Source organism: Nelumbo nucifera, chromosome 5, assembly GCF_055504915.1.
Source record: "Nelumbo nucifera cultivar China Antique chromosome 5, China Antique-T2T, whole genome shotgun sequence".
Taxonomy (NCBI): Eukaryota; Viridiplantae; Streptophyta; class Magnoliopsida; order Proteales; family Nelumbonaceae; genus Nelumbo; species Nelumbo nucifera.
The window spans coordinates 47,407,451-47,523,376 of NC_142653.1; the positions used below are offsets into that span (position 1 = coordinate 47,407,451).

At 39.5% G+C, this 115,926-nt stretch overlaps 3 protein-coding genes, 1 long non-coding RNA gene and 2 pseudogenes across 4 annotated transcripts; all 6 read right to left on the reverse strand.

The window, feature by feature from the left end:
* Positions 1-17,095: 17,095 nt before the first annotated feature.
* LOC148791536 (wall-associated receptor kinase 2-like) lies at positions 17,096-18,193 on the reverse strand. Its single transcript, XM_088888219.1, has 2 exons — positions 17,329-18,193; positions 17,096-17,133 (listed from the first exon to the last, which is right to left on the reverse strand). The coding sequence occupies exons 1-2, from the start codon at positions 18,191-18,193 to the stop codon at positions 17,096-17,098; spliced, it is 903 nt and encodes a 300-aa protein (XP_088744345.1).
* A 2,374-nt stretch (positions 18,194-20,567) lies between these two features.
* LOC148791537 (wall-associated receptor kinase 5 pseudogene) lies at positions 20,568-24,843 on the reverse strand (annotated as a pseudogene).
* A 17,393-nt stretch (positions 24,844-42,236) lies between these two features.
* On the reverse strand, positions 42,237-43,241 carry LOC148791538 (uncharacterized). The gene is made up of 3 exons (XR_016075927.1): positions 43,113-43,241; positions 42,641-43,038; positions 42,237-42,527 (listed from the first exon to the last, which is right to left on the reverse strand). It is a non-coding gene; the product is annotated as an uncharacterized LOC148791538 (long non-coding RNA).
* Positions 43,242-46,774: 3,533 nt separating this feature from the next.
* LOC148791539 (wall-associated receptor kinase 3 pseudogene) lies at positions 46,775-52,686 on the reverse strand (annotated as a pseudogene).
* Positions 52,687-54,556: 1,870 nt separating this feature from the next.
* Positions 54,557-58,208, reverse strand: LOC148791540 (uncharacterized). Its single transcript, XM_088888863.1, has 4 exons — positions 57,260-58,208; positions 56,858-57,019; positions 55,742-56,599; positions 54,557-55,222 (listed from the first exon to the last, which is right to left on the reverse strand). Exons 1-4 carry the CDS (start codon positions 58,185-58,187, stop codon positions 54,990-54,992), a joined length of 2,181 nt encoding a protein of 726 aa, XP_088744989.1. The 5' UTR covers positions 58,188-58,208; the 3' UTR covers positions 54,557-54,989.
* A 13,988-nt stretch (positions 58,209-72,196) lies between these two features.
* On the reverse strand, positions 72,197-92,607 carry LOC148791541 (wall-associated receptor kinase 5-like). The gene is made up of 5 exons (XM_088887013.1): positions 91,517-92,607; positions 91,274-91,435; positions 86,210-87,082; positions 74,102-74,263; positions 72,197-73,696 (listed from the first exon to the last, which is right to left on the reverse strand). The coding sequence occupies exons 1-5, from the start codon at positions 92,535-92,537 to the stop codon at positions 72,498-72,500; spliced, it is 3,417 nt and encodes a 1,138-aa protein (XP_088743139.1). The 5' UTR covers positions 92,538-92,607; the 3' UTR covers positions 72,197-72,497.
* Positions 92,608-115,926: the final 23,319 nt, after the last annotated feature.

Sequence of the window (115,926 nt, forward strand, 5' to 3'; positions counted from 1 at the left end):
GGTCCCAATTCGGTGACCCCTCCGCATAGGAAGATTGACCTCAATAGATGACAGCCCCACCTTAGCTTCCTCGGCTCAGTAAACCTCTCAGAATCTAACCCCTTGAAGTCTTTGGCCTCAGCCCCCTGGCCCTCAACCTCAGAAGCATGAAGCTCAGTAGCCTCGGTGTAAGACCCCAACTCAAACTTAGAAGAGGAAGCACTATACTCAGAAGACAAATTAGAGGAAGATGAAAAGGATCAAAAGGATGAGGAAGACATCCTACCTAGCAATAAGAATGGAAGGCCGTAGAATTGAAGCAAACACCGAGCACCAAAGACTACTCCTCATCGAGCTCTACAAATGACTTCTTTTGCAAATGACGAAAGGGAAATGCTCTTCCCCCCATTTAAGGGTTCTTAACAGTCTAGATCAAGACAAGATCAATGAAAAAGATGAAGTGCTGCTGTGATAAGATTGGGAAATGAATAAGAATTTATGCCCTTTGCACACATAAAGCCTCGAGAAGTGAAACAATGCCTCTAACAACCTTTTGCAGAGAAGGGATCTGCGTTGAACCAACTGATCCAACCAGGAAAGCCAGCCCAACCTCGAGTCATGCATCCCAAATTGAGTGCCCAACTGAATTTCGACTTCAACTTTCTCATTCGAAGACCGAAGAACTCTAGCATGCCACGTTGAGGCCGAGCAATTCACTCATCGACTTCAGAAATGGGGGAGTGGTGTTCGTATTCTGAATTTTGACTTTAAGTTCCTCAACCAAAGACTAAAGAACTCTTCCATGCCACGCCGAGGCCGAACACTTTTCTCCTCGACTTTGGAACGGGGGGGTGGTGTTTGTATTCTAAATTTTGACTTCAAGTGGTTAACCTCATCCCGATAACCCTAAGAGCCTCATTTGACCAAGACACGGATCTTAGACTATAAAAATGTACCTCCTGCTCAAGGTAAAGGATCCAACTCTTAATTCCCATACTGTTGCTCTGCTCGAACGAACACCATTCCCTAACTACCTGGCCTGACAACCCACTGCTTTCTACTAACTTGAGTGTCAAAGTGTCTACCCAGGGATAACTCCTCGGGCCTCTAATTCCTTTCTTGATTTTAGATCTTGGAACATGGTTTCATCCTTCTACCTTGGCTCCGCCCAGTTAGCAAGGATTATCTGACTATGACCTCGATTCTTGCACCACCTAGGATCGAGCGACATTATTGTAGTTTGGCAATACTACAATAAGAAAGTGGTTTCTTCTTTGTTTTGTTTGGCAATACTTGTCAATTGTTGTAGTTCTCTATTCCTCATTTTAAATGACCATTTACATTTACTTTAACATTGAGGTCTCACCCATGTAGACTCCATCTATTGAAATAAGAAAGTGGTGCATACCCCCTTTCCTCTCCTATCCGTGTTGTTGTAGTTCTAATACTCACAATTAGTCATTTCATCTCAAGGGTTTAGGCGTAAGGTTAGAATAGTTCAAAAAAAGTAGGGGCATTTTGGGATTTAAGTGAAAAAGAAAAGGGAATTTTGGGGACTTTGAGCATAGAGAAATTCCTTATCAAAAGGGGAGTCCTAAGATTCCAAATCTAAGGTTGAGGTGTTTTTTTGGGATGAGGTCTAGTGGACACTAGTTTGAAGGAAGCATAATGCAGTCTCAACTAGCCAAGTAAATTAAAATGCTTGAAATGGAGTCATTTTAGTAAGAGGGGTAAATGGAGAGGTTTTTGAGTGAAATTTGGAAGGTCCATGTTTGTGGGGATTTTGAATCCAATAGTGGCATCAAATTCACCTAAAAGCATTTGGATGGTAAACATTTGATGATAGATTTTATTGAGAAAAAAGGGAACCCAGAATTTAAATCTTGGTTTGATTGAAGATTAAATGAGGGAATATTGAAGTGAAATTTGGTGGGTAGGCATTTCAAGAGTATCTGGAGACTAATGGTAATGGTTGATTAGTCAACAAATGTGTCTAGGTTGTACATTTACAGTTATATGTCTCTGAAGAGAGGGTCACAGGGGGTCTTTAAGCAATGTGTTGTTTAAATAAATTTTAAGGCTTTGCATCCATTGGAATTGTTAGAAATGACAACATACCTTGGCATCCGTTGGAGAGATAAGGATTCCCATGATAACCTTCCATACAATGACAGATGTATCCACGATTGTTGGTAGAGTTGGAGCAGTCGGTGTTCTTCCCGCATGCATAGTTGATAGATGCCTTCTCACATGTCTTGCTCTTGGCAGCAATTGACCCGTCTACCACTACGTACCCAAAAATAATGCTGGTATATATTATTATTTGGATGGGTCAGGTCGGGTTTGGTGAACCTATTCCAACTAGTCAAGTCGTGTTATTGCGCATAGGATCGGGTTTAGGTCGAACAAAACCCGTATAGAACCCGTTCCATGTGACACAAAACAGCAAGGCATTTATCATGCTACTTTCATAATTTTAATATTTGTATTTGAATTTTAAAGTAAAAGAAGAAAAATTCTTTGAACTTAATACCATACCTCGGCATCCATCGTGTAGATAGGGATTCCCTTGATAACCTGGCAGGCAATTGCAAAGATATCCAGCGCCATTTGAGGAGTAGGTGCAATAGGTGTTACTCCCACAGGCATACCCAGCCACGTCTCTTTGTGCTTCCTCGCAACTCTGGTTTCGAATTGCCCAGTCCAGTACTATGGAAGTTCTTATCCCAACGTTAAGAAGGTATTCGACATTGTTTCTTATGTCCCAGAGATGTGAAACTTGTGAGTCAAATGAATCCTGGGCGTCGGACATAAGAACAGCCAACCCACATCTACTAATGTTCCATGTGTATTCGAATTTGTTACGGCTCCATATGTATGCAACAAAATCAGCAAGATCGTTTGGTATGGTTGTCTGGCAGCAACCAAAACCACCGCAAGATGAACCAGCTGTCACTTTTGTATCGTTCAAGCATGATGATCGACAATCCACATAGAACACATAGCCCCCGTAATCAAACAATGCGCCATACATGTCGCAACCGACTGCCATGAATCTGTTTCTGGTATTGGAGAGCCTGTATGTGTTTGGAAAAGAATAACTAATTTCATAATCCACCATGTCTTCATCTGCACCCATGTAACATTGGACACTTCCCAGAATGGAAGTCGTTAGTTGATGAGCATCAAGTGATATATGGAGAATGGTATGGTCATCTCCCTTATAATCGCCATAAAACGTCAATTTTGGAGGAAGGATGGCAGTATTGCAGAATAACTTGAAGTCATCATTTTTGAAACAGGTTGGATCATCTCCCACTAGGCCAAACGGGTATGGGATGCTAACATTCCCACATTTGCTTTGGCAGCCAGGCCTTGTATCTGGCATTGCCAAAGTTGCTGTTATCGAGTCATCATCGTCATCGTCAGCTCCATGTAGTAAGAGGAGGTTAGGGAAACAAGGAATACATTTCTCATTTTAATTTCCTTTTTTCATTCAAGTTGAACAAATTAAGCATAAAAGCAATACACAACAAAATATATATTAATTTCCATAAACTCATTACGGGATAAGCCATTGAGCAAATATATTCGGTGAAGCTTTCTTCATCAAAAGTTAATGAAAACAAAGTCATACCTTGGCATCCATGGGGGAGGTAAGGATTCCCATGATAGCCTTGCATGCATTGGCAACTATATCCAAGGCTGCTGTTGGTGATAGAGCAGTTGGTGTTCTCCCCGCATGCATAATTTCTGCTTTCTTTTTCACATGTCCTGTTCGCATTTGATCCGTCCAATTCTATGCATACAAATTAATGTTTTTAAATTACAAGCTGTTTATTTTTCAGATTAAGAGAAAATTAAAAATTCAGATGGCTAATGTGACCATACGAAGGTAAATTAATGAGACCATTGTTGTAAGAAGTTATTCTAAATAAAAGCATACTGATGTCAATTGGAGTAGATTTGGTCCAATCCGATCCAGTCCAATGTGAATTCATTATAAATGGTGCAGGTTCAATCCAATCCAATGATTATTTTGGACAATTTTGGATCAGTTTAATTCAATGTTTAGACCGTCCAATCTGTTCAAATTTGTTTTAATTAAGATTAATTCTAACTCAAACCTAGTCCATTGACACCCATACTTTTAACTTCTATCAATGAACCATATATTAGCTCAATCCAACCCAATCCAATATAAACTTATTACAATTGGACTAGGTTCAATTCGATCAAATAGATACTTTGAACGATTAAATCTGGACTCTAGAGTGATCCAATTCAATATGTCTTGCTGGTCCATCCATTGTTGGTTCGTCCAATATGTCCAAATTGATTTTATGGATCCAATAACAACCCTAATGAGTAGTATAAGTACATATTGTCTATCCTCACTGTGATTTTAATGAAGATACCAAATTGGAATCACAAAAACATCCAGGATGACACACAAGCTGATGCAGACCTAGAACAGATCTATAGCTCGCCATAGAGCAGCGATGAGCTCAAAACTATCACAGTAATGCAATGGATGAAAACACTATCAACTAAATTCACTAATAGTAGGACATCCATTAGGATCAAACAGGAACATGTCAGATTAGTTCTGATGCCACCCGTGCCATGTCACTACAGCAAACTTGTTAAGGGAAGTAACACACATGTAGTATGAGAATCCTCTGACAAAAGGAAACTTCGTCATAGAAAAATCTCATAAGACAGATGGCAAACCCCTAGCAGGAACACACCTGCTAGTGGCCACAATACGATGCCATATCCCTCTGGTTATGTTCCTTTGCAATAGTGGCCACAATACGATGGGCAGAAGGGGAGCCCACAGGAACACACCAACAAGTTTGAAGATGCACTAGGAGTGTTCTCTTTCGATGAAGACCTAAAGGTTCGAGAATTCTCTAAATCCTTGACTAGGCCAACATACTCGTGGTTTGTCAACCTGACAGCAGGGAGCATCGACTCATGGGATGAGTTAGCCAAGAAGTTCTTATCTAAGTGGTTCACCCTCATGTAGAGGTTGACGATGGTGGACCTACACAACACGAAACAACGTGTTGGGGAAGACCTATTGGCATATGTCATACGATTTCAAAAACTGACAAACTTGGTCTTCGAAGAGCATGCAACACAAAAGGGCTTCGTGGAGCAATGCATCCAGGGGATGCACCCAACATGTAGGATTGGGATAGAAAATATCAAGATTGAAACATTCAATCAGCTCTAGAAATGTGTTGAGAGAACAACATAGATTGTCACCACCCTGGAATCACGGCTAGCTTCATTAGGGCTACAGTATGCTAAGAACAAGACATATGTCATCGATCGCAGATCCAAAATGTAGGATTGAGATCGAGAACATCGAGATTGATACATTCGACCAACTCTAAAATTGCATTGAGAGAATAGCACAGACTATCACCACCCTGGGATCATGGCTAGCTTCATCAGAGCTATAGTACACTAACAATGAGAAATATGTCATCGATCATAGACCCCGAAATACTAAAGAAACCAGCCAAGGGCATTACTATCTTGACGACAACCAAATATGATGAAATGGCCCATTGCCAACACCCCATCCATTCCCCTACACCAATAATGAAGTGACGATCATGAGCAAGCTCATGGAAGATCTTGTAATCAACCTACAACCACCACTAGCAGGAGTCGACCCCGAGAAGGGAAAGCATGGAAGAAGATGGTGTAGCTATCACTAGTGGCTGAATCATGATTTGGTAGTTGAGATCACTACCCAATGCCCTAACCATTTCCCATCCAAATGGTGGTCGAGAATTCAGGATATACATAACATCTAACTTAGAAGCCATAGGCTGTTTGGCAGCCTAAGAGAATGACGAAAAAGTCGAGTGGCCCATCTATTATGCGAGTAGAACTTTGAAACCAACAGAGAACATCTACTTACACATGGAACAATAGTGTCTAGCATTAGTCTTTACTACATAAAAGTGTGATCCAATCAGGTACTTCATTGATAGATCCCTACTCTCTAGAAGATTGGTCGAATGAATGATGAAGCTGATTGAGTATAGTATCGAATACATCCAAACTAGAGTGATAAAGTGTCAAGCAGTTGCAAACCTCCTAGTTGCTTTTCCTACTAGTGATGATTTCCCCATCTCTGAAGAGATACTCAAAGACCTCCCCCTCATCGCGGCAGTAGAGAAGGCAGGATGGGTTATAACATTCGATGGCAGTAGTTCCAATTCCTCTACAGGAACCAGAGGTATATTGTTTTCGCCTACCAGATAGACTTCAGCCTACTCCCTCAAATTGCAATTCCCCTACTCCCACAATATCACAGAATATGAAGCACCGGTGATGGGTCTAACAATAGCAAGGGATTCCAAAGGAAAGAAAGTAAAATTCATAGGAGATTCCAAGATAGTAATTGGACAAATGGGAGGTCACACCATAGTAAAAGAATTGACAATCTTGTCATATAGAACATTGATCCAAAAATTGACCAAAGACTTGGAGATAACCTACGAAGACCAGAATCAGGCCAAGAATAGATATGTTGATTCTCTAGCCACTCTGGGATCTAAGATACAATCGAGCAGTCCAAATGATAGGGTTATCGACATCCACTACACACTATTGATCGCTACCCTCAGGAACACTCACTCCAATGTAGAAAGGCAGGGCAGATATGCTGAGCATATGGACGAGAAACAAAATTCTATAGAGAAGCAAACTTCTACTCTATCTCACCAATGCCAAACCACTTCTCTCTCTTAGCATTGAGACACCTCATCCCACGACAAATGTCCAGTGACACATCCTCATAACCATCACCCTCTAACGTAGCGATAATAACAGATAATTGTGACAATCACTAAGGAGTGACGCTTAGCTACAAGTGCTTGCAAATGAACATTAACATAAAAGGGGAAAACACATATGATAAGCAACACTTATACCTAGAGTCCATGGTTTAATGAATAATATCATCCATCTGGACATATAAATATCCAAGAAACATCGAAGCCAATGAAAGCTGATGACCACCAACTGGAACAACCGCAAGAGGAACCAGGATGGTATTAAGGCCATAGTTAGGGTTCCCAAGAAAAAAAACCATGACATAACATAGAGAATAAATGTTGCGAAATGACATTGACTATCTGTCTTTCTGGCCATAACATCTATTGGTCCCGTGCTTTCAAACTAGAAACCAATCTAGGTTTTGAGGGGCCATTTCCCCCAGGCAGTCGATTCATCTACCTGTGCCTTGTAAATGTTGAGCTCTTCCCCAACTCTGTATATAGATCGGTCAGGATATTGGGAATGAACTTGGCGTATTGAGGATGGTGGGCTGAAACGGCACCACCCAACGGTAATGCAAGCAGAACAGCCATGTCGTCAACAGTGACACTGAACTCACTGAATGCACCTACGAACGTATGTGTTCGGCAACACCAATGGGACAAGAGTGGAAACATATAATCCACCCCTTCTCTATCTGGAAGGTCCAAGAAATAGTCCACAAATCTTAATAACCTGGCACTCTGGAGCAACCAATAGTACATGGGGTTTTCTAGGAGGAAAAGAGTCCATGCTGTGAAATTTATTAAGGACCTAGAAGCATCAGTTCTTAGTTTAGAACAACTGAAGTAAATAGTGTGCTTCAAATGACCATAAAAACATGCAACCTCATTCACCTCCACCACGTCAAACATGCCATCCTTCCCCCTGGACTCAAGCATGGGAGGTTAGAAAACCTTCCCATGACCAACAACCAACAATCTTCACTGACTCGTATTCGGAGAGTAGTTCCATAGTGTCCACATCCCTTACAAAATCAATGAAGGAGCTTCTACTGCTTGTGAGGAGCCATTGATACCAGAGATGGACAAATCATGCAAGAAAGAAAAATAAACAAGAAGATCAAAACTAAACAGAACTACTTCAGTAGCAAAGCGAATGCGAAGACAAAGTTTGAAGCGAATAGTACCCTTTATAGTAGTCCCATTCACATTGACAACTCAAACAGCGGTGTAAGGAGCCAAAACAAATGATTACTAGCTACTCGCTAGCATACAGTTGACATACCGGCCATTACACATTTAAATTATTATTCCTAGAAAAAGGCAACACACACAAACATCAAATTTAAAACTGCTACCACAACACATAATAGCCAATCCGAACGAAGAAACATGAAGCCTGGCACACCCGCAAAAACATGTGACCGACTAGCAATGAATATGAGACAATGGTTATACATCCAACATACATAACCATGTGACTAACTGTGACCCACTATATACACAACCACAATAGCATGGTACCACTTACATGAATGATAGAAGAGATCCTTCCCAAAAAATATTGCATAAGAAGAAGAAGAGGACGGAAGCCATCCTTTAAATAGATTTATCCAAAAATAATATTATACACACAAGACATTAGAAAAGCTGCACACTTTACCAAGATACAATAGGGTAAACTACACTGCCAATATATGAATGCACTCGAAGTGTTTCCTGACAAAAAGCATTTTGTCAAGACATGGGGGGGCTGAAAAACCAAACATGACCAAAACAACCTCTTGACAAAATGTTTCCCATCAAGAAAGAAGGGGGCTAATAGTATGAAAAGTCAAACAACCTTAACAGCAACAAACTCCAAAATCATACACCCCAACAGTAACACCCTTTTCTCAAGACGTAGTCAAAACTTTGCAAAACCCCCCCTTCAATAGCCAAAGTTGTTGGGAGCACACACACGACAACAAAACCTAAGAAAAAATCCGCGATCAACTAAAAATGAACCAAAAAACAGCCTTTGCCCATGTGTCGATCACAATACTCTAGCCAATATTAAAATGCAGCAATCACAGAAATGCTTATTGATAAGAACACTCTTACTAATAAGCAAGGGCCTAAATGTAAGTACATGTAATCTATCCTCACTACAACTATGATGAAGATACCAAATTGGAATCACAAAAACATCTAAGGTGATAAACAAGCCAATGTGGAACCGCAATGGGTCCATAACTCGTCACAGACCTACGATTAGCTCGAAACCATCACAATCCTACAATGGCGAAAATACCATCAACTGTAGTAGGACATCCAATAGGATCAAATAGGGACATGTCATATTAGTTCTGATGCCAGCCACACTATGCCATTACAGGAGACCCATAAAGGCAAGTAACACACGTGTAGTATGAGAATTCTCGGATGAAAGGAAACTTTGCCTTAGGAAGATCTCATAAGACACGTGGCAAACCCTTAACAGTGTCCCTATGTTAGCCAACACCGAATCGAAGATCCCCTTTCCAAATAGGAGTAAAATCCATTTTGGCTCCTTACTTTCAGGTCCCCGGGATCTCCCTTTATAAAAGGGGGTGTAGATCTTAATGAAAACATGACTCTCTATCAATAGAAACACATAGACAACCACACTTAGCCTTACCACCACATCTACAAGGAGAAGCAAAAGAAAACTAGGAAAAAAAAGAGCCACCAACAACCTATTATAGTGCTGAATGGAAGTCCTAGTTACATTGTTTTTTCCAAAAAAGGATGCTTCAATTCATGGTACAACTCCAAGCTATAAAGATGCGAGTCCAGCAACAGCATGCGTAGAAGACTAGTGCAATCACATTCACGAGGTGTTACAAGCCATGTTAAACTTATACAGGCACGTTCTCTTCTGCCAAATGCCTCTTGTTCATTAGTGGGCTGGTTTGTTCAATGTTTTAAAAACTGACCTAGAGGCCAAACTGTTTTGCCTCCAAGTCATGGTTCACTGGTTCAACTAGTCGGGTCGAATGGTTCAAGCCATGTTACGTCATATATATGTGTGTGTGTGTACATATATGTTTATAAATGTATATATGTTATCAATAAATAATGTAAAAATATTTTAGATATGTTATATATATTTTTATATTTAATTTATGTTTTTCTAATTTAGTTTTTAATTTTTTATTTATAAAAAATGTTAAAAATTGAAATTTGAGGCCAAAAAAAGTGTTTTTTCTTTTGCAAAAATTGTGGGGCAAGGTGTGTATGGCTCCTTGGAATGCATAGATCTTAAAAAGTTACCCAAAATAAAAAAAATAAATAAAAAGAAAAACAATCACCACAATCAGACATTGGAGTGCAAAATTATGGCCTCCGAAATTTTGCATACATTAAATGTGCAACCCGTAACCAAGTGATCAGGTCGAATGGATCAGCGGTCAAATTGGCCAGATCAAACGGTTCTTGACCAAAGCAACAATTTTTTACTGTTTAATGGGTCTTTGATTAAACCGAACCTAAAATCCTGACTGGGTGACAATTCGAATGATTTGACTAGCTGGGTCAATGATGGGTTGAAAACATTGGGTTTGTTGTTTTAGGGCCCGTTCTCAACTAAGTTCAACCCATTAGAGAGGAATTTGTTAGCTCCAACAGTATACGGCAATTAGTACATCTATGTCAAACTCGGATAGTAGTGGACCCTTGGCACTTCAATGAACCACCACTCCCCAGTCCCCACAATTAGAGATCCTCAAGCAATTTCACAATAGTACCCATGATGGCTACCCAAAAACGCTATGGGCTCACAATTGTACCACCACATCAGATCTAGGCCCATATCTCCATGAACTTTATGGGCTCGCTAGCTCACAATGAAATACTTCATTCATATAGTCGATTGAATTTCCAAATATGCCCATTTTCTACCGATAACAAATCTATATATAACCTATTCCAAAGCGCAACTATTTTTAAAATAAATATTCCCCCTACAAGCATGCAGGACTCAATTATCTGCAACTGAGATGTAACATTTACAAATAAATACTAATGCGTTTTCTTCAATCTCGGTAGTATATATAGATTTTAATTTCAGCTTGCGATGCACTAATGCCATGAATTAAATAATAAAAATAAGAATTATAAGAAGTATTATAAAATTTATTAAATACTTTAAAACTATAACATGCAATACATGTTTACATTTCTACTCTTCCCAAACTGAGCATGAACAAAAAAACAGATATAACCTTAAGCTAAAAACACTGGTACTGTTATTTGGATGGGTCAGGTCGGGTTTGTTAAACCTATTCCAAGTAGTCAAGTCGGGTTGGATTGCCTTCAGATCGGGTTTGGGTTGCAAAACCCATACATACAGAACTCGATCATTTGACATCCTTACAAGAGTAAACTGTAAGACATGAGCACATGGGCGATCCAAAGAATTCCCTTACCAGATCAATGGTTTTGATTAGCGACTTCCGTACGTCAATAACAATAATGCATTTATTATCATTCAATTTTCATATTGAATATTTGTATTTAAATTTTAAAGTAAAAGAAGATAAATTCTTTGAACTTAATACCATACCTCGGCATCCATCGTGGAGATAGGGATTCCCTTGATAACCTGGCAGGCAATTGCAAAGATATCCAACGCCATTTGTGGAGTTAGTGCAATAGGTGTTGCTCCCGCAGGCATAATCAACAACTACATCTCTTTCTGCTCCCTCGCAACTCTGGTTTCGAATTGCCCAGTCCAGAATTATGGAAGTGTTGATCCCGACATTGACAAGGTGTTCCACATCGTTTCTCATCTCCCAGAGCTGTGCTACTTGTGAGTTAAATAATGAATCCTGGTCGTCGGACATAAGAACAGCCAACCCACATCTACTAATGTTCCATGTGTATTCGAAGTCGTTATGGCTCCATATGAATGCATAAAAGTCATTAAGATCGTTTGGTATGGTTGTCTGGCAGCAACCATAGCCGGTGCAAGATGAACCAGCTGTCACTTTTGTATCGTTCAAGCACGATGATCGACATTCCACATAGAACACAGAGCCCTCGTAATCATACAATTTGCCATACATGTCGCAACCGACTGCCATGAATCTGTTTCTGGTATTGGAGAGTCTGTATATGTTTGGAAAAGAATATCGAATGCTATAATCCGCCGGGTCTTCATGTTCACCCATGTAACATTGGACACTTCCGAGAATGGAAGTCGTTAGTTGATGAGCATCAAGTGATATATGGAGAATGGTATAGTCATCTTTCTTATAATCGCCATAAAACTTCAATTTTGGAGGAAGGATGGCAGTATTGCAGAATAACTTGAAGTCATCATTTTTGAAACAGGTTGGATCATCTCCCACTAGGCCAAACGGGTATGGGATGCTAACATTCCCACATTTGCTTTGGCACCCAGGCCTTGTATCCGACGATATCAATAATGCTGCAATAAATACATTTTCGAATTTAATTTCTGCCTTTCATACTTCATGTTTAGCATATTAAACATAGAGGAAATAAACAATAAATACATTAATTACAACAAATTCATTCCGAGAAAAGTCATTGAGCAAATGCGATTGGTGATTTTTTTTTTTATGTTTTTAAAAAGGGAAAATCAATGATTGCCTCGACAAGCCCGCTGATTGCCTCCATTACCTTCCCTTTTACTTTGTGAAGATGACAGAATATCTTCTAATTCACCTCTCTACAAAATAGACACTTCCTTCCGCCAACTCCACGGCATACCAAACTCTTCTAGCCGAATGCCTCTTACATAACACTTCCAAATCAGCCTTCTTTGCCACCCCAGCTTTTATAAATCAAGATCAGCCCCTCAACTTCACTTCTGTCTCCCACTTTCCAACCTGATCCGAACCCAAAGATATCCCCTCAACCCAAATCCGAGTCTCCAATAGTCTCAGTAGAAACCGCAATTAAAGCGCCATTCTGATTTCTACTGTAAATTTATAATATCAATGTCCTTCCGATTAATTTCGCAGCCACCGTTTCTTCTTATCACCACCTCTCTGTCTCAACCAGCATAACACAGCACAACGTTTCTCCAACGACAAGATCTGTCCCAGGCCAGGCACTGGAGACGACTTACCACCAACCGATGGCCTATTTCTGTAGAGTAGACAACGACCTCACTAACGCAGCCTCCTACCGCAATTCCCCTCCTTTCCCCTGTGGCGCTTTTGCAACCGACGGACTCTTCCAAATATCATGTCTTTCCAGTTTCCAATATCATAGTCGAACAAGTAATGTAAAAACAGAGAGCAAAGTATTGCATAAGCATGCAAATCCCACTACCGAAGCATAGAAATAGAGACCCAAAATGGGCCCAAACCAGAAAGCACAGACTCAGGGTCGAGCCCAGCAAAACAAACCTAAACAAAAATAGGGAGGCAAGCTAAAGCCCCACTTGGAAAAACACGACACAGAAAAAAAAAAAAAAGGCCCGGAAGCTCACTTTTGACACTCTAAAAAAAAGATAAAAATATAATATATATAGTATATATTTATTATATAGAAAACATTAGGGTATATCTCTGATATTTTATATTAATTAATCATATTAAAAAAAGTTTGACAAATAATAATTGTTTTTATTGGTGATAGAAATAAAATATAAATCAATTTAAAAATGAAACTTTTTTCCGTTTAGAGACAAATCAACAATTCAACCTTTTAGGTCAAATATGTCAATTCTCGATATCATAATTAAATAATAATAAAAACTAAAAATGAAAATACACAAAAGTATAAAAACTACAAAAAAAAATTGTAGAAAACAACTGAGAACATCTCAAATATCCTATATTCATCATATTAAACAAAATGAAGTGTGACAAATAAGAATAGTTTTTATATATATAAATATATAAAAAATTATAGAAACGTATTATTTACTATCATCATTATGTAAATTAGACCCAATCACAAGTTACACACATGTATTATTTCAAGAGTGCACAAATTTGCACTCATTTATCTGATTAGAATTATCTTTACCATTACCACGGACACCATGCTTCCCCATGCACCTATGGTTTGAGAAAGATCAATTAATTTTCTCTTGGATTATTATTTCTCTCAGACTGTGTTTGGTTTGAAAGAAAAAGTAGGAAAAGAAAGAAAAAAATAAAAAAACCTTTATAAATTTTGTATAATTTTCCTTGTCTTTCTCTTTATTTCTCTACCTTTTTTGAATCAAACATTGTCTTATTGAAAGCCGTTTTGCACTAATTGTTGGATATCGATGCTCACTAGATGTGTGGAATGCACTCTCTAAATCTTCTGCAAACTATTCACGCCCACGCTTTAGATTGATCCAACTTAGGAAACAGTTGCATATAGTCTTAATCTGAGTATGTGTTAAGTTGAGCCTACTTACAAGCTCTTCGGGCTCGGCTTGCTAAATACTTGAATTCGGCTTACAATAATCAAGTTCAAGTTGAGCTCAAACTCGAGTCGAGTAAATGGTTGAGTTAGGTTCGAGCTTTACAATAATCAGCTCGAGTGGCTCATCAGCCTAATTGAGTTCATAATAAAATAATATAATATTTTTTAATATATTTGTATTTATAATATAAAGAAATATTAATCTTTTTATATTAACTTATTTATAATATAAATGAATACATTTATAATTGACATTCAAAAATATATTTTTATTTATAATACTTACAATATTAATTTATTTATAATTTTTAATATATTTTAATTTTAGTATACTTAATATGAATTTATTTAAACTCCGCTCAAATAAAACTACTCGAGCCGGCTCTTAAGTATCAACTACTCAAGTCAAGTTCCACACCACACACTTCACTCCTCGACTTCGAAAATAGAAGAGTGATGTTTGGGTTATGGTTGAGCTGGCCTTGGATGCCATGTGGCGTGTACGTGGTCACCTTATCTTTTTGACCACATTAGCACAACATCCCCTCCGCAAACCCACCTTATAAATCTATCCACGTTGATGCCACATCATATAGATAAGTGCAACCAAAATAGGAGAGGATGGTGACAACTCCGCTAGGGGTTAGATCTTATCCCGAAGACCTCAATGGTTAACCTCATCCCGACAACCTCAAAAGCCTCATTCGACTAAGGCATAGACCTTTAGTTATAAAAAGGGACCTACAACTCAAGGTAATTTCGGGTTCCCCCTCTCAATAGTCCAGTTTTCGGGTTGACAATTCAACTATTCGATTCAAATGGACAATATTCTCTTACAACAAAATTGTGCTTTTTCGGGATGACAGTTTGACTGTTCAGTTTGAATGGATGGCTTGTTTTGACAACAAAAATTACAAGCAAAAAATTATGAAGTCGATCTAGCCACTAGTTTTTAGGTCGACGGTTCGACCATCCGGTTCAAACGGACAACTCATTCTAACAACAAAAATTAAAGGCAAAAAAATGCATGCATGAGGTCCATTATGTAGTATTATACATGTTATGTCATTCCAAAACATGACTCATACGGTTTGACCGTCCATTTTAAACGAATGACCTATTTGAACAACAAAAATTATAGGCAAAAAATTGAGTGTGTGAGATCCATTAAGCAGTATCATACGTGTTATGTCATTTGAGCATATGACTCATATGACCCAAAAACGGAACCATTCTTACCACTGGTTTTCAGGTTGATGATTCAATTGTTCGATTCTAACATATGAGCTATCTTGACAACAAAAATTAAAAAAGGATAAAAAATGGCCAAAAACCATTGAATGAGTCAACGGGTTAACGGTTCAACAACTCGAGACAATGAGCTATTGACCGATTCAATAGTTTTTTACTAGAGACTGGGATTGGGGTAGAACCGAACCAATTGCTTGGATGATCCCCAATTAAAAAATAAAAAAATGGTAGCTCAACCAGGTTCGAACGAACGACCCATTTTAACAACAAAAATTACAAGAAAAAAATTGAGTGTGTAAGGTCCATTAAGTAGTATCATATGTGTTATGTCATTCGAGCATGTGACTCATATAGCTTGAAAACGGAATCATTCTAGCCATCGGTTTTTGGGTCAATAGTTCAACCGCTTGGTTCGAATGGATAGCCCATTTTGACAACAAAAATAAAATAAAAAGACCAAAAACCATTGAACGGGTCAATGTGCCAACAATTTTAGTGCCTAGATCAATGGGTCGTTGACCGATTCAATGGTTTTTGGCCAAGGACCGGGATTGGGATAAAATGGAACTGTTTGCCTGGAGGTTCCTAATTAAAAAAAAAAGAAAAGAAAAGACAAAAAACCATTGAACGGGTCAATGGGTCAATAGTTTGACTACCCCGATCGATGGGTCGTTGACCGATTCAATGGTTTTTGGCCAGGGACCAGGATTAGGGTAAAACTGAACCGGTTGCCTAGAGAGTTCCCAAACTGAAATGTTCGTCCATCCGGGTCAACAGCAATTCGAAAACCATGATTTTTATGCATTTGAATTTTCACTATTCAAAGTTTTCTTCTACTATGGGCTTTATTCAAGCATGTGCAGCATGTTCCTCTTTTTCATTTTCTACTTTTTTTTATATATTTGGTTTTCTTCAAGATCCTCCAAAACAGTTTAGGGTTTATCACTATTTTATTTTTTCTCTTTTGTTTTTTCTTTAGGTTTCATGTGCAATTTTTTTTTCTTACAAGACGATCTACTTTGTCTTTTTCTTTAATTGCATATATGTTTAGCCAAAGTGGAACTTTGGACTCGATTTTTTGATTTTTTTCATTGGTTTCTAGTTTGGTGGATTTACTACAAATACTTTTTTGTGTTTAAGGTCACTTTGGATTTATCTTTCAAGGTTTTGGAATCCCTGGCAATGTCCACCATTCTCATGACTATGGCTACAAAGTTATTCCATCTAATTATTGACATTTAAAAAAATGAGCCGAAAATGAAACCCTTCTGGCCACTGGTTTCTAGGTTGACGGTCCAATTATTCGATTTGAACGGATGGCCCATTTTGACAACAAAAATTAAAAATAAAAAATGCCCAAAACCATTGAATGGGTTGACAAGTCGATGGTTCAACCACCCTGGTCAATGGGTCATTAATTGATGCAATGCATTTACCCTAACAAATGTTACCTACAAGGATATTAACCTGGGTTGGATGAGATAGGTAAGAAGTTGTAAGCACATTCAATGAGCACTTGAAACTTTTTTTGACACCTATCCCTCGTAATACCCTCACCCCACCCTTGAAAAAGACTAATACTCGCTTTTAAAAGTTGTCAAAATATTTATCAACTGCTCATTTACTGTACCTATTAGATCCGGTCATTTAGTGTACCTTCCAAACTGAGCACAAATATCAACTAAACGTACAAAATTGTGACTGAGATAAAAATTAGAAAAAAACGCCCTATCACTGTATCACATGCCCCAAAACCACAGAAAAAGGATTTTCCAAATATAAGGTTTTGCACTCAACATATTTGTATTTATACTCCTTCCAAACTGAGCGAGCCTTAAGTGAAAAGCAAGAGAATAATTAGAAATTGAGTTCATACCTTGGCATCCATCGGGGAGGTAAGGATTCCCATCGTAACCTTGCAAACAATGACAAAGATATCCAGGGCCATTTGTGGAATTGGAGCAGTATGTGTTTCTCCCGCAGGCAGAATTGTTCATTCCTCGTGCTTCCTCGCAAGACTTATTGTTGTTTCGAATTGCCCAATCCAGTACTATTGAACGTCGAATGCCAGAAGTTACAAGGTCGTTCACGTTGTTTCTGATATTCCAAAGTTGTGACACTTGCCACTCTAAGTCATCTTGATCGGACAGAACAACAATCCCGCATCTACTAACATTCCATGTGTATGTGAAGTTGTAAACGCTATGAATCTGTATTTGAAAATCAGCGATACCCTTGGGTATCGTGGTCTGGCAGCATCCAAATCCACTGCATGGTAAGCCCATTATCACTTTGGTATCGTTCAAGCATTTTGAGGTGCAACCCACGTAGAATTCTTTGCCATTGTAGTCATACAAAGTACCAGATGTGTCGCAACCGACGATGGTCAATCTGTTTTTGGTATCCGAGACCCTAAATGCATTTGAAAAGTTAACCCCAGAGTCGCCAATCCCCTGCCATTTGTTGTTGAGGATGGTGTCCACGTAGCATTTGGCAGCTCCAGGAACAGAGGTCGTCAGTTGGCCTTGCAGAGATATGTTCAAAACGGGCAAATTGACGTGGAACGACAATTGAGTTTCACCGGTGGTGTTGCATATCAAATGAAAATCTTCGTTCAAGAAACACTTTGGATCATCACCGATGCCAAACGGGTAGGGTATGCTGAGGTTTCCACATTTCTCCGGACAGCCGGGCCTTGTCAGAGACGTTAATGTCGACGACACTGTTGTTGCTGCGTTCATCGTGACCAACCGTAGTAGGATGAGATGAAGAAGCAACAAGGGCCAAATCATGATCGGATGATAAATGCGTCCTCGGTAAAAGGAAGGAACAGAATGCTGTTGTACCTGGAAATGGAATCATCGTGACCCATGCCACTATAAATATAAGTACGACTGATCAAAGCTTACTACGCTGAGCCGTTTAATCCCAAGTCAATCAAGTCAATGAACTATCGATATTTTTCCAAGTCCCTAACGTTAAGCTTAAGGCGTGGAATATTACACAGAAGCCAAAAATAAAGCTTTCAATCCAGGCACACGCAGACAAATATCAGTGACTGTCGTTGCCTTGACTACACAATATGGACAGCTTTTTTATTTTTTATTTTTTTGTTCAAGTATATCTTGAATAACTGAAGCAGATTAATCAAAAAATTTGGGAAAGTTGAGCTTTCATTTTCAAACGTGGGAAACGGCAAAGGACCCGATAAATGTTGCCCCTTTGACTTGACTTGTAAGAGGGGAGAGAAAACAAAGTTGTTGATTAATTAGTTTATTGTAAATCCATTATACCAATTTGGATCATCCAAAGCTTAGATTTAGGGGCGGAGGCATGACCGCCGGCTTAGGCCCTAAGACCGCCTGCTTATGTCTAAGGCGGTCTACAAAGCTGCCGCCTTAGATCTGGACCGCCGGCTTAGGTTTAAATCATCGCAGCTTGATGCCGTTGGGTTATGTGGCGGCAGTAATGACCGCCGGCATAAGTCCTAAATGACCGCCACATTAACTTCTCTCAAAAATCCTCCCATTTTTAGGTGGTGGTTCAAACCGCCGGCTGATGTTTCTAACCGCTTCCTTAGATCCTATTTATGGCTATGCTGGCGGTCAATAAGACTGCCGACTTAGAAATTTTTTTAATAGTGCTTTACCATATTTTTGTTTATACCTTTTGTACTATATTTTTCATTGCTTTATGAGTCCTGCTTAATGCAAATCCATCCATCAAAACTTAAATTTATAAAAATGCAATTTGAAACAATATCTATTAAGTGGAAGATTAATTACTATAATAACTAAAATTTATTTAAATACAAAATGTAATTGTTAAAATACAAAAATTAAAAAAAATCAAATTCTCAAATAATGTAGTGCATCTCTGAATGCATATTCATTTTTAAATTGAACTAGCTCTCCCCTTCACTCTCTCTACAGAAGCTCTAAGTCTTTCAGCGAAGATGTGGTTGTGACAAATGCACAACCATTTGTCAAATCACTTTCATTGACTTGACTGAAGTCTTTTCTCCTTTTTCTTTTTTTAATGGGCAAAATTGACTTGAAGTCTTGAACGAGCTATTAGCTATCTAATTTGGATCGTCCAACAAATGAAATGCTCAGATTTAATCTAATCATTGATTTGGGTTGTTCAAATAACATATCAAATTCAAGATCTAGCATTCACCTGGACTATTCAAATGGTACGCAGACATCTACCCAATCCAGATTTTTGTCAAACTTCAAACCTTTTATGGCCATTGGACCAGTTTTGGTTCAATCCAATCCAGTCCGATAGGAATTTATAAGAAATGGATCAGGTCCAATCTAACGCAATGAATACTTTGAACCATTTTAGACTGGTCTAATTCAATGTATGAACTATGCAATCAATCCAAATTGATATTGATTTGGATGGGTCCAACCCAAAACCACTTAATTGACAGTCCTATATGATATTAAGGTTTAGTTTGAGAGGAGGGCAAATACAAAAATGTATTGTACAAATACAATAATTTAAAAATACTGTATGGTTTTTCTTTGAAAGCCAGAAATACCGTATACTTATTTTTTATTTTTGAGATAGACCGTATACAAAAATGCAGTCATACGCCCACAGCTTATCCCTAAAGCATTGGTCATATGCTTGCCGTCTATCTGGTCTGAGGCGGTTCAAACCTTAGTAAAAGAGCAGTTTGTCAGAACCATCACCGTAGCATTTTTTTATGTTTTATGTCTATATGTTTATTAATTTCACTTCAACAGTTTCTTAATACAAATTCCATGACAATTTCTACATGGAAATTTAAAACACTTAAATATAAAATACACCTTAAAAGGACCTAAAAAAATTAAATTCCTGAATATAAAGGAATGCATCCTTCCAATCCAAGTTGGCTTAGAATAATGTTAAACCTGCAAATCATAGCACTAAACTTCAAACTTCAGTGAGATAAGCTTTGAAAAGCTCTTTAATAAATTCACTGGATCTCATACATAAGATGAAGGAAATCCACTAATAAAATATATAAATAGTTTAACGGAGATGATCAAATCATTATTTCAATATTGCTATAACGATAGGAAAAGAACATTAGACGTAAGGGATGTCCTAGATTATTTCTCAACGAGGGAAATTCATGGACAATATCATATTTCTTTGCAAAGAAGACTGCTCAGATGTATCACCAACATGATAGAATTCTGAAGGTTCAGATAATAAGCTCACACTCTCTTCTTCTATTGGTAGAACCCATGGTTGTTTTCTCAACCTTTCCAAGTTTTGTAGCTCCATTGCAACTTCTTCCATAGTGGGCCTTTCTTCACCTTTTAGACTGAGGCATCTTTTTGCAACCTTGGCAACTACACAAAGTTCCTCAACATTTTTCTCATCCACAAGTCGATCTTCAATTAGTTCAAAATGATGGTTTTCATTCATTGATGAAATGAAATATGTAGCCAAGTTTCTTTGTTCTTGTGGTCTTTCAAAAGACACAGGTTTTTTACCTGTTAAGAGCTCTACAAGAACCACTCCAAAGCTATAAACATCACTTTTCTCTGTCAATTGACTTGTGTAGAAATATTCTGGGTCCAAATATCCCAATGTCCCTTGAACTAATGTGGTTATTTGAGATTGATCCGAAGGAAGTAACTTGGAAACTCCAAAATCAGAAATTTTTGCAATATATTTTTCATCTAATAATATATTTGTGGATTTGATGTCCCTATGAATAATTGGTATAGAGACTTTGGAGTGAAGATAGGCAAGTGCTCTAGCAGTTTCTGTTGCAATCCTCAATCGATCTTCCCACGAAAGCAAAATGCCATTGTTTTGATGAATATGGTGAAAAAGGGTTCCATTGGAGATATATTCATAAACCAACAAAGGTACTTCAGTCTCTAAACAACATCCCAAGAATTTTACCACGTTGCGGTGATTAATTTGAGTTAAAATGACAACCTCATTTATGAATTGCTCCATTTGACTAGAATCCATTATTCTAGATATTTTAATGGCAACAATTTGATGATCAAGAAAAATGCCTCCATTAGATAACTGTTGTTGTAAAAGGAAACCTCCATTTAGCTCAAAGTATTTCTCTTTCAATCTCATGAGTTTTCTTTTCCTTATGATGAAGTATAACCAAGAGATACAAATGAGTAATACGAAGATGCAAAGGCTTATACCTGCATACAATATATGTCAATTATTAGTTAGTGAACAGAATATCTAGAGAGAAATTGGTCATACAATATAGCCATTGTTATAATGTAATTTTCTCAGGGAAGAAGGTTTCATAAATTGACTAATAACATGGCCGTTTCTCATAAAAAGAAAAAGGAAACTTGGCATAAAACTTATAGAATCCATGCTGATCAGCCACCTTTTATTGCTGCTATAGTTCGTTGTATCTCTCTCTTAGTTTTTCTTTTATAAAAATCTTCTTCTATTACCAAATATGTATAATAGATCCCATAGAATGAACATGAGAAATCCATTGTTCATGTTAATTGACGTACTCCTTTGGTAGGCAACCATCAGCAGTTTTTTCTAGCCAATGAGACATGAAAAATACCAGAACCGTCTTATTTTGCTAGCCAAAATCTTGTTTGAATGTGGAATAGATCATCAGGTAACAATATTTCTAATTCACTTCCAGACATCTAATCTAGAAAAGGAAATTTGTAATCAGCTTTTACAAAAGAAGAGCTCATAGCCAAATCCAATATATTATGATTAAATCTTTACACATTATGTTCCATAAAAATTATACTTTTATATCATATGGCATCTAACCAAATGTTGGGTAATTATTGGTGAGAAGTTGTGTTGTAGAAATAATAATCAGAAGGTAGGGAAGTTATCAATGAACACTTTGCAAACCAAAATGTGACAGTGTTGCAGAATTGTAGTGTAGAGACTGAGAATTGAAGAGGAAAAGAGGGTTGAGTCATACCATTAGGCCACTCTTCTTAAACCACATTTGCCCCCTATGATGCAGCCAAGTAAATACAAATCAGTCATAAAGAAGGAACAGCCTACAACTACTAGAAGATGTGCACTCATTTATCAAACCTCCACGAACCACTCAAAGATAATGCATAGATATAGAGACAATTGATAGAAAAGGAAAATTGTGTTATTGTGTCCACTTATATGTATCCAACACTTTATTTATAGAGTGCTTTCAGTCACTTGAAGAGACACAAGAGAGATGTATCTTTCAAAAATAATGCACCTATTCGAAGAGACACAAAGAAGAAGAGATACGAAGATAAACATTTAAAAAAGAAAATTTAAATTTAAATGGACAAACTGGTTACAAACCAAACAGTGAAAGAGAAAAATGAGATAGGGTGTGGCATACCCACACCCCACCCTTGCCCAATTTGGTGGTGTGTACATGTGTAAAAAGCACAACCAACCTCCCCTCACATGCATGTAGTGATATATAGTATTTTCCACTTATGGGTTCCTATATATAGAGGAAACAAGCCTACTAATATACTCAATTTTATCTCTTTACCAAATAATATGGGACAATAACTCTTTTTTTACATGCAAGAGAAGAGAAGAGAAGAGAAAAAAGACAACACCAAAAAATCAATGAGGTGAGATTCATAAAACTTTGAATCACAGTTGCATTCAATGTGGTGTTGTGTGTTAAAAGTGCAACATATTTCTAATTCTAGAATGCAAGAATCAAATTTCTCATGCTACTGTTTAGGTGCTTGTTTTAATCTATATAGTGATTTAACCAATTTACAGACATTCTTCTCATTTCCATGAAGAATAAATCCTTCTGGTTGTTCCATATAAAACTCTTCATTTGAATCACCATTTAAGAAAGCAGTTTTAACATCCATTTGGTGAACAGATAAGTGATAAATGGATGCTAATGCTATGAGTGTACTAATAGAAGTTGTTCTAGCCATTGGTGCATAGGTGTCAAAGTAATCAATCCCTTCCTTTTGACTAAATCCTTTGGCCACCAATCTAGCCTTAAAAGTTTGTACAGTTCTATCAGTGTTGTATTTTCTTCTAAACACCCATTTACTGAGTTTCTCTTTCAGGTTCTCTATCATTTTCTATAGATTCAGAACACAGTTTATTTTCAAAGAATTCAATATCTCTAGTTACAATTATTATGTTGGACTCTAAGTCTAGAAGCTTATAAGCTTTGCTATGTTCTGCATATCCAACAAACATACCTCTCTTTGCTCTAAGTCCTAACTTGGTTCTTTTAGGATCTGGAACTCTATAATATGCTAAGCACCCCTACACTTTTAGGTATGCTAAATTAGGTTTTCTTCCTGTCCATAATTCATATGGGCATTTGTTATTAATTCTACAAACAATTATGTTATGTAAATGACAGGCTGTTAGGAGTGCTTCCCCCCACAGGTTTAAGAGTGCATTAGCTTTTAATAACATGCAATTTATCATTTCTGTAAGTGTTCTATTTTTTCTTTCTGTCAGGCCATTCTGTTGAGGGGTATAGGGAGCAGAACACTAACGTACTATTCCAAATTCTTCATAGAAAGAATTAAACTCATTTTTAAAGTATTCAACACCCCTATCACTTCTAAGGATTTTAATTTTCTTTTATAGTTGATTTTCAACTCCAGTCTTATACAATTTAAACATATCAAAGGCTTCATCCTTAGTTCTCATAAGGTAGACAAAAGTGTACCTAGAAAAGTCATCTATGAATGTTATAAAATATCTCTTACTTCCTTTATTTAATACACCATTGAGTTCACAGATGTCAGAATGAATTAGTTCTAGAAGTTAAGAATTTCTCTCAACACTAGGGAAAGGTTTCTTAGCCATTTTAGGTTTTACACATCTCACAATTTTCAGTTGATTCATTACTGTAAGCAATTTTACCAAGTTTGCTCATGTTCTTTATGGATTTAAAATTCAAATGTGTTAATCTATCATGCCATAAAGAGAAAGAATCAACAATATAAGTAGAAACTTTTCTTTCATTAATACTTAATTTAAACATACCATTACAATCATATCCCTTTCCAACAAACATCCCATTCTTGGATAGGATTAGTTTGTCGGACTCAAAGACAACTTTGAATCCCCTCTTACAAACAAGATTTACTGAGACCAAGTTCTTTTTAATATTAAGAGCATGGAGAACATTCAAGAGAGTCAGTGTCTTTCCAAAGGTGAAATTCAACTCTGCACTGCCTCTTCCAGCAACTTTGGCACATGTTTGGTTTCCCATCTATACCTCCTGGCCATCAATCACTTCTTCATATGTCTTGAACAAGGACTTGTCCTTACAAACGTGGATTGTGGTGCCTGAATCAAACCACCATTTAGAAGACAATTCTGCCATATTGACTTCAATAATCATGGCCATTAGATTGTCTTCTACCATGTTTGCAGACTTGGTTCCGCCTTTCCGATGTCGGCAGACTCGGGCATGTGCCCCTTCTTTCCACAAACATAGTAGGATCCTTTCTTATTATTACTCTTCTTGAAGTTCCCATCCTTCTTCTTTTCTTGTAATATAGGGTTAGTCTTCTTTGATTCATTTTCCACAAAATTGACATTAGAGTTCAGCATACAAGCCAGGGTCTTATCCCTACTATCACTAATTCGAGACTCTTCTTCAATACGAAGGTTTTGCTAAATTTGCTCCAAGGTAAGTTCTTCAGCCTTGTGCATAAGCTTCTTCCTGTAATCCTTCTAAGAGGGTGGAAGTTTGGCAATGATTGCTCCCATTTGGAAAGATTCAGGAAGGATGACGTCAAGGGATCGAATTTTGTTGACTATCACCTGTTGTTCATGAACTTGCTCTAGTATGGGTTTATGGTCGTTCATGGTGAAGTCAAAGTATTCTGCAATAAGATACTTATTCGTACCTACTTCTTGAACCTTGTATTTAAATTCCAAGGCCTTCCCGATTTCTTTTGGAGATGTAAGTTCCTTGTAGAAGTTGTAGAGTCGGTCTAATAAGGCATTCAGTATGTGTCATCGGCACAAATGTGAGTCATCTTCTTATTTTGCTCTTTCCTTCTTTAGTTTTTTGGAGTTTTTGTCAGTGGGTTCAGGAAGTGCTTGCAGATTCGGGTCCAGCAGATAGTATAGTTTTAGTGTGGTCAGAAAGAAGATCATCTTGTCTTGCCACCAACTAAAGTTTATTCCATCGAACTGGTCTAATTGAACAAGATCTTGGTTCATCATCTTGATTGAAGTGATACTTGCTTCTACCTCCATTGGAGAATAATGTTCTAAAATTGTTGGAGATATGGGGTCACTATAACTTTAGAGGAGAAGCTTTGAAGCACATCTGAAGACACTGTCTTTAGAACGTTATTTGCCCCCACTTAGTTTCACTGAGTTTGCTGTTGGATTACAAGCAAATCCATTCCCAAGATACAACAGAGCCTTGGGCAAGAATTTGCAACCAACAAAGTAGAAGAATCTCTGAAGAAACCTTTTGTGAGACTATAGCAGACCGGACTGAGAAAGAGAGAGAGAGAGAGAGTGAATTTCAAAATTGTGTGTTTTTGAGTCTGATTCATGCTTCTTAAATAGTTTATGAAGAGGTATGAAGAAAAGGTAGGTGCTAGTTCAAAGAAGGCACCTTGAATAGTTACAATTTCAAACATTTTGACTATTTAAAAAGTAGTTAACAGTTAATGACTGTTAACTTTGAAATGTGCCTCTTGATCACACCTGATCGAATCGTGATCGTTGATCTCATCAACGGTGATCAACGGTCAGCATCGCACCAAAACATTGTGCCTTTTGATCACCCCCAGTTTTTTAGACTTGATCAACTGCCTCTAATTCTGGTAGCTCAGCACCATTATCTAATTAATCCTCCTCTCCTATATGGTGATTAATACGAAGTATAACCATTTTGCTCAAAGTATTTCTCTTTTAATCTCATGAGTTTTCTTTTCCTTATGATGAAGTATAACCAAGAGATACAAATGAGTAATACGAAGATGCAAAGGCTTATACCTGCATACAATATATGTCAATTATTAGTTAGTGAACAGAAAATCTATAGAGAAATGGTCATACGATATAGCCTTTGTTATATTGTAATTTTCTCAAGGAAGAAGGTTTCATAAATTGACTAATAACATGGCCGTTTCTCATAAAAAGAAAAAGGAAACTTGGCATAAAACTTCTAGAATCCATGCAGATTTTCTTTTTTCACTGTTGGTTTAACCCCTACAACATCCCCTATATATACGTACATACATACATATTGTGTATATAATGGGATTGGCTGAATATCTATTTGTTGATCAGCCTCCTTTTATAGTTGCTATAGTTCGTTGTATCTCTCTCTATTGTAATTTTCTCAAGGAAGAAGGTTTCATAAATTGACTAATAACATGGCCGTTTCTCATAAAAAGAAAAAGGAAACTTGGCATAAAACTTCTAGAATCCATGCAGATTTTCTTTTTTCACTGTTGGTTTAACCCCTACAACATCCCCTATATATACGTACATACATACATATTGTGTATATAATGGGATTGGCTGAATATCTATTTGTTGATCAGCCTCCTTTTATAGTTGCTATAGTTCATTGTATCTCTCTCTTAGTTTTTCTTTTATAAAAATCTTCTTTTATTACCAAATATGTATAATAGATCCCATAGAATGAACATGAGATATCCATTGTTCATGTTAATTGATGTATAATAGTTCGTTGATCAGCAGTTTTTTCTAGCCAATTAGACATGCAAAATACGAGAACCGTCTTATTTTGCTAGCCAAAATCTTGTTTGAATGTGGAATAGATCATCAAGTAACAATATTTTTAATTCACTTCCAGACTTCTAATCTAGAAAAGGAAATTTGTAATCAGCTTTTACAAAAGAAGAGCTCATAGCCAAATCCAATATATTATGATTAAATGTTACATATTATGTTCTATAAAAATTATACTTTTATATCATATGGCATCTCACCAAATGTTGGGTAATTATTGGTGAGAAGTTGTGTTGTAAAAATAATAATCAGAAGGTAGGGAAGTTATCAATGAACACTTTGTAAACCAAAATGTGACAGTGTTGCAGAATTGTTGTGTCAAGACTGAGAATTGCAGAGAAAAAAAGGGTTGAGTCATACCATTAGGCCACTCTCCTTAAACCATATTTGCCCCTACAAGCAGCCGAGTAAATACAAATCGGTCGTAAAGAAGGAACAGCCCACCACTACTAGTAGATGTGCACTCGTTTATCAAACCCCCACGAACCATTCAAAGATAATGCTTAGACATAGAGACAACTGATAGAAAAGGAAAATTGTGTTATAAGTGCATGTGATAGGGAGATTCATATGATCTCTCTAAAAGCTTTTCATCATTAGCATGAGAATGGGTTTATTAGTAATGAGGAGATGCACTATAAAATTAGGGTATCCATTTGGTAGTGAGTTTATTTGATTGGTTCATAAGATGATAGGGACATCATAGACCAATGTGGGAGGGGCCTATCCTAAAATGGAAAACTCTCTCATAGTACCTTAGCGTTCACAAATATGACAGGTCTGCACTTATTGGATAGAAGGGTTTAACCTATAATGGCAATGAACCTTTTCTGACAGAGGCCAAAGGGAAAACTCAGAAGATGAATGGATATGATCCTTCACAGAAAGTAGTGGGGTTTTGCAACTGAAGCAGTTGGCTCTATGTAGTGTATGTAACTTCCCACATTTCCAAAGACATAACCACAACTGTCTCTGAGATGGGAGCAAAATCTCATAGATGAAAAAATGAAAATGAAATATAGATTAAAAGCCATTACTATGTAAATAACATGAACCAATTTAGGTTGTGCACTAATAATTTGCTCTGCCTTTTATTAGAAATGGAAAATGGATAGTTCTCCAAACTATTCGACGATAATAAGTTTAAGGGCCTAAACTTTGCTAACTAGTTCCGTAACTTATGCTTGTGTTAACGTCAAAGAAATTGGACAATGTAGCCAAAAACCTGCACTAGAACATCTGGGTGATAGGTCTTCCAAGGCACGAAAGAAAGAGTATCAAGAATGGGAAAGAACTCTCCTGCCTAGTGCTTTATCATAGCCTCCTTAGACAATTTGATTAGATCGAAGTGTACAAGTATATCCTAGATAGTCTGAGGACAATGTATGAATAACAGAATCGTTCTAATTGATAGAAGGTCCCAATGATGTTTATGGCCACAAAAATTATTGAGAACCAATAGGTTCATGACCATTATCTAAAGATGATGGGTTATATTAACGAAATGGAGGCTCTCGGTTCCAGGCTTGGTCATGCCACTAAAATTGATGCTGTCCTAAATACCTTGCCTCCCTCCTTCAATCAATTCATGATAAAGTATAACATGAATAAGCTAAATGTTAGCCTTTAGGAACTTAGCAATATGTTGTAGAGAGCTGAAAAACTAATTAAGAAGGACAAACTGATAGTCGTGCTTGTTGAAAGTGGCAAAGAGGAAGCCTTAGAAAAAGGTTAGCAAGCCTAAAAAGCAAAAAAAGGACAAGCCATCATATGCCTGCCACTTTTGCAAATAGATCAACCATTGGAAGAGGAATTGTCTTTAGTATCTAGAAACTAAGAAGTAAGGTAATTTTGAATCTTTTGTCATAGAGACCAATTTGTTGGTCGCTTCTGCATCCTAGTGTATTGACTTTGGGGCTTTTACTCATGCATGTAACACATTGCAAAAGTTTAAGACAAGCAGAAGGTTGAGTGATGGAGAAGTAATACTCTATTAGGGGACTTCTATAACAGTTGCAGCTACAACTATAGAAACTATAGAGTTAATTTTCAAAGAAGGCATTATTGTACTAAAAGTTATCTTTATGTATCTATATTAAGAAGAAATTTGATTTCAATTTCAAAGTTGTGCAAAGATGGTTATTCTATTTTGTTTAGTAATACTATTACTATTAAACCGAACAACAAATTCCTTGCTCATGAAGAATCTGAGAATTATTTCTCTGTTCTCCATCCTTCTCTAGAAATAAACATAATTGAAACTACACTAGAAATAATCCCAAGAAAAGAACTCGTAATACAATTAATCCCATGTGCCTATGGCATTACTGACTTACCCACATTAATATAGATCGTATCACAAGGTTGGTAAATGATGGTCTTTTGGATTTTCTAATTATAGAAGCTCCTCCAACTTGTGAACCTTGCCTTCAAGGTAAGATGACAAAATGACCATTTATGGGTAAGCCTAAAAGATCTATAGGCATTATTATCCTGATACATACTGATGTATGTGATTCCGTGAATGTTATGACATGTAACTAGTACGTTTATTTTATAATATTTACCGATGATTTTTCACGGTATGGTTACATGTACCTAATGAGACATAAGTCTGAATCTTTTAAAAAGTTCAGACAAGAAGTCGAGAAATAGTTGGAAAGACAAATTAAGACTCTTTGATCAGATCGAGGAGGCAAATACCTATTCGACGAATTCAATGACTAATTAAAGGAAAATGGGATTATATCATAACTAGCCCCTCCTACAGTACTATAATTAAATGGTATATTGGAGAGGAGAAATCGAACTCTATTAGATATGGTCCGTTCACTTCTTATCCACTTAGAGTTACCTGTATATTTTTAGGGTTTTGCATTAGAGATTGTGATTTACATGCTGAACCAGGTTCCAACCAAATTTGTTCCTAAGACTCTATATGAGTTATAGACGGGTAAGAAACCAAGTGTAAGATACTTGAAGATTTAGGGATGTTTGATATATGTTAAAAAAACAAGTGTTGACAAATTAAAATCCAAAACCAGCCATTGCCTATTTGTAGGATACCCCAAAAGCTCTAGAGGTTACTTTTTCTATGATTCAAAAGAGCAAAATGTGTTTTGTAATCGAAATTATTACTTCCTAAAGGAAGATTACATCTTGGACAATCATAATCAAAAAGTTGTTCTTAATAAGGAGAGCCTAGGGGTAGTAGGAGATGTCCTACAAGCTTCAAATTATAACTAACCTAGAAGGACTACCCGGGTATCCAGGCCTCCAATTCGTTATGGCTATAATCAAGAAAGTTACTTGATGGAGGCCACAATAAGTGAGGAGAATCCCATAAGTTATATGAAAAATATGTTGGACATGGATTCTTTGAAGTGGGTAGATGCAATAAAACCCGAGATGGACTCGATAGAGACCAATAAGGTCTGGACTCTTTTAGACCATCTCCCTAAGGCGAAAGCAACTGGTTGCAAATGAAACTACGAGAGGAAGAAGGGCCTTGATGGTAACATTACCACCTATAAAGCTTGTCTTGTGGTGAAAGGGTACAATCAGAAAGAGGGAATCAACTATGAGGAAACCATTTTGCTAATAGTCATGCTCAAGTCCATTAGTATCCTACTAGTTGTAGCAACACACAATGATTATGAAATTTGGCAGATGGATGTCAAAATCACGTTCCTAAATAGAGATCTCACTAAAAATATTTACATGCAACAACCACAAGGATTCATAGCTGCAGGTCAATAATACATGGTGTATAAACTTAATCGATCCATATATGACTTTCACAATAATTCTCCATGAAAGATCTTGAAGAAACCTCCTACATCTTGGGTCTTCGACTGTATAGAAATAGATTGAAAAGAATAATAGGATTATCCTAGCCTACTTATATAGACAAAATTGTCAAGAGATACAGTATGGAGAAATCTAAGAAAGAAAATGTTCATTTTAGCCACGGAGTCATTCTTTCCAAGGGTATGTCTTTGAAGACTCCCGAGGAGATTGAGAGCATGAGAGAGGTTCCCTATGCCTCAACCATAGGGAGCATCGTGTATGCCATGCTGTACATTCAGCTAGACATTGCTTAGGCAATGAGTGTAGTAAGTAGATACCAATTAAACCCAGGATAGGAGCACTGGACAGTTGTGAAAAACATACTCAAATACCTTCGAAGGATAAAAAGAGATTTATTTGATATTCAATGGTAGTTCACTACAAATCATTGGATATACTAATACCAACTTCCAATCATACCCAGATGATAAAAAGTCTATATCTAGTTACATCTTTACGATGGGGTCCTGTGAAGTAAGTAAAATAGTCCACAACCCAAGTCATGCACATTACTGTAAGTAGGACTGCCTAATGGATGAAGTTATTCATATAGCAATTAGGAGTTGTTTCGTCCAACACATCACCCATTCCACTGTTGTCCGACAACATAGGATCTACAAAAGATTGTTGTTGGAGGAGATATCTCGATTCAGAAGGTAGCATCAATAGAGAATGTGGCAGACCCATTGATTAAGTGACTAATATAGAAATATTTGAGAAACATGTGAAAAGTATGAGACTCCAGTTTGTACCCAATTAGACTTAATTGCGAGTGGAAGCTATTAGACAGTGTATGCCCTTAGCTCCAATCAAATTGATGTACATTATTTACATTTTTTGTAAATATATAAACTACATAATTGATTTATTTTATTATGGCGTGTTTTTGTATAATACCCTTAACTAGACATATAAGAGACTCGTGTTAGTTTAGAATCTTCACAACCATTGGATAGACCTGGGGAGGTTTATCTTGGCAAGGCTGATACAAATGTGATGGAAAGTTAGTTGGGGTGGCTTATATTAATTGCTAGGGTGAGACCTAATGCACATCTAGTGTAGGTTTGCTTGAAACCTTAAACTGGACCATTTTCCATATAGATTAATTTAATTTTTCAGCAACATAATAAAATATTAATATTTAAGTTAAATTTAAATATTGAAATAAGATGAATAAAAAATATGTAAAATAAAAAAATAAATAATACGTTAAGACAAATAATAACTTTTATATTTAATTGAAAATATTTTTATAATTATAAATAATATTTTAAGATTGTAACTATAAAATCTATCTTCCTAACCATGGTATATTTTGGGCTCCACACATCGCTATTTTGTATTGACATTGAAACACTACTGTGTTCGCACTTTAGCATGAGAAGATGACTCTAATAGATTGAAAAAGTATCCCAATTTGTTTAGTTACTTGTTCGAATAAATCTTGACTGATCTGGTTTGGTTTGCCAAATCTATTATATAAATTTTTAGAAAATATTTCGTGAAATTAAATTTTAGAAACATTATTAATTTCACTATTAATAAACAAGCTTTTTTTAAACATTAATTTTACTTTTAATTAAAATTTCAATAAATAATTTTCTATTATATTTTTAGAAAAATTAAAAAATTAAAATTTTCTAAAAATATTTATTTTTGTGAATATAAATTATTTCCTCTATATTATAACTTCTTTGTGATGAACTCAATTTTTTGAAGCATCATGTAGTTGATCAAATGAATCAAATTGGTTCCCCAACTTTGGTAGTTTCTTGAGAAAAAAATAAAAAAACAAAAGAAGAAGAAATGAACTTGGAGCCATAAATCGCTATGCATCAAGAAGATGATGTGGGTATGGTTATTTGAATACTTGAAAATTGTTCAACCTTCTAGTTTTAAATACCAATTCATACCTAACTAGACTAATCTTGTTTGACCAATTTGACCTGGTTATGCAATTCTGAAAACGAAAAGAGTAGGGTCAGGTTATTTCAATACCCAAAAACCATCCACTTACTAGCTTTAATTGCTGGTTCATATTGATCTAGACTGATCTAGTTTGATCAATTGGATCTGGTTATGCAATTTTGAAAGCAAAAAGAGCAAATAAGGAAAATATTTTTAATTATTGAAAAATAAAAGAAATAAAACAAAAGGGAAAATAATCGAAAAGATTTGTTTAATAAACAAAAAAGGCAACAAAATAAGGGAGGTTTTCTACTGAAATTAATAAATGCAAAAAAAAAATCAGGAGGCCAAAAATCCATCAAAATCCACTTTAAAATCCCATGAGCAAATAAACAAATTCCTATCAGGATTCCTTCGTACATTTCTGGTTTCATAGAAACTAACTTCATAAATAACCGATGTGTTGAGATGGGAATCAAAGAGAAAATCACTCCAAAGTCAAAGACACTTAGATTTGGAGTGCATCTCCTCTCATTATCTATAATAACTCTCCTTCCCTTCTCACACTTACATTCTCTTCACCCTCCATATACAATCCTCAAAATGCATCATTTTATTATCTTCTGATTCATAATTTCAACAAATAACAACAATAACAAAAACAACATTAATAACATCACCAACACTACCACCAACAACAACAACAACAACAATAATAATAATAATAATAATAATAATAATAATAATAATAATAATAATAATAATAATAATAATAAAATACATCCAAAGTAGGAAGAGAAAGAAAATCAAGAGAGCAAGAGACTTTGGCTTGATCAAGAGGGAGCTAAAGGAAGTGATAGCGTTTCAAACTTTAGGCTTTCTTAGTATTCATCAAAGATAGATTAACACGGATATATAGGGAGATATGCTTTCTTTTTAGGATAAATAGAGAATAAAGATACAAGACAAAAAAGGATCCCTTATAAAAAACTAACCAGGCCAGAGACACGGGGTAAGAATTCTTGTCCTTGTTTTTCTTTTACTTGTCTTAGTTTTTGGTTTCTTTTAATTTTAGCATTTTATATGCAATCTTCTTCCTTTTAAAATATTGAAAGTAATTTAGAGTAAGAAAGGGTTTGGGTGATGGGGATGATTTGATACCCATGTCAAGCACAAAGTATCTGTACTTAGACTAGAATCTTTGTCTTACGCTTGTCAGCTTGAAATTATACTGGATCGATTAATGGCCTAATTTTGTGGTTGGAAAGTGTATTTGATATAAACATAACCTTATGTAACAACTTTTGTACTCAAACATGAATCCACATCTCTATTAGCCCCTGAGATTTTACAGTTGCATCAGTGAAAGATCACTCTTTACATAGAAAGTAATAACACATTAATTGAAATGTGCTTTTCAACTATAATGAAGAATCCAATGAATCTCATGATACAAACATCTCTATTTATAAAATAAATTGTTTATGCCAAAAATCAAGACATTATTTCTACATTGCTATATGATGGTTGTTAATGACAGTTTCATAATTACATGGGAATATATATGTAATCTATCAAAATAGTCATATACCTTGCTATATATTGGTTGCTCCTCGTAAAGCACTTTTTATACCAACCTGATGCATATTGCAGCCAAAGATTAAAGTATCGGAATTGGCTATCGTATTAGACAACTGAAATATGGATAGGGATACGGATACACTTTGGAAATGTATGCATACAAATAATAAATATGGAAAGACATGGATATACTTGGGAAATACATACAAACTCTATGAATACATTAATAACACTATATTTAAGATCAAAATAGTCACAAATAGTATGTAAATACCTAGAAAATGTATATTTTAATGGTATATATGATGAAATATATTACAATTAATATATAGGGATGCATAGATATTATACAAAATGCAAATTAAAAATGTATGTTTTACTATTTTATTTTTTTAATATTAACAAAAAATCAACTAAATATTAAATTTTCAAATGAAAATGAATAATTTATAAAAATATAATCTTGAATTAAAGTATATTACATTTATAAGATACATATCATATACAAATTCATAATTTTTAATTTGTAAAATAATTATTCCATTATAAATATTTTATTTTTATAAATTTTATGAAATAAAAAAAATTTGAAATAAATGTTGATTGTTGGATTTGATGAATTCCATTTAATATTACATTTTTCAATATTTTGTAAGTAATATTTATTTTTTTGTAAATAATAAATATGTTGTTATTACTTATTAATGTAATTTAAAATATTTTTAATAATTTATGAGAATACATTAAAATTTTAAGATGCATATCACGTGAAAATTTAGAAATTTTAAGTATTAAAATAATTATCCAATAGTATTTTTTTGTATAAATTTCTTGATATTACAAATCATCCTTGTATATAAATACAGATTTTATAGATTATTTATTATATTAATTTATAAAATATTATCTTTAAATATTGTTATTTTAAAATTTAGTTAGAATTATTAATGTGCTTTCTGTTTAAATTGCATACAGACACAAAATTTAACAAAATCTATTATTATATATTAAAATAAGGATGACCATGTTATATAGCCTCTCCTTTCTCCATGACCCAACAGAAAACTCCTAGAACTCTTCATTATATTGTTTCTTGCTCTCTCAGAAAGACACCTCATCAGTCCCCTCTCCCCTTCCCACCTTTCTCAAGTTGCCACCTCAAAAGCCTTCCCCACTCACTTGCCCTATGTTAATAACTATATTTTTTTGTTCCTATTTTAGATGTCAAAACAGGGGCTCTACCCCCTTCTGAGTCCCCTTCTCTTTGTCATTATAAGTTTGAGTTTTCCACTTCAAAATAATGGTAGATCAATCATTGTCTAGATACTAGTAACATGCCTATATTCATTGGGTATTCTAAAAAGCAAAGACTACTATGTTTGAGTATTCTAGGTGCAATGCATGAGATTATAAGAGGGTTCTAAACTCAAAAGCTTCAACAAGATTGCTAGTCTCTAAGCCTCCATCCGTGGAATAGGCTTCTTTGATTGGTGGCCGATTTGAAGGATTTTAACGGAGCATATTAGCATCAATGTCTAGAAGCACATACATATTATCCTTCCTCTAATGGGTAAGCATGATTCTAAAACTAATATTTATGTAAGTGTGTCAGTGTGAATGTGCAAATGTACAAAAAAAAGCTAACTTAAAGGAAACAAAGAAAAGGGGGGTATGTAGTGTTTAAATTTACAAAAAATCCTACAAATCTCTAGGACATTACATTTAGGCTATGTTTAGGCTAGGGGGGTATGTAGTGTTTAAATTCACCAGCACCAAGTGTTGCACAACATCTTCCAGTATCACTATCAACAGCAGTCCCCCCAACTGCCACTGAACCAACCACTACTTCCACCTCACCACCCTGCTTCGAGGCCGGTCAAGGCCTCTCCGCAGGATGGGCGCCCCCACCAAGGAAAGGCCTCCAAACCCCTGAACCCCCCAAATAGCCAGGCCTCGTCCCCAGGCCGAAGACAGAAAAAAGTCATCCCCGCCTCGCAGCTCGCAGGCGGGTCGGGAACCTCGCCCGTGAGATTGGCACCTCGGCACTCTAAACCAAAGTTCCCACTCACAGAAAACCAATTCGGCGCACTGGTAGCAGCAGACTACCAGCATCCCGGGCCCATCGAGCTCGGCAACACGGAGGCCAGCAGCGCCAGTACAAGGCCCACTCAACAGCGAAGGCGCCGGCGAAGTCGCCGAACCGCCAACCGTGTCCTGTCAGAACTCAGAGGCAAAGGCGAGACGAGCTCGGACAAGGTAGGAGTTGCCCCGATTCTCTCAGTTCCTTCCCCCCTTGCATCAGAACTCTTGGCGGTTCCCTTGCCCAGAGATTTCAAGCTCCCGCCTCTAGACAAGTATGACGGGTCCTTCGACCCTAACGACCACGTTGACGCTTTCCAGTCCCAAATGCACCTCGCCGGGGCCAGCGAATCATGCATGTGCGTGGCCTTCACCACCACCCTCAGAGGGGTAGCCCGCACTTGGTACAGGAACCTGGCCCCCGGGTCGATAAAGTGTTGGGCTCAGTTCGTGCAGGTCTTCACCGCACACTTTGTCACCAGCAAACGGTGCCCCAGAGCAGAGGAAAGCATCTTCGGAGTAGTCCAAAGGGAAGGAGAACCCATACGGGGCTACATCAAGCGATTCAATGAAGCATGCTTGCAGATACCACAGTTAGACCCCGCGGTGCAGCTCGCGGCAGCAAAAAGAGGGGTGACGCACAAAGAATTCAAATGGCACATGGTAGCTAAGCAGCCCGCGACCGTGGCCGAATTCCTCAAGCTCGCGGACAAGTTCATGAGGACGGAGGAAGAAATCAACCAGCGAACCGAGGGCGGAAATGAGAAAAGAAAGAGGGATGGCGAGCCCTCTGACTTAGTCGACCGGAAAAACCCGGCCCGAGATCCAAAGCCGAACTAGTCGTTCCGAGCTCCCCTAGCAGTTCGGACGGATTACACACCACTGAACACAAGGCGGACCGAGATCTTAATGACGATCAAGGACGCCCCATACGTGAAGTGGCCACCTCGCCTAAAGGGAAATCCGAACGAAAGAAATAAGAATTTGTATTGTAGTTTCCATAGGGGCCATGGTCACAGTACCGAGTAGTGCAATAATCTCCGGGACGAGATAGAGGGGCTCATCCGTCGCGGGTACTTGAGAAACTTTGTACAACACAACAATAACAACAATAAGGCAGATCGGCCAGGCGAGCACGAAAAGGATGTCCCCGAGTCTAGCAGCAGGCCTGCCGAACAATTGCAGCGACAGCCTCCGGTGGAGAGGCCAGTTCGGGGAACCATCCATTTGATTGTGGGAGGTTCGGTGGTAGCAGGGTGTACCTCGGCAGCAGCCCAGACTTCAGTTCGCGAAGCGGTCCTCGAGGAGCGGAACCCTCCGAAAAGACCGAAGACTGAAGAACCAATCCTCTTCACGGAAGACGACGCGCGAGGAGTCCGCTACCCCCACGATGATGCGCTTGTCATTAAACTAAGGATCAGCGACTTCGAGGTCAGACGCGTACTCGTAGATTCGGGCAGCTCGGCGGACATCCTCTTTAAATTAGCATTTGACCAGCTACAGCTACGGAGGAGCGAACTGAAGCCCACAAACACTCCCCTGGTGGGTTTCAGCGGAGAGGAAGTCAGGCCCCTCGGAAAAATAACGGTACCTATGGAAGTCGGCACGTGGCCTTGTGCGGTCAGACTCAACCACGACTTCCTAGTGGTCGTGACCCCCTCCCCATACAATGCCATAATAGGGCGGCCGATCACACATATCCTATGAGCGGTGGTCTCCACCTACTATTTGGCCATGAAATTCCCTATAGACTTCGGTGTGGGGGTAGCGCGGAGCGACCAGCTCGAGTCCCACAAGTGTTATGTGGTCGCCCTGAAGGGAAAGACCAAGGCAGCCGGTGACCTCGATCTGGAGCGGCCTGCGGAACAAGGCGAGGAACGAGCTTCGCCCACGGAGGAAACAATCGCAATCCCAACCTCGCCTACAGACCCAGCTCGCACACTCCAGATCAGTGCTTCCATCAAAGAACCCCTATAGATCGAACTGGTGAGTTTTTTACTTCAAAATTTAGATATTTTTGCATGGTCCGCGGCCGATATGCCCGGTATTGACCCTGGCCTTATAACTCACAAACTTAACACTGACCCTGTAGTCAGACCCGTTAGACAGAAGAAACCGAACTTAGCCCCAGAGCGCTGGAAGGTGGCCGACGAGGAGGTCGAGAAGCTCCTCGCGGCAGACTTCATAAGGGAAGTCCATTACCTGAGCTGGGTGGCCAACCCTGTGCTGATAAAGAAGGCGAACGGCAAGTGACGCATGTGCGTCGACTACACCGACCTGAACTCAGCTTGCCCAAAAGACTGCTTCCCCCTCGCCAGAATTGACCGCCTAGTGGACGTGACCTCGGGACACAAGCTGCTAAGCTTCCTGGATGCCTACTCAGGCTACAACCAAATCCGAATGGACCAGTCCGATGAGGAAAAAACTAGCTTCATAACCGACTTCGGTCCGTACTGTTACAAGGTCATGCCCTTTGGATTAAAAAATGCCGGGGTGACCTTCCAAAGGCTTGTAAATAGGCTGTTTCGGCCCCTGATTGGCACGAAGATAGAGTGTTATGTAGATGACATGGTCGTCAAGACGCAGTTTTCACAAGAATTAATAAAAAACTTGGATTCTGTCTTCCAAATCCTGCGTCAGTTTAGCATGAAATTGAACCCCAACACATGTGTCTTCGGCATCACCTCGGGCAAATTCCTAGGCTACGTTGTCAATCGGCGCGGCATCGAGGCCAACCTGGACAAGGTAAAAGCCATCCTAGATATGAGACCACCTCGGAAAGTAAAAGAAGTCCAGAGGCTAAACGGCCGCATAGCCGCTCTAAGCCGCTTCATGTCCAAGTCAGCAGACCGCTGCCTACCTTTCTTCAAAGCAATCAAAGGCAAAGGGTTCGAGTGGACCCGAGACTGCCACCTCACGTTTGACGAGCTAAAAGGTTACCTCGCCAGTGTGCCGACCTTAGCTCGGCCCGAGGAGGGCGAGGTCTTAGAACTGTACCTCTCGGCAAGCGACGAGGTGGTCAGTTCAGTACTAGTAAAGGAAGTAGACCGGGTCCAATGACCCATATATTATGTCAGTAATATCTTGTAGGGAGCAGAGACAAGGTACCCGCAGATAGAAAAGCTAGCCTATGCACTGGTGATAGCAGCGCGGAAACTCCGCCCGTACTTCCAGGCTCACACCGTCATTGTCCTAACCGACAAACCTCTGAGACAAGTTCTACTCAAACCAAAGGTTTCCGGTCGACTAACGAAATGGGCCATCGAACTCAGCGAGTACGATCTCCAGTACAAGCCAAGAACTGCCATTAAGGCCCAAGCCTTGGCAGATTTTATCGCAGAATGCACGTTCAACCTCGAAGCCCCTTAGTTGGTCGAGCCCGAGATCCCCAGTTCGGGCGAGCTCGGAGTTCCCAAGCCAGTCGAGTCTGAACCCCGTGAAGTAGCAGCCAGTGTAGCATCTCTCCTGGTTAGACCAAGCGTGAACTGGGATGAGGAGCCCGGGATCCTTCACGTAGATGATTCCTCGAACCAGCAAGGCAGTGGGGCTGGAATAGTGTTACGCGGCCCGAGCGGAACAAAGTTGGAATACGCACTACGCTTTAAGTTCGTGGCGTCCAACAACGAGGCGGAGTACGAGGCATTGATAGGTGGGCTGAACCTAGCGCACAAGGTTGGAGCAAAGCATGTAGTTATCTGCAGTGATTCCCAGCTCGTGGTCAACCAAGTTACAGGCGAATACGAAGCACGCGAGCTCGCAATGATTGCATACTTGGCAAAGGTAAAGGAGGCTCTGCTCAACTTCCAGTCACACTTCATCAGGCAAGTCCCGAGGTCAGAGAACACTGAGGCCGACGCCCTGTCCCGACTAGCCAGCATGAGCCACAACGCCATGAGAACCGTGTACGTAGAGGACTTACCTCGGCCCAGCATTCTCGGTGGGGCAGAAGAGGTCGCTCCCGTCGCTGAAGTAGAGCCGAGCTGGATCAACCCACTCGCGAGCTTCCTGCTAGACGGAACCCTCCCCGCGGACCGCAACGCGGCCAAGAGGATGCAGCGCCAGGCAGCCAAATACGTCATGATAGACGAACGGTTGTACCGACGATCCTACACGCTCCCCTACCTGCGATGCTTGCGCCCAGCCGAAGCCGAACTGGTACTCCGTGACACTAATGAAGGCTTGTGCGGCAGAAACCTGGGGGGCAGAGCCCTCGCCCAAAAAGCACTTCGACAAGGATACTACTGGCCAACGATGAAGACAGAGGCCATCGAGCTCGTCAGAAGATGCGATAAGTGTCAGAAGCATGCCAATATCCACCATCAGCCTGCTGCCGACCTCAAATACCTCACCAATCCATGGCCCTTCACCCAATGGGGAATCGACCTTCTGGGACCATTCCCACCAGCGACAGGCGGGAGAAAATTCCTAGTGGTAGCAGTAGATTACTTCACAAAGTGGATAGAAGCTGAACCTCTGGCAATAGTTACTGCCCGAAACATACAAAACTTCTTTTGGAAGAACATTGTATGTCGCTTCGGGCTACCTCGAGTACTGATCTCCGACAACGGCAAACAGTTCGAGGATATCAAGTTCTAAGAATGGTGCCAATGTATGGGAATTAGTCAGAACTTCACGTCGGTCACACACCCGCAGGCAAATGGCCAAACAGAAGTAATGAACAGAGCTATCCTCCGCGGACTGAAAGCACAACTAGACCGAGCCAAAGGGTTGTGGGCAAACGAACTACCAAGTGTTCTATGGGCCCACCGAACCACGGAAAAAACCACCACAGGAGAGACCCCCTTTAACCTCACCAGTCGCACCGAGGCGGTGATCCCGGCGGAAATCGAAGTACCTACGCTGCGACCAGAAGCATACGATGAACAGACAAACGAGGGCGAGTTACGCACCAACCTCGACCTACTGGACGAAGTGAGAGACCTCGCGCACATCCGAACTGCAGCCTACCAGCAAAAGGTAGCTCGGTACTATAACGCCAGAGTAAAGAAGAGGAACTTCCGCGTCGGTGACCTGGTTCTCCGTAAGATCATGGTGCCCGAACCCGGCATAGGGAAACTTGGACCAAATTGGGAAGGACCCTACAGAGTAAAGAAAGCACTCGAGGGGGCATACGATCTCAAAACCCTAGAAGGAAAACAAGTACCCCAAGCATGGAACATCGTTAACATAAGAAGGTACTACCTATAAACCACCAAGGCAAGTACCCCGAAGCCGAGGTAAAAAAAAAAAAACAAACTAAAGGACCGAAATGGTCAGTTTGGCAACAAAACACAGCCCGAAGACAGGACAACCAACACTTGAACAAAAAAGCCATTTCATTTTAGATGATGAGGTGTACATTCAAAAAAAAAAAAAAAAAAAAAAAAAAGAGCCATCATCATTTCAGATGAGGAAGTGTACATTTCATTTTTACAAATCCGGGGCTACTTCATCATTATTAGAAGCTACTTCGACAACACCCGAAGGCCCTACCTCCCCCTCGGAGTCTGGTTCGGCATCCGCAGCATTGGCCATCTCTTGAGTAATGCGCGAAGTGGATATGGCGCTGGTGTTGAGCTCAAGGTACGTGTTCCAGATCATCCACTAGCTTAGCTTGAAACCCCTCCTGTAGGAGTCCACCATCAGATCATCGAAATCCGGCGAAGCAATATAATCGCTAACAGCTTTCTTCTTCGCGTCTCCGTTGCCTTGAGAGAAGATCTGAGTCCGCACCCTGATATCCTCCTGAAGATACTCGACCTGATGCTGCAGGTCCAGCTTCAATTCCGCCATATGCTTCACCACCACTCCCATGGCCTCAGCATCTCTCTGAGACCTCGCCTGCCTAGACCGCGCGAGGCGAGCAGGCTCCTCGGCAGCTTGCGCCTGCCTCGAGCACCTCTCCACCTGGTTCGCCAAAGCGTGAATAGAAGAGTTCACATACCAAAAGAAAACAAGTGATCAAAGGAACGAATAGAAGAATAAAAGCCGAAGAACTCTAAAGAAGGGAGATCACTTACCACCATGGCATGGGTAACGGCACGACAGGCCACTTGGTGCAGAGGGAGCTCGGTCCACACCACGACTTCCTCGGGAAACATGGCCTCCTTACTCCTCAGAAGAGCGTGAATAGGCGACAGCACACTCCTGAAGTCCCCCAGGGCCTCCGAGCCCGACAGCCCAGCTCGCGTATGGGCAGACCCGGAGTAAGCAGGAGCCCCTGTGTGAGGGGCCCCCGCCGGCTCCTGCATAGGAGGAACCATTTCGGGCTCCATAGGCTGACCCTCCGCCAGGTAGTCCGGCACCTCGGGCTCCGCACCCTGGGGCAGCTCGGCGCGAGCTCGCTTAGCCACCCGTTTTCTCCTCTTCATGCCCTGGAATAAGTGCCCACCTCAGGTCCCTCGAGAGTCCATCGCACCTGCAAAAAGAAGTTCGACATCAGTAAAACAAGCAAAAGAAGAGCAAGACAGGATCACCAGGGGAAGAACCTACCCGAACTCAGGCCAGCAGCAATAAGCTTGGCCTCCGTCAGATACTGTTGACACGTCAGCCCAAGCCGCGCCCATTGCCAGAGGCCCTTCACCGTCTCTTTATCAAGTGTAACGCCGGAGTCGAGAGCGGTCATCCCCCAGCCGTTCTGAAACGGCCACCCCAGCGCACTTCGCACCCCGAAATAGTCCCGCTTCCACGCCGGGACCTTATTAGGGAGTTCGTGTAAGAGCTTGAAACCTGGGCGAGGAGACAGGTAGTATGCCCGCCTATGCCCAGGAAGGGGACCCACTTGCTTTTTTAGCATTAAAATAGAAGAAAAAATCTCCAAGTCCAAAGGAAAGTTCTCGTCGCAGAATAGGGAGATCGTCCCCACTAAATTCCCAATGGAGTTCGGGTGAAGCTGGCCGACCGTCACACCGAAGTGGTTTAGGACCTCGACAAGAAGAAGATGGAAAGGCAGCCGCAGCCCCGTAGCGAGCTGCTCCTGGAATATCACGATCTCATCAGGACCGTGTTCCCAAGGAAAGTTGCCTGTAGGGATAAAGTAGGCTTACTCCCCGGGCAAGTTATAGTAAGTTATGAGGGATTGGAGTCCCTCAGGTGTCACGGCCGAAGGTCCGAACTGGTCTAGAACCCGATCCCAACGAGAGGTGGATGCAAAACTACCCGAAGCCCCTTGACCTACGGGTTCAACCTCTTCCTTAAAATCTACATCGGGCTCGCTAGAACTACCGGGGGATGCAAATCGGTTCGTAGAACCTGCATCAGACCCGCTTGGACTGTCTGAACCCTCCGAGATAGACATCAAGGAATGGAAGACAGAGTTCCAGAAAAAGCACTCACACGGGAAGAAGACTAGAGTAGACCACGAAAGCTCGAACAAGCAGAAAGAACCTGGGACGCGAGCTGAAGAGCTTGGACGCGAACTGAAACTTAGACGCGAGCTCGAGAGGTACAGTGGCAGCGACTGGGGTCCCCCCCCTCGATTTATATCCACAGCAACCGAAAAGCGACGGTCCAGATCGAAGCCAATCCAACGGACCACAGCCGCGCTGACCGCACATCCTTCGAAGCCGAGACGTGACCAGTGCACGTCTTTCTGAAACGGACGGCGCCGGTGCACGTCTTTTTGAGACTGACAGGGTGTCAGCTCACATCTCTTCGCAATAAAAGCGTCTGCGGCACGACTCCCGAAATTTTAGAAAACGGCTACCGACACGTCTCCCAAACGCGCGCCTTTTTGAAAAATCAAAACGCACGCCATCAGTTGAGTAAAATTCAAGGTACGGGCCAAAACCCTCCTGCTACCTTACGAAACTCCCCACGCCAAGACAGGACCCTTAGCGCAGGGAGTGGGGGGCAATTGATGAAGGGAAATTTGGCCCGACCTCGCAATCACCCGACACGTAGCAAAAGCGAGCAGCTCGAGGCAGCAGAGCGCCCAAAACACAGGCACCAAAGGTAACCTGCAGTCTAAGAACTCGAGCTCCCTACTAGGAGCCCGAGCTCCCTACTAAGAACCCGAGCTCCCTACTAGGAGCCCGAGCTCCCTACTAAAAACCCGAGCTCCCTACTAGGAGCCCGAGCTCCTTACTAAGAACCCGAGCTCCCTACTAGGAGCCCGAGCTCCCTACTAAGAACCCGAGCTCCCTGTAAGGAGCCCGAACTCTCTCTTAGGCCCTAAGCCTCACAAAGCCGTGACCCGAGCTAGTCCACGGCAGCTCGGAACACTCCCTAAACCGAACTCAAGACTCCATCTCGCTCGCCACCCCAGTACTTCGCCTCCGAAGCACCAGACTGACCAAACGTACCTGACACTAAGGAAGTCCGTATCCAAGGGCGGTGCGCCTGACTGATTTGGGATCTAACGCCTGACAGCCGCACTTCAAATGGTTTCCTGCCTGACACTGAGGAAGTCCGTATCCAAGGGCGGTGCGCCTGACTGATTTGGGATCTAACGCCTGACAGCCACACTTCAAATGGTCTCCTGCCACCTGCCACCGTCGTCACCAGCCGCAGAGACGGCTCCGACAAAAGGAGCAGTGGTGGTTCTGCCCGGCCAGAGGGGGTGACATCCGAACTGGCAGGGGCTCAGAGATAATCATGCCCGATCTGACAGAAGCCTGGAAGTGAATGCGCGAGGTTGTTATAAAAGGCTCCCTACCCCCCAAGAACGAGGTATGCTAACTTTGTGCTATCTGGCTTATCTTGCCTTTGAAGGATTCTAACTTGAGCTTCGGAGCCTTTACACCGGGTTCTTCCCGGAGCTTCTTCATCTCCTCCGTTTCAGGTCCCCCGCTACTCAATTCAGAGGCAAGATCGTTGACAGCTGAGACCGGCCAGATTGTGCATCATCACTAAAAAAAGTTAAAGGTAATAAAAAATACAAAAATAAAACAACCGTCTATACATTTTCAATAATGTGCAAAGATAAGAATAAGCAATTATTTGCAAAAAAAAGAAGTTTACAATGTCTTTCTTTTTATTCAAAAGGGACTCCAAAAAATTAAGAGGAAAGCAACCGAGTCGCCATCAATCTATCATTACCAATCATGACTTGATGCCAATAACTAGGGTTACCTTTGGCTGTTGGGGCCAAACAGAATAGGCTGTTGAGATAATTTCTGGGTTGGGCATGTTCTGGAAAGTTCACTTATTGAGGGTCATGTTTTACTTTTAGTCATGTTTTACTTTTAGTCAAAATAAATTAAGATATAATTACTAATTTATCCATTTTCATGATGACATAACATTCCCAGAAATTCTCTTAATAACATGGGGTGTTGACCCCAAATAGCTGCTAAAGTTTTTCCCCATCACTACCCATTATCGTACAATAGATTCTATTAGATATAAAAGCCATTGACGGTTTTATATAGAGTAGAGTACACGATTAATAGTAATGAATGATTGAGTCTTGATCGAGTTATTCTCTCCATCGTCTCCATTTCTCACAAATTAGCGGACTATCGTCTTTGAGCGGTACTTTGGCACTATGAGTTGACGGATTTTGTCCTTTCATTATTCTAAGAGAAATGGCATGCATCAAAAGCTTCATCGGAGCTAATGAAGTGATCATATTGGGAAAGAAAATAAGAGGGTATTTTGGGTATTATGTATTTGGGGCTTAAAGAAAAATATTTAAAATGATGTAACAGGAGTTAGTAATAAACAAATGATTAAATGATTATGGTGCGACAAACTTGCTGCCACGTTCTTATCTGCTGAGCCAATATTTCATACATGGACTAAATTGTAGAAATTCCACTAAACCTCTTTCCTCTCAAAGTTTACTTTTAGTTGAATAGAAATGCAAATATATAGAATACAAAACCTTTCTGACAATCTGACGGTTCAACATTTCCTATTTCATTTTGGAGAGGGTGTTACGAATAACTCTCTTTCAACATAAAGATAACACATATATACTCACGATTTTGTTGTATTATATTCAAATTTAAACTCTATATGGTTGTACTCACTTACATTTGGGAAAATTCACCCAAAACTCTGAGTTGTTTCACCCTCACATCAAATCTCAACTTAAAATAGATAAAATATAGAGGTAATAGATAAAAGAGAAGAGGTAAAATATAGGAGCACATTATTTTCAAATACCATGAACATAGAAAAAGAACATTATCCTTACGGGACACCATATCTTAGCGAGGGAAATTCATTGACAATATCATATCTTTTAGCAAAGTAGGTTGGTTAGATGTATCACCATCACCACCATGATATAGTTCTAAGGGTTTAGATAATAAGCTCACACTCTCTTCTTCCATTGGTTGAATCCATGGATGGTTTTTCGACTTTCTCAATCTTTGTAGCTCCATTGCAACTTCTTCCATAGTGGGCCTTTCTTCACCTTTTATACTGAGGCATCTTTTTGCTAGCTCAGCAACTACACAAAGTTCATCAACATTTTTCTCATCCACAAATCGATTTTCAATCATCTCGAAGAGACAATTTTCTTTCATTGATGAAATGAAATATGTAGCCAAGTTTCTTTGCTCTTGTGATCTTTCAAAACAAAGAGGTTTCTTACTTGTTAAGAGCTCTATAAGAACTACTCCAAAGCTATAAACATCGCTCTTCTCTGTTAATTGACTTGTGTGGAAATACTCTGGGTCCAAATAACCCAATGTCCCTTGAACCAATGTGGTTATTTGACTTTGATTCATAGGAAGTAACCTTGAGACTCCAAAATCAGATATTTTTGTTGTATAATTTTCATCTAATAAAATATTTGTAGATTTGATATCCCTATGAATGATTGGTGTAGAAACTGTAGAGTGAAGATAGGCAAGTGCACTGGCAGTTTCTGTTGCAATTCTTAATCGGTCTTCCCATGAAAGCAAGATGCCATTGTTTTGATGAATATGGTAAAAAAGGGTTCCATTAGAAACATATTCATAAACTAACAAAGGTACTTCGATCTCCAAGCAGCACCCCAAAAGCTTTACCACATTTCTGTGGTTAATTTGAGTGAGAATGAGAACCTCATTTATGAATTGCTCATTTTGGCTCTGATCCATTATTCTTGACATTTTAATGGCAACAGCTTGATGATTAGGTAAGATACTTTTGTATACTATACCTTGTCCTCCACGGCCTATGATACATTCTTCATTAAAGTTATTGGTTGCCAATTTTAACTCTTCAGTTGAAAAGATCTTTAAGAGCTTTGAGCCTCCATTTGAAGTTAATTGTTGCTGTAGAAGGAAGCCACCATTTTGCCTAAAGTATTTCTCTTTCAATCTCATGAATTTTCTTTTCCTCGTGATGAAGTATAACCAAGGGATACAAATGAGTAAAAACAAGATGCAAAAGCTTGTACCTACATAGCATATATATAAATCAATCATTAGCAAACAAAATATCTATAGGAGAGAAAGGACTCGTACAAAATACTCATTGATATATTATAATTTTCTTACACAATTTCATAAAAACAAAAATAATTCCAAGGATCCGTATATATTCTTTTCTTCCAATTTAATTTATACAACATTAGGAATGTGCATGTATACAATAGATCCTATAGGATGGACAGGAGAAGTCCATTGTTGATGTTAATTCCAGTTAACTAGTAGTCCATATTTTGATTTTTTTTTTTATATTTTGTATTAATAATTTTTCTGTCCAGAATACTTGTCAGTGTTGTACTTGTTGTGAAATTGATGTAATGTTTATAGCTCACTCCCAAACCTTCAATGTAGAATTGCACAACATAAGAACTCATTTGGTTTTAAATTAATAGCAAAAACCATTGTACTACCATTAAATGATACAAAACATTATGAAAAAGGTAGACGTGAATATACCTTGAGTTTTCTTAAATTGACTTAAATGTACCCTGATTTTTTTACACATTCTAAAAGATATCTCTCTCCAATATGCATAATTGAGGTAGCTTTCACTGGTGGCTACCTTCTCCACGTGTCCAACAAGTTAAAGTTGGTTTTCTGTCAAGCTTTTTCACGGTATAAAAACTATAAAAGCATTGCAGAATTTAATATTCTCTCCCACTCTGCAGTGAATTTCTAATTTCTGTTATACATAGTTTTTATTTTTTCAAGTGCTTGGTTGAGGTAAAACAAAATTTTGTCCTTATAATTTTCTAGTTTTAATCAATTTAATTCTCCATTAATCACCTTTTACTATGTTTTCTTTATATTTGCAGGTTTTTTTGTTTCTTCTGTACCTTCCCTTTACTGTAAAAAATAGCCCAACTTTCTTTTTGTTATTCTTCCACCTCACTAATAAGGTTGTTCACGGGTTGGGTTGGATTGGTTTATTGAGATTTTTTCAACCGATCCGACCTGGTTGGGTTACCTGGAATTAAAATCGAAACTGACCCTGTGTTAAGCAAAGCCGACCTGGTCGATTTGAGTCGGGTTGGGTCAGTTTCGGCTTTAAATTTAACATGGTAATAAATTGGTAGGTTAGAGAAAGAAGACTGAAATTTGATGTAAAAAAGGACACCTAATTCTATTAGAGAAAGAAGACTGAAATTGGTAGGGGGCAGACCAAGTTAAAATAGAAGTTATTAAGAAAATAGAAAGTTAAATTGTATTAGAGAAAGAAGACACCTAATTCTAATCTAAGTGAAAAAGGACACCTAATTCTAACTGTAATTGATTGCATATTTGGTGTAAAAGACCATAAAAGCTAGGATCCTTTGATTCTTTTCTTTAAACTTTTTTCAAAAAAATTCATTGTCTAGTTGTCTTACAATACTTGCTATTAATGTCATTCCTAAATAGAAGACTAGAAATTAAGTTAGGTTGTAAATAGGATAGAGACAACTTAGTTAAGTAGGAACTAAGTAGGTTATAATTACTAATTAAGAACTAAGTACTAACTACTAAGTCGGTTCGGTTCGGGTTAGTTTTGGTTTTCACGTATGAAAACTGAAACCGACCCGGACCATCGATTTATGATTTTTTACAACCCAAAACCGACCGGTGCTGAAGAAAACACGGCCAACTCAGATTGGGTCGATCCGGGTTGATCGGTTTGGTTCTTCTTATGAACAGCTCTACTCACTAGCTTCCTTTTCTTTTATTTCCTATTCGTAAGGGTAAAATAGGTTTCTTAAAATTTTAAATGACTTGTTTCATTGAAGTCCAATGGGATCAAACCACAAGGTATTAAGTCTATGTGAAAAACTCAAGATACATTTATGTCAATTTATAACAACTCATGGTATGTTTATGTCCTTTACCCTTATAAAAATTATAATTTTGTATGGTAGTATCTTACCATATGACATTTGAATCGACTGCTAAAGGATGAAAAATGCCATTAAAAATATGTTTCACTGGCATTTATATAAGTGCCATTAAAATTTGAATAAATGCCACTAAAGGTCAATTTTCCTGGCATTTATTTAAGTGCCACTAAAACCTTTACTGATGGCGCAATTCAAAAACACCACTATAACCTTTAGTGGCGCTTTTACCTATCTTTAGTGGCATTTTCAAATGCTGCTGAAGGTCAATTTTCTTGTTGTGGATACCGCGCAAACAAAAAAAAATTGATTTTATATGTCCTATGGTTACATTGATGATTTTTTTTTTTCTCCATGCTTTATCATACAAAGGTCCTTGACAACTGGGACTAAATGCAGAAGATGAATTTACAAAACTTAAACAAAAATTGCATTAGGACATGAATATTACCTAGGATAACCTTAATCACAGGAAAAGATTTGCTCTTTGGCTTGCAACCTGCAGGTTTCCTACCATCACCATAGCTACCGTTTGGGCAAGAGCACTTGTAAGATCCATTTGTATTAGTGCAAGCTCCTATGCAAGGATTATTATTTGGATCTTTACACTCATCTATATCTGGAAATATAACGATAATATATAAAGCATTAGATCAAATATTATAAGTTCTTTCAATTTCAGCTTAAATTCTGTTACATCAGAAGTTAGAAAAGATAGGATTATTATTTTAAAGAACTTTTTAACCCACTGATTAATATTGAAACTTGTAGTCACGTTTTAACAAAGTCATAAGAAAGAACATAATACCAAAAGCTCGGGGATAGGACATGGTTCGAGGTAGTAACAAATAATATGTGGACTCATATTTTTTCTGTGAATATAGCACTAAACAAGATTCATGTAACAGATCCCATATAGTTCATCTAAAACTTAGATGATGATAATATTCACGGTGATTCTAATAGAAAAGTATAAATGACATGATTAAAACAGTACTCAAAGAAAATTATCTCATGGCCTTCATTCCACTTTTTATTATTACATTATTTAGAGTTATGGTATTTCTTCACTTTTGAATTTATATTTATGAATTGGAATGAAAAAATATCTTTTAGATCATCTCAATTATGAGTTTATAAGTGATAATAGGGCTGATCAGCAATCAACTACTTTTGAATCTTCATACATGACCCCACCTGTTTGGTTCTGCTAAACAGAGGAGCCATGTGATCGAATCAGACCATCGTCAACCCCTAGAGCAAAGCTTGTGTAATGGAGTTTCTCCATGGAGATAATAGGGAAACTTGTTTTTATATGTGCTGCTTTTGAGTACTGGACCTAATGGTTGCTCTGGGCCTTGACTCTGTTTCGTTGAAACTATTCATTGTAAATTTTCTGCACTTTGTTTTTCTTTATTAAAATTTATACCTTAACTTAAAAAATTATTTGAAGTTCTGATCTCAGGCCAAATCGAGTCCAATATGAATATCTATGCTGAGTTTAAATGAAACCTTGGGAACTTCTCCATATAGTATGGAAAATGTTCTCAATATGGTTGAGATATGCTGTAGGACATGTGTGCGGACACGCTCTGTAGGAAGCCAACACAAACTCTCCATTCAAACCAGACAATGGGCCTGGCCTAGGCTTTTGGAACGTCACTTCAAACTTTGATACATCTGTGTGATGTGTGCCATAATTTATTTATAATTCACTAAAAATTCATGGAATGAAAATAATATCATATTTGCCAGTATATTTATATTTATATTTATTTTATATATATATATATATAATTATAAAAGATGTATACAAGAGATTGAGAGGCGTACTCAAACCACAAATCAAAATACGGGCCCAGGCCCAGGCGAAGGCAAACTCGGACAATTCTATGTTTCAAAATTTTGAAGGAAGAGAGAATCCATGGAATTCGTACCTTGGCACCCTTCGGGGAGATAAGGATTCCCTTGAAAACCATTCTTACAATGGCAAAGATAACCTGGGCCATTTCTGGAGTTGGTGCAATAGGTGTTGTTCCCGCAAGCATAGGCGGTGTCGGTCAATCCTTCTTGTGCTTCCTCGCATGCATAGTTTCCAGTTCGAATTGCCCAATCAAGTACTATTGGAGTTCTGAACCCAACGTTGATAAGGTATTCGACTTCAGTTCTTGAACTCCATAGATAAGAAGCATTTGATTTAAACCATTCTTTATCGGACAGAAAGGCCATGCTGCATTTACTGATATTCGCAGCGGAGGATGTGGTATTTTGATTGCTGTAATTGTCAACTGATACCCCAAACGAGTTAAGATCCCCTGGTATCGACTCCTGACAGCATCCGTTGCCATCACGACGTACATTCGTCACCTCCCTATTATGAGGACAAGATGAGACACATTGGATGTACGACTCTTGGTCATCGTAATCAGACATATTGCCTTGTGTGTTACAACCGATAACCGTAAATTTGTTCCGTGAGTTAGAGAATCTGTATGCCTTTGGAATTTTGGTATAGACTGGGTACCATTCTGAGTCTCGGTTCTCCCCCATATAACAGTCGACAGCAGCCCAATAGGAGATAGTTAATTCACCTTGCAGTGATATGTTTAAAACAATCTCATCACCATATTCAGCATAATCAGGGCGGCCATACATCATCAGTTTCGGAGGGTCAGCGGCTGTGTTGCAAAACAATTTCAATTCATCTCTGTAACAGGTTGGATCGTCTCCAACGAGGCCAAACGGGTATGGAATGCTGACATTTCCGCATTTGCTTTGACAACCTAGCTTTGTCTCCGGAGATTTTGGCAATACTGTTGGAATCGCTATTATCATCAATTGTTGTAACTTTAGGTGAACAAATGCAGCGAAAGCATTTTTATTTTGGATGAATTGATTTTGATGCTGCTGTTACGTTGAAATATTTTTATATGAATAGCCTTTACCAAATGAAGTTATTTACTCAACATCTCTCAACCATCTGATGCGTTTTAGGGCTTAGTTTTAGCTGGACAGTTATAAACAGATAGATAGATATTGCTATTGCTTAAAGCCTTAAACCTCCTCTCAGCCATCTCTCAACAAATTTTTCATATTGTTGAGTCTAAACTCCCTCCATTATCTTGAGCTGATGGAAGTGGCAGAATTACCGAAATACTCAACTTTGTGAATGGTAATTTGGTTTCTAAATTTGTCCTCCCCTATTACACTGGCTATAAAATTTAGTTAGTATAATTTTTTAAAATTTTATCAGTTTTTGTATCTCCTACATAAACATTTGTATGTATTTTTTTTAAATTTTACCGAAATACTCAACTTTTTATAATTTAATTAGTATAATTTATTAAAGGTTAGGTTGGGTCGGGCCTACGTTAGACTTAAGCTTTCTGAGACCTCAGCTCAAGCCCGTCCCAAGTTTAGGTCAATTCAAGACTTCAACCAATGTAAATTTGCAAGCCAAGTTGGTCTGGACTTGAATTAGGATCACCCAAGTTGCACCGTAGATATAGGTGCTTTTTGAGTATAGACATGTACTGCGTATGGGTCCATTAGTTCATGACTTCAATCCGAAGCGCGCCCATGATTCAAAACTACAGCGCAACAAGCAACGGCTTGAGCGCTACTAAAATTGCTATGCATGAATAAAATGAAGTTCATGGGTCCAACTAATTTAATACCCAAAATTATCCAACATGCTACCTTTAATTACTAGTTCATATCAAACTAGACAAATTTGGTTTGATCAGTTCAACTTGGTTATGCAATTTTGAAAACAAAAGGGGCAATAAAGGAAACTTTCACTAGAAGTTTGTTAATTAGAAAACAAGGAAAAATCAACAAAATAAGGGAAAATAACAAAAAAACACTATTAACAATTTTGTTAATAGACAGAAAAACGAAAAAAACGTAAAGGAAATTTTGTAAAAATATTGGAAAACTAAAAATGACATAAATTTTTTTAATTTACTGATAAAATTACAGAAAATTTTACTAAAAAAAATAACATAATTTTTTTAACATGTTAAGAGTAATATTTGTCAAAAAAATACTGAAATCAGAAAGTAACTAAAAATAAAAATAAGGAAAAATTACAAATCAGCAGCTTACTTTACATGATTAACTTATTAAGTACTTTAAAATAAATTAAATAACGTAGTTTTAATATCTTACTTCAAAATTAGTAAAATGAATTTCACAAAATTTATAATAAAATTAAATTTAAATTATTAATAAAAGAGTAACATAATTTAAACAATAAAAACTGTTATTATAATGAGAAAAAAGAGTAATTAAAGTTAATACAAATTAAAAAACATAAGCTAATTAAAATAAAGAAATTAACTTACTAAAAAAGTAACTCCCTCTTCCTAATGCCTTCCAGATTTTTGTTAATTTGTTAGAGAATACATAACCCAGAAAGAATTCTAAGATGGATAGGGTTGAGCTTTACACAATTATAGATGTCCTAAGAATGTTATTTAACAGAGCTTGTGCATCACATTTTTGAGTAATAAAACTAATGAAATATAGTAACATAGTAAAAAAATATGATAAATAATAAAATCTAACACCTTTATCTAATAACACGTAACCCAAAAGTAGTTTGGATTGAGCTTGATACCATTTGACCCAATTGATATTGTCATAAGACTCATGCCACAATTTCTTTAAACAACACTTGTGCATCACATATGGCCGCTGACTAGTTACGGTCTGATGCCCATCAAGGATGATCTAGGCAGCCTGATGGTCTGATTGATTCTACAGTCGCACAACCTAGCTAGTTATGTGATAATATTTGAACAGTGTTCACAACTTTGACTATGTATTTTTCACGGCAAATCTAAATTTGTTTAAGTGGAATGTTATAGGAGAAAACGGATCTCCTGAAAGTGAAAATCATTTACACACCTTGAGAGCACAATGTGTACAAGTAGGAGGGATATTCCCGATGTATAGCCGGATGCCATGCTCTTACGGTGTATACATGATTTTTGCTCCGGGAGATCCGAGCTCGTTCCAGGAATAAAGATATTCTTGATCCAAATAGATAAACTAATAGTTCAAACTGGAAACGTGGTCCCACTATTTCTTGCAGTATTAGAAAGTGTAATCAAGAGAAGTCTAATCTCATTGCCTTAATTGGCCAATTGTACTAAATTTTCCATTAAAATTTTGAAGAAAAAGGGAATTATTGTAGATGAACACGTACCTTGGCATCCATTGGGGAGATAAGGATTCCCATGGTAACCTTCTATACAATGGCAAATATATTCACGCTTGTTGTTAGAGTTGGAGCAGTAGGCGTTGTTTCCACATGCATTCATTCTTCCTTTCTCACATGTCTTGTTTGCAATTGAACTGTCTACCACTACATATATATCCAAAAATAATGCTTTTAAATATTACTTTTTTCTAATTAAGAGATATTGAAAATATATATTGATTACTTCAGCCATGATCAAATAGAATATTGGGTATAAGATTAGGGTCAATCTTAATTAGGTTTCAGGTTGAGGCTGACCCACACACCAGGCCCAAGGTATAAAATATTGAAGAGAAAAAAGATTATAACCGAAGGTAGCTAAAACACTGGTACTTTTATTTGGATGGGTCGATCAGATGGGGTTTCATCAAGTCGGGTTGGATTGCCTTGAGATGGGATTTAGGTTGAGCAAAACCCATAATACAGAACACTGTGAGTCCTATATGGAAGAGAAGGCGAACTCTTGGGGCGATCCAGACAAAATCCCTTACCAGATCAATGGTTTCGATTGATGACTTCAATATCTTTCCCGCATAATAGATTTTCCCTACATTTTAATTTAAATTTTGAAGGAAACAAACAATAAAAAAAAAAAAAGATTAACTATGTAGATTTAGAACATACCTTGGCATCCATTGAGGAGATAAGGATTCCCTTTGTAACCTTGTATACAATGACAAAGATATCCTGCACCATTTGTGGAGTCAATGCAATAAGTGTTACGCCCACAGGCATAACCTGTTGCATCTCTTCGTGCTTCCCTGCAAGTCTGGTTTCGAATTGCCCAATCCAATACTATGGAAGTGTTGATCCCGACGTTTCGAAGGTATTCAACGTTGTTTCTCATATCCCAGAGGTGTGAAACTTGTGAATCAAATGTGTCCTGTTCGTCGGACATAAGAACGGCGAACCCACATCTACTAATATTCCAAGTGTATGCGAAGTTCTTACGGCTATCTATGGATGGAGAGAAGTTATTAAGATCCTTTGGTATGGTTGTCTGGCAGCAACCATAGCCACCACAAGACGAAGGATCTGTGAGTACTTTTGTATCGTTCAAGCATGATGACCAACAGTCGACATAAAACGCCTTGTCCTCGTAGTCATACAACATTCCATGTGCATCGCAACCGATTGCCATGAATCTGTTTCTGGTGTCTGAGAGCCTGTATGCATTTGGAAAATAATAGCTAATACCATGGCTCTCCAAGTCATCTGCATCCATGTAGCATTTGACACCGCCCAGAATGGAGATCGTCAGTTGACCTTCAAGTGATATATTCAGAATGTTATGATGCCATCCCCGATCATCGCCATAAAATGTCAATTTCGGAAGATGGGTGGCAGTGTTGCAGAACAACCTGAACTCGTCACTTTTGTAGCAGATTGGATTATCACCCACTAGACCAAATGGGTATGGGATGGTAACATTCCCACATTTGTTTTGGCAACCGGGAATCGTATTTGATGATGTCGGTATTGCTGTTCCCATGTGAAATCATCACCACCAGTAATTGGATATGAAATGTAGAATTAAAATATTTTTCTAGCTAATTTCTTTGATGATTTCAGGCTACATCATTGCACGAGTGTTTTGCACATTTTCATTTATGAACAAAAATTTTGCAACAAAATATAAAATAAAATTTGTAATAAGAGCCGCACATGCAGGGCCAAGTGAGCACGATCTACAAGCCCTAATCGCGCGTTATCTTTATTTTACAGCAAACGAACTCATACCTTGGCAACCATGGGGGAGATAAGGATTCCCTTGATATCCTTGCAAACAGCGGCAAACATATCCAGGGCTGTTGTTGGAGATAGAGCAGTTGGTGTTAATCCCGCATGCATAATTTATGCTTCCTTTCTCACATGCCTTTTTTGCAGTTGGCCAGTTGGATGCTAGGCACACAAAACAATATTTCTTAAATCAAAGGCTGCTTTTCCAAATATTAAGATTATAAACTGAAAATTGATCAGCCGGCTTATATAACTCCAAGTAGAAGATATTAGCAAACTGTTGGAACGAGCAAATGGCACGATGCAGAGAAATCACATAGAGCATGTTCTATAAATGGTTGTGATTGGTGAAATGCTTGCTCCATGTCATCAAAATATATTGTAAGAATAAAAAGGTCATACCTTGGCATCCATCAGGGAGATAAGGATTTCCTTGGTAACCTTCCAAACAGTGGCAAAGATATCCAGGGCCATTTGTTGAATTAGTGCAATAGGTGTTGTTACCACAGACAATATTATAGCCCATTCCTCCTGCGTCCTCGCAAGCAGCCTTGTTTCGAATTGCCCAATCCAGTATTATTGGAGTTTGGATGCCAGAATTTTGCAGGTATTTCAGTTTGTTTTTTATATTCCGAAGGCGTGAAACTTGTGAGGCCATCAAATCCTTGTCGCACAGAAAGGCATACCCGCATCTAGTGATATTCCATGTGTACCTGAATTTGTAAAGGCTACCTGTGGAAATTTGAAAATCGGTGATACCCTTGGGTATGGTGGTCTGGCAGCACACAAGGCCATCACATGATAAATCCATCATAACTTTCGTATTGTTCAGGCAACCTGAACGGCACCCCACATAGAATGCCTCGTCCTCGGAGTCATACAAAGTTCCAGATGTGTCGCAACCGACAGTCATGAATCTATTTCTGGTGTCCGACAGCATGTATGGTTTTGGAAGTTCCCAGTAATAATCATTCCCTACCAAGTCTTTGTCCTCCCCTGCGTAACATTGGAAAGCCGCCAACATGGTGGTCGCCAGTTGCCCATGCAGAGATATGTTAAAAATTGGTCTATCATCGGAATCGGAGTACATCGTCAGCTGGGGTTCGCCATTAGTGGTGTTACAGAACAACTGAAAATCTTCATTCAGGAAACACTTTGGATCATCGCGGACGCCAAACGGGTATGGGATGCTAAGTTTCCCACATTTCTCTTGACAGCCGGGTTTGGTCAGAGACGATGTCGGCGATGCTGATGCTCGTGCTACTGCTGTCTTGGTCATCAACAGCAACAGTAGGACCAAATGAAGCAACATGGACCAAAGCATGGTCATAGGATAATCGATCCTGGTGGGAAAAGAAACAAAACGCTACTATACCGGGAATTATATGAGCCATGCCACCATATATAAGTGTTGATCCAAGCTTTCTATGGTCACGGTTTAATTAGCAAGTCAACTAAAGTTAATGATTCTCTCTCTCTCTCTCCATCATCTTCACTTCAGATGTCAATAAACTAAAAATATTTTTCCAATTCACTAACGTTAAGGTCACGGTGTGTTATATTAATCAAATTAAAGCCCATACAGAAAGCTGATCGGACAAATGTGAATACCTTGTCTTGACTGAACGAGTAATAAGCTATTAGTGTATTAGTATTAGCTTATGGAGTTTGCAGTAGATTGATCGGACTAAAAAAGTTGATAAAGCAGTAAGCTGGTAGGTGACGGTTTACTTGTTACTCTGTCTGGTTCAAATGATTTGCTGATCCAAGGGATGTCATGATGAATAAATGAATGCACAAATCGGAGAAAAGAATAAAACACGGAAGAGAAAAAACACAAAGAAATAGTTAATCCAACACTAATACTGTAGTTAATTAAACCCGTCACTAAATATCACTAAACCCAAATGGTACGTTGGAACATATTGGCCCAAGTCCCCACATACAAGTCTAATAATGTAAGCTGCTGCTGGAATCCAACAAGATAGTGAACATCAAGGGTTCATGGACGATTTTAAATGGAAAATCTGGGTCGACGGTTTCGTCTGTACCTATAATAAGACTTCACGTCATAATCATATAACTTCGCGTGCGGGAGGGGCTGGACTAAATGTAATCTATCCGTGTATCTTCTTCGCTCGCATTCAATTCCAAATATTTGTAAAAGATTCCTTTTGGTCTGTTTTTTTTTTTTTTTTTTTTTGAAATGTCATACATTCAATTCCGATTCCATGTCTTTTAGAACTATTCCTCTCTTGGCGATATTATGATTCAAGTTTGGATGAGCTACGAATAAGGCCGTGTAAAATGGGATTATATGGCTCAATCATGTTAGTATTATGAGTCAAATCCTGATAATCTACAAACAAAAGTATGTCTAATGGGCAATAGCCTGCTCTAAAGGTAGTTTGAAGGGAAAAACGTCTCACATGAAAACACATAATCACTCTTGACATAGAGATGTTTTAGAGCAAGATGTTACATTTTTTAGGGCAGCAAATGGATCAAATGGAATTAAATATAAGTAAATATAAGTTGTATCTAAATTTGATTTATTTTTATTTGACTTCTAATTAAATTTTATTTGTTGAATTTAGGTTGGATTTGAATTAAATTTGGATATTGTAATTAGATATCAAATAGCATAGATAAAATAAACTAAAAATCATCAAAATATTACTTAACATTAATAAAATGAACTAAAAATGATTTTAATGTTGTATCACAAGAAGAAATGAATAATTATGTATATATATATATATTCAGGAAATGGAATTTAATACAGTAATTATCGCTTATTTCCTTAAAATACCCTCCCGAATAAGATTTATTCTTCTTTGAATACCAAACTCGTTGCATCGGCTGCCATCTGTCCAATCGTAGGGACGTAAAATTGGGCCTGACTGAGAGCTGACCAAACCAGCGTGAAATGTGGCTTGCTTGCCAGTTGTGAGAGCGAAAACAATGAATGCGACGTGAAATTGGAACCACCACGAAAGAAGAATCTCTCTCTCCCTTAAATTTTTTATAACCTATTCTCCCTACCTTAATTTTCAGAAAAGAAAAAAAAAATAACTTATCTTAATTTAATTTTACCTTTCCCAGAAATGCAGACTTATTTACTTTTTTTATAACCTATTCTCTCTACCTTAATTTTAAAAATAACTTACACAAAAATAATTAAAAAACCTGCCTTAATTTTTTGAAAAAATAATTAGCTTTGCCTTAATTTAATTTTACCATAATTTTCAAACGTAAAGATTTATTTATTTTATAATAACATACTCTCTATCTACCTTAATTCCATGCCTCCAATCTTTCTTCTTCCTTTTTTTCTTTTTTTCTTCTTCTTTTCTCTTCTCTTCTCTTCTCTTCTCTTCTCTTCTTCTTTGTTTTTCAATCGGATTTATTGCCAAGATGGTATAAGAGCAAGGCTATTGAATCTAGGCGATCAAGTTTCTTCTTCAAGTTGTTGAATTTAGGCGGAACAAAAGATTGAATCTGGGTTGATTGAATTAGATCTACAAGTAATACAACCCTATTTTTTTTTATTTCTTCCTTGGTCGTGTACCAAGAGGAAAACGAATGAATCTGAACCACTGAATGTCGGCACACCCTTGTGAAGTTTATACCTCTTTTTGTTTTGGATCGTGTGATCTTATACCTGTGAAAGGTGACTGTAGATCACAGATGACCTGTTTTCTTCTCTTGTTGGCTTGATTTCATGTGTGTAAGGATCTCTCTTAATGATTAATGCTTGTAGACCTTCTGGAAAACTAGTAGGCTGGGACAGTTATTCCATATAGGTCTGAAAATTAGTTTTGTCATATTTTTTTTTTTTGAAAATTGATGTTGTTCTTGTGCTTAGATTAAGTTACAGTTGAAGTGTGTGTGGACTGGTGACTTGTTGTGTGTGGAGTTTTTTTTCTGATATAAGGAGGGATCCTAAGTTGGGAATTTAGATAAAAAATTCTGTGTTGACCATGTTGTTTAAGAATTTTGCTACTTCAGGGGTTTCAAAAAGTCAAAATGGAGTGAGTGGGAAAATGGATATGAGTTTCCTCATGGCTGTTATTCCCTTTGACAGTCTGAACTAACTTGAATGGTATAGGGGAATAAAACCCTACATCAGTGCTAGGGGGAAAATATGATACATCAATGGGAAAGTGAAGGAACCAAAGAAAAGAAGTGTTGAATATGTTAGGTAGAACCAACAAAGTAGTATGGTGATGTCGTGACTCTTGGTTTCCATGCTGCCACAAGTAAGAAAGACATTTATGTGGGTTGAAACTACTTGTGAAATATGGGAACAAGCAAAGTTCATCTATTCAGAGCAAAGACACTATGCCAAGATATACAAACTGTACGCTGAATCCTCTACTTGCAAGCAGGGGGAAAGAAGTCTCTCGATGCACTATTTAGATCTGACATCGATATAGAAAGTACTTGATCACTATCATAATGTGAATTGGAAGTATGATGAAGATGCAAAGATATACAAGTCACTTGTATCTTAGCAACGGGTATTTGCTTTTTTCTTTGGGCTAAATCCTTCATATGAGTCCACTAGGGTGCAGATCTTGGGAAGTAAAGACTTTCCATCAGTTTAGGTGGTTTATGCCTTAGTTCAGTCAAAAGAGAGTAGAAGTGTGATGAATTGTATAGAGGGGGAACTAGTTGCCCTAGCTGCTCGGGAAGTTCAGATACTAATGTTAGAAGTACTTTTAAGAAGGGTGACTCTCAAAAGAGAATAGATGACAAGAGTAAACTTTGGTGCACTCTCTGCCAGAAGACAAGACACACCAGAGATACATGTTGTGATCTCCATTGAAAACCTAAATAAGCATAGGATTTGGGTAAAGTCAATAATTGATTTGGTCAAGAAACACAGTTAACAGATTCAGAAAAAGTATAACTCAGATAATATGGCATCTCAAGAGATTAGGCCCATGATAAATCAAGAAAGGCATCCCAGTTTTGACCCTAAGGAAGAGATTATCAACTCCTTTAATGACCATTTGGAGTTATATAGTAGGACTCTTTGCCATATGGATTCAGGTCCTACTCCTTCTACCTCTTTTGCATCGACATCAGGTAACACTGCCATTACCTTCCATGTGTCATCTCATACTTCTGATTCTCCTTTGGTAATTGACTACAAAGCCTCAAAACCACATCATGACTAGTAAGATAAATTTATTTTTGGCATACAACGTTCTCTTTGGGAGTGATAAGGTGAGACTAACTGATGGTTCATTCTCCACCATAGCCGGCCAATGAACCATATCTCTCCCACTTGGCCTTACCTTTTCTAATGTACCGCATGTTCCTAAATTACCTATAAATTTGCTTTCCATTAGTAATATTATTCACTCATTGAATTGTTCAGTTACTTTCTCTTTGTCTTCATGTGTGTTTCATGATTTGGCCTCGGGGAAGACGATTGATAGAAGAAGCATGGTGGATGGTCTATATGTGTTGGAGAATAAAACTAGTCTTATGGCTAAAGAGTCATTGAGTTCTTCTAGTGAGAATCAAGCCTATTTATGGCACAATCATTATGGTCATCTTTCTTTTGAGTCATTAAAGCTATGCTTCCAAAGTTGTTTGAGTCTTTGTTAGTGAGTCAGTTGTAGTGTCAGACATGTCAATGGAGTAAACATTATAGAAGTTTTTTTCCTTTAAGAAATAAAAGATCTGAATTTATGTTTCATATTGTTTATTTTGGTGTTTGGGGCCTTATTACTCTACCTAATGACGCTGCATAAAAGTACTTCATTACCTTAGTCCATTATTATTCTAGATACACTTGGGTTTATCCAATGCGATCTAGAGATGAAGTCCCTAAAATTGTGAAAGACTTTCAATGCATGGTGTTCACTCAGTTCCAAACTGAGTGGATTGTTCACTCAGTTTCAATGCATTGTGAAACTTTCTTTGCTTCGAGTGGATTGCTTCAACAAAGCTCTTGTGCTAGGACACCCTAAGAATGTGGCAGAAGCTTTATCCAAACCTGAATGGACAGATTCAATGAAGAAATTGATGCATTATACAAAAATGACACTTAGGAGTTGATGGATCTTTTTGAAGGGAGGAACCAGTGGGTTGCAAGTGGGTGTTCATAGTAAAACACAATGCTAATGGAACTATTGAAAGGTACAAAGCTAGACTAGTGGAAAAATGTTTTACATAGATATATAGAGTGGACTATGTAGAGACTTTTGCTCCAGTAGCCAATATGAAGTCTATCAAGATTCTTCTTTCATTGGCAATAAATCTTGTTTGGGAATTTCATCAATTGAACATTAAAAATACTTTCTTGAATGGTGACTTAGAAGAGGATGTATATATAACCCAACCTCCAGGTTTTTGTGCCAAAGGCAGTGAACAGAAAGTGTGTAGGTTAAAAAAATCTTTATATTGGTTGAAACAATCACCTCGGGTCTGGTTTGATAAGTTCCACTTAGCAGTTCAACAGATGGGGTTCAAACAATGCCAGTTAGACCACACTTTATTTGTGAAGAAAGGTGAAGGAAAAATTGCAATTCTATTTGTGTTGTTGTAAAAGCAATTGAAGATAGTTGTTATTGCCTTTGAACCTCCAATTGAAGATAGTTGTTGTTATAAAAGCAATCCACCATTTTTCTCAAAGAATTTCTCTTTTAATTTCATGAGTTTTCTTTTCCTTATAATGAAGTATAACCAAGAGATACAAATGAGTAAAAACAAGATGCCCAATCTTACACCTGCAAAGAAATAGATAACGAGTTAATAGAAAGCAGAGGTATCGTATAATGTAAGTACTTATTTCATATTGTAATTTTCAAAGGAACATGACTTAATGAATTGACGAATAGAAAGAAATTGAATGCAGAAAACATATTTTATAACACTTGGGTGAAAATTGGATTAGGACAAGAGCATTTACCTAGGGTGATCTTAAGTACAAGGAAAACATTATTCTTGCAACCTTGGCCCTTTTTCCTACCATCACCATAACTCCCCTTCAGGCAAGTGCAATGGTAAGATCCAATTGTATTAGTGCAACCGCCTATACAAGGATAATTATTTGGATCTTCACATTCATTTATGTCTGGCAAAAGGACAATAAATGAAGCATTAGGTCATACGCAATAAAGAAAATTATTATTACTTTTTATACCCCAGATTAATATTGTTTAATGAATTCATTAATCACATTTAAACCGTGTAATGAAAACAGTAATAATTAAACAATATTAATGGCATGAATATGCTTTGGAGGGAATGATTAATAATGAAAATTTTCCTACCAAGTAATGCAATACTTTTAATCTATTATTCAAGTTAGGGATCATGAAATTTCAATGATATTTTTTCTAAAATTATAATTTTCTATATTCTATATTCCAATGATATTATCACTATTATAAGTTCTGTGGGGGTTGTGTGTTAGCCACACATGGGGAACATATACCCACATGACATCTTAGCCACATATGGGAATATCTCAATCTCTTAGAAATTATTGTATAGGGAGATATTCCGAATGCAGGGAGTTAGTGTTCTGTGAATAGGTGTGGGTGGAGTTTTAGCGGTATCTGATCCAGAGTCCTTTTTGTCTTCAGCCTAACGTCCAAAGTGCTCATTGAACGTACAGCATTATCTCTTCGAACTGGGAAAAATCAGAGGGCTCCATGAAAAATTGCTTTGATCCATGAAGATAATTGATATGGTGCGGGATTAGACATACTTGTCATATATAGCATAAAATTCCTCAAGGAGTCTTCTACACTACTCCAGCTTTATCTCCCAAGCTTGAATCTAAACTTTGGTCTAATTTGGAGGCAAAAGTCTATTGTTACAAAATGGACAAAGCCAGCAGTGAGTTGTGTAAAGCTAAATACAGACAAGGCTTCATGGAGGATCCTTAGTCTGAATGGTTATTGATGATGCGCGATCTAGCTATTCTTAGTTAGAAGATGATATGGGAGCTAGTTGTGTAGTAATTTGGTTTGAATTACAAGAAAATAGATCAGAGAACTCGGAGTCGCTAACTCGGCGAGGTCGCTCCAATGCTTAAGTTAGTATTGTATTATTTTAGTTGCGAGCTAAAAGCTTGAGTGTAGAGAGAGCTAGTGAGCAAATAATCGCATGTACCTTCTTCTCTGGGTCTTTGGAGTTAATGTCTTTATATAGGCATTGTTTGGTGTGGGCCTCATGCACCATATCTGAGATTTCTAAGAGGTCATGCCTAACTAGTCCGAAATCCTCAGAGGTAACCACCATGCACATTGACCACCCTCTGAAATGTTTGGTACGTGGGCCAACTTTTGAAAAATGTGAGTCTTGGGATATGCATGTTGAATTTGTCGGTGAACACGTCTCGCAGGTCACTACCTGGACCTTAGTCAGGCCAACAAGCCCTCGAGGGAGGTCACTCCTCACGTCAAGGTCACTTCGGCTAGTGACGAGATGCTACAGGTCAGCCCTGGACGAGGTGCTTCTAGTCAACCTGAGTTGTTCTCAAGGTTGCTAGGTTGGCAGTGAAGGTAGGTTGCCAGGATGGGGCAAAGAGAAACCGTGATCTATGTCAATTTATGAGGGTGGATTTGGCCCTCCAATGACATCATGACACATCTCATCTTGGAATAACTGGATGACACCTGGACATCTTCTAAAAAATGACTTGGAGTCCTAGATTGCGGTTTCTCTTTGCCCCGACCTGGCGACCTACCTTCACTGACAAACTGACGACCTCGACCATAACTCAGGTCGGCTAGAAGCACCTCATCCAAGGTCGACTTGTAGCACCTCGTCACTAGCCAAAGTGACCTCGATGCGAGGAAAGACCTCCCTTGAGGGCTTGTCGGCTTGACTGAGGTCCAGGTGGCGACTTGCGAGACATGCTTGTCGACAAATTCGGCATGCATATCTTGACACTCCCACATTTCTCGAAAGTTGGCCCACGTACCGAACATTCCAGAGGGTGGTCAACATGCATGGTAGTTACCTTCGAGGATTTCGGACCGATTAGGCATGACCTCCCAGAAATCTCGAATGCGATGCGTGAGGCCCACACCAAACAATGCCTATATAATGGCACCAACCCCAAAGAACTAGAGAATAAGGTATGCGTGATTATTTTTCTCACTAGCTCCTCTGTGACAATCAGACAAAGGGGGAGGGGGGGGGATAGAACATGTACATTATGATCTTGCAAGTACTCACCCAAGAAGATAATCCTACGGGACGACGTTGGAGCAACTAGATCGCGCATCATCATTTACCTTGGCACCCATTGTTTCGAAATGTTTACCTTCGTTTTTTCATACATTGATCTTATCTTCGCATAAAGAATAAAGTAGAAAGATAAAGTTTAGATTGGTTACCTTGGCACCCATCGGACAGGTAAGGGTTCCCATGAAAAACTTTCTTACAATGGCAAAGATATCTAGGGCCATTAATGGAGTTTGCAACTTCTGCATTTTTCCCGCACGCAAAGTCAGACTTTCCTCTCTGCATTTGCTCGCAAGTCATGTTTCGATTTGCTTGATCAACAATCATTGTAGTTCTGAACTGAATGTTTAATAGATAGTCCACCTTGTTTCTTAAATTCCATATTTTATATCCAGTCGAAACGAACCAGTCTTAGTCCGAGAGAAAGGCAAAGCTGCATCTGCTGATGTTCCAAGTGTAAGCGGAACTGGTGTCATTACTATACGTTTGATGTTTTAGATCAAATGTGCCAAGATCATGTGGTATTGCCGTCTGGCAACATCCAATTCTTCACAAGATGACCCATTCACTTCTGTGGAAGTTTTTGTCATGGGAGTCAGACATGATGCCAAGTGTGTTACAACCAATTGCCGTGAATTTGTTCCGGGTGTTGGAGAATTTGGTAGTTCGATGGTTGACGCGATCCCCTGTTGATCTTGGTTCTCTCCCATGTAACAGGATGTAGCAGCCTTCCTTGAGAATGTCAATTGGCCTTGTAGTGATATATTCAAAATGCTATGGGAATAGAGAGAATCGCCATAAATCGTCAAATTTGGTGGATCAGTGGCAGTGTTGCAAAACAACTTAAATTCATCTCTGTAACAGGTTGAATCGTCACCAACTAGACCAAAGGGATACGGGATGCTAACATTCCCACATTTGTTTCGGCAACCAGGTCTTGTCTCTAATGATGTGGGCATTTCTGTTCCCACGCAAAACTACCGTCACCATTAATTGTATGTCAATTGTAACAATTAAAATGTTTTTTAAATTTGCAAGGTGCCAACCAGTAGGTTGGTACTTTGTAGGGTCTATGCAGGCCGTTGTAGAGACTTGGGATCCAATTCCGCCTGCACCTCGGTTGGGATGGTAAAACAATAAAAACGTTTTTCTAATTTCTTTCATTTCAAGCGAACCCTTGTTTAAGCAGGGATATGATGGAGGTGGAGGCGATGGTTTGGTTTCCGAAGCTCTGAGGAAAAGATGACTATAATCGGTACGGAATGAAATAGAATGATCAGACCTTGAGATGGGCAGCTGTATGTACATTAATTGGGATCAATTCCGGTGGCTTTTTTCAGTGTAGTAGAGATTATTCCAAATCCACAGCTGTGGGTAGGGATGTAGGAACAACTCTGGGGAGCATATGCGTCTTTTCTTAGAAGTAAACTTAAAAAAACATTTAAGTGAGTAGGAAATGCCGAGTGCATACTATGGGTCAATGGCAATTATCTCTTTGGACTTTTATTAGCTATAAACGCCCACTCTACTATGGGTTCAGTGACAATTACCCTCTTGAACATTCATTTGCGACAAAAACCCTCCTGAACTTACACTTTGTGACAAATGCCCCCTTCAGTAGAGTTCTATCAATTAATTTCAAAAAAGATTCTTATTGAACCATTTAAATTTTTTTTATCCCCAAATTACTTTTTCTAATTTATTTGTACAATTTTTGATTTGATTAGTTTTCAAAATATAATATTGAAGTCCCCTCTATTGCTTTAATAGATTATCACAGATTTCCGACTGAATTAAATATTCAAATGAAATCATAGGGGTTTCTTTCTGATGGTTAGACTATATTTGGTTTGAAGGAAAAAGTAGGGAAAGAAAGGAAATGATAGGAAAACTTATACAAGATTTGTACATCTTTCTCTACCTTTTCTTTACTTTCTACACTTTTTCCTTAAAACTAAACACAACCTTAAGATTACACAACCTTAAGGTTTCATTTGGTTTTTCTATATTTATTAAAAAAAGGAGTGTATAACTTTTATATTTTAAGATGAAGAGAGACATTTTTTCTTAGTGAAATGAAGTAAGAGTTTAAAGCAACTTGTTTTTCTATATGCAAGATGCCTACTGGTTGGTTGTAAGGCCTCTTGATGGGTAGTGGGTGGGGTGGGGGGGGGTATGCTTAAAAAGACTATACCAATAAAATGGCTCTTGTTATTTTTGCTGATTTCTTTTAGAGAAAAATGAAAGTATTTTTGGGTCAATAAAGATTTTAGAGAAAAGGGCAAAGAAAAGAAAATAACAAAAGTTCTGATGAGTATTTTTGTAATTTAACACATTTTCTCGTCTGCCTTAATGACTAGAGGTATTTATTTCAAAGAGAAAGTTAAAAGAGATCTTTATCACAAATGAAAGATTAAGAGAGTAATTGTGACTGACCCCCATAATATTGAGTGATTTTGATGTAAATGAAAGTTCAAGGGATAATAAAAATCTTACTAACCACCCCAACACTACGCTATCGACAACACCACCTCAGAACCAATACTAACCATAAGTCCATAAGTCAACTACCGACATGAAAAATGGGTTTTATATGTTTTCTCTGTCTTTGCTAAGCAGGGGAGTTATTCTAGAATTTTCCAGCAGTTATTCCATCTCGGTATAGGTGGCCATCTGTCAGCCACCCATCCATTCTATATTCATGACTGCTTTGGAATATTGGATCGAGTCAGAACAGACACATTAGTGATCTTTTACAATCTTGTTTCTCTCAACAGCATAGGCTGTTAGCCCCAATAACTAAAGTTTTTCCCTAGCTTCCCATCCTATCCCATCTCATAACATCCCACAAACCAAAATATGGGAAGAGAAGAATGTTCAAGAAAAATCCATTTTATCCCTCCCCATCCTATAAATCAAGCAAAAATTGCTTTGGCTGCTTTTGGTTTTGGAAAGTATGGTAGATAGGGAAAGGTGTTTCAGCAAATGGTTTAAAGTGCTTTTCCAAATTTTCAACCATTTTTATCACTTACGTCTAAGGATTTGGAAGCATAGCATTTCATACTTTATTTTCCAAATCAACAAATATAAATTTGGGTTGCAAGGTGGAAAGATAAGGATTCCCTTGGTGAGCTCTCAAACAATGGCAAAGATATCCAAGGCCATTTGTGGAGTTGGTGCAATAGCCAATAGGTGTTGTTTCCGCAGGCATAAATAACCAGTTGTCCCCGCTTCTTTGAGCTTCCTTGCAATTCTTGTTACTGGAGTTTGGAACACAAAATTTAGGAGGTATGAGATGTGAAACTTGTGAGGCCATCAACAGAAAGGCAAACCCACATATATATATATATATATTGATATTCCATGTTTATTTTAACTTGTGATGGCTATGAATTCTTAAATGAAAATCAGTGATACCCTTGCGTATAGTGATCTGACAGCATCCAAGGCCCCCGCATGATAAACCTGCCACTTTTGTATCGTTCGAGCATTCTGAGGAACAGACGACGTAAAAAAGCTCGCCATTGTAGTCATACAAATCGTTATATATGTCTGTTGTCAGAGAGCGTGTATGTCTTTGAAAAATTATATCTAATGACAAGTTTTTGCTTGTCCCCATGTAACATTGGTAAGCTCCCCAAATGGAGGCCGTCAATTGGCTTTCAAGTGATATATTCAGTTCAGAATGGTATGACTGACTATTACCATGGCCATAAATTATCAATTCTGGAGGATCAGTAGCAGTGTTGCAAAATAACTTCAAGTCATCATTTTTATAACATGTCCGATCATCTCCGACTAACCCAAACGGATATGGGATGCTAATATTACCACATTCCCACATTTGTTTTGCCAACCAGGTCTTGTATCCGACGATATCAAAATTGCTGTTACCATCATCATCGACATCGTCAGCTTGTTGCAGTAATAAAGAAAACGTGAAGCAAACACGGATGATACGTCACATATATATATATATTAAAACAAATTGATAAAGAAATTTTCTCATTTTTTATTTTTTTATTTTATGTCATTTTTTAAAAAACTATTGAGATGCAATTTCCTAATAACTTAAATAATCTTTTCTTCTGAAATTTCTCCTAAACTATCTCCCCCACTATTCACTACTTTCTCTAAAATTATAAATTATCTCCAATTCCTATTTATTTGCAAAGTTATCTATAAATTAGTAGAGACTTTCTCTCCTAAATTATCTCTAATTCCTATTTATCCTCTCCCCTACTTTTTATCTATATCTATCTAAAGAAAGTTTAAATTAAAAAAATTTAAGAATTATTCAAATATTCAAACAAAATTATATAATAACTTTAAAATATTTATTAAAACTCAAAAAAAAAATTTATATTTTTACAAAATATATAACAAAATTATGTACTAACAATTTAAATTATGTTTTTCTTGACTATCAACTTAAATGTTTTTTTTCAATATTTAATAATATGTAATAGATTGAAATAAATAAAATTTAATTAACAAAAGATTTTAAATATTTTTTAGATTATTTAAATATTTAAATAACTAAATATTTATCATAACTATATTTTAAATAGTTAAAATAACAAAATTATGTAATAAATTTAAAAAAAATCTTCAAAGTAGAAAAATATTTATAACATAAAATTGGATTTAATAATAATTTAATATATTACAAAATTAATAAGAAAAATATGTAATGATAATATAAATTATGATTTTATGGATAATTAAATTCAATAAATAATTCAGATTTTAAATTTAAATATTTTACATATAATTTAAGTATTTAAATAAATTAACTATTTTAAATAAAAAATTATTTAACATAACTATATTTTAAATAGTTAAAATAAAGAAATTTTGTAATAAATTTAAAAAATCCTAAAAATTAGAAATATAGTTATAACATAATATTGAAGTTAATAATAATTTAACATTTTTACATAATATTGTAAATAACTAATTTCAATTATATCAAGTAATAATTCGAGAAAATAACTTTTAAAAATTAATATTTATTTATAATAATTTTAAATTCTTGATCTGTATTTATTATATAATTATATATACTAAAATTAATATTTATTGTACTTCAGTAATTATTTATTATTTTTTTTGGTGATAAATGTATTTTCAATGATTATGTATAAACTTATTTTGTTTGCTATTTAACAAAAATATTTTTAACAATTATTGGAGATTAAACTACTATTATTGAAAATTTTAAATTTAATTCATGGTACTTATTGTATTTATTATATTTTTCTTATAACTTAGTGATTAATTTTTATTAGAGATTAAACTATTATTTGATAGTTTTTGGGTCGGCCTTCTTCGAATAAGGCCTATATATTGTATGTTTTTTCTCTTCACTTTTGTTTCTATAATAAAACTTTTATTTTACAACGGAAAAAAAGATGAACCAGATGAGGAGTCGGACTTGGACAATGTTCCACTTCTAATAATTTTGACTACCTCAGAAGCTGTAGAAAATCCAAAAAGTTGGTAGATTTTTACAGTGATGTGGTGGTGAAGTCTAGCAACAGGTAAGCATGCAGTACTTGAAGTAGGGGAACAGAGCCCGGATCTTGTGCAAGCAAATGATTTACTTACATAGCATCCAGCTGTATATTAGGAATATCTGTCATATAGCATCCAGCTGCACATTGGAAATATCTGCCATACATGTATGTTAAATCCACAGGGTGTGTTCTCAATGTCTCACTGTATTCTCATGCTTTCAAAAGTATGTAGAGAGTATTTAATTACTTGCGATCGCAAGGGAAAAAATTCAGCCGTCTATTGAAATTATGGACTAGCTAGGCTTGGTCTTGCTTTGTTTGTTGTGGTAATAGATAGGTTTTAGCTCCATGGCGCTTTTGTTTTGAGTCTTGGTGTGGGTGGTGTCTTTGATGTTGGGCATTTTTTTTCCAATTGTTGGTGTAGTTTCAACTGATCAGGCTTAAGCCCTGAGCTCGCCTTGGTGTGTGGGCTTTGGCCTTGTTTTATGGTGTCTCAATTGGCATTCATTGTTGAAAGATGTACCCTTATAAACAACATAGTTCTTTTGCTTCTCAGAATATTTTAATTGCATTCATCACATTATATGATATAAAAGATGTATTAGAAATAATATATGTCGATGGTTGTTGAAATATGAACATGAGTAGTTTCTTATCCACACGAAAAGACAACGACAGAGAAAAGAAAAACCATGCACCAATCACACAAAACTCAAAATAATAAACTGAATCCAAAAACCCAACCTGCTCCGACACATCAAAAACAGCAACACCGAGCTTTCACGCAAGCAAAAACCACACTTCAACCAGAGATCCACAAGGCCTTACCACTTCTGCCGCCTCTACCTCTTCTTCTGATACATTCTGCTCCTCTTTCTTTCTTTGTGAAGGGATAGAGAATCTCATCGAGGGAGATCCATTGATAGTATCATATCATTCACCAAAGTACACTGCCCTGATACGTCATTAGGGTAATTACTTGAAAATGCAGGATTGAAGCTAGAGGATTCAGATAGTAAACTTACACTCTCTTCTAGGTTTGGTTGAACCCATGGGTGTTTATTTAACCTTCTCAATCTTTCTAGCTCATCTGCTACTTCTTTCATATTTGGCCTATCTTCCCCTCTCACACTAAGACAACTTTTTGCAAGCTCTGCAACTGCAAGAAATTGTTCAATCTTGTCCTCAGTTGTAAATCGATTCTCAATCAATTGAAGAAGATGATTCTCTTTCATTAATGAAATGAAATATGTAGCTAGATTTCGTACTTCTTCAGATCTTTCAAAACAAAAGGGTTTTTGCCCTAGTAGGATCTCCACAAGAACCACTCCAAAACTATAAACATCACTTTTCTCTGTCAATTTACTCGTGTGAAAATATTCTGGATCCAAATACCCTAAAGTCCCTTGAACTAATGTGGTTATTTGAGTTTTGTCCATGGGAAGCAACCTTGAAGCTCCAAAGTCAGATACTTTTGCTGTATAATTATCATCTAATAGTATATTTGTAGATTTGACATCTCTATGAATGATCGGGGTTGAAGCTGAAGAGTGTAGATAAGCAAGTGCACTAGCAGTTTCTGTTGCAATCCTTAACCAATCTTCCCAGGAAAGCAAGGAGATTCCATGCGTTTTGTGGATGTGTTCAAAAAGTGTACCGTTGGAGATGTATTCATAAACTAGCAATGGAACTTCAGTTTCTAAACAACACCCAAGAAGTTTTACTACATTTCTATGATTAATTTTGGAGAGAATAATAACCTCATTTATAAATTGCTCGATTTGGCTTGCATCCACTATTTTCGACTTCTTTATGGCTATGGCTTGATGATTGGATAGTATTCCTTTATAAACAGTGCCATATCCACCTTGTCCTAGGATGTTATCAATATCATAGTTATTGGTAGCAACCTCTAACTCTTCAGCTGTAAAGATTTTTATAAATTCAAAACCATCATGATGTGAAGATATTTGCTGTTGCAAAAGTAAGCCACCGTTTTGTCGAAAGAACTTCTCCTTCATCTTCATTAATTTTAATTTACTTATAATGATGTATACCCAAGAAATACCAATGAGTACAATCAAGATCCCAAAGCCTATACCTGCATCACATATTCAGAGATTAATAGCATCATAGCATAAGCAAAGTTGAATTGTTGTTGGGATCACCTCTTTACAAAATATGCTTTAACACCCTCCCAACATTAATCATCTAACACAGCATCTCTCTCATGCATGACAAATCTCGCTTCTATGGTGGATCCTAGGTGTTGGAACATAACACACTTATCTAGATAAGAACTTCTCTTTATATTATTATTTTTAATATTTAAAATAGATATTCATGAGTAAAATAGATGTCTATGGGTAATCTTCTAATTCTAATGAAATGCTGACTTCAACTGTATTTAGAAAAAAATGCAGTACATGGATTTAAAGCTCTCGGATGAATACAAAATATAACACTAACATCATGTACCGGTAATTAATAAATTAAGGGGGCTTACCTAGCGTGACCGTAATTACTGGGAAGACTTTTCTCTTCTCTTTACAACGAGTCCCATTTATTCTCCCATCACCGTAACTATCGTGTGGACATTCGCAGTGGTAAGATCCTTCTGTGTTAACGCAGATGTGTGAACAGGGCTTATCCTCGCACTCATTCACATCTGTAAAATCATAATAACAATGTAAACAAAGCTTGGCCTACAACCTACATAATACATGCATGCTTTGTAAATTACTGGTTAATAAGTGATTGACAAGTGATTATGCGCAATCCGGCCGGTCTTAGTTGTCAATGACCTTGCCTCTTAATCGAGTAGCGGGGATCTAAAATGGAGGAGATGAAGAAGCTCCGGGGAGAACCCGGTGTAAAGGCTCCGAAGCTTAAGTTAGAATCTTTCAAATGCAAGATAAACCAGATAGCGCAAAGTTTGCATACCTTCTCTTTGGGGGTGGAGCGCCTTTTATAACCACCTCGCGCACTCACTCCTAGACTCTTGTCAGGTCGGGAATGAGTATTTCCGTGCTTCTGCCAGTCCGGGCGTCATCGCCTCTGCTGGGGCAGAACCGTCACTGCTCCTTTTGTCGGAGCGGTCTCTGTAACTGGAGGCAGTGGTGACAGGTGACGGCGGTAGGTGGCCGTTGGAAATGCGGCCGTCAAGCATCAGATCCCAAATCAGTCAGGTGCGCCGCCCTCGGATACGGACTCCTTCGGTGTCAGGTACGGCGTGGTTCGTCCAGTTCAATGCTCCAGAAGCGAAGTGCCTGGAGTGGTGCGTAAGGCAAAGTCTCGAGTTCGGAGAAGGGGAGGCCCCGAACTATCAGAAGACGGGCCCGTTCGGGTCTCTGCTTTGTGTGACGGGGTCAAAAGGGAGAGTTCGGGCTCCTCGTAGGGAGTCCGATCACCAAGTAGGGAGTTCGGGCCTCTTGCTAGGGAGTTCGAACTCTAGGTAGGGAGCTCGGGCACTAAGTAGGGAGCTCGGGCCTCTTGCTAGGGAGTCCGAGCTCTAAGTAGGGAGCTCGGGCCTCTTGCTAGGGAGTTCGAACTCTAGGTAGGGAGCTCGGGTACTAAGTAGGGAGCTCAGGCACTAAGTAGGGAGCTCGGGCCTCTTGCTAGGGAGTCCGAGCTCTAAGTAGGGAGCTCGGGCCTCTTGCTAGGGAGTTCGAGCTCTAAGTAGGGAGCTCGGGCCTGCTAGTCCCTTCCCTTTGGCGTTTGTACCCGCGGTATGCTGTCTTGAGTGCCGAGCTGCTTGCCATTTTTGCCACGTGTCGTGATTTGCGAGGTCGGGCCAAATCTTTCTTCATCAATTGCCCCCCACTCCTCCTGCTAAGGTCATGCCTTGGCGCGAGGAGTTCGCGAGGTGCTAGGTAGATTTGTCCTGCACTTAGAACCTTGGATCTGCTGGCGCGAGGTGCGTTTGTTTGGGTTTCTTGGGTATCTTCGAGCGTCCATTTATGCGGGAAGCGTGTTGGCCTGTCTAAATGTTGCTAGATGTGGCGGTGTGCGCGCTTTGCTTCGAAATTTCAAAAAAAAAGGGGGGCACGCCATTTGGGGGCGCGAAAGCGGGCGCTTTTTCAAATTTGAAAAAGACGTGCCGCTGCCGTTTTTTCTGAGACGTGTGCTGATGTTTCGTCAGTTTCGAAAAGATGCGCGCCAATCACGTCCCGGTTTCGGGCGACGTGCGGTCAGGGCGGTCGTAGGCCGTCGGATTGGCTTTGATCTGAGCCGTTGCCTTTTGGTCACTGTGTGCATAAATAGCGGGGGGGACCCCGGTTTGTTGTCGCTTTTGTATCTCTCGAGCTCGCGTCTGAGTTTTTTTCAGTTCGCGTCCAAGTTTTTTTCAGTTCACGCTCAAGGTCTTCCGTTCGTCCGAGCTCCAGTGGTCTACAGCTTTCGTCCGGGTGAGTACTTTCCTGGGTCTACTCCCAATGCCTAGCTCGGATGGCTCGGATAGTCATTTCAGCGGGTCTGATGCAGGTTCTACGAACCAAGTTGCATCCCTCGATAGCCTTAGCGAGCCAGAGGTGGAGCTCGAGGAAGAGTTCGAGCCTATAGGCCGTGGCGCTTCGGGTAGTTTGGCATCCACCTCTCGCCGGGGTTGGATGTTAGACTAGTTCGGCCTTTCGACCATGACGCCCGAGGGGCTCCAATCCCTCATTACTTACTATAACTTGCCCGAGGAGTATGCTTATTTCATACCTTCGGGTAGCATTCCTTGGGAACATGGTCCTGATGAGATCATAATATTCCGGGAGCAGCTCGCCGCGGGGCTGCGATTGCCTTTCCACCCCCTCTTAGTCGAAGTCTTGAACCACTTCGGCATGACAGTCGGCCAGCTTCACCCGAACTCTATTCGGAACTTGGTGGGGACAATCTCCCTTTTCTGTGACGAGAGCTTTCCGTTGGACTTGGAGATTTTTTCTTCAATCTTGATGCTCAAGAAGCAAGCGGGTCCTCTCCCCGAGCGCAGGCGGGCTTACTACCTGTCTCCTCGCCCGGGTTTTAAGCTTTTACACGAGCTCCCCAACAAGGTCCCAGCATGGAAGCGGGACTATTTCGGGGTGCGAAGTGTGCTGGGGTGGCCTTTTCAGACCGGGTGGGGAATGGCCACTCCAGACTCCGGGGCTACGCTTGACAAGGACACGGTGAAGGGCCTCCGGCAATGGGCGCGGCTTGGGCTGAAGTGTGAACAGTATCTGACGGAGGCCAAGCTCATTGCGGCCGGCCTGAGCTCGGGTAGGTTCTTCACTTAGAGACTCTTATCTTGCTGTCTTTCTTGCTGCTTTACTGATGGCGAACTTCTTTTCGCAGGTGTGATGGATTCGCGAGGGACCTGAGGTGGACACTTGTTTCAAGGTATGAAGAGGAGAAAGCGGGTTGCCAAGTGAACTCGCGCCGAGGTGCCTCAGGATGCGGAGCCCGAGGTGCCGGGCTACCAGCCAGAAGATCCGCATAGGGGGCCCGAGATGGTCCCTCCGATGCAGTAAAGAGGCCCGAGGGGGCCCGAGCCGGTAGGGGGCCCTTATGCTGAGACTACATACACAAGGGCTCCTACATACTCCGGTGCTCTTGCTTACTCCGGGTCTGCTCATACGCGAGCTAGTCCCTCGGGCTTGGGGGCCCCGGGGGATTTCAGGAGCGTGTTGACGCCGACCTACGCTCTTCAAAAGAGTAAAGAGGCCATCTTCCCCGAGGAGGTTGCGGCATGGACTAATCTCCCCCTGCATCAAGTGACCTGCCGTGCCATTACCCACGCTATGGTGGTAAGTGTTCTCCTTTTTTAGCTCTTTGGCTTTTGTTTTGTTGGTTCTTTTGATCATTCGGTCTCTTTTTTGGCAAGTAAATTCTTCCATTCACGCCTTGGCGGCTCAGGTAGAGAGGAGCTCGAGGTAGGCGCGAGCTGCCGAAGAGGCTCGTCGTGCGGCCGAGGAAGCCACTCGTGCTGCTCGAGAGACTGCTCATGCTGCTGAAGAGATTGCACGTGCTGCCGAAGAGACTGCTCGTTTTTCCCGGATTAGGCAGGCGAGGTCTCAGAGAGATGCCGAGGTCATGGGAGTGGTGGTGAAGCAATGGCGGATTTGAGGCTGGATCTGCAGCATCAGGTCGAGTATCTTCAGGAGGACATTAGAGAGAGGACACAGATCTTCTCCCAAGGTATCGAAGATGCTAAGAAGAAGGCCGTCGAAGAGTACATCGCTTTGCCGGGTTTTGACGATTTGATGGTGGATTCATATAGGAGGGGTTTTAAGCTAAGCCGGTGGATGATCCGGAATACGTACCCCGAGCTTGATGTTAGCGCTATATCCACTTCGCACATAAATCAGGAGATGGCTAATGCTGCTGACGCCGAGCCAGACTCCGAGGGCGAGGCGGGGCCTTCGGGTTTTGTCGAAGTGCCTTCTGACGATGATGAAATAGCTCCTGGCTTGTAAAACTTTTTTTTTTTTATTAACCTACTTTTGGAATGGAATGATTTGTTCAAGTGCTTGTTGTTCTCTCCCGAACTGAGCATATTTTCCGAACTAAATGTATTTGCCAAACTGACTATACGTCCGGTCTGTTTTCTGCCCGGGTTACCGCACTCGTGTGGACTGTTTTCTTTGCTTGTGTCGAGATTCCTTCGTTAGCTCGACATCCTAGCCCATAGGCTTTGGTGGTGATTTTACCCATTTCGCTTGGCGGTCTATAGGTAGTATCACCTTAGGTTGACAATGTTCCATGCTCGGGGTACTTGTTTTCCCTCTAGGGTTTCGAGCTCGTATGCCCCTCCGAATGATTTCTTTACTCTGTAGGGTCCTACCCAATTTGGTCCAAGTTTCCCTACGCCGGGTTTGGGCACCATGACCTTACGGAGAACCAGGTCGCCGACGTGGAAGTTCCTCTTCTTTACTCACGCGTTATAATACCGAGCTACCTTTTGCTGGTATGCAGCAGCTCGGATGTGCGCGAGGTCTCTCACCTCGTCCAGTAGGTCGAGGTTGGTGCGTAACTCGCCTTCGTTTGTTTGTTCGTCGTATGCTTCTAGTTGCAGCGTAGGTCCGTCGGGATTACCGCCTCGGTGCCGTAGGTGAGGTTAAAGGGGGTCTCTCCTATGGCGGTTTTTTCTGTGGTTCGGTGAGCCCATAGAACACTTGGTAGCTCGTCTGCCCAACACCCTTTAGCTCGGTCTAGTCGTGCTTTCAGTCCGCGGAGGATGGCTCTGTTCATTACTTCTGTCTGACCGTTTGCCTGCGGGTGTGCGACCAACGTGAAGTTCTGACGAATTCCCATATTTTGGCACCATTCTTGAAACTTGATATCCTCGAACTGTTTGCCGTTGTCGGAGATCAGTACCCGAGGTAGCCCGAAGCGACATACTATGTTCTTCCAAAAGAAGTTCTGTATGTTTCGGGCTGTAACTATTGCCAGAGGTTCAGATTCTATCCACTTTGTGAAGTAATCTACTGCCACCACTAGGAATTTTCTCCCGCCTGTCGTTGGTGGGAATGGTCCCAGAAGGTCGATGCCCCATTGGGCGAAGGGCCATAGACTGGTGAGGTATTTGAGGTCGGTAGCGGGCTGGTGGTGGAAGTGCTTTTTGGGCGAGGGCTCTGCCCCCCAGGTAGTATCCTTGTCGAAGTGCTTTTTGGGCGAGGGCTCTGCCCCCCAGGTGTCCGCCGCACAAGCCTTCATGAGTGTCGCGGAGTACCAGCTCGGCTTCGGCTGGGCGCAAGCATCGCAGGTAGGGGAGCGTGTAGGATTGCCGGTACAACCGTTCGTCTATCATGATGTATTTGGCTGCCTGGCGCTGCATCCTCTTGGCTGCGTTGCAGTCCACAGGGAGGGTTCCGTCTAACAGGAAGCTCGCGAGTGGGTTGATCCAGCTTGGCTCTGCTCTAGTGACGGGAGCGACCTCTTCTGCCCCACCGAGAATGCTGGGCCGAGGTAAGTCCTCTATGTACACGGTCCTCATGGCGTTGTAGCTCGTGCTGGCTAGTCGGGACAAGGCGTCGGCCTCTGTGTTCTCTGACCTCGGGATTTGCTCGATAAAGTGTGACTGGAAGTTGAGCAGAGCCTCCTTTACCTTTGCCAAGTATGCAATCATTGTGAGCTCGCGCGCTTCGTATTTGCTTGTAACTTGGTTGACCACGAGCTGGGAATCACTACAGATAACTACGTGCTTTGCTCCAACCTTGTGCGCTAGGTTCAGCCCGGCTATCAGTGCCTCGTACTCCGCCTCGTTGTTGGATGCCGCGAACTCAGTGTAGTGCGTATTCCAACTTTGTTCCGCTCGGGCCGCGTAGCACTATTCCAGCCCCGCTGCCTTGCTGGTTCGAGGAGCCATCTACGTGAAGGATCCAGGGCTCCTCATCCCAGTTCACGCTTGGTTTAACCAAGAGGGATGCTACACTGGCTGCTACTTCACAGGGTTCGGACTCGATCGGCTTGGGAGCTCCGAGCTCACCTGAACTGGGGATCTCGGGCTCGACCGGCTCGGGGGCTTCAAGGCTAAACGTGCATTCTGCGATAAAATCTGCCAAGGCTTGGGCCTTAATGGCAGTTCTTGGCTTGTACTGGAGATCGTACTCACTGAGTTCGATGTACCATTTCGTCAGTCGACCGGAAACCTTGGGTTTGAGTAAAACTTGTCTCAGAGGTTTGTCGGTCAGGACAATGACGATGTGAGCTTGGAAGTACGGGCGGAGTTTCCAAGCTGCTATCACCAGTGCATAGGCTAGCTTTTCTATCTGCAGGTACCTTGTCTCTGCTCCCTGCAAAATTTTACTAGCATAATATATGGGTCACTGGACCCGGTCTGTTTCCTTTATCAGTACCGAACTGACCACCTCGTCGCTTGCCGAGAGGTATAGTTCTAAGACCTCACCCTCCTCGGGCCGAGCTAAGGTTGGCACACTGGCGAGTTAACCTTTTAGCTTGTCAAACGCGAGCTAGCAGTCTTGGGTCCACTCGAACCCTTTGCCTTTGATTGCTTTGAAGAAAGGTAGGCAGCGGTCTGCTGACTTGGACATGAAGCGGCTTAGGGCGGCTATGCGGCCGTTTAGCCTCTGAACTTCTTTTATTTTCCGAGGTGGTCTCATATCTAGGATGGCTTTTATCTTGTCCGGGTTGGCCTCAATACCGCGCCAATTGACAATGTAGCCTAGAAATTTGCCCGAGGTGACGCCAAAGACACATTTGTTGGGGTTCAATTTCATGCTAAACTGACGCAGGATTTGGAAGACAGAATCTAAGTCTTGTATTAATTCTTGTGAAAATTGTGTCTTGACAACCATGTCGTCTACATAACACACTATCTTCGTGCCAATCAGGGGCCAAAACAGCCTATTTACAAGTCTTTGGAAGGTTGCCCCGGAATTTTTTAATCCGAAGGGCATGACCTTGTAACAGTACAGATCGAACTCGGTTATGAAGCTGGTTTTTTCCTCATCGGACTGGTCCATCCGGATTTGGTTGTAGCCTGAGTAGGCATCCAGGAAGCTTAGCAACTCATGTCCCGAGGTCGCGTCCACTAGGCGGTCAATTCTTGGGAGGGGGAAGCAATCTTTCGGGCAAGCTCGGTTCAGGTCGGTGTAGTCGACGCACATGCGTCACTTGCCGTTCGCCTTTTTTACCAGCACAGGGTTGGCCACCCAGCTCAGGTAATGGACTTCCCTTATGAAGTCTGCTGCGAGGAGCTTCTCGACCTCCTCGTCGACCGCCCTCCAGCGTTCTGGGGCTAAGTTGCGTTTCTTCTGTCTAACGGGTCTGACTACAGGGTCAATATTAAGCTTGTGAGTTATAAGGTCAAAATCAATACCGGGCATATCGGCCGCGGGCCATGCAAAAATATCTAAATTTTGAAGTAAAAAACTCACCAGTTCGGTCCGTAGGCGTTCTTTGACGGAAGCACCGATCTGGAGTGTGCGAGCCGGGTCCGTAGGTGAAGTCGGGATTGCGACCGTTTCTTTTGTGGGCGAAGCTCGTTCCTTGCCTTGCTCCGCAGGCCACTCCAGATCGAGGTCACCGGCTGCCTTGGTTTTTCCCTTCAGGGCGGCAACATAACACTTGCGGGACTCGAGCTGGTCGCCCCGCGCTACCCCCACACCGAAGTCCGTAGCGAACTTCATGGCCAAATAGTAGGTGGAGACCACCGCCCGTAGGATATGCGTGATCGGCTGCCCTATTATGGCATTGTATGGGGAGGGGGTCACGACCAGCAGGAAGTCATGGTTGAGTCTGACCGCACAAGGCCATGTGCCGACTTCCACAGGTACTGTTATTTTTCCGAGGGGCCTGACTTCCTCTCTGCTGAAACCCACCAGGGGAGTGTTCGCGGGCTTCAGTTCGCTCCTCCGTAGCTGTAGCTGGTCAAACGCTGATTTAAAGAGGATGTCCGTCGAGCTACCCGAATCTACGAGTACGCGTCTGACCTCGAAGTCGCTGATCCTTAGTTTTATGACAAGCGCGTCATCGTGGGGGTAGCAAACTCCTCGCGCGTCGTCCTCCGTGAAGAAGATTGGTTCTTCGGTCTTTGGTCTCTTTGGAGGGTTCCGCTCTTCGAGGGCCGCTTCGCGAACTGAAGTTCAGGCTGCCGCCGAGGTACACCCTGCTACCACCGAACCTCCCACAATTACATGGATGGTTCCCCGAACTGGCCTCTCCACCGGAGGCTATCGCTACAACGGTTCGGCAGGCCTGCTGCTAGATTCGGGGGTATCCTTTTCGTGCTCCCCTGGCCGATCTGCCTTATTGTTATTATTGTTGTGCTGTACAAAGTTTCTCAAGTATCCGCGATGGATGAGCCCCTCTATCTCGTCTCGGAGATTATTACACTGCTCGGTACTGGGACCATGGTCTCTATGGAAGCTACAATACAAATTCTTATTTCTTTCGTTCGGATTTCCCTTTAGGCGATGTGGCCACTTCACGTATGGGGCGTCCTTGATCGTCATTAAGATCTCAGTCCGCCTTGTGTTCAGTGGCATGTAATCCGTCCAAACTGCTAGGGGGGCTCGGAACGACTGGTTCGACTTCGGCTCTCGGGCCGGGTTTTTTCGGTCGACTGGGTTAGAGGGCTCACCTTCCCTCTTTCTTTTCTCATTTCCGCCCTTGATTCGTTGGTTGATTTCTTCCTCTGTCCTCATGAACTTGTCCGCGAGCTTAAGGAATTCGGCCACGGTTGCGGGCTAGTTAGCTACCATGTGCCATTTGAATTCTTTGTGCGTTACCCCTCTTTTTGCGCCGCGAGCTGCACCGCGGGGTTTAACCGCGGTATCTGCAAGCATGCTTCATTGAATCGCTTGATGTAGCCCCGTATGGATTCTCCTTCCCTTTGGACTACTCTGAAGATGCTTTCCTCTGCTCTGGGGCACCGTTTGCTGGTGACAAAGTGTGCGGTGAAGACCTGCATGAACTGAGCCCAGCACTTTATCGACCTGGGGGCCAGGTTCTTGTACCAAGTGCGGGTTACCCCCCGGAGGGTGGTGGTGAAGGACACGCACATGCATGATTCGCTAGCTCTGGCGATGTGCATTTGGGACTGGAAGGCGTCAACATGATCGTTGGGGTCGAAGGACCCGTCATACTTGTCCAGAGGTGGGAGCTTGAAATCTCTGGGCAATGGGACCACCAAGAGTTCTGATGCGAGGGGGGAAGGAACTGAGAGAATCGGGGCAACTCCTATCTCGTCCGAGCTCGTCTCTTCTTTGCCTCTGAGCTCTGACAGGACACGGGTGGCGGTTCGGCGACTTTGCCGGCGCCTCCGCTATTGAGTGGGCCTTGTACTGGCGCTGCTGGCCTCCGTGTTGCTGAACTCGATGGGCCTAGAATGCTGGTAGTCTGCTGCTGCCAGTGCGCCGAATCGGTTTTCCGTAAGGGGGAACTCGGGCTTGGAGTGCCGAGGTGCCGACCTCGCGGGCGAGGTTCCCGACCCACCTGCGAGCTGCGAGGCGGGGATGACTTTTTTCTCTCTTCGGCCTGGGGACAAGGCCTGGCTGTTAAGGGGGTTCTAGGGCCCGGAGGCCTTTCCTTGGTGGGGGCGCCCATCCTGCGGGAAGGCCTTGATCGGCTTCGGAGCAGGGTGGCGAGGTGGAAGTAGTGATTGGTCCAGTGGCAGTTGGGGGAACTGCTGTTGATAATGATACTGGGAGATGTTGTGCAGCACTTGGTGCTGGTGAAGCTGGTGTTGCTGGAACTATTGCATTTGGGCTTGCATTGCCCGCATGCACTGCATCAGGTCGTCCAACCGGTTTTGGCTGGCTGCCAGGGGGACGGCAGTCGGTTCAGTAAAGGTTGTCTCAATAGGGGAAGGGAAGGGGATGCTTGTGGCAGGAAGGTTTACATACGCCACCGCTTGTGGCGCATTCAAACTGGGGATTCCATCCACCGAAAGGGGGATGGTGAATTGTCCAACGCACACCACGAGAACTTGAAGCTGTTCCCCGGTGGTGTTTGTGTCTGTGCCGCGTCCGGCGTTGCTGGAAGAGGCCATGAGTGTTGGATTTTTTGAAGAAGAAAGAAGGGGGTATGAGAGTTTGGGGGGAGGCTTTTTGAAGCGAATTCCCACAGACGGCGCCAATTGATGATGCGCAATCCGGCCGGTCTTAGCTATCAATGACCTTGCCTCCGAATCGAGTAGCGGGGACCTGAAACGGAGGAGATGAAGAAGCTCCGAGGAGAACCCAGTGTAAAGCCTCCGAAGCTTAAGTTAGAATCTTTCAAAGGCAAGATAAACCATATAGCACAAAGTTTGCATACCTTCTCTTTGGGGGTGGAGCGCCTTTTATAACCACCTCGCGCACTCACTCCTAGACTCCTGTCAGGTCAGGAATGAGTATTTCTGTGCTTCTGCCAGTTCGGGCGTCATCGCCCCTGCTGGGGCAGAATTGTCACTGCTCCTTTTGTCGGAGCCGTCTCTGTAACTAGAGGCAGTGGTGACAGGTGACGGTGGCAGGTGGCCGTTGGAAATGCGGCCGTCAAGCGTCAGATCCCAAATCAATCAGGTGCGCCGCCCCCGAATACGGACTCCTTCGGTGTCAGGTACGGCATGGTTCGTCCAGTTCAATGCTCCGGAAGCGAAGTGCCTGGAGTGGTGCGTAAGGCAAAGTCTCGAGTTCGGAGAAGGGGAGGCCCCGAATTGTCAGAAGACGAGCCCGTTCGGTTCTCTGCTTTGTGTGACGGGGTCAAAAGGGAGAGTTCGGGCTCCTCGCAGGGAGTCCGATCACCAAGTAGGGAGTTCGGGCCTCTTGCTAGGGAGTTCGAACTCTAGGTAGGGAGCTCGGGCACTAAGTAGGGAGCTCGGGCACTAAGTAGGGAGCTCGGGCCTCTTGCTAGGGAGTCCGAGCTCTAAGTAGGGAGCTCGGGCCTCTTGCTAGGGAGTTCGAACTCTAGGTAGGGAGCTCGGGTACTAAGTAGGGAGCTCGGGCACTAAGTAGGGAGCTCGGGCCTCTTGCTAGGGAGTACGAGCTCTAAGTAGGGAGCTCGGGCCTCTTGCTAGGAAGTTCGAGCTCTAAGTAGGGAGCTTGGGCCTGCTAGTCCCTTCCCTTTGGTGTTTGTACCCTCGGTATATTGTCTTGAGTGCTGAACTGGTTGCCTTTTTTGCCACGTGCCGTGATTTGTGAGATCGGACCAAATCTTCCTTCATCAATAAGTATTCAAAAAATTTAACCACGACGCAGCATTGAAGCATTTAGATTTATGATTACTCATGAATTTTGTAGTTATATTTTTAAATTTGAATGAAGAATATTTTCAATTATGACAATTGGCGATTGTGTTGACTAGAAATCACCTATTGTATCATCGTACATGACTGAAACAGTTTGTTTCAGCTATTCATAGGAGTCATTTAGCCGAAAGAGACCATGCATCCAACAATTAATTAAACAAATTGCTCCTTATATGGACCTCACGACATGTCCAGATCTCAGATTGGGAATATCTCAATGTGTAGTCAAAATACACTGTGAGATTGGTGTAAAGAGTGTTCTTTGAGGAGCAGATCCCAATTCCCAACAAACATAGGTGCATGTGTGTGGAACGGGATTTGCTCCTCACATGCACATCCACCGTGCATTGAAAACATCTCCCGTAAATAATAAATATGGGAGATGTGGCTAATGCATTGTAGGATGTGCGTGTGAGGAGCAGATCCGGTCTCCATGTGTACCCCCATGAATTTCGTCAACCCCCTATAGCAAAGCATGTCTGATGGAGATTTTCCATGGATATAATTGCTACTAAAGCTGCAATTTGGGTCTCTTTGGGTCATTACTGGATCAGCCCAAAGATGCTGACTGTTGAGTTTGAATCAAGCCTAAGTCAAAAGTTAGCCTAAGTTACATTGTTGAAATCCAGCCCAGTAAATCACATTGGGCCTGAGTTGGGTCTTGGCCAACCTGAACTTCAAATCAAGCGTTGGTAATATGATACATCTGTGGAATGTCTTTTCATCGGAGGTCAAGAATTATTTTATAGTTTCTTTTATTAGAAACTCATGGAAATAATATCATATTTATCACTTAAACTAATTAAATATATTCATGACTCATATATAACTTTGATCTGTTGAATTGGCTTATTCTATATGTTTAAATTTTGAAGAAGGAAAAATAATCTACCGGACCCGTACCTTGACACCCGTCGAAGAGATAAGGATTCCCACGAAAACCTTGTTTGCAATGGCAAAGATATCCAGGGCCATTTTGAGAGTTGGCGCATTCAGTGTTATTCCCGCACGCATAATGGGACAATCCTCCTCTTCGTGCATCTTCGCAACTATTGGCGTTTCTAATTGCCCAGTCAAGTACTATTGGAGTTCTGAACCCAATGGTTACAAGGTATTCCACCTTATTTCTTAGATTCCACAGATAAGAAGCATTTGAGTTAAACCAGCCTTCATCGGACAGAAAAGCCATGCTGCATTTGCTAATGTTCCAAGTGTAGTCTGTGGTAGATTCATTGCTATAAGTGTCAAGTGATAGATAAAATGAATCAAGATCTTCTGGTATTGCAGTTCGGCAGCATCCGATTCCATCACAGGATGAACCCGTCACTTCTGTAGCATTATTAGAACAAAACGAAATGCAGCCGAAATGGAATCTTTTGTCATCGTAATCAGACATGACGCCTTCTGTGTTACAACCAATAGCGGTAAATTTGTTTCGTGAGTTGGAGAACCTGTATGCCTTCGGAATTTTGGTACCGGTTGTGTAGGAATCTGAGTCTCGATTATTTCCCATATAACAGTAGACAGCAGCCCACATGGAGAAAGTGAATTCACCTCGTGGTAGTGATATGTCCAAAACAATCATATCATAAGACTCATCATAATCAGGGCCATACATCATCGGTTGCGGAGGGTCAGTGGCAGTGTTGCAGAACAACTTGAATTCATTTCTGTAACAGGTTGGATCATCTCCAACAAGGCCAAACGGGTATGGAATGCTAATATTTCCACATTTGTTTTGACAACCCAATTTTGTATCTGGAAACTTTTGCAAAGCTGTAACCATTGTCATCATCATCAGCTGTATTAGAATAGGAGCAAAGCCATAGCGTTTTTCTAATTTCTTTCCTTCCGGTTTAAATCAATAGCACTGGTGGTACGGTGACACTATTATCTATAAACAGCCTGAACCTAATGAATTCATTTCAGTTAGCTCTTTGGCTAGCTCCATTTGGAACGAATACAAATACAAATTATGTACTGTACAAATTGCAAATACGGTTTTGCGCTATTTGTACTTCTTCCAAAATCCAAACTGAGCCTTGGAAAAAGTTATCGTTCCTTGAATTTAGGACGCTAACGTTCTTCCATGCACTCTACTGACGGAAAGGTGTATGTCAGGAATGCCGATTAGCTGAATGCTTTAGCTGTGTGACCGGCTGTGGCGACATTGGTAATGCTACACGTCATTGATAAAATATAACTGGTGGGTAGCATTATCATTGACTCTACAACCTGCTGAACAGTTATTGCATTTAGCTAAACCTATCTCGGGCCTAGTTGAGGATTCTCAGGATTAGATATGGTATTGGTTTCAAAAGGATTATAAAGAAACTAAAAATATCAGAACTCATTTGTCATCAATTGCAAAAGAATAAGAATTTACTTGTCATAAAATGAAATGCTTATTAATGATCCTTTTATTAAAATTTGTATTTATTTCAAGTTTCTATTTATTATATTAGAATATTTATTTATTATAAAAAAGTAAAATAAAAAAATATAAGACTAGATTTTAATAATATTAAAAATAAATAGATCAACTAATTTACCTAGCCTATTCCTAACGAAAATATTCTATATTTTAGAATCAAAAAAATATTAACTTAAAGTATTAATACTCCCCAAATTTAATTTGATATTAACCCAATATTCTATGCATGTGACTAGAAAATATGCTTACTATGACCGTTTATAAATTTAAGGGTTATTAATTCAGTGCTATATTTATTTCTAGTAGGAATCCGTGTGATTTAAGGGTTTTGTTAAATGAAAGCTAAACAATAGAAACATATAAGAGTATACAATTCTTTTATAGTTTAATTTTTTAAACAATTAATAATTATTTGCTTTTTATATATGACTTTTAATAATTTTTTATAATACAAAAATAACAATAATTAATTTCAACTAGGGTTGTTCATCAAACTGATGAAACTAACAAACCTGACCCAACTTGACTCTAGTTGGTCGGTTTTTAGTATTTCTAGTTGACTTTGGTCCAATAATTTCCCAACTCTACAAGGTTGGATTAGTTTTGGTTTGGCAATTCGTAAATCAAATTAACTTGTGAATAGATGTATTTTAACGTTTTATATTTTAAATATAATTTTCCATATAGGAAAGTAGAAAAATTCCCATATTCTTTAGTCTAAAATATTTTGTCATAAATTTAATTTTTTAATAATACCACTGTAATTTTTTTAATTTTTAAGTTTAAATCTTTTAAACCAATTAACCAATTTGAAAATCGATCAAATCCTATGCAATCCAATTAGTTGATTTTCACTAGTGATTAATTAGTTTGGGTGACCAAATCCCTAACCTGACCAATTCGATTTGGTTGGCCAAACAGCTTGTAATCAAACCAAACCAACTTGTGAACACTCCTAATTTTTGCTAAATTAATAGTCTAATCTCTAATAAAGGATAATAGTTTAATCTACACTAATTATAGAAAATTTATAGCAAAAATACACAAGTATTGAGAATAAATCTATTATGAAAATACAATAAAGACTAATAAAAATATAATAAATGCAATAATATATTAAATTATTCAATAAATAGTGTAATCTCAAATAATATTTCAATTTCTAATAAATAGTAATCAATAAATTATAAAAACTTATAATTAATCAAAATAAATTATAAAAAATTAAAATAAAAAATAGTATAATAAGTTTAATTTCAAAAATTAATATCAATAGTTTAATCTCTAATAAGTAATGAAAATAATTTTATGATAAATAAAAAGGCAAATGTACATTAATATATAATTATTGAAAATATAATCACAAAAATAAGTAATTACTAAAAACACAATACATATTAATTTTATTAATAAATATTAACTTTTTGAAAGTTCATTTCTAGAATTATTAATTGGTACAAGTTAAATTACTTTACAATATTATTTATTTATTTAAATAATATCATCATTTAACATTTTAAAATATTAACTATTTTTATTTAATAATACATAAAATTATAATTTATTCTATTATTACATAATTTTTTATTCAGTTTTTAAAATATTAAGTTATTATTAATTTGAATGTTATGATATCTATTATTTTTTAAATTTATTATATAACTTTTATTTTAAATATTTAAAATTTAGTTATTTGAAATATTGTGTTACACACACACATATAAATATGTAGATAGATAGATAGATAGATAATATGTAAAATATTTAAAAGTTTCCATTATTTGAATTTTATTAAATACTTTTTTATACAATTATTTCTCTATTTTCAATGTTTTATTGTTTAAGATATCTAGTAACTAAAAATTTTCAATAATATTTTATTTTGTAATGTTAAATTTCTATAATTTGAATAACATTTAAATTGAATAACCAAAAAAATTATAATTTTTATTTTTATTACAAAATTTCATGGTGAGTTTTGTAAAATATAAAATTATTAATAATATAAATATTATTAGATGTGTTATGATTATTTTTTGGTGTATTTAAATTATATAATTTAATTGTAATATTTAAATAGTTCTGAAATTTGTTAATTCAAACATTGTTTAGATAGATATAGATAAAAAGTGGGGGTAAAGATAAATAGGAATTAGACATAACTTAGGATAAAGTGGGGGATGGTGGTATCACTTGGCAAAGTGAGAGAGAGGATAAAAAGAAATTGGAGATAATTTGAGATAGTTTAGTAGATAGTGATGCCACTTCGCTAAGCTCGGATCTCCTACCCACAACGATCCTACCCATAGGACAGTGGGGAACATCTTTCTTGTTTACTTGTTATCATCTGGGGAGATGTTCCAAATATACAGCTGTAGTGCCTTGGATCAAGTGTTGGTAGGAAAACCAAATTCCACTTAGCTAGACATTAGCAAAGCAAATTCATCTTTCTATATCTATTGTTTTTAGAGATAATTTAGTCTATATATATCATTTCCTTATTGGTTTAATGGATAATTATGTGGAATTAAAACATAAAACTTAAAAAAAATGGAAATTAGGAAGGAGGTTTGGAAGAAGGAAAGGCATGGTTACTTTGGACAATCTTACTTTAGATATATAGATAGATAGTAGTGAATCTATTTGATATAAGAAATAAATTATAACAATTAATATAATATTAGATGTCTTAAAAATCAATAAATTGGTTTGATAGTTACCACAAATTATCCGATGTATTGGCCGAAAAAATCTTAATTTAAAGTATCAATAAACTCCAAATTATTTTTCTAGACAGTTGATTATAAAAATAATTTAGTAAAATAATAAATTAGTGTTTTGGGTCGGGGCAGGTGGAAGACGGAGGTCAGCTTAATTGTTTCTTTTGCCTTCCAGTATGGCTCCTGTTTTGTTTTGATGGCTTTAGTTTCTTTGGTCCAGTGGGTTGTAGTTATCAGCTGTGGTGGGCTAGTTTTTGTTTGGACCTACCTTCGTATAGGGTTGTAATGCTTCATGGCTGTTCTCATTTTTAAGTGGTCCCTGGTTGCAAGGTCCCTTTTGTATCGTCTCCTCTCTCTCTCTCTCTCAATAAAATATTATTTTATTATCAAGAAAAATAAAAAGATGAAAAATGTTTAAAAACTAACTGTCGTTGCATCATATTAAAAAAAAACAAGTATGCTGAAGAGGGTTATTGTTATTAATGATAGAAACAGTTAAAAATACAAAAAAAAAGTAGGTCGTGAAATCAAAAAAAAGAATCTGAACCAATTGAGATTTTTTTAGTTATAAAATAAAATTTAGTAAAATGAAAAAAATAGAGAAAAAAAAGGAGATACAAGAGGACTCATAAAAGTATAAAACACCTCCATTAATTCGAAAAAAACTGAGCCCAAATAAAAGCTACCAGGAAACGAACCACTTTACAACACCCAACCCAAAAGAATACCCGCAAAACACAGGAGCTGAGATAGCTTTACAACCACCAAAAAGAAAGATACAGACAAAAAGAAAACCCAAAAGAGAATTCATACCTTGGCATCCATTGGGGAGATACGGATTCCCATCATAACCTTGCTTGCATTCGCAAATGTATCCGGGGTTGTGGCTGGAAATAGAGCAGTTGGTGTTATTTCCACATGCGTAATTCCTGCTTCCTTTGTCACATGTCTTGTTTGCATTTGACAAGTCTACCACTACGTATAAAAAATAAAGCATTTGAATCTGAATAGTTAAAGAAAAAGAGAATTATTAGGCAGAATTAATATAGTTGATACCTTGGCATCCATCAGGGAGATAAGGATTCCCTTGGTAACCTTGCAAACAGTGGCAAAGATATCCAGGGCCATTTGTGGAATTAGTGCAATAGGTGTTGTTACCACAGACAATATTATCTTCCATTCCTCCTACGTCCTCGCAAGTCTTATTTCGAATTGCCCAATCCAGTATTATTGGAGTCTGGATCCCAAAATTTTCAAGGTATTTCACATTGTTTCCCATGCTCCAAAGGCGTGAAACTTGTGAGGCCATCAAATCCTTGTCACACATAAAGGCATACCCGCATCTGTTGATATTCCATGTGTAGGAGAAGTTGAAAATGCTTTCTGTGGAAATATTAAGTCCAGTGATGCCCTTGGGTATGGTGGACTGGCAGCATCCAAGACCATTGTCGCATGGTAACAATGTCTCTTTCGTATCGTTCAGACAACCTGAACTGCAACCTATGTAGAATGCCTCGCCATTGTACCCATCCAAAATTCCAGAGGTGTCGCAACCGACAGTTATGAATCTGTTTCTGGTGTCTGACAGCATGTATGGTTCTGGAAGTTCCCAGGAAGAAGTATTCACTACCAGGTCATTGCCCTCACCCGCGTAACATTCGGAAGCCGCCCACATGGTGGTGGCTACTTGTCCTTGCAGCGATATGTCCAAAATCGGTTTATCATCCGAAATGGAGTGCATCATCATCAGCTGGGGAGGGTCACTAGTGGTGTTGCAGAAAAACTGAAAATCTTCATTCAGGAAACACTTGGGCTCATCGCCGATGCCAAACGGGTATGGGATGCTGAGGTTCCCACATTTCTCCTGGCAGCCGGGTTTTGCCAGAGACAATTTTGAAGACGCTGCTGCTTTTGCTTCTTCCGTCGTCATGATCAGCAGCAGTAGTAGGATTGGGTGAAGTAACATGGACCAAAGCATGGCCATAAGATATACGGGTCCTGGTGTGGTGAGAACTGGGAAGAACAGAACGCTGCTATACCGGAAATCATAACGAGCCATGAATTCCACTATTAACATATATATACAAGTGTTGATCCACGCTTATTATGGTCAGGTCACAATTTAATTAATTAGCATGTCAACTAAATCACTCTCTCCATCATCTTCAATTCACAAAGTCAATGAATTCAACTAAACATATTTTCCAATTCTCTAGCGTTAAACTAAGCTTTCAACCCTATAGCTATAGGACAAATGGAAGTACCTTTCTATCTTGACTGAAAAAGAAAAGATATTATTGTATTAGTGCTGGCTTAGACCGGACTCAAAAATTTTGTGCCTTTTAAGCTGGTTGGTAACGTTTTTACTGTTACTCCGCCTGGTTCGAATGATTTGCTGATCCACGGGATGTCAATATGTCATGAATAAATGAATGTACAAATTGGAAAAAACAACAAATCACGGAAAAGAATAAAACAAGAAACACTTAATCCAACTTGGCAACTCTATTTTAATATAGGTAAATTGTTTTCAATATTTCTTTTTAACTCATCACAACTTTTTTAAATGTCTAAAACTCATCATGTCACTGATTTGACATTAAACAGACTAACGGGTGTTAATATATTAGCATTTTTTAATTAATCTTTATAGAAAAATATAAAATATATACAAAATAAATTAAAGGGTGTACATATATTACTATTTTAATATTAAGACATGAAAAAAGGAAAAAAGTTCAAAAAATATTTTCAAAGATAAAATACATAAAATTATATAAAAACACAACTTGCAAATAAAAAAAATATATAGAAAAATTTATAGATTGTAGAAAATAGAAAAATGTAAAAGAAACGGAAATTATAACAAAACACTAAAAATGCAAAAAAGAAAACAATCTAATTGAAAACTGAAAAGGTTGTGATGAGTTTTAGGTATTTTGAAAAGTTGTGACGAGTTTAAGAGGAATGTTGAAAACTCATGGTGAGTTTTAGATAATTTCTGTAAATATTATATTTTGTACAATTATATTGCTAACTGGTCACCATCACCAATTCTCATTGACCCAAATGGTACAACTATATTGGCCAAAGATAGGAATCTAAGAAAATAAGCTGCTTTTGGAACCTTATGAAATTAATTATAATAATTTACAATCTATATTTCTAAGTGAACATTAGGGCTATGGCTGTGTTTTGTTTGAAGGAAAAAGTAAGAAAAATGACTTTTCTTACAGTTTTCTGAATTGGAATCTACTCTTTACAGAATACAGAATATACTTTACATGGACCTTAACATCACATCCCACCCTGTATTGGAAACATCTCTACATATATAACAAATACAAGCATGCATGTATAATATATACAAGATGTATGGCTAAGATGTGCCGTGAGATCGATCGATCTAAGGTGTGCTGTGCAGCTGTGGCACACACTTTTCCTTCTAACCCAAACAAGAGTTAAAATTAAAATTGACGATTCTAACAGAAAAATCTGTGCATGCTTTTGTCTCGTACATTTGATATAATCTCTTCAAAGCGACAAGACACCTAGTGGTTGCTCTATCTACGTCTAAAACCTTGTCTCGTCTACTCTTCCTTTCGCTTTCTGTCCACTAGAAAGACAAATGAGGATAGAAAAAAATAAAGAATTAAAAGTCAATCTATTAATAAGTTTTCATGTCACAATTATAACTTGGCGTGTGGGAGGGGCTGAGTAAAGGGTAATCTGATTTCAAAGTCATTTTTTATGACTTTTTATAGTTCGATGGGTCCACCCCTAGGGTAGAGTTAAGATTTCTAAGGATGGATTCAGTCCTTCCCGTGGATTGATGTTAAATTAGGAGGGGGCTGCCATTTTCGTTTGGTTCAAAGATTTCATATCCAGTCATAATCTATCCCATTAAGGGTCGCTTTAAGTTCTAAATATTTGTGAAAATTTCTTTCAATTTTTCTTTCTTGAAATGTCAATCATTAAGGCTATGTTTTATTGAAGGAAAAAGTAGAGAAAAGTAGGGAAAATATGAAAACTTATACAAAATTTGTAAAGGTTTCCTTGTCTTTCCTTTTCCTACTTTTTCCTTCAAACCAAACACAGCCTAATAGAAAATATAATTCATAATTTCACATATTCTAATTTCTAAATAACTCTCTTGTGGATATTTTGATTCTAAGTTTGGATGAGTTACGAATAAGGGCGTGTATAAATTTATTTCTGATCTGCTTTATGCATGTAAAATGAATTTGGATCTCTTCATCATAAGGCCCTCCTCACACCAATCTCACATCATATCCTAATAATATATTGGAAAGATCTCCCATACTTAATGTTATTTTTGATGAGGAAATATTTTCAATGCATGGTAGGATGTACAAGGAAACTTCTGTCAGGAGCAAATCCTGATTTGTGCAAAATGGGATTATAAGGTTCAATCATGATAATATTATATATGGACCTCTCTTTATGATTCTAGTAAATTAAAAATAAAATTTGGATTATTGAATTGAATCAATAAAGTATTTTCTGAAAAATATACTTTTACACCTGCTGTACAAGGTGAACTTTTAAACAATTTACCAGTAGAGTTCGAGTTCTAATCTCACTGATTAAGGCGTATGTAAATTTGATTTGTTCATATTTCGATTCTAATCAAGTTTTATCTGTTGGATTTGAATCGAATTTAATCTATTGTAATTATATATTTAATAGCACTAATAAATTAAACTAAAAATTAACAAAATTTTATTTATTATTAATAAAATGAACTAAAAAGATTTTGACATTGCATATCATTAACCAAAAATCTTGAAAAAAAATTGAAACATATATTGGATTAGATAGGGGTAGACCCATATTCGATCTAATTATAAATAGTGAAATTAAGATTATGACTGTGTATGGAAATGATGCAAATGGAGTGTAAATCCCGGTTCAGAGTAAATTTGCACTCTGGTTCATTTTTGCCTATGTTTAGCAACATTACATTTATACATGGACAAGTAACAGACCAATGCATATTTACATTGATAATATGATGTAAAAGTACATCAATAAAAAAGGAGGAAATTTGCATTCAAGTGGGCTTTTGATAAAAAAAAAAGCATATGCTTTATTGGAATTCATGTTTGCATCCATTACAACTAAAAGTCTGTTTGGTAAGAAAGTAAATTTGCTAGTGCAAATCTAACCCAATTTTGCAATTTATATGAAACATTTTACACTCTACATATTTGCATTCACACTTATTTGCATCCTACATATTTGCATTCACACTTATTCTGCATCCTTTCCACATGCAGCCTATATGATATTTTGGGGGTAAGTGACATATATCCAACATTTTGCCTTAGCTCATTGAGCTTTCATTTCTAACAAAGACCACCCTGAAATTTCAGATCCAACATTTTGCCTTTTCTTAGCATTTTGTCAATTAACTTTAAACAATATTCTCAAGTTGCTGTTTTCTGTGTGTTTTAAACATCTCTAAAATATCGAATTACCTTTACATTATTTTATGAGACCATCTTACACTTTCACTTAAAATTATTTGTAAAATCCCATGTATATCATTGCTTTCACTTCTTCCTCAGCAAAGTCATTCTTGAGAATCGCTAGAGCAGTTCAACAAGGCTTTCACAACCAAAGCATACTCTCAAAAAAGCTACGTACTCTTGAGAAAGAGTGGAGTAATTTAACAAAATATTCACAATGAAAAGAAAAATAAGGTTGTGTTTGGCTTGAAAGAAATGTAATGAACATGTGAATGCTATTTACACATGTTCATGCATTGTTGTTTGTTTATTTCAGTTTTTAACTTATAATTTGAAAAAGTGTGAACGTAATTTAGCATTTTCAAGAATATGTGAAATGCAATAGTAAATCCTCAAACCCAAAATAAAATGGATTCTAACCTTCTTGTTTTCTGTAATCCTATCACTTAGAAATGGATTTTGATCGAGTAGCATCAGAATGGCATCATCTATGGAAATGCACAAAAAGCCTTCCCAAAATCTCTCTCCACAATGCACAAAAAGCCTTCCCAAAATCTCTCTCCACACAATCAACAAAATGATTAAGATGCCAAGAAATCATTCTGAGCGATCAACAAGCCGATCCCCATCTCGGGAATCTTGCCACTGCAGTCCTCCACCCCAAGAAGCCTAGCAACACCCAGCCATAGTTGACCCCATGCAATTCCATACGATGCAGAAGAAGGTCGACAAGATTTTCAAGATGATGTAGAACCTAGGACCCGTAGTACCACCCAACAGGGCGGCCTCGTCTCACACCCCGACGTGCACGAAGGATGATCCTCATCCTGAGGATAACAAAACACACCAAGCTGACAAGGGGACAGTACAGTCCAAACAAGAAAAGCAGGATATAACAAGAAAGTTTACCCTCTCTATCTACTTGTAAACCCAGTAGCCACAACAGAACACACCAAACCACGTAGATCCCCACCAAAGAAAGGCTTGGTAGACAGACATCACCTCTCATGGTCTCCATTGCTGAACCTAGCTCTGTGAAAGACTACCCTGTGCGTCCTAAGAAAGAAGGGACAATACACACCGCGGCTCTAGACCATAGGGATGCCGAAATCTAGGAACTCTGAAAGCACTTAAAGGAGTTGGAGCACAACCAAGTCTAGAGGAGCATGGCCTCAGCCGTAGATCAGCTAGTGGAACCAACTACTCAGCTTACTTGAGAACCACTATTTACCCAAGAGATCGTGGACGAGGTGCCTCCCGTGGGGTGGCGCGCCCCGCAATTCGATAGATACGACGGGAAAACAAACTCTTTTGACCACATCGACACACTTAAGGCCCAGATGATGCTCCATGGGGCGTTAGAAGCCTTGATGTGCAAGGCACTAGTAGCTACTCTCAATGGCCCGTCCCTTACATGGTTCTCATCCCTTCCGCCGTGCTCCATTACGTCATGGGAACGTCTGGAAACCCAATTCTTGACGTAGTTCACAGTCACTCAAAAGCATTGGAAAACTTCGGCCAGCCTCACGCAGGTGTGGCAGAGGAAAGGGTAATCTCTTGGAGACTATCTGGCGAGGTCCAATTCCGAAGCATTACAAGTCTGCAACCTGAACCAATCAGTAGCCATCACTACTATTCAGCATGGACTTTGCCCTTTGCCCTTCAACTTCCCCATCTCCAAAAACCCTCTGTAGACCATAGTCGCATTGATGAAGCACGTTCAAAAATACATTACCGTGGAATAAGTGCAGGCTCAACTGAGTGAAGAAGAGGAAAAGTCTGATAAGAAGAGGAGGGACACAAACGAACGAAAGTCAGAAAGGTCAGACCGGGACCATAAGAGGCAAGATCAATGGCCCAACCATAGAGCTCAGACACCTCCGTTAACCTTTTGGAACTTCATGTTGTTGAGTATACCATAGTCTGAAGTTCTCATGTAGATCTGCAACTACAGCTATGTCTGGTGGCCTGAGAAAATAAAAATGCAGAGCAACAAGAGGAACTGTAGCAAGTACTCCAAGTTCCATAGAGACCACAACCATGATACAGATACTTGTTTTGACCTGTGCAACCACATTGAAGATCTGATCAGGCGTGGGTGCCTCGATGGGTTCGTCAACAAAAGCAAGAAGCAAGCACACAAAGAGCCATACATCAAAAATGCCCAGCCACCCCTTGAGCTCCTCCTACCGATGTAATTCATGTGATATCCAAAGGCATTGTTGTAGGCGGAGAGAGCAGCTGGGGGCATAAAAAAGTACACTCAGTTGTGCGAGGTCAACCATTGTGAACAAAAAAAGAGGCAAGATGATCCGATTACATTCACAAAAGATGACCTTCAAGGAGTGTAGAGCCCACACAATGATGCACTGGTAATCACTGCCGAGATAGCCAACTTTGGAGTACGCCATATCTTAGTGGACACAGGTAGCATGGCAGATGTCCTTTTCAAAGAAACATTCGATAAGCTTGGCATCGACAGAAATTGCCTCGCCCTTGTCAACACTCTCCTGATGGGCTTCTCCAAGGAGTCCCTCATGCCAATTGGGAGGATAACCCTTCCCTTGTTGATAGGAGATGGCAACATCAGAATGATGACCATGGTGGATTTCATCATGGCTTGTTGCCCATCCTCTTACAATGCCATCCTTGGCAGGCCGACCCCCAATGCTCTACAGGCCTCCATCTCCACCTTCCATCTTGCCATAAAGTTCCCAACCCAATACGGCATGGGATTCGCACGTGGGAACCAGAGGATAGCATGACATTGCTACCTGACCTCTTCCCGAGGAGCACACCTAGCCATAGAAATGCTGATAGCTGAGATTTATGATTTGTGATATGAGGTTAGGACGCAGTGTGACCAACCTTTAGAAGACCTCATCTAGGTGTGGCTCAATGAAGAAGACCATGAGAAAATGGTCCAAGTCGATTCTCTCCTAGGCAATCACCTTTGGGAAGAGCTAATACAACTGCTAAGAGATCACATCAACATGTTCGCCTAGTTGGCTGCGGATTGATAACTTTGTATTTTGATACCTTAAGGGCATCGGTTAAGGGTTATTTTAGGCCTTAGAATAATCAAAGTGTCCCTTTTCCCAACTAACTTCAATATTGTGACCTCTAAGGGTCTTTAGAAAATTCTCGTGGAAAACTTGGGAAGTTTCATGGCTGAAATGCAGTTTTTGGGAAGCTGGTGTGAAGACCAGCTGAGAGAAATGGTGTTTTTGTGAAAAACTGAGCACAAGAGGGTGGCTCCTATCTACTAAACCTAGAATGATGCCCCTCCTACTGTATTAACATGCTCCCCTCTCCTTAGCAAACCCTAGGGTGCCTTCTAATTCATTCTTTTCATCCTTAGCAAACCATAGCCACCCCTAGCTGCTCAATCTCTACCTTCCATCCCTTCTAATCTCTACCATTCATTCTATGGCACTCTCTTTTTAGCTTTCTAACACAAGGGCACCATCTAACTTCAAATCCTCACCATTTAGCCCTTAACCATTAGATCTCATCCCTCCATTCTATTCTTTATCTAAGCCATCCACTTTAGGGCGTCACCCATTCCTTTTAATCTCCACCTTTCAGCACTAGGCGTCTTAATCTCCACCACCCATTTCTGGGCGCCCAAATCTCAACCCTACATAATATTGGGTGCCCTCTCATTTTCTTCTCAGCCTTAGGATCACCTTAGAACCATCCTAACCCTCCATTAGAAACCCCAGGGCATCCACATCTTTGCTAAAACCCAGCTATCACCTCCCTCTTTCTCTCTAATCCCAGTTGTTTCCACCCTTCTGTATAAAAAGGACCCAAGGGCTCCAGAGAAGGGGTTGGATTATATCCCCAGGTAAGATGGAAGGTTGATCTTGAGAAGTTCAAGGGTAGAGGAAGGGGAGGACGCGCAGGCAAGAGGGGTTCCCACTTGCAGTTTGCCTAAGCCACTACTGCTACCTCTAGATACGGATCCCAACCAATTTATCTTAGATTTCGTTTTAATTTCTATTCTTTCATTTCCTGTTCCATTTTTTTTCTTTTCTGCAATTTACTTTCATTCAGCTTAAATTTTGTTTTCTTTTGTACAGGTTTGGATTTCGGCCAGGTATGACGGAAGGCTTAGCTTCAGAAGTTTGAGGGTCAAAGGAGAGATCTGGAGACTACTACCTCTGATCGGATTATAGACTTTTTAATTAGTTTCTTTTATTTATTTATTTCTGTTCTTTATTTATTTTTATGCACTTTTCACTTTTAGTAGTGTTCAAATTTTGTTTTTAATGGATTCCAATTTAATTAATCAAAAGTTTGTGATTCTACAACTTCCCTTTGTGTTCTTTTATCTGGATTAAAGTTCGTAGCGATTTTTCCCTTGCTTCCTTGTGGATATGACCCGTTCTCACCATTTACTGCATTTGTAATTGTTATGAGAAATGGAGAAATTTATAAATATTAAAATTTGTGTTCCGAAGTGGTTAACGACATGCTTTTGGACACACCAAGTTTTTGGTGTCGTTGCTAGGGAAGCAATGGAGAAAAATTTTTATTTGCTTTGTCTAAATCTATTTCATTATTTTTTTTTTATTTTCATTTGATTACTTGATCTATAATCTCAGTTTAATTCTTGTTTCTCTTTGATTTTGCAGGACGTAATAGTGAAAGGTAGGGTATTGGAGCATTGTCGGACTACGGAAGAAAATTGAAGAGAAGAGAAATTGGATTTTATTTCAAGTGTAGTCATTCCAATTTATTTTTTATTTTCTTATTTTTATTTTTGAACTGCTTTTTTGGTATAATAGTGATTTTTGAATTTTTAGGTAACTTTTTTAGATCTGATTTATTCTTTTTAGTATTATTTCTCTATCTTTTTTTTTATCTATTTTTTCTTTCCATTCAATTTCTTGAACAAATTTTTGTTTTGTTAGGATCATTTTTTTCAAAAAAATATAAAATTATTTTATTTTATTTTTTTCCACTTAGTCTTCTTTTTTTTTGTATTTTTGATTTAATCTTTTGAATAGCTATTTTTTGTTGGAATTTATTTTGGCAGTTGTTAATTTTTTAGCATAATTAATTATTTTATTTTCTATTAGCAATAATTATTTGTTGCTTTATTTAATTTCGTTTTTTTAGTTATTTAATTGAATAATTAATTGTTAAATAGGAAATAATTAAAATTTTTGAATTTGAGTTTAAATTTCAAATTTGAATTTAAATTTAAATTTAAATTTGAATTTGAATTTGATTTTGAATTTGAATTTCAAATTTCAAAATTTAAATTTCAAATTTTAAGAAAAATAAATAAATAAAAATAAAAATAAATAAATAAAATAAGTAAAATATAAAAAATTAATATTTTAAAAGTTTTGCAATTGCATTCCAACATTTAGGGTTTGACAAGTTCTAGTGCATGCATCATATAGGGTTATTTAATTGTTGAAGTTATCTTGTTAGTTGTGAATGTGTTAGGTTTTTAGTTTTATTTTAATTGCTCCATTTGTTTAATTAGTTTTTCTTTGTTATTTTATTTTATATTGTGGAATTGAATAGTAGAAATACTTGTTCATGCATTATAATTAGTTGCATTCATTTTGTTTGTTGTTTTCTTTTAATTAATCCATTTAAGGGAAATTCAATTTAAATAAGATAAGGTGGGGATTTCATCACCCTTCCTTGGCCCAAAAATCACCATTCTTCATGTGCAGTTCACCTTAAACCCTAATTAAAAATTTGGATAACAAGATCCTTTAGGGAGCCTCACATTTGGTTCAAAGGTGTGCTGAATTTTAGGGAAGCTTGTAATTACTTGTCATAACCGGCGTTTGGTGTCTAAGGAAAGAGTTAAATGGTTAAGCACAAGCAGGTCTTGTGGTTACTTAATTAGGTCCTTGCGAGAGCAAGGGAAACCTCCCGCATCCCCACCTCTTACTTGGCTAACCAAAGGAAGTGGTGTAATTCCAAGTGAACCTAAGAGGATTCAAATTGGTTGGACAACTAGTTTAGGAAACTCTAGGTCATCCCTAGGTTGTGTGTTTGACTTACTTGCTTGCATGAATTTAAATTTCAAAAATTTAAATTTTAAATTTCAAAAAAAAAGATAATTCAGTGGTTGGAGTTTGTAATGAGAAACTACTTTCAACCTAAGCCATATATAAAGTGGAACCATGTGTCTCGACAACTGGGCAAGATTAACGGGATGGCCCAAAGACTTGACCAAGTCCTTGCATGTCGTCAATAATTTAGCCCATTCCCAACCTCGTCATCCTGCCCAACATGTTCCATCTATGCAAGCCTGTCCCTCATGTTAGTCAGTGCTCTGCTACGAACCCATGTCAAACGGTCATTCCAGAGCAAGTACATGCAGCTAACAGATTTTTTTCAACCCAATGCTAAACCATCCTTTAGTCCATATAATCTTGGGTGGGAAAATCAGTCCAATTTCGCTTATTAGGCCCAAGCCTAAGAACCCACCTTGCTAGATGTGCACTCTCAATGGTCTAAAGCCCAAACTCTCTATGAATACAATGATTACCCTTGGACTCAACCAGTTCAGCCTTATGAAGTCGATTCCCTTGAAGATAGATTTTTGTAGCTCCAACAGCTGATCTTAGCTTAGCAACAATCAATCCTAAGAATAGAGAGCAAAGTAATTCGGTTCATGGAAGCTAATCTACACTGGGAAAATGATTTAATGCTTAGTCAACCAGTTGTAAACCCCCGATCTTACAACCTCTAATGTCCCATACTTAGAAAATGATGAAGAAATCTCAACCCTTCAAAGGGAGGAAATGTGTGAAGATCTGTATGAGTTTGGAAGTCCTTCTACCTACCCAGAACAAGATTGTTGTATAATAAATGTAAACCTCAGAGAATCCAGATCGGTCGTAGCAGATGACCCGATGAAGGAAGCTAATATTTTAACAAAGTCAACACACCCATTATAGTCTTGACCTACTGTTGAACCTCTCCCAGAGCTAAAGAATGAACCACCCGTGCCTTCTCTTGAATCTCCTCCGCAACTAAAATTAAAACCCTTGCCAAACTCCCTTAAGCATGTGCTTCTAGGACCAAACCAAACATTACCAAACCCCTATACAAGAAGAGAAATTGATTAATATCTTAAAGCAGTATAAGGGTGCCATTGGTTGGTCGGTGGATGACCTGAAAGGGATTAGTCCATCCATTTGAATGCACCATATTTATATGGAGGAGGGTGTCAAACCAAGTAGGGAAATGCAAAGGCAGTTAAACCCAAATATGTGAGAAATGGTCAAGCAAGAAGTAGTCAAGTGGTTGGATGTGGGTATTATCTACACAATTTCAGATAGAAGTTGAGTAAGTGCTACGCAAGTGGTGCCTAAGAAGGGTGGACTCACCGTGGTCACCAGTGATCAAGGTGAAGTGATCCCTACCCAGCTTACCATGGGATGGCGAGTATGAATCGACTTTAGGAAACTCAACATAGTCAAGAAAAAAGACAACTTTCCTCTACCCTTTATTGACCAGATTTTGAAAAAACTTGCAGGGCAAAAATATTTCTGCTTCTTAGCTGGGTATTCTAGGTATAACCAAGTAGCCATTTACCTTAAAGACCAAGAGAAAACTACTTTCACCTGTCCATATGGAACATTTGCCTTTCGAATAATGACATTTGGTTTATGTAATACACCAGCAACTTTCTAGAGGTGCATGATGGCAATTTTCTTAGAAATGGTAGGTAACTTTATAGAAATATTTATGGATGATTTCTCTATCTTCGGGGATTCCTTTGAAACCTGTCTTGAACACTAATGAAACTTGGTACTCATTTGGAAGAAAAGTCACTTCATTGTCCAAGAGGGGATTGTCTTAGGCCACATAGTTTCCGAATGAGGGATCGAGGTAGATAAGGCAAAAGTTGACCTAATCTCTAAGTTCCCACCTCCTACTTCTATGAAGCAAATATGTTCATTCCTCGGACATGCGGATTTCTATCATAGGTTAATTATGGACTTTTCCAAGATCTCCAGGCCTCTATGCAATATTTTATTCAAGAATGTCTCATTTAATTTTGATGAGGCTTGTCTTAAGGCTTTTGACTATCTGAAAGAGGCACAGACCAAACCCCAATTCTTCAACCTCCCGATTGGTCGTTGCCCTTTGAAATAATGGGTGACGCCTCTGACTATGCCATCTGAGCAGTTTTGGGACAAAGGGTTAATATATTCCCTATGGTAGTATATTATGCTAGCCGTTCTATCTAAGGATCAATTGAATTACACCACTACCAAGAAAGAATTGTTAGCTGTGGTGTTTTCTCTGGAAAAGTTTCTCAAGAATTTGACCTTAAGATATTTGTTGTCTAAGAAAGAGGCCAAACCTAGGCTCATCAGATGGATACTTCTTTTGCAAGAATTTGACATTGAGATTCGGGATAAAAAGGGCTCTAAAAATGTAGTAGTTGATCATCTATCCCAAATTCAAATTGAAAAGAGCAAGCCCATGGTACACTCATATTGTCAATTACTTGGCAATAGGTAAAATTCCCGATGAGTGGTCTAAGAATGAGAAAGACAGATTCTTTTCTCAACTCAAATACTACTTCTAGGAAGATCCTGAGCTATTTTGTATCTAATCGGATCAAGTGATCTGGCATTGTGTCCCCGAGTTTGAACACCAAAGCATCCTCAACTTTTGTCACACTCTCGCTTATGGGGGGCACTTTTCAGGAAAGAAAACCACGGCTAAAGTTCTGTACAATGGTTTTTATTGGCCGAGTTTATTTAAGGATGTCCATGTCTTTAGCCGAAACTACCTAAGAAGCCAATCTATCATTAATATGTCTCGTAGAGACATGATGCAACTCAACCCTATTCTAGCTATAGAAATCTTTGATGTTTTGGGGTATCCATTTCATAGGACCATTTTCGCCATCATCTGGTCATGAATACATTATGGTGGCCATTGATTATGTGTCGAAATAGATTGAGGCGGTAGCAACCCGGACCAATGACTACAAAGTTGTAATGAAATTTGTTCAAAAGTACATTTTCTCTAGGTTTAGGTGTCCGCAAAAAATCATCAGTGATGGGGGGTTGCACTTACTAATGCACAATTCCGTGCTTTGCTCTGCAAATATGGAATCACCCCAAAAATAGAAACCCCCTATCATCCCCAAACAAATGGTCAAGTGGAAGTGTCCAATAGGGAAATTAAAAATATTCTACAAAAGTCCATTAGGCTTAACAGGGAAGATTGATCTGACAGACTGGACAACGCACTTTGAGCTTATCAGGGGCTGCCTACAAAACTTTCATTAGAGTGTCTCCTTATAGGCTAGTTTTTGGTAAAGAATGTCACATTCCCATCGAATGGAACATTGGGCTTATTGGACCATCAAAAAGTTCAATCTAGATTTAGGCCAAACGGGATCCCACCAAGCCCTATAATTAAGTGAATTAGAGGAATTGCACAATGAGGCCTACGAAAGCTTGCGCATTTATAAAGCCAAAAAAAAAGCCTTCCATGATAAAATCATTTCAAGAAAAACTTTTGAACTGAATCAAAAGCTTTGGCTTTTTAATTCTAGGATGTGTTTGTTCCCTAGTAAATTAAGGTCTAGATGGGATGGGTTGTTTATTGTGGAAATAGAGTTTCTATATGGTGTAATTAAAATTGTTGATCCAAAGAATGGAAGCGCATTCAAAGTCAATGGTCAAAGACTTAAACCATATGTTGAAGGAGTCTCTGAAAGCGGAAAGGTTGAGAAGATAAGCTTAAGTGATTCTGGAATTTACTTTGAAGGAGTCCAAAGAATGCAATTTACTTTCATTTAGTTTAATTTTCGTTTTCTTTCTTGCATATCTGGAATTCGGCCAGGTAAGACGAAAGGCCTAGCTCGAGAAGTTCGAGGGTTAAAGGAGAGATCCGGAGACTGCTACCTCTGATCGGATTATAGACTTTCTAATTAGTTTCTTTTATGTATTTAATTTTGTTATTTATTTTTTTATGCACTTTTCACTTTTAGCAGTGTTCAAATTTTATTTTTAATGAATTCTAATTTAATTAAATAAAAGTTTGTGATTCTGCAACTTCCCTTTATGTTCTTTTATTTGGATTAAAGTTCATAAAGATTTTTCCCTCGCTTCCCTAAAGATACGACCCATTCTCACCATTTATTATGTTTGTAATTGTTATGAGAAACTGAGAAATTTATAAATATTAAAACTGGTGTCCTGAAGTGATTAACGATACACTTCCGGACACACCACGGACATGTTGGGGATTGATCCCAAAGTCATCACACACTGGTTGAACGCTGACCGTCACTACCAACCTATCAAACAGAAGAAGAGGAGTTTCTCTACAGAGCGATGGTAGGTGATCGCCGACGAGGTATAGAAGCTGCTCGATGCCGGATTTATTCAGGAAGTTAAATACCCTGACTAGTTGGCCAACATGGTGATGGTGAAGAAATCCAATGGGAAGTAGAAGATATGTATCGATTTCATTGACATGAACAAAGCCTACCCCAAAGACAACTTCCCTTTACCGAGGATCGACCAGCTCGTCGACAAGACAACAGGGCATGAACACTTGAGCTTCATGGATGCTTTCTTGGGTACAATCAGATCTGAATGCATCCTAATGATTAGGAGAAAATGAATTTCATTACCAACCATAGATTGCATTGTTACAAGGTGATGCCCTTCGGCCTCAAGAACACCAACTCTACCTACTAGTAGTTGGTGAATGAGGTATTCGAGGATCAGCTCGGCCGGAACATGGAAGCATACATCAACGATATGCCGGTGAAAAGCAAGAAGGCCGAGCATCACCTTACCGACCTAAAGGAAGTCTTCAGCACCCTTAGGAAATACAAGATGAAACTGAACCCAACCAAGTGTGCCTTCGGGGTCAGTTCTGGCAAATTCCTAGGATTTATGGTGACACAGAGGGGGATCGAGGCCAACCCAGAGAAAATACAAGCTATCCTCGACATGAAATCACCTCAGACTTACAAAGAAGTACAACGACTCACCAGGAGAATAGCCACCCTTAGCAGGTTCATGTCCAAATTCGTGGATCGGTGCTTGCCCTTCTTTAAAGCCCTCAAACGACCAAAAGATTTCTAGTGAACCGAGAAATGTGAGCGGTCCTTCGAAGAAGTGAAGCAATACTTGAGGTCGCCGCCTTTCCTTACCAAACCGAGCCTTGGGGATGAGCTATTACTATACATCTCAGCGGGGGATGAGGTTGTTAGCTTAGTACTGGTTAGAGAGGAAGACCGGGTACAGAGGCCAATCTACTACACCAGCAAAGTCCTCAACAGCATGGAAACCCGATACTCTAACTTGGAAAAGATGGCCCTAACATTGGTCACCTTAGCCAGAAAGATCAAACCCTACTTCTAGGCCCACAACATTTGGGTACTAACTGACCAGCCCCTTAAGCAGATCCTCTAGAGGCCAAAAGTGTCTAGGTACCTAGTCAAGTGGAGAGTGGAGATGAGTGAGTTCAACATTGAGTATGCTCCCTGTCCTACGATCAAGGCCCAGTCCTTAGCCGACTTCAATGCCGAATGCACATTTACCACCAAGGACCCGACCCTTCGCCGCAAGTATGGACCTTGCACATCAATGACTCATCAAATCAATAGGTCAGTGGGGCCGGCCTCATTCTCCTCGACCCAGATACACAGTCTTAGAGCATGCCCTTGGGTTTGAGTTTAAAGTATCCAATATTGAGACCGAGTATGAATCCTTTAGTGACTCTTAACTGGTAGTTAACCAGATCCTCGGCCAATTTGAGGTGCGGATGCCATCCATGAAAAGCTATCTACAGAAGGCGTAAGATCTCATCCACCAGCTTGAACACTTTGACATCCAGCAGATCCATCGGGCTGAGAATATGCAAGTCGATGCACTATCAAAACAAGCCAACTCTTTGAAGTCCAACCTCGATGCCACAGTGTGGATAGACACATTGGCTCAGTCGAGCATTGCATTAACAACCCTCCTCATCCTACCGATATAACACGGTTTGTCCTGAATGGACCCCATCATGCAGTACCTTCGAGAAGGCATCCTCCCAAAAGATCAGATAGAAGAAAAGAAGTTCCAACATAGATCAGGCCAGTACTGCCTTATCCAAGGTCAACTCTACTGTTGTTTGCATACTCTCCTATACCAGAAGTGCCTCTCCCCAGTAGAGGCAAATTACATCCTCAAGGAGATCCATGAAGGGATTTGTGGAAACCACTCCAGTGCATACACCCTAGCCCACCAAACACTCTAGCAAGGTTACTTTTGGCCAACAATGAAACAAGATGCAACCCAGCTCATTGGGAAATGCGTCAGTTGTCAATGTCACTCCAACCTTCATCATCAGCCCATAGTGGGGAATGGACATCCTTGGCCCCTTCCCCACTGCGGTTGCATAGAAGAAGTTCCTCCTAGTGGCGGTAGATTATTTCACCAAGTGGGTGGAAGCCAAGGCATTGGCACACATTACCATGCATAATGCCTGGAACTTTTCTAACAAGGTATTGTCTACCAGTTTGGAATTTTGTGGATTCTCATCATGGACAATGGGACACAGTTCATCGACCGAAAGTTTAAGGCCCTCCGCACTGACCTAAAGTCAACCACCAAACCACCATTATGCATCAACCCCAGAGAAATGGGTTGACCAAAGTAACCAATCGTACTCTATTGCACGGCCAGACGACCCGGCTCGACCAGGCCAAGGGGAGGTGGGTCAAAGAATAGCTAAGCATATTTTGGGCATACAACACTACTCCACGAACGACTACTAGAGAGACACCCTTTAACCCAACCTATGGAGCCAAGGCCATGGTACCTGTGGAGATAGGCTCCCCAACTCTCCGAACCGAGCTCTTTGATGAAAATTAGAACGACGAGAACCTTCATGCAAAGTTAGACATTGTAGAAGAATCCAGGGACCGAGCACATGTGAAAATAATAGCACAATAGTAGAGGATGGTGAGATACTATGATTCTAAGGTATGAAAACGTGAGTTCAAGATAGGCAATCTCATTCCTTGGAAGGTCATTGTGCCCACGCCAAGAGAAGGTAAGCCCAACTCAAAATGGGAGGGACCATATAGGGTCACTAGAATCAGCGAACTGGGCACCTATAAACTTGACAAGCTCGAAGGTCGACTAGTATTGAGGAATTGGAACTCAGGGAATCTTCGAATGTACTATCAATGAGTTGATGATCAATGAAAAATGGTTTATCCAAGCCACACGTTTGATGATTGTTTAGCGCACCGCATGCACACACACCATGCCCAACACAACACTACACACACATCACGTAAGCCGTACTACACAACCGCGTAACATTCATCGCACTACACTCACCTCACAACACATACACCACACAACACGTTTGTCGCTCGACACACTTCACTGACTCAACTGATCTTGGAAAGGCATGAGCTCATGATGCATAATTCAGTAGTGCATCATCGCCAACTAACTCGACTCGGCCATTGACGGCCTGAGCCTAAGGTGGAGAAGAATGCCCTGGCCCATCAAGGCCTAAGGGTAGTCATTAAACTCCACTCGCCTACCGACTATCAGTCAGAGCTAGCCAAGGAATGGTCAGTCCTTGAAGAGCACCAAAAGCTCCCAAGATCAGAAACTAAGCATCCCAAAGATGAGAGCTCGGAATATACTCCAGCCCCACTAGTCAAAGACTAAAGATCTTGGTCAAACCTAGACCTCGACAAAGGTAAGACCAAGGAGCCCAATGAAAGCACATGTATACACGAGTTTAGAACAAAAGATTTTCATTAAGTTAAGCAATATAGCAATTAAAGCTCGGCATACCGAGCCATTACAAGAACAGCAAAAACAAATAACCCCGTGGCACCTCAATCCTCAACGGGGAGATCAACAACCTCATTACCATCCTCAACATCTGCACCATCCTCATCCTCATCGACCTCCTCAACAGCAAGGTTGTTCATAGCAGGAGGAGTCACGTCATCATAGAAGTCCCAAGACTATGCAGCCTCGACCAGCTTGGGATAGTGATGTAGTACTCTCTCGCAGAAGGCGAGGAACCCCACCTCATAGGAACTTGAGGCATATTGGTCCATCTCTTGACAGAGCTCTGCCGAGCTCTTGTACTGAGCCACTGTTGCCTCAGCGGCCTCCTACTTCAGCTACTCCTACTTCGCCTTCAGCTCGACAATTTGCTACTTCAAGCTATACACAACATTGGCCTGCTCTGCCTTTAGTTTGGCCACCTCATCTTCTAGCCCGACCGTCATCTCCCTAGTTGCCTGGAGCTCAATCAGCTAAGCCTTCAGGCTCATGCACTCAACATGTTCCTTCTCAAACAGTACCCACAATTCCTACAGGCAATCAACCAAAGCAATTGCCAAGCACGCACTTTGCAAACAAGAACCAAGGTCAGCATAAGGGGAAACGACTTAAGAGAAAGGATGCAAAAAAGCCTACTTGAGCCATGCCCCAAATGAGAGAACACTCTAGCACGTTGCTGCTAGCACTCGTGGCCTCCCGGGTGATGGGAATTATCATCATTCCCCGAAGCAACTTCTCGGGGACACCAAGCATCTTAAGATCGTCTTCGCTACGAACTGACCACCGCAGCATATGTATGCCCGAGTTGCTATCCCCAGCCTTAGTCTGCGAGTGGGCTGTATCTCGGTGAGCTTCTTCCAAGTCCACTACCACCACATCCTCATCATCGTTGCCCTACTATCAAACCCTTTTCTTGCGATGAGACGACCTATCAGAGGACCACGACTGGGGAGCCACCTTCGAACGAGCCCTAATCTGGTTTTGTCTCTATCGATTTTCTTTCATCGAACAAACGTTCTCTTCATGGCTCACAATTTCCTCACCTACACTGAAGAATTGCGACTATAAATATGAGAGCAAGAAAAAAAGGAGATTCAACAAAGTAAACTAAAAGCAGTAGAAAATAGACTGGCCACCCCACACATTAGCCTAGCAACCATCAACAATTCAAAACAATTATACACCACCACATGTACTTCACCGATCATTCTCAGGGCCAACCTTTCCTCCCAAGTGAGCATGGACGACTGAGGCTACGGCACTTTCGTCCTCGACACTTGCAGCTTGGTTGGGAAGGGGAGGCCCTCGGGACAACACACAAAGAAAAAGGTTTTGTTCCACACAGAGGAGGGAAGCCCGACCAGCCATTTGACGTTCTTCCTAGTCAAGAAATAGAAATAGTCGTGCTAGGGATGTTTCAACTGAAGGAAGCTCACCATACCTAGTGTCAACTCGATGTTATTTACTGCACAGTAGGACATGAGGCTAAGCAAGAATCAGAAGGAGTTTGGCATCAGCTGCACCGGAAAAACTCAGTACCATCCTGATGAAGCACAAAATGTGCCCACCAATAGATGCAGCATAGGGTCTGTCCACTCCCTCTTGTCTGCTAAGGTGGCTCGGCCCGAGTCCAGTCTGCGATAAGTCAAGCTTGTTATGCCAAGCTGTGAAGTCAAGCTGGGAGTCCGAGCTGAAATCTATCACAAGGAAAGAGAAGGTAAGAGTGCCCAGGTAAATTTTTTACCCAGGAGGATACTCCAATGGTTAAGTTAGTGCATGATTTTATCAAGGAAATTAGGAGAGAGTGAGAGCTTATGCATGCATACCTTAGAAGTTGTCCTAAGGTCTTTTTATAGACTCTTGGGGCCTAGCAGCTGTTGGGTAACGTCTCCGAGCCTTGCTTGGAGTTGTTTCCATACTTCGGGGGTGTATTGGTCAGTTGCTTGCTAGATCTATGCGGCGGTTATAGGTCGTCAGCTATTCTTGATGTAGTTAGCTCAATGGATTGCTCCTTGTGTTTTTGTTATAGCGCTCTCGTTGGCATTGTTTGTGGGACTATTTTGGACAAGTAAGTGAGTTGAGCTCGCTCCAGCTCGATCGTGCACCCGATACTGCCTGTCGTTAGCGAGCTGTTTCGTTATGCTGGATGTTGTGGGCTGAGTTCTCTCCAACTCAGTCACGTATCTGATATTGACTACAACGTGTTGTCCTGCTGAGTAGGACGTTGTACTGTCACCAACGTCCACATGTCCATCTTCAATGGGGTTGACCAAAATGCCCCTCATCACATTCAAATACCCCGACGATACCTTCACTCAGAGGAAACCTCAACCTGATTTCTAGACTATTCTCATGCATGCATATCTCGCCTGGCCAAGTATCTGTTGGCATCTTGCTGGGCTATGGACACCTCATCCCTAACTCCTCGGGAATGTCATACATAGCTTGCATCCGAGCCATATCCCTAGGAGTCAAAACGCTGGGGATGGTTCCGAACCAATGACCAGCCCACAAGGGAAGCTCCACTTCTACCCTAGAAGGACTAGCCTTGGTCTCCTCAACCTCGGTAGTCTCAAAATCCTAGACCTTGGACTCATAATAAGAGTCGCTAGAACTCGAAGATCCAAAAGTGGAAGAAGAACAGGAAGAAGAGTAGAAAGATGGGGAAGATATCTTACTGAGCTTAAAATTGTGGAATTAGAGACAAAACCCGAGCAACACAACAACCCTCTGTCGAGCTATCCAGGCAATCCCTCTCGCATGTGGTGAAGTAGAAATGCCCATCCACCCCTTCTTATAACCCCCAAGAATGCGAATCAATGCCAGACTGATGGTGGGGATCAAACGCCGCTCTTGCGAAGCTTGGGAAGACCAATCGATGCGACTGTCACCGCATGCACGTAGCCTCAGGAACCGAAGTGGCGATCTTGACATGCAATGGATAGGGCATTAATTGCCCCAGTTCGCCCTTCATTACTGGTCCAACTGACACCACGGATGCCCGAGGTTCACCCAGTACCACTAGTCCAGTTAACCCCTCGGGTCCCCTCAAGACACCAACAATAGACACCGACTATAGGAGGCTGCGCCGCTCCTCAACCGGGCATCCCACTCTTTGACTTTGGAACAGGGGGAATGGTGTTTGGATTCTGAAATTTCTAAGACAAGTTCATCAGCTGAAGAACAGAGAGCCCTACCTCAGCACATCACCACCGAGCATTGGAGAAGACCCAGACTTTGAAGTTCGGCATCTTCCTTGACACAGCATCACCGACCGGGTCGAGCTAAACGACCATACAACAAGTTAGCCGAAAAACGAGGAGCCCTTCCTTGGCACCTTTAGGAAGACCCAAAACTTGAAGCCCAACTCGACACCTCGGTGCACCGCTGAGCTACGCGACCACACAACACCTTGGCCGAGCACTCCCCCTCCTTGGCTATAGAACTGGGGGAGTGGTTCGGATTCCAAACATGCAATTCTTGGAGTTTTGCAGTTGACGATTAAAGGACCCCTCAATCATATCCCACATGGCACGAATCCAAAAATCTAGCAAGAATCGAGGAACAACAAGTGGACCAGACACTCAACCAGACTTCAACTTGAAGTTCTTCAGTCGAGGAATAAAGCATCTAGTCTGCCGCACTACACCTCAATTGGACACTTCATGCATCGACTTCAGAACTAAGGGAATGGTGTTCGGGTCATGGCTGAGTTGGTCCTTGGAGACACGTGGCCGCCTAGTCATCACTCGGTCAGCTCGGCCATGTCAGCATAGCTCGGTTAGGAGCGTAGTATACATTGACTCCACGCCCTAGGCCGGGCTACGCTATTGTCATGGCTCCCCATCTTATCCTCCTAGCCATGTCAGCCACACATCACGCAAATAAGCATAACTACGGATAAAGAGGAGCAAGGAAGACAACTCCGTAGGAAAATATGACTCTATCCCAAACACCTCAGTGGCTTATCTCGTCCAGACGACCCCAGAAGCCCAATCTAATTAGGACACGGATCTTCAGTTATAAAATGGTATGTCATGCTTAAGGTAAAGGATTCGACCATCCACAACCTCCCACTGAGTTGAGCGTCGGAGTATCTACCTAGGGATAACTCCTCGGGCCTCTGACATCCATTCTTGATCACAGGTCTGGAAGTGTGGCTTCGTCCTTCTACTTGGGCTCTGCCCTATTGACAAGGACTATTTGACTGCTTTCTTTGAGCAGCATCAATTTTATTATCAAGGGAAAAGTAACCAAGTAATGAATCTTTTTGCATACTGATCTGAAGAAAGAATCCAAGGTCAGACCAATCATGACTATCACGTATCTTTCATACAGTTGTGGGGTAATTAGAGTGTAAATTGGACTGGATTTGATCCAATCAATTCAATCCAATGTGACTCCATTATAAATGGACCTGGTCCAATCCAATCCAATGAATATTTTGGACAATTATGGAGTGGTTCAATTCAATGTCTGCATTGTTCAATCTGTTTAAATTATTTTTTAATTTAGATTGGTTTCAGACCCGGTCCATTGTCACCTATATTCTTATCTTATATCAACTGAGCAGATAGTAGCTTTATCCAACTAATCTAATATAAATTTATTATAGACAGACGACGTTCAATCCAATCCAATGAACCGGATTTGTCCGATACAAAACCGGTCCATTACCACCTTTAGCCATTAGTGGTGTTACAGAACAACTGAATATCTTCCTACATGAAACAGTTAGGATCATCCCCGACACCAAACGGGTATGGGATGCTAAGTTTCCCACATTTCTCTTGGCAGCCGGTCTTCGTCAGAGACGATGCCGAAGATCAAAAACGTGAATTGTTAATCCAACAGTTAATACTGTTGTATTAGTTCTGTGAGTTGTTAATGTGTTGTGCTAAAAATACCGAAAATCAGAAAAAAAAAAAAGGTTAGTAGTGTATTAGTATTAGCTTATTGGAGTTTGCATTAGATCGATCGGACTAAAACACTGTGCCTTTTTGATAAAACAGTGAGACGGCTGGTGACGCGCGGTTGAATTGTTATTCGGTCCGGTTCAAATGATTTATACTGTATTTTTATTTTTACGACTATATTTTATATATTGCTAATTAACCGGTCACTATATATCATAGAACCCAAATGGATGGTCCATATTGGCCCAAGATAGAATTCTAATAATGTAAGCTGCTTCTCGAATCCTACGAGATAGTATTACCAAAGTGAACATCAAGGGCTTTAAATGGAAAATCTGGGTCGACGGTTTCGTCTGTATCTATGATGTAAGTTACTGGAAGAGACAACACAGTTGGTGGTTGCTGTATCTACGTCGAAAACCATGTCTCATCTACCCTTAAATCATCCCGCTTTCAAAAAACCAAAGAAAAACTGAATGAAGTAAGACTGGGATGGTGATGGGAAAATGTCTGACTAATTCTGTTAATAAATGCCGAATTCAATAAGGCTTCAAGTCATAATTATAACTTCGGTGGGAGGGGCAGGGCTAAATGTAGTAATCTATCCCCATCATGGTTCGCATTCAATTCTAAACATTTGTAAAAGATTCTTTTTTATTTGGAATTAATGGACTATAATTCATCTCAGAAATCTGAATTGCAACTCCTCTTAGTCTAATAGTAACCTCCCCTATAAACCGTATCTTGCTTGTTTATTTGACATCAATTCACAAGTAGGATTCAATCCACTCCCAGAATTTTTAGTTCTACCTCTTTTTTTTATGTGAAATCTCATTCATGAATTTTTCAATTCCTATTCCACGTCTTCTAGAACTATTCTCGCTTGCGATATTATGATTCAAAGTGGCAAGCCAGGCACCACCCTAGTCATGAAGACTTTAGCTTCGAATTGATGAGGTTATCTCAATAAATTACTCAAACAAATACGTCCTGATCTTTTCTTCATTTCCGAAACCCATTGTGAGGCTGATAAGGATTTTACTATTTTAAATAAATTTTGGACTTATCAATATTTTGTTGAGAAAAAGTTTGCTATTTCACAATAGCCAAATAACAAAATATATATCTGAACGGAAACAAAATAATTTTGTTTTCTTCTTTGTGCAATTAAATGGGCATGCAAGTCAAACAATATCAACCAAGTAGAAAAATTATATGCAATACTA

What these genes read in the sequence shown, in the direction of transcription:
- LOC148791541 (XM_088887013.1), bottom strand. Translation starts at nt 92,537, where the DNA reads ATGTTAATAGTGGAATTCATGGCTCGTTATGATTTCCGGTATAGCAGC. An exon ending in TCTCCCCAATGGATGCCAAG is followed by an intron (nt 87,083 to 91,273) that starts GTATGAATTCTC and finishes CAATGGTTACAG; the next exon opens with CTTTGCAAAAGTTTCCAGAT. An exon ending in AGTAATTACGGTCACGCTAG is followed by an intron (nt 73,697 to 74,101) that starts GTAAGCCCCCTT and finishes TATGTGATGCAG; the next exon opens with GTATAGGCTTTGGGATCTTG.
- LOC148791540 (XM_088888863.1), bottom strand. Translation starts at nt 58,187, where the DNA reads ATGACCATGCTTTGGTCCATGTTGCTTCATTTGGTCCTACTGTTGCTG. An exon ending in TCTCCCTGATGGATGCCAAG is followed by an intron (nt 57,020 to 57,259) that starts GTATGACCTTTT and finishes TTGTGTGCCTAG; the next exon opens with CATCCAACTGGCCAACTGCA. An exon ending in TCTCCCCCATGGTTGCCAAG is followed by an intron (nt 56,600 to 56,857) that starts GTATGAGTTCGT and finishes ACATGGGAACAG; the next exon opens with CAATACCGACATCATCAAAT.
- LOC148791536 (XM_088888219.1), bottom strand. Translation starts at nt 18,193, where the DNA reads ATGAACGCAGCAACAACAGTGTCGTCGACATTAACGTCTCTGACAAGG. An exon ending in CCTCCCCGATGGATGCCAAG is followed by an intron (nt 17,134 to 17,328) that starts GTATGAACTCAA and finishes TTGTACGTTTAG; the next exon opens with TTGATATTTGTGCTCAGTTT.